The 120,436-nt window shown below is 33.4% G+C and overlaps 1 protein-coding gene across 5 annotated transcripts; it reads right to left on the bottom strand.

Moving 5' to 3' along the window:
• Positions 1-7,271: 7,271 nt before the first annotated feature.
• Positions 7,272-101,086, bottom strand: LOC143249443 (serine/threonine-protein kinase VRK1-like). 5 transcript variants are annotated; one of them, XM_076499291.1, is made up of 13 exons: positions 100,895-101,086; positions 69,735-69,856; positions 61,715-61,858; positions 53,412-53,467; positions 51,320-51,389; positions 46,564-46,757; positions 45,414-45,512; positions 43,950-44,082; positions 26,767-26,887; positions 22,505-22,563; positions 21,781-21,953; positions 19,993-20,377; positions 7,272-9,538 (listed from the first exon to the last, which is right to left on the bottom strand). In XM_076499291.1, the coding sequence occupies exons 2-13, from the start codon at positions 69,784-69,786 to the stop codon at positions 9,441-9,443; spliced, it is 1,584 nt and encodes a 527-aa protein (XP_076355406.1). In that variant the 5' UTR covers positions 69,787-69,856; positions 100,895-101,086; the 3' UTR covers positions 7,272-9,440. The 5 variants fall into 5 exon arrangements, with proteins under 5 accessions (XP_076355406.1, XP_076355408.1, XP_076355407.1 ...); XM_076499293.1 differs by lacking the exon at positions 100,895-101,086 and adding an exon at positions 100,600-100,725; XM_076499292.1 differs by lacking the exon at positions 100,895-101,086 and adding an exon at positions 99,665-99,750.
• Positions 101,087-120,436: the final 19,350 nt, after the last annotated feature.

Raw genomic sequence — 120,436 nt, forward strand, 5'->3', positions numbered from 1 at the left:
AGATCTGAATGCCAGAAATAAATTTCGTATCACCACCTTCTACACAATTGTTGACAAATTAAAAACCCAGATGAGGAGAGGTGTACAAAGAAATTGCAAACAGATTTTCTTTCCTAAGTGATGTGCCAATATGATGTCACTTCATCTGCTGAAACTGACAGGTACTGTCAGTGTTCCCATAAGCTAATTGATGCTTACCCAGAGGACTTGGACACTAATTTTGCTGCCGAGCTTCAGCAGTTTCACTCATATACGTGCACCATAAATTCAGTGCAACAAAAATTGTAAAAACCAGATTCAGTCATCCTGAACTTTATAAAATAATTTCAGAAGACAAAACTGAATGTGCGTTTCCAAACGTAGAACGTTGCATTGCGTATATTTTTAACATTAATGGTCACAAATTGCACAGCTGAGCATTAATTTTCTCAACTCAAGCATATTAAAAATCCCAAAAGAACAACTATGCAATAAGACAGGCAGGATTCCTTGTCTCTGTTAAGTATAGAAGCAAATTTGTTACACCAAATTAGTTTTGAGGACTTGATCAAAGACTTTGCAATTAAAAAATCTAGAAGAAAACTTTCTAATATTTAAATAAATATTAAGATACAATTAAATAATTTGCTTACAGGGTTTTAAGTTTAAAGCGAGAATTTTTTTGAATAAAAAGTGTTGTGTGTAAATTTTTCATTTTTGTTAATATCAGTGTGTGAATTTGTTAACATCAAAGTGAGAATTGTTAACTCGGTGAAAACAAATATACAGTAAAATGAATTATTTAATTATCATTAATCAAGAAAGTGATTTCCCTCATCATTTCTAAATAAAAGGCCTCAGTCATTGCTTAATTTTGATCCATGCCCAATCTGTTTAATAAATAAAGTTTTAATTTAATATAGTTGTGGGGTCTGACCTGGAAGAAAACTGAAGAAGGGTTATAAATTTTCAAACTTTTATTTCACTTTCAGCACTTATTGAGTCTTAATGTATTGTCAGTTAAGCAATGGAAGGGTTGAGGGGAGCACCATTGTTGGGCTGTGCTTAGGGCATTAGTTGCCCTGAATCCAGCCCTAACTGTGCACAATACAATAATAAAACCTTTAACAGTAATTTTAGAAATACAAGACATTAGTCTACAATAACAAAATACCTTTAGCTAAACTTTAAATGACACAGTATGTTATACAGTATAAAAACGTCTTTTAACAATGAATGTGTGTGTTTTCTTATAGCAAAGCCACATAGGGCTATCTGTTGTGTCCACCGAGGGGAATCGAACCCCTGGTTTTAGAGCTGTAAGTCCGAAGACTTACCTTTGTCCCAGCAGGGGACTTTAACAATAAAAATCAATGCGCAAGTACACTTAAAATCACAAAAAGTAAAACTACAGAGCTACACTTTCCACTTTAAGAGTGAACACACTAACAAAGAAATTTAATTTCTTAAATTAAAATAAAATGAACAGAAACAAAATAAAAAGAAACCCTTTAAACTGATTTATAATATTTTTTTTTTATCTTTAACAGTGAGTGCACGTTTTAAATCAGAACTTTAACAATGACTTAGAACTGCCCACGTATGGAAGTAGTAGTCTTGTTAAATTGCATACAAAGCTACTCGGAGGTTAATTATGCTAGCCGTTCATGATTTAGAAGCTGTAGGCTAGAGGGAATGCAGTTACTCAACACCACTCACCGCCAACTCTTCAGGTAATTTTTAACCAATGAATAGTGGGATTGACCATTACATTATAACACTCCCACGAATGAAAATATGATCATGCTCGGTGGTGGGATTCGAACTCATGATCCACATATTACAAGTCGAGCTCCCTGACCACAAGGCACACACACATATAATGAAAACTACTGCTGGTGTGTTTGCTATTGTGAATAGCCAGCAGGGGACGCCACAAGGACTGCGAGATTCTTTGCCACTAATTTCAAAGTAGTTCTTATGTCTTTTCTTGCAATGTTTGTGTGTGTGTGTGTGTTACTACAAGTAGTAGTAGCATTCTCTCTATCAAGAAAAAGGAGAAAAATACAAGAAAATATATATATATGAAAATACAAAAAAAAAAAAATAATAAAAAATGAAGAAAAAAAACAAGAGAAATAATAAAAGGAAAAAAAAACCAAAAAACTTCTTGTTCGTCCATGCATGGACTGAGCCCTGAAATGCGCCTGAGTATGATGTTATACTTTTACTCTGACCCAAAGCTTAAAAAAAACAACAACAAAAAAAACCCTAAAGACAGACGCTATAATCGTTCGGGAGGGAGGAAGAGGTCAAATGTACCTGACCCTCCTGGGTATTTAACATCAATACCCAAATACCGACACAGTGAAACTTGGACTTGCAATGTGACTTTTAACGTTCTGCTAATGTGTACTGTCGAAAACACGGCTTTGAAAATAATGCGCTCAACTTTGTTATCGAACTCACTTGCGTTAATTTAAAAGGAGTTCTTCTTTCAAAGTATCTGAGAAAAACACACTGTTTTCAGCATTTTGACACTATGATAGATTGAACATTTTCAATAATAAAATTATCTTACAGAACAGTTTCTTACGTTTAACTTTCCACCAAACGTTCGGCAACTGCTGCAGTACTACTAACTAAAAACCTGGGTTCCTCACTTGGCACAGACGCAACCTTCGAGAGAATTTGGTGGCAGGAGAGTGTTATAAAAATGAACTGTGATGTAGACCTATTATAGTCATGATTTCACGTAACTGGCAGTTTGGTAGTTCTGTTATAAGGTCTGGACTTTTTTGTGTCCCAAGAACTCTTGTCAGGACACACAACCAAAAATGGTACTGTCCCTGCAAAACCAAGAAATATAGCAACTCTACCCGTTCTCCAGATGTATTATACTTGCCTGAAATAGCAGTCTTATGTATATTAACCCATTTACCTCGTTTAAGTCTAAAATATAATTTAAGTATAAACTAAACTATTTTACAATAATTAAAATAATAGTTATCCTATGTGGATCATAACAACAAAACGATATTGATGGATGAAAAGCATCAGCAAAACGTGTTCAATAGTATTTTTTTTTAGTTTAAAGTTATATTTTGTGTTTTTGTTTTAGGTTAGCATAAACTTGCTATGTGAAACGGTAGAAGCAATAAAAGAAAGTAACTGAAAATTAAAGCATATTTGATACCTAGATTTGTCCAGCTTGACTTGTTAGAGTATGGACACCAGGCTCAGCGTTGAACCAATAGGAAACTTCTAACTAGTATAATAATTCCTGATAATCACTACTGGAGAAAACCAAGTACCCTCTGAAGACTGTATGACACCAACTTCATCAGCCACTGTATTTCAGTGCTTGCAGCTACCCCAGTGTTTCAAGTAAGTTAGTGCAATGGTTTCTTTATTACACACGCAGTTTGTATCTATATGGTGCTGGGTCACTGTTGTCTGATACAATTGTTCACGTGGTTCTGCAAAACAAATTACTGAGTTGTTTTCACTGCACTGGGTCTAGATTGGTGGCATAATCATCAACCAACAACCTCGGGTGTGTCGGTAGCCTTGTATTTACCCTTGGCCATTATAGAACTATAATCACATTTGCAACAGACTACTTTTAATTGTAGGCCTAACGTCAGAAACAATGATTAAACAGAAACAACAATCTTGAGGTAACCTATGCATAGCTTACAAACAAATTTACTTGCAGAAACCACTTGCTGAGGAATGCAAAACTTCTCACTACTGAACTAAGTTAAATCCTTCGTTAAATATTCAATAATCCACTACTTTTACTTGCTTATTCAACTGACTGTCACTGAAGTATTCACATCTCATATTTATACCACACATTTATTTTTATATATTGTAAAAAGCTTTTCAATTCTAAATGTTTATGAACTTTCCACATCCGATAACAAGCATATTTCTCAAAACATTGAAAATATAGTTTAAACACTGCCTCCTACTGAATGTTACAAGCCTATTAGACAACAACACACTAAACTGTCCATTCAACGAGACTTTTCTGAACGTTATGACATACTAACGGAATAGCCTCTTGTATCTATAGCAATCTTGGGCCTTTCTGCAGGCAAGCTATTCTGTGAAATTATCTAGCCGAGTATTTCCAAAAACGCTCACAGTGGATGATTTTTTACTTGGACTACAATTTCTTTCTGGATTCTGTAAACCACATCAATTCCTTTCAGTACAATATACGGTCCTTCCCAGTGCCTACTTAACTTTAAAGTTCTTAGTGAAATCCAGTCTTACCACTGTTAGAACCATAATCACTTTTTAATTTAACCATTAAGTTTCGAACAAGTAGTAGTAGTAATAGTAAGTATAACTAAAGGTGCATTTAATTAGTTACACTTTCGGGTTCATTCGTAGTGGCAGAAAAATGTTTCAAACCCATGTCTACTTTCTTATTTTCCAGAAACACTGTGTAATTTCCCAGTTCTTATTTTTAATAGTCGTTTCGTTCATGTAACAAAATTATGTATATATAATTTCTTAACACAAACATTATATTGCGTTTAACTTCTGGTCATTTTGAATAATGTTAATTCTCAAGCAATTGTTCATTCATTAAAAAACGTTCTTAGCATACATAAGTAAACAACCGCACATAACAACAGATACATGAAACAAACACCTTTCCTTTGAAAGCCTTCAGTCTTAGGTTAACAGATTCAAACTAGAAATGTATACATCTATTACAAGACTTGCTTACTCAACTTCTATTCTACTAGTTTTGTCTCAATTGTTTCAAAATAAAATACAAAAAAAACAAACAACAAAACTCGCAGGTATAAGATATACATTCATACGTAAAGCCCTTTACTTACTACTACTAACCTAATATACTTTATGTGTTAGAATAAAGCGTAACAATACCATTGCTGTACAGGAATACTCCATGGTTATTTCTTCTTGCAGTATTATAATGTTTGCTCTAAATTCATTATTTGTTCTGAATACATTGGACAACATTTTTCTCTGTTGCTAGAAAACATGCACCTGTATCTTAAGTAATTTGACGATGCTGATTTTAAAAATCGTTTTGGAAATTGCTCATCTCCTATAGTCTCGAGTTATGGTACATTCAAAATATTATATATCGTGAAAATAAAATTTTCTTGAATAACTTTGCTCATTGAAAATTGCATTTAAGAAGATATAATCTACATACCTCGGTTCTTTCATGTTTACAGCATAAAAAACAGGAATCAATGGCTTAGTGTTCACACTGTGCAAAAGTACAGCTATCAGGCTAAATTTGGCTGACTAGATAAAACGTTTTCATCCTTGAAAGTGATGTTCAGTACCTATTTCATGCAAAAAGTATCTTGTGTAATATAGCGAGAAGCAAGATTCTGATAAATTTCATCTTTTGTTCTTGAAATAACTTCATTTCTGTAAACGAGAACCATAAAGTTTCACACGCTGTTTTAAAAGACAAGTCACGAATCAGATAATTTAGCTCTTCTTGCATGACGAGACAGTTCATGTTGAAGTGTCACAGCATTGTATTCTTTGCAGGATAACTCTTCTGTTTCCAAATTTGCTGGTGGATATAGTACTGGAAGAACATCCCCATGAGGTACAGGTGTCCTTGCAGATGCAATATCTGAATATTTAATGTATTGTTTAGTTTTGCCTGAATATCTACAAACATTATTCATGCAAGAATAACAGTCAGTTAAATGATATTTTAACTCGTGCTGAAAAAGAGGGGAGCAAGTATTCCATTTGTGTAAAATGTACAACACGCACGTGAAGCTCAATGTATTTTTTTAAATAAGTCTCCCAAAATATTGACAGTAAGCTACCTTCTTGTACGTGATGTTTTTCCTTATTGAAATTGTAGAATATTTTACACAAACATAGCAGAAAGGCAGCTAGCATTCAAATTATTTTCTAAAAAATATAAACGCATTTATGTTTACAGAACTAGAGCTTAAAAGATTTTAAACGAAATCTTGCAGAATTTGATTGTATTAAGGTTGCAATGCAAGGAAGAAGATAGGACTTTGACTTCTTGAATGTTCTAGCAAACTGAGCAAATGTGTGTGAAAATGAGGAAAAAAGTAGTGCAATTTACTACAATTATTTGAAAAAGAAAAAGCAATATGAACAATATATTTAAAATTTCACACTAATACATATCAAATTATAAAAAAATGTTTGCTTTTTATCCATTAAGCTGTCCAAATAAACTTATTTTTACATTATAAATCTATTGTATTGAGTTTATTGCATGCTATTTCATAGTAATGATAAAATATTGAAATATTAAAATAACTCAGATTGTAGAGTACATTTTTTGAAACCAGAACCATCAAGTTACCCCAAACCACTTGAGTTTAAAACTTCAATATCAAACAGTTTGTTGTCAAGTGATGTATGCTGGCTTCACATTACATATCAAGAACCTATTAAGGTGATCTTGTTTCAAGTTACCTGTGTTATTTTCAAAGTTTATAGTATCTGTTACTGCTCATGGAAAATTTCCTAAAAGTGAAAGGATATTGAGAGCAGCATCCTTATATGGTTGTACAGGTGACATATGGAAACTACAGACACCTATAAATAACAAGAATGACAAATCACATTTGCACATTTCACGCTGACTAAATGTGAGGTTTCCTTGTATTAGTGAGCCTAATGGATGACCTAAAAGTTGTAACCATCAGCAAGAAGTGATGGTTCAGTGAACACACCACAAGTACCTATTATATTTTTGCTTTACATAAATAATGATTTACTCTGCACATCACTTTTTGTCTAGCCAACATACATTTACTGCCAAGAAATATTTATAGATATTACAATTAGAAATATAAGGTGCTCAAAAAGAATATCTGTATAATGATAGCACCATCACATGTACTTTTAAAACAGATGTAACATTAAGAAAATAAACTGTTTCATCAGTTTCAGAACATACAATTTCCATCTCTTTTACACTCTTAGCATAGGTAACATTTTAAGACAATTATTTTTATTAAAGCATCATAATACAGAAGTAGCAACACCACACCTATAATTTACTAAATTATTATAATGAACTCACAAAATGGATATGATACATCATACTTAATGGATGCTATGCTAAACAATAATGATTTGTTACTCACATCAGTGTATGTTTGGTTTAATATGATTTCCATTTCTTTCTAAACACCATCTGTAGTTAAGAACTTAAAATCATGGCTCACATGATTTTGTGTGTTTTTTTAAAGAAAATCTAGGAAATAAATTTCAAGTTCAGCAAGTTATATGAAAAAAACATTTATTAGTAATTGAAAATTTGAAAACATTAAAAAGAAATGAAAAGATCCAACTACACTTCAAAAAAAAGAGCTTACTGGTCATACTTTAGATGATCTATTGATAGTCCCTGTAATCCAAAAATCAATAAAAAAACTGTAAGAGTAGACCATAAGTAACTCATCAACACGTATATTCTGAAATTGTATTTTCTTTTTTTTACGAGTTTAGACATTCAGTAGACATAACAGATACAAATCTTTTTTTATATTCTACATACATCTTAATAGCTCTCAAACAGATTTCATCATTTTGTTTTTATGTTCCACAGCTCACTCTGTACACTACTATGCCATTGAACACATTCTTACTTTCAGCTGTAGGGTGTTTTAACTATGCCAGTCATTCTTCCTTTTATGATCACATAAATAACTGACTGGTCATCCAACCTCTGGTTACCAATCTAAAGTAGGGCCTGTTATGTCTGACACTTAAGAGTTTCTCACCATTAGATGCAGTTCAAATTGAAAACACCACATTGTCTATCATTCCAAACATCTCTTTGATCAAGTACAGCATGGAGAAGACTACAAGAATACAGATGCTGGACTAGCATTAATTAGAATAGATGTGTAGAAATGCCAACTAAAAAAAGACATTAGTTACTGTGATATAAATGTTTTACTACTAGTTTTGAGTTTCCAGCTCTTTCACACTTCAGCAGTACAGCTACAATTATTAGCTTTATTACTTCTTTTAACCTATAGAATTTAATTCTCAGCTTTAAGGAAGTTGATTTGGTTTATACTGTAAATATACGACCTGTTTTCAACCAAAATAGTTCTAATGAAATGCAAAATTTATGATGTCACATTGTACATACATGAAGAGACTATATATTATAATAAATATCTGTAAACATATGGTACGTTTTATAACCAAAGCAATTCCAGTGAAATTCTAAAACCACATGTGGTATTTATAATGTCATACTGTACATACACAATAAGACACTAATAAATAATTTGATATCTGTTGACAGAACACGCCTTAAAAGTGTTATCATCAGTCACAATTAAAAACCAGAAACTCATTAACTGGAATAAAATGCTCCATGACTCCAGTTACTAGAAAACATCTACTTTGCCATATATTTAAGTTTCATCTTCTTCAGGGGCCAGTGTTTTCTTTACTATATCCAGGTTTTTAAACAATTGGAAAACAAGACTAAAGGCATCTGTTATAATAAAATAATCAAATACTTACATTATGATTATCTATATTATACAGTTTATTTAAATTTGTTTGTCACAACTAAAATTTTTAAAACCATTGATGGTAAGTCATTAATCATATTTTTTCTTATTTTATAAACTAATGAAAATGCTTTATTTTTGGCTTTTGTATAAAGACATGCATGATTTATGTTACTGAAAGGTTGCTTTCATAATGTTTATACATAATTTATTACTGTTCATTTGTACAGCATTCTATGCATTCAGATCACAGTTTATTTTTCAATGTTTTACATTAAATTTTGTTATATAACTGAATTGTTGTTAGTAATTAATAATAATAATAATCTAAAAGTCTACATTTTCAGACTTTCACCCCACAAGAAAAAGGAAAAACTTTATTTCTAAGATTTATACATACACCCAAATCATGAAAAAAAGGATTCAATGCTATCAACAAATAAAGAAACCCACAAGTACATGGTAGAATTGTATCAACAATGGACACTCATTCTTGCTCTATCACAAACACATATATTCACATACACACACATAAAAAAAATTAAACTTTCAAACTTTACATGCATATCACTTTACATGGCCATAAAAGGCTTCTTATTTGTCTGTTTCATCTAAGGTAAACTACTGATTTAGTCTGTACATTTATTATTAAAATGTCTGTAAATCTTGCAAACACAAAGGGAATGTTAGTAACTTAGCAACTGACAACACAATTTACTGTTGATGAAACATCACCCTCCAGTCTATATTTAAGCTTTTTACCAATTCTGACATCAATTTTTTTGCATCTAAAAACTGACAACAAAACAAACATCAAAACGTTGTGCTGGGAAGAGCTGTCATTGATAAAACATTTTTGTTGCAATAAATGCAAAACTTTGACTGTACATTACAGAAGGGACTACAGATTCATCAGTACTAGACTTCAGGACTACAAGAATTGTTCAGTGCTGTTGCAGAGGCACGAGGTGATGTTTTGGAAGTAGTTGCCCTTGTCTTGCTTGTCTTTGTAATGCCTAAAAAACAAAGTAACAGCTTGTTAAAATTCTCATTATTATCTATAACTATAAAATCAACTAATTCAATAAAGAGAAATTGCTTTTAATTATAAGCTGATTTCTTTATCTAATTTCCTTAAAGTAATAATTACTAAATAATCATACATGTTACAAAAACATACAAATTCAGTGAATTGCCAACTAAAATATTAACTTTTAAATGCACACATTAAGACAACCACATCTAAGCACTACACCCTTGTGCAAATTAATTGAAACAAGACAGGAAAATTACGATTTTTTTCAATTTTTTGCATTTTATTACTCACAAATTAATACATGATATGACCACCTTTATTTTTCAGATAATTAATCTGCTTTGGCATCGAGTCCACAAGTTGACTGTAATCTTTACTAATTTTTGGATTGCAATACCACACCTCAATTATGGTCTCAATTAGCTTATCTTTCCTAGTACAGTCTTTTCCCCGATGTCTTTCTTTACAAATCGCCCAAAGATTTTCAATAGGATTTAAGTCCAGAGAGTTTCCAGGCCAGTACAGCACCTTTATTTGCATTGTAGTCATAAAATTCAGATAAATTGAATGGTGGCACGGAGCCAAATCTTGCTGAAAAATGCCAAGATCCATCTGGAAATCTCTTTTTCAATTCTGGAACGACTCTTCTCTGCAAAACTTCGATGTACTGTGGTCCTTGCATCATACCTTCTATGATACCTAAGCCTCTAATGCCTTAGTTGCTGAAAAAGCCCGAAAACATCTTCTTCAAGGGATGTTTTATAAACCGATTGATGTGCGATTCTCAAAGTTTCTCACCTGGAGATCTGGAAACATGCAGACCTCTTTGACCATGTATGAAAAAATGAGTCTCGTCACTAAATAACACCTTCCTCCATTGCATCCAGTTCTTGTATTTCAGACCCCATTGATACCATTTTTTCTTCATCGAGTTGGTTATAAGTTTTTGACTGGTCTCTTTGCCCTTCTAATGCAATTTTGAATGATGCAATATTCTTCAATATTTTGTTATATATCCCAAAAATAGATCGACCATACTGCAAAACATAGCTAATGACGCAGTCTATGTGAAAAAATGACTATTAAAGGAAATCAGCAGGTCCAGAGAGCCTACACTGGCCGCCATGCTGAAAATATTGTAAAATGACCATTTGTTTCAATTAATTTGCACAAGGGTGTATGTAAAAAGTAAAATGTCAAGAAAAAACTGAGTGGGTAAGGAAAACAACCAAAATGAAAAATGCACTAGTAATAAAAGCTGTTTTGAACTGAAATACACATTAATAGTAATTATGTAAACATACAAATACAGAAGTCACAAACACTGAATTACTGAATCTAGATTATTAATAGTACAAAACATTATCACTGTTGTATAATGAATTAATAATCTGTTTCCAAGTTCTTTGTATTTAAGATAATTTATAAATGTTTGGTCATGGAATATTATTACAGACGTGTTTTACAAACTGCAAAAACTCAGGCAAGTTCTTTGTAACCTTTTGACATTCTCAGTTTTATACATACCTAAATATTTTGACAGTTATATTTTCCTTCCATTAAATATTAAGTTTAGATTAACGTGTTGCAATATGTTCAACATGCACTAAATTAATCTGTTTGTTTCAGCTAGTGACTAACTATTGTCATTAATGCTGCACATGCTTAAAAATCAGTATATTATTATTATTTAGGAGTCAGCTTTTGCTAAATAACTTGTTACATTGTACATAAAAAGTTCATGTTCTGTTATTCCCAAGTATCTTAAAGGTCCATGTTTAACCCTAATGGAGCTCTGGTTAGTCACTTTTTTGAGAAACAATTAATTATTATTCAAACTAATTTACATGTCATATATTGACATAATCAGTTTATTATCTGGTCTATAAAATAACATTTAAATGCTGCTTTTAGCTACTTTCAAAGCTGAGCTTCACAAGCAATCATTCAAATCACATGCTGTTACATCTTAAAAAATAAAACAAATGTAAAAAAATGACTGTACAAACAAAACCATTAATAAAGAAGGAATATTACATGAAAAAAGAATGAATAATTGTATTTTCAAAGGGTTATAATTTATTAGGAATAATAAACCTATACTACTGGACAGGGAGAAAATAATCCAGGTAGGGTTGATTAATGAACTGCTGTAGTACCAATATGTTAGTAGTCAGCTAATATAAAGTTTTGTTTCTTTACAAAAATTACTAACTCAAAGGGAAATAAATTGGTGGTAAAAATATTAAGGTGAAAAAACAAAGTTTTGCACAATATAACTGCTCTCACAAAAACGTTTTAAAGGAATACCACATACTAATACAAGTTTTAGAGTGTAGAAAGCTATACCTGAAGCACAACACTATTAAATGTGTCACTCAACCAGCCACTATATTCTAAACTTCATGACTTTTATAACAGAAAGATCATTATAAATAACATTAAAACTATATATATTAATTCATTGTAAACCACCCAATCTGATGAGCTAAGATAACTTAATTATAACTGTTGCAGTGATGTTTGATCCTATAAAAGTACAGCCAGTGATATCATACTAACCAGTAGTATAGTCTTGGCACCTAGGACTGAAATAACACATGGCAATATTGTAGAAATCAAAGAAAAGGATTCTGCATGTGAAAAAATTGTATCAACACTATGTATTAGCAAGAGATGTATGCAAGACCCTGAAAAGGATGCATGGCAATGTTAATAATACAAACACTAAAAGCAAAAAGTCAAAACTTACCAAAAGTAATATTAAGTATCTCAGATTTCATTCCAAATACATTTTATGAGATAGACAATTACCAAGTACAGAATGTAACGTTAATCTTGCTGTAAATACAGGTATGAATAAGAACAATAATATACACATTAGCAAAAAGGGGTCTTTAATGGATGTCTGGTTGTTCAAAAACCAGCACTGAGAAGTAAACAAACCCAAAATTGAAATAGGTAATAGATCACATGTTTGGAGCTTCATTTTAGACAATGGTGCCAGTGATTTATATATAAATTATAGCATCCTGCCTGCTGACAATAAGACATATTCTAATTCATCAGGGAATGCCAATGATATCCCTCAATTTTATTCCTTTCCTCAGAAATTAACTTTCTAAATACATTCTAGACACATTAACCTTTCCACATCAGGGAATGCCAATGATATCCCTCAATTTTATTTCTTCTCACAAATGGAATATTTGCAAGAAACCTAGAAAGTCTTTATTGGTGACTCAGGACACGACCTTCAAAAATGGTGAGAGGTTATTCAATACAATAATAATTTTGCTCAAAATATACTTGGTTCAAATTACTTTACAGCTAATAAATACACATTTTTCTGCAGTGACATTCTTTCTAGATTATACTTGACTTTCCTTGTTTCTTTAAATCAATCTATTATTCTTGTTAATGTTACAGTTATTAATTTAAGGCTAGATTAACAACATCCCACTAATATTCTCCACATTATTTATTACCCAGTTTATAAATCAAACAATATCATCCTTCTTCCACTTCTTCATGTATCTTATTGTTTTCCATGTATTGTTAAACATCAATATCAATAATTTAGGTGTCATTTCTTTTTTAAATTTTTATAAATTTCATTCAGCTCACCACCCTGTCTTGAATTCTTTCCTTTCACTAAACTTTTACTCACTTTTCATCTTTTGTTCATCATTTTCTCTCTCTCTCTTTTTTTTTTTTTTTAACACCATTATTGCTCTTCCTATTTTAACTCAACATGCACACATGGGGTTGGCCCATCAGAATGACCCTCTCTGATGATTTAATATTTACTATAATTCCAATTTACTATGTATATCTTCATAAATTTAGAAAGCTTTTAGTAAATGTGACAAATTAGTTGTAACACACATTTTTTTTGTAGGGTATTCTTACCAATGATTCATTCCTGTGAATTTACGGAATCAGAATGTCAGTGTAATGTGATTTTCATGTTACAAATACAAATACTTTATTTAATCTTAGTTTTTGTTTAATTTACAAAGTCACTAAAAAACTCATAAATGATTGTCAAATGTTTTTCTTTAGTAAAACTTTATACTTTATTTGTTATTTTCTCTGCTCTAACACTAACGTGTATGAACTCGAATGAAAAGTACACTTTACTTTCTCTTGAATGACCACAGATACAAACAGTTACAATTAGTTATTTTAAGCATCTGCATATTCCTAACAGTTTCACAAGTGCTTTTACTTAAATTTATTGTTTTATTACTCTTTAAACTGTGTAACTGTTAAACTAAAATCATTTAGCAAGACCACAGCTCATGTTACACTAAACAAAGTATCAAATAAAATAACAGAGTTGTATGTACATCTTACCAAGAAATTTTATTTCCTGTATTTAAGTTTTACTATATAACAAAATAAGTTTTGAATTTTAACACTTTCATTGGCAACAAAAGTGCATGGAAACAGTTTTAGAAAGAGAGAAGGTAAAGTTGTTTGCTGTGGTCCACTTCAGTAAACAATTGAGAGCAGTCTGTAGCTGCCACTCAAAAAAGGATAAAAACAAATATATTGTAACATAAACATAGTGTCTAATGCATGTGGGCCACGTTACATTTACTCATCAACCTCAATCATATGTAAAGAGTGTGTCACACACCAAGTAACTGGAATTATGAAGAATTAACTTTCAGCTAAATGTGGATCAACTCCCAAAACCAAAGTAGGATAAAAAGTACAACAAACCAAATCCAGAATTACAGGGTCATGGAACTGAATCAACTCAACCATAATAATACAGTAATATCTGTAACTGGCATTATTAACAAAAATCGTAAATGCAAGGAAAAGACAACCTGCACCCAGAATTACAAAAAAGGACATGGAACATTTGCTTAACTTTAGGAAAATAGTAAGTATGTCTTATTGTTGGTATTAAAAAGCAGACAGTTCTCCAAACTCAATTGTAGGAACAAGGAAAGAGCCTCCTTCAACAGGAATTAATGAGAAGAAGGCCCTCTAATGCACACAACTGTAGTAATAGGGCAGTGCCATCCAAAACCCTCTATTAAGATGAAGATCACATGTAGATTGGACCTGCTCCAACAAACTGTCCACTTGAGAAAAAAACCTGAATGTATAATCAAGAGTACACATTACTTGAAAGGAGCAATAAAAGGAAGTGACAGGTGAAGACAAAACTTGGAGAAATAGGTGGTGTTAGATAAGGCTGCCTGATAGCTAGAAATGCTCAAAGCAGATAAGCTTTTGTTAAACAACCCACAAAGAACTGGGAAAGATGAGCTGGGGGTAGGAGGAGGAAAACGTATCAAATAGACCAAAAGAGGAAGGGAGGCCATCACCTTTGGAAAAAAGGACATGAAGAAGGTTTGATGGATCAGAAAAGGAAAGATGCAACATGTCGATCCAGTTCCTAGGATCAGGCAGTGAACCTGAAAGAAACAATGTGTGAAGATGGAGTGTGGTGACATCTGGATGGACAATGTCCAACAAAGATTTACAGAGGAAAGATCAAAACTATCCACAACCAAATTTTGGATGCCAGGAACGTGGCAAGCTAAGATTACCAGAAAAAAAAAAGAGGGATCAACAGTCTGCTCAGTGATGAAAGTGACCACTATGCAATTGTTGAAGTGCACCATAACCATTTTTCTTTGCAGGAGAGAAAGTGTGGAAAAAATTGATGAACTGCCATAAGTTCAGGAATGTTGATATGGAGAGAAGACTCCTCAACTGATTAGACACTGGAAATCTTCTCAACATCAAGGTGAGCATACCAACCCTCTGAAGATGCATGTAGGAATAAACATAAATTTGAGTGAGATGAAGGAAGCAGAACCCCTGCTGTGGTCTGGTTCCTGTCTGCCTACCAAACAAGGCCAAATTGAGGAAGAAAGGGTAATAGGGTGGTCCAAGGGACCCCAGTAAAAGTATCACTGATTGAGGAGTGTCCACTGAAAGGAAATACATATGAACACAACCCATAGGTATAAGAGCTTTCAAGGAAGTTCACATCCCAAAAAGAGATAAAACCACTTAAGCTGTCAGAGAATGTAAGATCTGGTGGACCGTTTGCTCCAAATCCCAAAGTAAAAGAGGAGAAGAATGGTCCCAGCTGAGGTTGGATTTTAAGAAAAACTCAGAATTAACAAGTTATTAGTGGGGAGTAAGAATGGATTTCTCCATCTTTATCAGGAATGTCATCAATGTTGCCTTTTGTAGGAGTAGATGAGTCTGGTCTTTGGACTGTAAATGGGAAGAAGCAAGCAGGAGCAAGTCATCCATATTATAATGAGTGAGCAGACCCATCAACTGAAGATATTAAGTGACAGTAATTTACCTCCCAAAAAAAACACATATGGAGCTGTGGTTAACTTAAACAGTAGGGACCTAAACTAAATAAAACTCAAATGTTAGTTATAAAAACTAATTAATGATGTGGATATTGTGTGGGGACAAACCTCAAGTTGTAGAGTGCAAGGAGAAAATCTGATTCTAGTATCAAGAATGTAGGAAATGTAGCTGAAGCAAAATATGTATGTAAAATGGCTGGTATGGATTGAGAAAATTTTATGTCGGGGAGCAAACAAACTTCTTTGGTCATCGTCAGGTTCACAAAGAAAGAAAGAAATAACTGACCAATAGCTGATCATGTTTCAAGGAGGTTGTGTAATTGAGTGTAGGAATGTAAGAGGGCATGCTTAGATGTTTGATTATATTTATTACTAGAGGTATAAAGGTGTCCCTTTGTATTGGTTTATTTTGGGGTTGAGTTGTTGTATAAGGCTTCTTTAATTTTGTATTTATATTTTGTTTGTTTATTTAGTATTTAGGTGTTTTTTATGGTTATGTAGTGTTTGTTTGATTTGCAGTGTTTAAAAACATGTGAAGGTGACTTTTTGTGTTCTTTGAATCTGGTTTCTATTTTTCTACTTGTTTCCCCTCTTCACACATGTGGTCAGCTGTCAGTCAGTTACCTCTTTCTTTCTTTGTAAACCTGATGATGACCGAAGACGTTCGAAACGTTGTTCGCTCCTCTACATAAAATTTTTTCAATCCATACCAGCTATTTGAACAAATATATTTTTCTCTACAAGTGGGTTTTCTCATCATCATGGATAGCTGAAGCAAAGTTCAGCCCTAAGAACGAGAAAGAAATGAACAGAGCAATGTTGTAATGCACAAAAATTAAGTACTAAACTGTCAAAAATTAGGATTGTAAGACACATTTACCAATAAAAAAAATTCAGATAGAACAATGATTTAGATCAGGGGTTCCAAACTGGTGGGTCACAAAGCCTTGGCAGGGGAGTCACGTAGCCTTGTTAGAAGTAGCTTGGGATAACATTAATTTTATTTCATCAATTACATTTTCATGTCGCGAGTGCCAAAAGGTTGGGAACCCCTGATTTAGATGTTACTAACAGAAATATGTAAAGTATAGACTATCTAATCATATCAAGTTAGCAAAGTATTCATTATAGAACTGAGAACTCACAAAACATTGAAATTTACCTTGTCTACAAAGTAATATTAAACATCTAACTTAAAATAAATTTAAATTAATGTAAGTAACAAAAGCAGAAAAGGAGAAAAAATTACTAGCCTGTAAATTAAGACCTCTACCTCATCTGTAGATAGTAAAACTGGAATCCTGGTAAGTCTTCCACTAGTACTCTTGACTTTTAACAGAACTATCGTAGTCAATACATTGAATCACCAATTCATACGAAATTCTTGTAAGATTCAGTAACAAGAAAGAAATGCAAGAAACAATGAGGAAACAACTGTTTGCAAACACAGTAAAAAACTTGAAAAAAATGAAATGGTAAATAAGTATAATCAGAAATGGTAGCCATAAGTGAAAAAATACATCTAAATAAAGCTTTGTCAACTGAGAAAGTCAGGATTGAAAGGGAATAGCAGAGGGGGCCAGCTTCACCAGTGTAGGTGGCACAACACGATACACAGAGAGTAGTCACATGATATGTACATGTTCAAAAATGGTATGAAATAGATAGGGTATATAAACTAATGCACTGAGTACAAAACGTTTTCAGCAATGCTTAGAAGGTAGAAAGGAGATCAAGATAGCTCTGCATGAGATTAGTGGAAAGAAGACCATATCAGAAGCCTTTGCTTAAGAAAAATGATTTGTTACAAAATGAATGGCTTAAGTTCAAAGGCACTTAAAATTAAGCTAAGCATTTATGTACAATTGTTACTAAACTGCATTATGATCAGTTTCCTAACATTTCAGAATTGTGTCAAATAGCTTTAATCTATTGTGTATGAAGCACTTATTGTGAAAGCCTTTTCTGTACAAAAGAAGCATCAAAACACAATTCAGATGCTTTATGATGAGTGAAAGAAAATTGTTTAATGAAAATTAAAATATAACATCCTGAAATTTCATTATATGATCACAGGCCTGCAATTAAAATGTGGGACAATAATAAGAACAGAAGGATACAAACAGAAAATTCAAGAAAATGATAAATAAAGGGTAAATTGTAATTGTTTTTGTAGTACAGTGGAACCCCTCTAAGTGACCACCCCTTGAAAGTGGTCATTCAATTCACAGTCCCGGTTTTGTTTACATAATCCCTAATTATGTACAGTGGAACCCCTCTAACCAGGCCAGTTTGTATCAGTTCCAAAGGTGGCTGCTTTAGAGGGGTTCCACTGTACTTTCTTGATGCCAAATACATAAGAACTTTTATGAATGATTCAATTGCTATATACACCAATACACAGATGCTGATCACGATAATAAATCACTGACCATTTTTGGCAGATACTGATAGAAGTAAAATTGGACCAGTGTTGCACTGATATGGCAAAAATTATCTAGAGCACTGAATAACACATCAACTTTTAGTCTCACATGTTTTAATTTCTTAACTTAAAAAGAAAATATTTTTATAAATCCATAATATTTCCCAGTATAATAATAACATATTCTTTTGTTCCTTCTCCTCCTCTTAATTCATTAACCACCTCCCTCTCTTACATTTATAACAAAAATACTACAAAGGAAAATGTAATTTTCACAGCTTCCAGTCTTTGTTTACAAAGTCATAAATCTGAAAATCAGACCAACTTGCACAAACCTGTCCAGTCCTCTTGTTTATAAATAACTAATAGTTTTTTCTGATATTTTAAATAGTTTATAACTAATAGAAAGTCCAAGTTTAAGTTGCTGAATGATATATAATGCTTCAATGTTTTCAGTACCTTGTAATGTCAGTTTTGTTTTCCGTTTGTAAACTTATATCATACAGTGTTCAAAAATTAAGGAGCTAAGAGAATTTCAATTCTCTTTTATAAGATAATAAACATTCTTGACAAGATGTACTCATGAACAGTTCATACATAACACCATTCAATAGATAAATGCAAGCTACACATTTAATAATTGATTTATAATTTATATAACAAGGTTAATGGTCAGACAGATTCAAATACCAATGAAATTAATCAGAAATAGTTAAAGACTAATTTGGGTTACAATTTACAATCAACTTAAAAGGAAAAATAAAGGTAATATAGATTTATTTAATATTTTTTTCAGATAGTTACCAAATCTGAAAATAACAAATAAAATACAATTTTACTGTAAAAAAACATTTATTTAGAAAGCTTTAAAGTTACACAAATTAAGTCTGAAAAGTTTTCAGGTGAGAAATGTATTGTTAATGTTAACATGAAAATCACTTTGTACTATAAACAGTCAATACTCTTGCTTCATATATTCATGGATAATTATTTAGTAAAAACACTTAATTAAAAAAGTCAACTTTGTTGTGTACAAAAGATTTTTAATATTTACTTAAAGCTTGCAATATTTTATGAAGATATGCACACCATATTAAAAGCTCTGGTGGTTACTTTGTGGTTACAAAGTCAGTCAATGTGACTGACTCTGCATAGAAAGAGTTACAATAATTCCTTTTGCTGGTTGAGGTAACTAGATGATAGCAAAGTCTGAAAGACGTTTATTGGCCTGGAAATGGCTCACTTTTTTCTGTAAAATAATACTGATGTTTGAGAGTAAAGTATTCTTATATCAGTTAACTTCTTCAGCATGTATTGTGCACAAACGTGATATTCTACAGCCATAGCATAAACTTTATTAATCTTAAAAACTGATAAAGGAAAATTACCATAAAAACTTTTGGCATTAAAAAGGTAGGCAAGAACTCAAAAGAAATCTACAAATATTTTCAGTCAATGGCACAAAAGTTTTTAAGAATTTCTAAAGAAACTGAATTAAGCCTTAACTTTGTTTAAAAATAAACTTAAGAGTGCAATAAACTGCTATTTTCACAATTATCAAAGCAAATTGTTACTTTGTATCTTATGCATCTATGAAACATAGATGTGGTTCGGAGATAAATGCTGTCATAAATATGTGTTTCAACTCACTTTTGGACCTGGTTGATAACCTTTTCAATGATGCATTCTTTAAAGACTTCTTATTCAAATTATTGGAAGATTTAGTTCTTAGAGATGAATTGAGAATGTTTGGCTGCCGAAAACTTTTACTTTTCCTGACCAGTTTTTGCTTTTGTTGTAGTTCTTGTTTTCGTTGCATTACCATTATCATAGCAGGAGTTGGATTATCTATAGGACTTCCATTTCCATTCAAAACATTCTCAGAAGGAGAGAGTGATGTAAGCCCAGGTGTGTCTGAAGCTGTTTTTTTAATTCTTAGTCTTTCAGTCATAATTCCATCTGCAAACTCTGAGGATGCTATTCTTTGTGCTTGTTTCCTTTTCGGTGTTTGCTTTCCTTGACTTGTTATTCTTTTCTAGAAAAATAAGTAACTTTGTGAAAGCAACTCAATTCTATAGTAGTTACCAATTTCTCAGTGTTAGTAATTAAAAACAAAATATTCATTTTCCTACCTTCCACAACTGTTTTAACTGACTTAAAATTCTGAGCTCTTATAAAAATTAAAGTTAGTAGAATGTCATGACCCTAATTATGTGTAAAAAAGTAAGCTTTCCAGATACTTTAAACACTTTTTTACCTGACAAACATAAATAATTCAAGGTACTTCAAATTCATATTTCAAATGAATTTTGGAATTTCATTTCATTTCATTGATGAAATAAGAATTTCATCAGTTTTTATTTACATTATTCTTCACATTTTAGAAGTGAAAACAAATTCAAACTTAAAAACAACAACAACTAACTTAATGTTTTTAAAAGAAAATTAAAAAATGTTGAGCACAGACGACAAAGATTACTCATATTAAGAAAATGGAACTGATGCTCACACTCATTACAATTAATAATTTCATAATGTTCAATGAGATAGTAAGAATATGTAATACTAAATATGTATGTGAAAGTAATCTTTTGCAAAAACTAAAGGAAAACCTTAAGAAAAGTGTAAAGGCAATGTATTGAAATTAAATTCACTCCTAAAAAAATGTATCAAATTATGAAAATAAAACAAAAAACAACTAAATATTACATTTATTTTTTTTCACTTTTATTTGAAAATTATAAAATTGGGAAAGTTTAAAGTTAACACCCCAAAAAAAAGACAACAAATGTATGAAGTTTAATAAAAACATGTATTATAATACAACCCAATACATAGGTTATTTAAGCATGGAAAAAGTTTCCTCTTCAGGGTGCTATAATACCAAAGAGTATTTTCTTTTAGTTGCTTTAAGGAAGCTTTTAATGATAGGAAGTCTAGAACTTCCATTTGCAAAGACTAGATGATTGTACAACCAAACACAGGCCTTTGTCAGTATTGGAAATGAAAAACAGATGCTGCAATAACTCAGGAGATATACATTATTGCAACTAATTTGAAAAAAATTAGTAGGATAAATGAAGCACGTTTTCTTTTGGTAATAAGTGAATTTCTTAGACGTAATTATAATGGTGAACTTTTGCTAAATTTTTGATTAAATAATTTATGATAAAGCATTTTAGATAAAACTATGTTGATAGTAGAAATTATAAAACAGCAAACAGAAATTTTCATCTATAAAAAGCCAAACTAGAAATAATCCTGTACTTTTTTCTTACAAACATATAGTTGAATGAAAAATAGAAATGTAATTAATGGCTAAGAAATATTACAATATGTACAGAATTAAGTAAACTTACACAGTTGGTTGTATCTAACATACAAATAAGCTAACAAAAACTAAACATTTGGTTTTGGGTGAACAATAAAACACAATACCTTTGGAGACTTATTAGCCTTATTCAGTTTACTTGGAGTAGTAAAGTCTAGTTTCCCATCATCCTTGTAACCAGCTCTTTTGATTGAATGTTTTAAGATCAGCCGACAGTGTTCATAGTTTGGTTCTTCTTCAAAGTTAAGACTTGCTACGTACTGCATATATTCTTGGATTCCTTGTAAAAAGCCAAAGACTGATATTCAAGAATTTAAATAATATGAGACACTCATTAAGAACTAATAATAATTTCACTATTTACACAAAAAACAAAGACTGAAAAGGTAAGCATGTAACAGAATTTGTGTTTGATGCCTGGAAGGAAATGTAACTAGCATGTATTAGAATTGGAAACTAGCAGCCAACAAGTGAAAATGCAATATATTATTGAAGCACTCTGATAGCAGAAACTACTCTGTACTAAGAAAAAAAAATAGCTTAAAAATACTTCATAACTACAAAATATTGAAATATTACAAAATAAAAACATAATACTTACATTCATGTACTGCAAACAGAACAAAGCTAAAAAAACAACAAAAAAAAGCAACACACAAGTTCAAATGCATATTCAATAGTATTTCTGAAAGCATAAAATGATGGCGCATTTTCTATGGTTTTCATATAAACATCTAGGTATGCTAAAATAACTGCAAATATTTGAAATATTAAATATAAATATAAATTTTAAACAATTAAAATAAACATAAGAAAGTAGGTCAAACCTACCAGGACATCTTCCAATCCCAAAACATTTCTTCATTAAAGAAATGACATCAGACATGTAACTGTAAAAAAACAACAACAATAATTCATCATGTACTGCTCTTTTTTATGTAATTAGGAGAAAAAAACAGAAAAAAATCAAAATCAATTTTCATGTGCAATTAAGCCATTTCTTGTGTAAAGAAATACAAGAAATTCCTTTTCAAAGAATATTCTCTTGTTACTAACTGCTTTAGAAAGAAGTAAAGTGTCTTCTCTTGTTTGATTACTGTTGTAAAATTTATTTACATAAACAGCACATTCTTAATAAATATTAACAAGTTACTCTTTTCTTTCAATATATATAATACAAATTAATCAAGGAAAGTTCAAATGAATTTAACTGCAAATCTCCAGTATTGGAGAAGCACTTCCACACATTTTTTTGAGTTCATCAATAAGAATTAAAAACAAATAAACTAAAGTAAGATTTTGTAATTATTTCTAACATAAGAGAACTCAACACAATCTTAGTTCTAATTTACTTTGGCAAAGGGTCCTTCATTGTAAAGCCAATTTGTTCAACTTTTGAGTAAAGTCAATCCATATACTTCTCTCAGAATTATTTTCAAATATATTTTAAGATTCTACCATCTTTTCTATCTTATAAAAATATAACTATTCTATCAGTTCCAACACCCCATGTTTACATCATAAAATTAATGAACATTTGTGATCTGCTCTGTATACTATCTTATGAATCTTAGTACCTATGCAAAATAAGTGTGATATTTTCATTAAAAAAAGAACATTTTCACATTCATTTTTTTTTCAGCTCTTCATGAAACATTGCTTGTCAAATAATTTGTTTTAATAAAGATACCTTGCTCAGCAATTAATATCAGATCCTTGAATTATAGCACTGATAATAATTTGAATTCAATAGAACTTTGTTTTTGTTTCTAATTGTTTCTGGCTTCACTGGAAACAAACAAATTGAATGGCAAAGGTACAATTTCTTTCCAATATCTGACATTTCAAAATCAAGCACAATCCAGAAAATATGTAAGAAACAACATTCACAACATGCAATCTGACACTGCGAGGTTAGCCAAACATCATAACTGTATAAAAATACAGACTCAAATGTTTCTTCTGTACCTCTAAACATAAGAAACTATAATTTTAAAACATCTCATTTTGATTTTGAAAGCTTGTTTATGTTTAGGCAAATGTACACAATACACTATCTGCACTCTGACCACTGAGAAAAATTGAATCATGAATTTTAATGTTATAAATGAGCCGTATGGAGATTATCACAAATTATTTATCAGATTACCCAAATAGTTAAAAAAATAATGTAATTATATACAGAATTAATAAATTCTTATAATGAGAATTATTACAAACTGAAAAATGTGAAGACAAATTAGCATTAGTATGTATATTTGAAAGCTTTTAAGCCAAATAATATGGTACTTTATAAAAATATGAAAAAATAAAATTTGGAGCAAAAACAACATATCACTAAATATTCTGAAATTAATTCTAATACCATAATTATTTTTAATTCTCGTGCTACAGGCTCAATCAAAGTGCCCTAAATCTTGTCCTCAAATTAACCTTTAGTTTGCTTACTCTTTAACCCTTTCACAACAGACTTGGTATAATATACGAGTTTGTATATAGATTTGCACATACCAAATATTTAAACTAAAATCTTTTGATGCAGCATGTGTATCTTCACAAAATTTGGTATGCTTTTAGTAAAGATTACAAGTTTTTCTACACAAAAATCAGATTTTTTAATGAAGTATTTTTACAAAAGACTTGTTTGTGAAAATATCGAGCCTGTTTCTTGACTAGTCAGAGTTTTTTGTGATTTCATATTATGATTAAGAATTATTCTTCCTCTAAAAATATCTCAAATATTTGTATAATCTCTAAAACATCCTAAATATGTTTAAATATTTCTTTCTTGCAGTAAGACTATATTTTATCTGTTACTTTCTCTACCCTAACTACGTGGGATCTGTCAATTTGACTAATCTGGTAATGATCATAAAAAATTAGGAAATATATAAATTATGTTTTTTTGGTACTAGAATGACTACAATTATAACATAAAAATACAAAAGTTTAATCTATATAGCTTAAGTTTTTGTTTTTTTAAATATAGACTTTCCAGTGGTGGCTCACATAACATTGATGTGGTGCATGCTCACTCATGTTATCATATCCAATAATATAAAACTGGGCTTTAGGCTTTACAAAGAGATATTGTCTTGGCCACATTTTAATGGACTAGTATGTGATAATATATATAATCACATTTCATTTATTATACATTATGTGTACAGATTACTACTATTTAGAAATAAGTTAAACTCATTTTTCTTAAAATATAGAACAATAAATAAAGATGTGAAGCAAAAAATTATCTTCTAGCTACAACCTTTGAACTTTGTTGCTGCTGAACATTGGTTGCTAAGCCTTTTAAAACACTGCATGTGGAGAATATGAAATAAAATATTTTTTAAAGTTATACACACACACACACACAGTGGAATAATCAAAAATAAAATACTATATAATACCATAGATTCCACTATAACTTATCAAGCATAGTAACTAACTTGTCTTTAGGTCTAAATCTAAGCTATCCTTTTTTTTCTTTCCAGAATGACTTCATTTTGTAACAGAATACTTCCCTTGTATATCTTAAATAACTTAAAGCTAATAACAGTATACAGCTGTTTCTACTTAAATTTTATTGTTCTGTTTGTTCCTTGAACTGTCTAATAAATAATTCTGCTAAACAAGTTGTAAATAATTTAGCCCTATCAAATTAAATAATGTGTGAGCTGCTTAAAAGCATACCTTATAAACAAAATTCATTTTTATTTTATTTTACCTAATCTAACACTATCTAAGCTTGTAAGTTTATATATTTTTCTTTATTTTAGTTATTTTATAACAAATAAAGAACACACAGAATGCTGTGAAATTTGACATTAGGAACAGACTAAACAGACTGCACATTTAATACTTACCTGGGTTGTCTTATTTTATTTTGTTGACTGTCAAGGAAACTTCACCTTACTTTATATCTTCATTGTACAGAAAACAATATTTCATTTGATATATTAAATCCTCAGCTTTATACTAATTACACTATGTAACACAAATTTTGTTCCTGAATAACAAGTGTTATTTCATAACTGCTTATGTTGTAAAAGTACAGAAAATGGCTGTTATTCCCTTCAAACTTTGCTTTTGTAATCTGGATAATGAAATTTAGAAATTAACCTATTTTATATGTAATAATGGGGAAATTTGCACATTTTCATTTACATAAGGTTTGAATAAAATAACATATGAACCAAGATTTACATGTATTTATACTAAAGTTATTAAAAACGTTTAGAAATGAGTAGTTTTTCCAGATTTGTGAAGTAAGTCCCTTTCACGTATCAGTCCCCAAATACAGTCTCCCATCATGTTTTGGTTATATGCTCCCAGGTCACAAAGCAAAGTTTGAAGAGAAAAGTGGGTCTTTTCCATTTACTTTAGGCATAAGCAATTGGGAAATAACACTTTCTGCCCAGGAACAAGAAAAAGTAAAAATTTTGTTACACAGTGTTATAAGTAATATAGTACTAAATGTCAAAGAGTGTTTTCTCATAGCAAAGCCACATCAGGCTATCTGCTGAGCCCACCGAGGGAAATCAAACCCGATTGTAGCGTTGTAAATCCGTAGACATACTGCTGTACTAGCAGAGGGCAAATGTCAAAGAGAACTTCTAGCAATTGGTGAAAGACAAAATGCGACAAGTGGGCATGACAAGAAAGTACTGATTTTCTATTTTATGTCTCTATGGTAAAATAAGGTTGAAGCCTATAAAAACTATGCTCTGCTAGAGTAATAAAAATTTTATAAGTAATTTACCTTAAATTCTATACTTTTTTGGAAGGATAGTAAATAAATAAGAGAAGATGGGTTTCCTACAGAGAAAATGTTTCAGTTCTTGTACTAGGGTTAGACTGAACACTTTTGTAAGTGTTTCTTCACAAAACTTCAGTACTTAAAACTTACATAATGTTAAAATTGGATTTATTACCTGAGTCTTTATGTGAAATTCCTTTGCATATCATGATAATAAAGAAATTTACTTAAATTTTGAATGTAATTTTAAAAAAATTGAGGTGTGCTCACTTTAACCTGCCTTTAAAAGTGTTATTTTAGAAATTGAATAATTAAATCAGAAGCTATAATAACATACCGAGACTTTTCTTTACTAACATATTCTGGGTTTTTAAGATCATCTTCCCAAGGTAGTTTTCTGCAGAGCCACTGAAGCATGTTGTACCCAAGAATCTCTAGATCTCCCCTTCTAGAATGAGCTGTAATAAAGAACAAAAAGTATTTAATCTTTAATCCTACTATGCCTGGTTAATCAAATTCTATTCTACCATATAAACATAACAGTGGTTGTCATTTTCACTTAAAAATGAAACTATAGATCTAGCTACTACTTAGAAATACTGTAGTTTCAAGCACTTTAGTTATTGAAGGATATCAAATGTGAAAGACAAGGGTTAAATACTGTCACTCACTACTTCCTATAATTAAATTAAAGGACTTTTGAGTTTATGTTTCAGAATGATCAATAACAGATAATTCTGAAAATATACAACACACAACCTTTTCTTCTTATAAAGGAGCCATCGGTAGGAAGAAATGAGGTACTATTAAAGTTGCATACCTCTAGACCATGATTACAGCAAATAAATTAATAAACCACCCTTTTTTTATACCTAAATTATATTTCTATGATAAAAGCATGTATACTTAACTATATATCAGTTGTTTCTAAGCCTAACCATACAGAATGGATGTTAAAACAAAGTAACATACTCTCAATCTGAACAGTTTTTAACTACTACTATACAATATCAACTAATATCATCTGTAACTTTGCAAATGTGAAATGTAATCCTTATTCAATGCCTAATTTCTAACTATGCATAATGTCACTCAAACTCTAGCAACTATGCACATCAAATCACTCAAAGTTTTGCATTTTCCCCAATTCAGATCTTATATTGAGTAATGTTTCTTATTTACCTGCATACTACAGTATCATGTAAATGAAAGTTCTACACAATTATAATCCAAAATTGTTTGTTGAATTTAGCAGCAGTAGCATTATAAAAATAATTAAATGAAGAAAATAAAAATTACTCCGACTGTGCAAGTGAATTAATAAAATAAAAATGGAGGCCAGAGTGTGAAATCTGAAGAAATTTTTTATACCAAATAACAAAAGATATTATCTGCAAAATACAGCTCTCACTTATTTTAATACAAAACATGGTTATATAGGAACTAACATTTTGAAATATAAAAAATATATTTGATGTGTGTGAATTTTTATCTTTCAACTAGTTCATTTCATTTATTACTTCTTAAAAATTATAACAAAATTTATCCTAAAACCACCTACTCTTACATGTTATTTAAAATCAAATGTGAAAGACTTTCCGTAGTACTGCTTTATGTAACTTTTTATTCTACAACAATCTAATGTTCTGAAAATCATAGAAAGTACTGTCATATTGAATTATATGGATATTAATTTGTAGAAGTTGGTAAACAATTTCTTTGTTCAGTGGAAGCTCTACATATTATAACCATGGTAACTAAACTGTGAATACAAAAAACTATATTTCTCTCAATAAAGCAAAATGTGGTCAGTGATAACCAAAGGTCAATTTCACATGGCATAGCTTCCTTAACTCTTGGGAGTGTGAGGGTTGAGTGTCATGGTATTTCTTTAAACTTATAAAAGTATACAGTTTGGTTTAAAAATTTATACACTTTAATTTTTCATATTGCAAAATTTCTAAGATTTTGTGTTGCAAACTCACTATCACAATTTTGAAAACACATTAACTTTCTTATAGGCATCTCTTCTTGTGCACCACGAAGTTTTACTGAACTCCATTCAAAATTTAATTAAACTACTTTCTTGTCATGGCGTATGAATAAGCTTAGCATAAAGATGTAACTAACAATCTAAATTTTAATACAAGTTCTTAATTTGACAAAGAATTATTAAAATCAAATCCTTAATTTTCCCCGTTATAAAAATTGTGACATTTGCTCTCTCGGTATCCCATATTCTGCAATTTATCTACCATCTCTTTAAGAAGTAAAAAAAATTTAACAAATGACTCATCATAATGATGTCATCAATTAGGTAAAGCATAATTTTTATAGCCCTAAATCTTATTTTGTTACAGAGTGATGAATTAAAACAAATTGCAAATAGTTCCCCTCAATACTTAACATTATTTTAACCAAGTGACAGCTAAAGTTGTAATCTATCAAATGACAATATCACATTACACTGTTTGCTGTCCAGAAAACTGTTTGTTTAACTTCCAGTTTAAACTTAATTCCAATGGAAAATGCATCAATGAGCTTGTCTGAATTTTTAAGGGTTCTTGTCTCATAGATAGAAAGCCAGGATAAACTACTTTAGCTATTACTGCTTATAGGACATTGTCTATTTTTATGTGTTATTATTTTGTGTTCTCTAGTGAATTATTTATTTAGACAAAAAGATTATATAGTGTAGTTGTTGTAGTACTATAAGAAAAGTATGGTTACATTTTGCCAACAGCAACAATAAAAAAAAAAAAGTTAGGACAATATTTCTTGTTTTTATTTGTATTTACTTATATCTGTAAAAGCAATTAAAATGTAGAAAGTTTCTAGAAACTTTTTAGTGAATACATAAGGTAAAATAGCAAAAATAATAATGAAAATATCTTACAAGGGGCACTTGTAATTAGCCCATGCATTATGTAACTTAATAAGGTAACATGAGATAGAAGTCTGCCAAGTGATTTTCAACCTAACTGGCAGGAATATCAGTTACACATGGTTCAATGGGCAATAAAACAAAATTTAAGTTTTAACTGATGTATACTGTTATGCATTTTAAATTATTTAAAATAAACAAATACAGCTTTATGTTATAGCCTGAAGTAATTCTAGAATGAAAAATAAGATAATTTGTATTTATTTCACATTTTTTATGTTGATTTTATTGTTGGTTTAAGAGATTTTTCAAATGAAGAACAGCATTTTTAATATTAACAAGAAAACCACTTTGCACTTGAAACTGTCAATACTGATTGCATACATTCATGGAGAAAAAATACTTCATTAAAAATTTTAATTTTTTGTATCTTCAAGACTTAATTATTGAAAGCTTGCAAAATTTCATGAAGATAAATAAAACATATAAGTTATAGTACAGAAACATTTTTTGGCCACATTGACCAAGCCAGTAACAATAGAATTAAAAAAACACTTTCGTATTACAATTTGTCATGTTTTGACAGTTAATCAGAAAGTTCCAATTTCTTTTATATATATATATATAGCTAGTTTCAACTTTATTGATATTAATTTTTACACTTCTCTTGACATGCTATCTTGCTGACTGCAGTAGTTACCACTTCTGGCTACAAACCTTACAAACATGTCAAAAAGGGACAAAGATTTATCAATGATTTCTGACCATACCTTTCCATAATCTTACCCTCACAATATTATTTTCTTTCAGACTAGATAACAGTTTTTGCTGACTATATTCTTAATCAATGTTCATTTACTTCTTAACATTAGCTAAATAATATAAACTTAATAATGTTAAATGATCAGTTTCATTCAACATCTCAAATGTCTGTTTTCTTATAGCAAAGCCACATCAGACTATCTGCTTAGTCCACTGAGGGCAATTGAACCCCTGAATTTATCATTATAAATCTATAGACTAGAGTCACCACTCACCTAACTTTTTCAATATAAATTTAACCCCTCTTGCTCTGGGTATTCTTTACTTCACATAACTCAAACTTTTAGCATCTTACATTCAAAATTTTATTAAATACTTTTTATTCATGTTATACCAATTAGTATAGCATACAATGCTAGCTAATTAGCCATATTTTAATAGTATAAAGTTTTAAATTCTTAATTCTATAATTTCTTTAATTATATAAAAAATCATTTAGTGCATCACTACCATTAGTATAAAAAAGTAGGGGTAAGAGCCCTTGACAAGAAAAATAGCCTTTGCTCTTTCTTGATAGCAAGAAAAAATAAAATTGGATAAGTACTTTACATTTCTTGTTTTTCATGTTTATTCTTTCTTTATTATTATAAAAGTAACTTAGATGTGAAAATATGGATCTTTCTTAGTTAGTTTAGATTAGATAAAATAAATAATAAGTTTACACAAGACACCCATGTGAGCAGCTTGTGGGTAATGTAATTCAATAGCATAATGTGATCTATACATGCCCTGAGTGACGTACATCTTATGACACAAATAGTAGTTCGACACAGTATAAAGGGCGCTAACACAGTAATGTGTGTTATACATAGATGTATACTTGAAGGCTTACAGCTACTAATGATTATTGAATGTGGTTTCATGTCACAATTTGACGTCATTCTAGAAACATGACGAAATAAAGGTGTTTGTGTGTGTGTGGTTGCAAAATTGGTCGAATTCACAGATCCTGCATAGAAACAGACTAGAGAAAATAATAATAATTTTGATCTTAACATAAAAATAACTTTGCACATGGACTAGTCAAAACTAATACTCAATATATTAATGCACAAATCTTTATTTTATTTTATTAAAATTACTTCACTAAAAATTTAGCTTTTTGTATATGAGAAACATATGATGTTAACTGAAAGACTGCCAAATTTCGCAAAGATATACACACTGTACTGAAAGTTATCAGTATTAAATATACAAAGATTTTAAAAGAGTACAAATTGACCAAGCCTAAGTTGAGTCAGTTAATCAAAAAAGCTTTGTCCTAAAGTTAACATTTTTCTCACACTGAAAATGTATTTCAAGTATGAACTAACCCTTTTCACAAAGCTATCTAAATCCTTGTCTGTTGACTATAAACAGAAAATGTGCTAAGTTATTTTTGTTTTTTTTTTACAATCAGCACACCATTCTTTATATTCTATTATTTTCATGTCATTTCTAAACATGTACATATCAAGTGACTACTCTTCACCAATGGTACTGCACCACATATACTGGCACACACAGCTCCCTTTGCTATTACTGCTAAATTCTCACTTTTGAGAATTGGCAGGTATCAAAATACATAAAACGTTTGTGTATACAGGTAAGTACTTATCAGAAATATAATTATTGTGCAAGAAAAAAGTTAACTTCCAATAAAGTCTTACCTTTTCTCACATAAAGCTAGAATCCCAAATGACATGAAGTAGAGGTACTGGTGTAAGGTATGCAAAAGTAAAAACCTACAAAAAGCATCTGCTCCAAACATATGGGTGTGCCTGGTGACAAGAACAAATAACTTATAGGGCACTACAGTACTTTTAGTACAGATACATTTTTCGCTCAGGAAGTAGAAAATGAAACCAAAATTGATAAAAAGTTATTTGCACTAGGAGAATATAATCTGATAAGTGCATGCTACAGTAGAATATTAATAGAATGAGCTACATGTATTCTCAACCTTAATCAGACAGACAAGGTTCCATATCTTGCCCTTGTTATTAGGAGGCTGTAGATGTAAAAAAAGCATTGTCATTATAGCAGGTGGACTGTTATATATACCCAACAGTCTCAACTGTAAATAAACAAGAGTGCCAGATATCAAGCAATTGGAATTACGAAGAGGACATAACCTTTCATTTGTAACTGGACAAACTCCTAAAACCCCCACAGGAACAATCAGTACAACAAACTAAACCTAGCATTATAGGGTCATTGTGTTGTCTCAACTCAACTATGAACAGGGTAAAGTCATAGCCAGTATTATGGATAATATTATAGTTCCCTCAATCATAAGTGTAAGGCAGACATTCTGCAATTGGAATTATGAAAAGAGCAGCCAACAATCACCCAATCGTAAAAGAGCATGAATGTTCTGTTATTGGAATGATGAAGTAGATGAAATTTCCATTCACATCCCAAACTTGGCATTACAAGGAGGATCCCAAGTAAGCTGAATCTGATCCAACCAATAAATTTATTATTCTGTCTACTGCTGTCCTCATGGGAAAACCAATCAGAGTAAATGGAAGATTAGAAACCAGCTTTGTCCTATTTTCATTGAATGTACAATAACAAATTATGTGTTGTAAAATAAATTTATAAACTCATTCAGGAGGGAGCCTCCATGGTTCACCCCATCAGAAACTGGTAAGTACATCTATGCTCCACTAGAAGAAAAAGGATGGGAATAATGCAGTGGGATGTCAGGAGACATGTCACATCAGAGACAGTGCAATGGGTGTTCATGATTCGCTATTTGGAAAAGCATACCTATCCAGACTTATGCAATGAAAGGGTCAACAGGAATTGGCAGAAATTCCCTTCTGTTTTACTCAGGAAGTCCATGAGTGACAGTCCACCAGGGATTTACATTGAGTGATATCCTGTACATATTCATACACAACTGGGTAAGCACACAGTGGTCTTACAGAAATACCCCATCTCTAAGGTGAACATCATATACATGTCTAAACTAGTGAGGGACTGTGGCGAAGCATACCTGAACCAGGTAACACCTGCCATTGAGTAGGATTTCCTACAGCAGTGGTCAAAACTAGGGTTGCTGAAAAGAAAACATCAAGGAAAGGAAGTGATAAGACTTACCCCAGTCAAAGGAGAATGGACGTGAAGAATTGCCACAGGAGGAGGAGGAAGATATCCACCAGAGGAACGCACAGCCCGATTGTGCAGATAATGAGTGATGAAACAGAAGGGTTCCAGGAAAAAATAAAAAAAGGACATAAAAAGAAGTAGTATGTGCAACCTAACAATGTAAAGAGTAAGCCAGTCAAGAAGTCAATCCAGATCAGAATGTCAACATGGGTGGGAAATGGAAGGTAATGAAATGAATGTGAAAGCAAAGCCACTTACTCAGGCAGTGTAGTCCTTAGGGAGGGAGGATGGGACAGGATAGAGGATGACAGAGAAACTGTAAAGTTTGAGAAAAGTACCAATCCCACTGAGATGGTTCAGACAGGTCTTCCTATGGTCACAGGTTAAAAGCCATGCTATCATGCTTGTAAACTAACAGAATGACAGTGAAACAGTAAAGTTTGAGAAAAATACTAACCCTACTGAGATGATTCAGACAGGTCTTCCAATGGTCACAGGTCAAAAGCAATGCCATCATGCTTGTAAACTTACAACTGAAATTTTATTTAACACTCCTACGAAAAGTGGGGCCTATTAGGTGGTACACATTCACATAATAGTTGTTAACAAACTGTAGATTATAATTCAAGTTTAAGAATTATATATTAGTAAACTTCTTAATTTAGAAGTAAATATTAAAAAAAACAACCTAAATATCTATTTGTGTGTGTGTCACCTATGTTGAATGAATGCATTATTGTTTCAGATAAAATGTTTATGATGTTCACATACAAATATTTATATTTTGTAACAAATTAAGGACTCATTAACTATGGTGACAGATTAGAAAATAAAATATGAAGCTCCCATCTTTTCTATTTACTGAGATATTACTAGATTTAGTAGCCCCACAAACCTCTCTCCATATTTGGAAATTCTTACATACACCTACTTCGGTCTATGGCTTGTAGATAATCAATCAAAAGCTCAGAACATCCTCTATGTGGTTCTTTGAACCTCTGAAAAGTATTTATGTGAGAAGCCCTTTCTTTTTACAGCAGATTCCAAGTGATAAAACATTATTAAGCTCAAAAAAATTTTTTTTGAGACACAAATTGTGCTAAGTTACTAAGCCTGATAAATTATAGTGGAATTGTGTGGTATTCATAGATTGTAATTTATGACCTTTTGTTATTTCAAAATGCTCATATAAAACCTAAAACAAAAGTGTGTTAAATTCTCTATGTGCAAAATATGACAAATGCTTAGCAATTTATAACAAACAAATACAAAGTGTGTAACTAGAAAAGATAACCATTTTCCACGCTTCTTTATTTCCTGTTCAAAGTTTTGAGAAAAATAACTGAAATTTAAGAAATTATTTGGAAGGAGTATTAATGTGTATGCATATATAAAGTATTATAACTAAAATGTGACCGTATTTCATAAAATGTTGCTCCACTATAACACAGCCAAGAGTAGTCACTTTGTAAGGGCCAGTTTTAAGTTACTCGATACAATAGCACGAGTGCATGTGTACCACATCATTCAACTTTTGTAACATTTGTCACACACCAATGAAATGCCATTAAAATAAAAATGATACACACACAAACAAACAATGTTATGAGATTTAAACTATTTACACCAACCACCTGTAGTTTTGTGTTATAATTTGTATTTTTATATTACCACTAAAACAAAAAAAACATAAAAAACTATATTTCTATACATTTCCTTTTTATATTATGATGTAAAGCTAGTAAAACTATCCAAACCCATACAAAGATACAATAATGAAAATAATGGATAAAATATAACGTTTTCCAAAAAAAAAAAAAAAAAAGTAATTATCTGGAGGACATAAGAAGGTTATGAATATTTTACATGTGACATTTGAGTGCCTTCTCATGAATAAAAGTATTTATAATCTTAAAACAAAATTTACTTTGCATGTTGGTTGGTTAATAATCAAAAGTAAAAAATACAGGAGCAAATAATTAATTAAAAAGTTTTAAACATTATTCTAGAAATCTGATACTTTGTGCACGAATGCTGAAAAGATCAAAGGCAGAAGGCATACCACTGCCTATGGTAAATGGATATGCAATAATGTCTAAAGGAATGGGAAAGAAAAGATGCAATTTGTGGTGTAAAGTCGGTGGGCTGAAACAATATCCTTGCAAAAATCATGTGTGAAGAAAGTGTAGTGACATCTGAATAAAATATGTCTGACCAAGTTTGACAGAATATGGGCTGAGACAGAGGTAAGGTTTAGGGTAAGTTGTACATGTAAAGGTTAGGACAGCAGAACAAGACAGAGTAGTGTGGAACAGAACTTTGGAGAGGAGATGAAAAGAAGGGTACGCATTGATGTAAAGATCTCTCCAAGGTTGACAGAATGTAACTATCCCTCAGAGTTATTGGATTAAGAGCATAAGACCAAAGAGAAGGAAGTATGGTGCTCCAGTGGAGGGATCACTTTGCAAGAAGAATCTACTTGGAGGAGATAAATGATCTGCCAACAGCTTCAGGGAGTTAGGAAACTGGTAAGCTAAGACAAAAAAGTAGTAACTGTGGCCCCAGAAAGGAAATTTAGGATCTGAAAGCAAATAAACATGGAAATGATACCCACCTGGTTCTGTGATATAAGTAACCGCTATGGAAAAGTTGGGATGTGCGATAATCACACAAACCCTGATGGAAGTGAGATAAAACTTGACAAACTGTCAAAGGTTCAAGAATGGTTATATAGAAAGAAGATTCCACATTAATTAGACACTGAAAATCTTCCAAGAGTTAAGGTGGTCACTTCAACCATCCTAAGATGCATCTAGCAATATACGTATCTGAATGAGATGGAGGAAGTGGAACTCCTGCAGTGAACTGGTCCTTGTCTGGCTATCAAGTCAAGCTCGACTGGGAAAGGAAGGGTAAAAGGGTGGTTTAAGGGTTCCCAACCTTTTGGCACTCGCGACATGAAAATGTAATTGAAGAAATAAAATTAATGTTATCCCAAGCTACTTCTAACAAGGCTACGCGACTCCCCTGCCAAGGCTTTGTGACCCCCCTACCACCGGTTGGAAACCCCTGCAATAGAAGTATCACTAATCAAATAATATCCACTGAAGGAAATGCACAAGAGCTCGATAAATGGGAATGAGAGCTTTCAAGGTAGCCCACATCTCCAAAATAACTGCTGGCCAAAATCTTAAGGAAAATGACCATAAAGAAAAAAATATGCATTTTGTGTTGTTAGACTCAACCACTTATTTGAGTATAGCTTCAAAAGATGAAATTAAGAAAAGGGAAAAAAAACAAAACCTTTTTAGTATTTAATAGGGAAAATGGTATTAAAAAGATTAATGGCCTTTAAAAAACTAAAAACATTTCCAAGGTGGACAGTGTCACAATCACCAATAACACTGTAACGTTACGGACAAACCTCGGGAGAGAACATGCTTAAAATGGTGCTGTCATTGAGAATTGTAAAGGCAGCAACAAAGTAAAATGTAGCTTATTGTGACTTGAGTATTACACAGACAACATGCTGGTACCTCAGCTGCAGATAAGAGCAAACGATGAGTTAAAAAACTGTGACCAATGCATAGTCTAGTTAGAAGAACTTCCTCTTTCCTCAAATACAGGACCATAGTCCATGAATGGAACAGGCACAGCAGTGATAGTGCAAGAGCAGATAGATTTAGCTGCGTTGTTGGCAAACTCGTTCCTGTGAATACCAACGTGGCCCGATATCCAGAAAAACTGAATAGAAGTAGATGTTAAAGAGAAAATGGCATACAGTTTAGCAGTGAACACAGAAGCTGTAGAAGGCATTCTGCGCGCAGCCACCGAACCACAACAAACCATTGTAGAGCCCACACAGACACATGATTTTGAACCATCTGTATAAATAGGAATGGAAGGACGGTTTGAATGATGTTCAGCAAATAGCATATAGTATTTACAATTGGGAGTGTCTGCTTTTCTCAGATGACTTAAAAAAGTCACATTTGGGTAGGGTAAGAAGCCATGATGGGATGGGCCGACCAGTGGATACAGCAATGTTATCCAAAAACAGACCCAATTCATCCAACTGTGTGTGGATACAAAGGCCAAAAGGAGAAATGGCAGGTCGTCTGTTCTGAAAACGTATGACCCACCAAGGAAGAAAAACAATCCCAGGTGGGATGCTTTGGTAAGGAACGGAGTTTCAAAACATATAGTAAAGAAAGTTTGAAGTGGTGGTGGTGCAGAGAAAGTTCATGAGACTCAATGTATGAGCTTTGAACTGGGGAAGTGCAGAAAGTTCCAGTGCAGAGCTAAAGTCCTTGGTGATGAATGGGATCCAGCATGTTTAAGACCAAGGGTCTGGCAGAGCCACAGACCAGTGATCCAGAATCAAGTTTCAATCGAATAAGAACACGATATATCTTTAGCATAGAACATCGATCCACTCCCCAAGTGGTGGAAGAGAGGACACAGAGAATGTTCAGTGCTCTTGTACATTTGACTTATAGCTGCTTGATGTGTGGTATAAAGGTCAGCTTATGGTCAAAGATAAGTGCTAAGAACTTTGTCTCGGGGACCACAGGCAGCACAACTTCACCAATACGGAGTTCAGGATCAGGATGAATACCCCTTTGGCAACAAAAGTGCATGCAAAGAGTTTTAGCAAGAGAGTAGTTAAAGCCGTTTGCTGTGGTCCACTTCAGTAAACAACTAAGGGCAGTCTGTAGCTGCCGCTCAATATACCTCATGCTGGACGACTGACACAAGATGTAAATGTCGTCGACATAGAGCCTGTTTGCAACAGTGAGAGGGAGTTCTTCAGTGACAGCATTAATGTTTATACTGAAAAGTGTGACACTCAAATAAACAGCCCTGAGGGACTCCAAGTTCCTGTAAAAAAAGAACTGGAAAATGTTAAACCCGTATGAACTTAGAATCTTTTGTTCATTAAAAAATTTTAAATAAAAGTGGGCAAACGGCCATGTAACCCCTAAATATGGAGGTCTCGCAAAACGCCATACCTCCATATTATATCATAAGCCTTCTCAACGTCAAAGAATATTGATACAAGATGTCTATTGAGAAAGGCTTCTCTGATTGACATTTCAAGTCAAATCAGATGGTTCACGATGGAGCGCTGTTGTCAAAACCCACACTGGATGGGCAAGAGGAGGTTGTTTGATTCGAGGAACCAAACAAGACAAGCATTAACCATCCACTCTAAAGTTTTACAGAGACAGCTCATCAAAGCAATTGGATGGTAGTTTGAAGGAATCTTGGGATCCTTTGCATGATTAGAGAAAGATAGGGCAATTGTCTGGGCCAGGCATCAGAAAAAACATTCTCCTACCAGATCTGGTTAAAAACAATAAGAAGAATAGCAAGAGAAGCAGAAGATAGATGGTGCAGCATTTCATAGTGTACATCATCAGGTCCAACCAATGTACTGCCAGACCGATGAAGGGCCAGTCTGAATTCCAGCAATGTAAAAGGATGATTATAGTCACAGAGACAATCAGCTCAAAAGGAATGAGGTGATTGCTCTGCCCAAGTCTTGATGGTTAAGAAGGTGGAGGAAGAAGCAGAAGTGCTAGATACCCAGAAAAAGCTTTCACCTAGAGTATTAGCAATGCCCCGAGTATCAGCTGCTTCCTGGCCATCAGAGAGCAAGATCGAGGAACAGAATTATACTGCCCACTGACCTTTCGAATCTTGTCCCATATGACTTCACAAGTGGTGGTAGAAAATATGCTGGTTGTGAACTTAATCCAAGATTCCTTCTGACTTTGATGCCTTACCCAATGAGCATGTGCATGGGCCTGCTGAAAAGTGATGTGGTTTGAGAGTGTAGGATATCTACGGAAAGTATATAAGGCCCATTTTTGAGCCTTCTGTGCCATGAGGCAGGCAGGATTTCACCATGGATGAAAATATAGCAGAAAATGTGGTGAGGTTTTAGGAATACATTGAGCAGCTTCTTGTATAATACAGTCAGTTGCTGCTCCCACACAGATGATTGCAAGATCAAGTTCTGTGAGAAAAGTGAAAGAGAGCCAGTTTGCACGATCCAGCTTCCACCAGGACATGCAAATTGAGTGGCATTGATAATGGCAAGTCTCTCTCAAAATTATAGGAAAATGACACTTCTTGTGGATTATTGTCAACCCTCCATGAAAAATGGGAGAATAATGAAGTGGAGCAAATTGAGAGATCAATTGCAGAAAAGGACTGACTAGGTGCATGAAAATAAGTAGAAGAACCAGTATTGAAAAGAGAAAGGTTGTGATCAGAAGCATAAGCTCTACAGAGCAACCCCTCCCATCAATATCAGCACTTCCCAGAAGGGATGATGCCCATTAAAGTCTCCCAGGATTAAAAAGGGAGATGGCAACTGTTCAATGAGAGCATCAAGGTCTGATTGATCATATGTCTCTCCAGGCAACAGGTAGAGAACACACAGTGATATTATGATGCAAGGAAACACAGATGGCTATGTGCTCCAAGGGTGTGTCGAGTAGCAAAGACAGGGTGGACACATGCTGATCAACCAACAGTGCCACCTCTCCATGCACACATCCATCACAGCCAGTCATTTTTGTACAAAGAAAACTGCCGAAAGGTGACTGTATCAGCAGGTTTCAGAAATGTTTCTTGTGAGAAAAGAAATGCACAGTGGTAGGAAGGAATCAGTGTTTTGATGTTATCCAGATTAGAATGAAAACCTCGACAGTTCCATTGTATGAGGGTGGCCATTTTTATTTATGTGTTGGCAAACTGGGTGGAGAACCCTTCTGTTTACGACCATGTCTTTTTTCCTTACTGTCCTAATTCAAGGGAGGCCTATCAACTTACGTGGATCCCATCCTGGGTCGATTGGGCAGGTCTTTGCTGTTAAAGGATTCTAGTGAATGAGGACGTGAATGAATGATCATTCTGCATCTTGGGGTGGGAGAAGAAGATGTATCTGAGGTAATGCCTGAACCTGGAACCAAAGGATGTGGATCTTGGGGTTTGTTGGAATGTACACAATGGACAGAGATGTGTGATGAAATTGATTCATCAACTGTTTTAACCATGGAGGTAAAACGACTTTTCATTTGATGAGAGAATTATTTTTTTTGGAGGCACAGAGAGATCCACCTGCACTCCCACTGTAGTAGTGGAACAAAGTGCAGCAGCATACGTCCAGGATGAAGTTGCAGACAACAACTCTTGAGCCTCAGGATAAGTATTGTTATGAATTGTTTTCAAACACTGCACCTCTTTTTCTTCCAACAATTTAGAGCAAAAACGAAAGTAGGAAGGGTCGGAACAATTGCATTTGACACAACGAGGGTCCATTTCACACTCAGGCATCATGGTCCTTGCCACCATAACGAGCACACATCGAGAAACCACGATATGACGTCTTCGAGTGACCAAACCACTGACGCTGGAAACATTGGAGAGGGTTTGGAATGTATGGCCATACTCTGCAATTAAGATAACCTGCCTTGATGGTGGCAGGCGGACGTGATGACGTAAATGTGAGAATAAGGACATTGGTCGGCATCATAATTCCATCTTTGCAAGTGGAGATACGCCTCACTGCAAAAATTCCATGAGTGGAGAAACCATTGAGAATCTCTGACTCGGAGATGTTCTTTAAATCCCTCTCAACGGTAACTCCTCATGATGAATTCAAAGTAGCATGAGGTGTAACCTCAATAGGAATATCCCAAATTGCCTTTGAATGTAGGAGGAGTTCACTGTGTTGAGATGTGGATATTTCCACCAATATGTTACCAGATTAAAGCTTTTTTTTACTACTTTGGAGAGCCAGCAAGTCCCTCTGGTCCCTTTTGAATGAAGAAGGGAGACATTTCCCCTAAAGGTCTGTCTGAAAGTGAATGTAATATAAGAAAATAAGGTACAACAGATGTTGAAGATTGCTGCTCAGAATCTTCAAGGTGTGATTGTTTACCTGTGGACTGCTTTTTCACTATTTAAGATTTTATTTGGAAGATCCATAATAAAAAATGAAAATTTCGGTGTCCAATGACCCCACCCACAATGGAGCCCTAACAAGGGGACACACTACAATGTCAAACAAGGACACTGCAACAACACCAGGGTTACGTGAGCACTATACCCAAACACCTGCATCAGATACAATGTCCACAACACCTGTTGATTACATCCAAAACTAGTACTTGGTTGACCCTAGCCCAAATGGACCAGCCGACTGATCCAAGGAAGGCCACCCATCTAGAGGAATTCAAGGCCAAAGTGGTTGTTCGGGTTGGACCCCTCAACCACCAGGATCCTCTCCTTCCCTTCACAGGTCACCATGCACAGCAAACATGTGGGTGGATGTTTAAATCCCAGAGGAGGAAAACTGAAAGAACAGAACCTTCCTTGGGAGGTCCCTCACCATATACAGGAATCCACACTAAGGGAACTGAGAATTTCCACTGATCTAGGAGTGTTCACTGAAGGGAAAGCACCTGAACATGACTCATGACAATGAGAGCTTCCAAGGAAGCCCATATCCTCCAAACAGATAGAACATCATGAATTGTGAGAAAAGTGAGATGAAGGATGAATGAGCTGCTTGTTCCAAACCCAAAAGGGAGAGAAGGCTGGAAAGAAGAAAACCTCCCAGATGAACAGGATATTGAGAGGGGATAAGAACAAACCTTCCACTGTCATTAGGAATCCTACCCATGCTACTTCCCATTGGAGTAGAAGATTGTGGTCTATAGACTGTGAGGGAGAAGCAGGAAGCAGTCATCCATAAAAAGAAGAGTGTGAGGTTAATCTGACTGGTAGTCCCCTGAACTGGAAAACTTGATTTAAAGAATATACTATTGACAATAAGAGCATTATGGGGGAAGAATTCCAAATTCTAGATTACAAGAAGGAAATGAGGTTTCCATGGACATGGGAAAAGTACCCAAAACAAAGATCAACCTTACAAATGCAAAAAAACAAAAACGTCACTGATTTAACAAAGCAAAAAACATAAATTATCCAAATACAGCAATGAAGTATACATCACTAGTAATAATGATATGTAACTTATAAACTAATTAAATAGTTCCTTAGATATGCTTACTTCAATATTTGACATATGAATAGCAAATCAACAGATCAAAACATCCCCACATTGGTTTTCTCAGCCATTTTAATTTGTGAAAAGACTACCACATTCTTTCAATCCAAGATTTCAAGAAGTTAGGTTGTGTCTTCAGTTCACTTGAAGTTACATATTTTTTTCAAATCTAAATACATCCAAGTTACTAGGTTTAATAAATTATAGTGGAATTCTATGGTGTCAGTGTAGTTATGATTTTTTGATTTTTCAACTGTATATTAGAAAAACAAAAATTGTTTGATATCTTCCATGTGCAAAATTTTAAAAGGTTTAGCAACGTATGTCCAGCAGCAACAAAGTACAAAAGTCATAGCAAGAAGAATAACTGTTTGCTTTACTTCTTGATTTATTGTTCTATATTTTAAAAAAAACAAGGTTAATAATCTGTTTATAAATAGTTATAATTTATGTACACATATACTATATAATAACTGAAATGCAACTGTGTATTACAAAATATTAGTCTACTGAAACACAGCCACAACAGGAAAGACTAATGGTCAGTTTTATATTATTGGATGCACAACATATAAATGTTAATTTGAATGTCAATATAATATATATCTGTGTATTATGAGATTTAAGTTACTTAAATAAAACATTTGTATTTTCATGTTGTATGTAGTAATTCTAGCATAAAAAGAGCATAATTTAAATTTCCTAATTTTTTTATGAGGTTGGTTAAGAGATAGACCCCACATAGTTAGAGCACAGAAAAAACAGCAAAATACAGTCTTACTGAAATAAGCATTTGAAATGAATTTAGGAGGTTTCAGAGATTATGCAAATAATATCTGAGATTTTTTGGGATGACATAGTTTTTAATCATAATATGAAATTACAAAAACACTGACTAGTAAAGAAAAGGGCTTTATATTTTCTACTCTATGGTCTACAAAGTATGTAATATTAACAAACTTGTAAGACAACTATATTTACAAAAACCAAAACAATAACCATTATTAAATTCACAATTCATCTAAAATTCCTTAGATGACAAAGGACACAATTATTTAACTGACCTCAGTACAAGCACTGATGTCGTGAAATGTGTAATTCTCCCATATATAAGTAAGAACAAAGTCACAATTTTAAATTCATATGTTAAAACCTTACCACAGATTTCCTGGGAGTACTGTAAGTAAAATAAAGAGAACAAAACTTCTTTATCAGGTGAATAACATGGCACCATGGCAATTGATAAAAACTACTGAAGAGTTGGAGTGTGACAGATCAAAATAAGGAAAAAAGAGAGTCCAAGTCATCTTATCATTGTCAGAAACATTATCATATCAAAAAAAAGAAAACAGCCAAATATATGAATCTAGTTCTCTGCAAATTAAGGTTTGTCTGTCCTCTGCAGATAAAACAAACCACTTCCTGAGATGGGAATTTTCACACAAGTTCAAAAATGGAGTGAAATTGACAAAATATATGGACTAGTGTGCTGAGTGCAAACATTTTTTTTAGTAATGCTTAGAGGGCGTGTAAAGATTGAGACAGCTTTGTGCGAGACGAGGCAAATACATATTGGAACATATGTAATAACAATAAAGAATCTTCTACTGTTTCAACATTGAGATCCACTCACCTCCAATATGGGCATCTCTACTTGTAAACTCAATAGTACCATCATGAGCTTTACGAAGGTCCTCCTTGTATTCTTTATGGATACCACAACTAGTGTTATATCTACAAGCTAGTCCATAATCTACAAGGTACACCTGTGATAAGAAAATGTACTTGTAAGAAAACATTTATACTCTTAAAAGACATGAATGATCTTTACAAAATGCTTTTTTGGTAAAATATCCATACAAGAAAGCTTTTATTTTAAAACCTTTTCAGATTGTGATTGAACTACAGAAACCTTATGTTAAGTTGTTACTTACAATAAAATGCTAGTTAGTTTTGGAAAATACTTCTACAGGTACAAATCTTCTTGACTGCCAATGTATGTTTGTTAATTCCAAGCCTTATATTGTGCCGACACATACAAAACCATTTAAAATATTGTACATATTTCAGAAAACAATTAACTCTTCAAATAATATATCTAAAATATAATTCATACACTTTTATCACAGAACAGCAGTAAACTATACCTTATAAACACAAATATATCATACATTAATGCTGTAATTATCAACATGGGCACATTTAATTATGCTCCCATAATTTTTTGCACAATATCATTTTTCACTAACATGAGCAAACTTTGGTCCAATACCTTATAATAATTAAAAACTTATCGTTACATTATTTTCTCAGCACATCATAAATATATTATGGTAGACAATAAAAAACAAAACATATAAATAATGCTGGCCATCTGCAGCTGTTTGATATCTTGATAACAGAAGAGTTAAATTATAATATTCCACAGATGATTATGAAATAAACATTCTGATTCTAGTTCCTTTTATTCCATCTAGTATAATAAATATACTGTTAAAAAATCAAACGTTAGAGATTTATTAATTATTAATTCTCCACTCTAAAGAGATATAAAAATATAACAAATCAGAAAATGTTACACATCTAATTGAAAAACAAAAACAATTTATGGTTATCCATGACACTACGACTTACAAACAAGGCTTTTTTTTGTTGAAAAATCAAACAGGATATTATATATGGGGTTTTATAATCCATTTTACTTGATCATGTAATTATCTGAATTAATTTAGGCAGTTGACAACATTATTATATTCCATCAAATTCTTTATTCTATAATGTATAGCAAAAACAATTGTTTTATGACTGCACATTTATATCAACATTATATATATGTATCATACATGCACACACATAAACAGGATACTGTTCATTCCTAAATTTAACTCTACATATGTTTTCCTAAATGAAAACCTATATACAGGAATAAAAACTACTAATGATATTTTATGCCATCAACATATAAACTTGTACAAAATACAAGAAAACAAAGTTTATTACATTAAGAACATTGCTAATATAAGACAAACATGACCTAACAGTACTGGAAGGTGCCATGTGTCTTAACTCCTAAAAATTTGAGAACCCCACATATTACCTGATTTTCTCTGCCCTTTCCAAATCCTAGAAGCAGATTTGACCCTTTAACATCAGCATGAATGTATCCAAAACTGTGTATATATTCTAAAATGTCCAGCTATTCAGTAAAAAGGTCAAACTTTTATTGTTATTAAAATACAAGCAAATACTACAAAACTGCAGAAATGTCTGTAACAAAATTAACATAAAGAAAAAGTAATTTTACGATAAACATTCTGAAATGTATTTGGAAATTCAAGTTCTGTCAAAGATAAATTGAAAATGTATGCACCAAATTAACCTTATGTTTAATACAAGTTTAACACTTTATGTACATAACAGTTTTTCAACACAAATGAAAATGATTCAATTGAAGTACAATGCGTTCTCCTAGCAGAAAGCAAAACTTCTAAATACATAAATATTGGTGCAAAACATTACAAATCATACACTTTTTAGGCAGTTAAATGTTCAACTTAGCATTACAAACACAGAATCAAATTATTACATCTCAATTTTTGCTTCTTTCACTCTTTAAGCAAAACTGCATCTCAGGAGCAACAATAAGCATAGAATAAGGAATTACAGAAAATACAGATGATTCTAAAACAACATTCATGTACGATATACTGATTTTGAAATGTACATACAAGATAAAGTGAAAACACATATACACAAGTCTAACCTAAACAGTTTCTGTAAGTATATTACAAAACCAAAAAGGGGATGTTATTGTTCTTTTATGTTATACTTCTCTTTAAATATTTCTTCTTACAAAAATTAATGAAATTCGTTTCATACTTGATAAATTTCAGTTTTATATCTTTATTATATTTATTATCATGACATAACAGAGCTACACATACCACACAAAGAGCAACCTGTGTCATCCACATCATATACACACACATCATAAAGAATAGCATGTGTCATCAATCACAGACATTTCAAAGAGTAACTTTTATTGTCCAAACCCTAGATATACTACAATCAGATACTGCAACCTGCACAGAATGATTTTCTAATATTCAAATAAAACATTTTCTTTTATTAAGAGGTACTAAATTTCTACAGATTTTTCACACAAAATGTGTGTGTGTGTGTGTGTGTGTGTGTAAATAACCAGTTTATTCTAAAAATACTTTGTAAAAATAAACTGGTTTACTTACAATTCTAATACCTAAGGTGTAAACTGTTTTTTCTGAGAACAATTTATTTCTGTTCAATAACTTTTGTAGATCTTCCCCAAATCTTTCCATTACCATGAAGCGATATTTAACACCATGGTATTCATGTGAGCCTGAACCAATAAATCTTGGCATTCCTAAAAAGTCCAAGTTCTTCTTCAGCATCCATTCATCAACTGTAAAAAAAAAGAAATTTATGTTAAACAAACTGAAAAACACTTTGAGTAAAAAAACAGCAATTAATAATATATATTCCATAAATTATAATGTGATGGGTCAACCTTTTTCTTTGTTTACATTTCTTGGGTCCATGTCATGGAAACTCCTCTCTTAAATTAAGTAGCACTTTACATAGAAGTTTGTGTTGTGGTATTGCATATGAACAGAAATTGTTTAAGTCTACATGTTTACACTAGCATATTATTTAGGTGAAGAGATTTCAAAAATATAATATATCTTATGTGCCATAGAACCATAATAAAAGAAGAATGTTCTCAAACACCTCTTAGAAGACAGCCAATCTTCTGTTCTTGTTTTGTTAAACAAAACATCAGTCTTACCATCACAACCCACATCATCTGAGACAGAGAAGCAAAAGCCATTCTGTATTTCTACTTTGGCAAGATTGCTGCCTCTAATAAACTATGTAACAATTTTGTGTTAATTACTGAATATTATATTTCACATTTACATTTCATTAAAATGTCACTTTCTGTTAAATTTGTGTAATCAATTCTTTTTTTCATTATAATTTAACTAAATGAATATGTGAAGCATGCAACTCTCAGATAAGAATAATTTTGTTGTAGGCAATGTTTATTGTAAGTTACAAATGTGTGTGTGTGTGTATAATTTGGCTAAATGACAAAATTAAATTGAGTTTTAGACAAAAGCTGAACAATATAAAATTAATGTTAGATGAAACTAGATTAGGCTGTTAGCCAATTGGGTGGTTCAGTATTGTAAATTATGAGTTTGCATTTTCAACACGGTAAAAGAGATACAAGTATAATCATTCACAACAAAAGATTAGCACATGTTATTTAGTTGTAAAATTAGGCCAATTATTAATTGCATGAATTTTGAACAAGCCATAGCATTTAAAGTCAAAGAAGTAACAACCTTTAAGTGGATTGGATTGTGTTATTCTTTTTAATAAAACAATCAAAAAGAATCTACCCATTAATAAGAATCATTACATTACTGTTCTCAGAAGTGGGATTATTTTGTAAAAATAAAGATAGAAAAAATTTGTTAGAAATTCTGAGGCAATGGAAAGATGATTAAGGAGGAAGACAAGAAATTACAGAACAAGAAGAAATAGAGAAGATTATGAATTAAACAAATATGAAAAAGTTGAAACAATACACAGAAACTTAACAGTGTAATTACAAAAATGGGATATAACATTCATAGAAAAAGTGCAAATGCAGGTATGTTTCATCAAAGGAAAGACTGTTGTATTTACGAGAATTGCAATTTGTTGCTAATGGTAAAGTATTTTCAATCATGATGCATTAATTTTTTACTCTGGCAACATAACTCACCACAAAAGACATTTCTACAGCTTTCTTATATATTGTGCCCGAAATTATGTCTTCATATATATTTTGTTTACTTCAGCCGAATATAAGCTTCCTGTTCTCAACGCTTATGTAAAAAACCCATTATTAATAAAATTATATCAACAAGTGTAAGAACAACTGTCTTGTGATTCGTACACATTACAGAAATATGAAAACAGCTTACTAGCTAATTTCAACATAGACTTCATTATAGGTAAATTGCCCTGCTAAAGAGCCAAAAATTCCTGCTGGAATTGTTTCTAGACAACACCACAGATGGTGCCTACTAGTAACATTCTTTTAACAATCAACATGAAAAGAATGCCCCACACAAAACATACAGATAAGAACAACACACCATCCTAATTTCTTGTCATAAGTTAATGGAAAATACAAAACACCAGAAAGATTTGGTGAATGGACAGCAAATAAGTAAAGAAAGATGATTTTGTTTCAACTCTCTCAACATGTGATCCATCAATATGACTGACCACGTGATCTCTTTGTACTCATTTAAGGCCTTCACAACTTTAGTACTCCTAATTTGCAATATAGCATGTACATCTTCATAAAATCAGTCAGTCTTTCAGTTAACATTACAAGGCTTTCACATACAAAAAATCCATTTTCAGTGAAGTATTTTTAATAAACTAAACTAAAGATTTTGTCATCAAATATATTCAATATTTGTTTTGAATAGTCTATGTCCAAAGTAATCATCTTAAGATTAAAAATACTTCTTATCTCAGAAATTAAGTTTCCTTTGTGTAATCCCTAAAACAATTCAAACTTTTTTCTTCAGTAAAATTTTATATTTTATCCGTTATTTTCTTTATCATATCTTAAAATGGAATCAGTCAAACAGACTGACTTCGTAACCACACACACACACACACACAAATCTAAATACTCCTTTTTTCTTTCTAGAGTGACTTCAAATTTTAACATGAAATGACATTTGATTATTCTAAGTAGCTTTAAGCTCATAATAGTGTACATCTATTTATACTTAAATTTTATTGTTTTATTGCCCTTTGAACTGTGTAACTACTATTCATGCTATTACAAGTTGTAAATAACTTGGAGAACATAATGCACACGTTACACTATCACATTACATTACCTACACGTTACTTATATGTGTGCACCGTAAAACATTTTTATTATTATTTATTTTGCTTAATTTAAACCAACCAAAAATGTAAATTTAAAGTACCATTGTTTTAAATGTGCAAGAGCATTCTTTGAGGGATTTACTAATTAAGGAATGATGTTTTTTTAGTTAGCTGGATTTTTTAATATCATATAATAAGCATGTTAAAATTTAGAAAATAATTTGAAACAACAAAAACCTACATAAGGTGAGTGAGATATTGACTAGATTTTCAACTACTATTAGTTTAGAAATGCACATTTAAATGTTTTTCTTTTTAGTTAACAAAAACAAAAGGTACCATAAATGACAAAATTAGCAAGTAAAATCTCTATATTAAGACTATTTATTTGTGTAGTTAAGCTTATCTCTTGTTACATGTTTTTAGATGTTGTAGAACTTGAACTCAAAGAGTGTATTTAACATTCTTCTTTTTACCCCACGTAATCCACATAACCACTCAACAGGTCACTAGCATCACTACTAACATAACAAACAATACTACACAAGTATTAGACATAGTTATGTAAATTATAGTGTGTAATAATATATTTCCTTAGCATTAATACTAGAATAATAATTTTCCTATCCTTCTTACTTCAATACAAAAAAAATAACTTTAGTATTCTCTCATATAAAGCCTAGTTTAAATGTATCTCAGGATGGCTGGTATGGGTATTAACACTTTTACAAAAATAAAGCAGAGAACAATGTTTTGACCTTCTAAGGTCATTATCAGATTAACATCTTTGAAATTTTTTTTTTACTTCAAATGGGTTTTCATCATTACAAAAGCCTAGATTAAATGTAGATCAGAGCTAGTTCACTTCATTACAAGTGGCATGCCATCTCCTACAGTTCTTAAATTATTAATTCTCAACTTGTTAATTTCTGTGCTATTGGTAGCATAGTTATTAATTTGAGGAATTTTAACATTGATTTATCAGTAACATGTAGCAATATCTCGATTTAGAAAGCATCTTACTCAATATATAATATTTGATGCAGCAGTAACAATGTAACACTTGGAGAACTAAGTTACTTTCATTGAGTCAGCAATTTCTGCACAATCTGACTGTTCAACTGCGCACTTTGAAACTATTTTCTCTATACACTAGGTGATTAATGGAAAGCTATTAGGAAATAGTGGCATGCTTTTGAAATGCCAGACAAACAACAGAGCCTTTAATAATGACAACTATACTGTAAGTTCATTGTTCAGATGTATGGCTACTAGATACAGCATGATAAGATATGACAACATGACTATAACAACTTGGCAAGACCAAAATCATTTGAATACTACATACTACATTTTATAGATCTGTGCTTCACAGCTAGTGAGCAAGAATTAGAACGTTAGTTATGCTAAAATTCATTAGTTTCTTCTATTCTCCATATTTATCCTAAATTATATTCATTAGTAGTTTAACATACTGAGAATGTCACTTAGGTCTGAAACAAAATTCTTACGCCCTTGTTTTTACAAGCGTCTGTTTTACAAAAAGGAGTATCTCTCACACAGAATACTATCTTTGTTGTGTACCTAACATCACAGACACTGCTTTTATTTGCTGCCTTTTATGTACATAAATAAAACAATAGTCAAATTTTAAAATCACTTTAGTCCTCACTGTAGATGTTGCTGATTTTGTGTATAAATCAAAATCATTTGATATATGGATGGATAAAGAATAAATCTGAACTTGTCCCTTACTACAAAAAAATTGAATAGTATCCATTTATTACATTCCATTTAATCTAAATATATATATTTTTTATATTTAATAGTAATACAATTATGTTCTTTGCAATTTTTTTCCTTTAAACATTTATTAGTTGTTCTTTCACTTTCATAATATTTTCTGGAACATAAAGATTCCAGTACATGTTCTGCCAAGTTTTTCACATATTTATTAGTTTTGTTAGAAATTGCAGTTTCCTTTCTTCAGTTTCTCTTCACTTACTATCTATTCACTTTTTAATGTGTTTTTTAAATCATAAACAATCCATTACTTACTCTGTTCTGTTTTTCCAACACGATGATAGAAATGCATCTCAGCAAAAAGTGGGCCATTACTATGAGGCTCCTGTTTAAAAAAAATTTTTTTTTTATTCTACACAACTTAATACTACTGTTTTATGAACTTGCATGGGCAGATCTTGGATCAGAGTATGAAATTACCATAGATTTTAACAATTATTTTGATATTCAAAGTTTATACAATAAATTCAAAGACAGCATACAAGTCTTAGCAATTAAACTACAGCAATTTTTTTTTTACTTGCAAATCTGCATTATTTCATCAACAAGCACTATAAAAACAATTTAACTGGCTCCATAGAATAACTGAATTTTATATACGTAAGTGACACCAGAAGGTGCCAACACAGCAAACATTACTTTCAGCATTTTATTATAATTGGATTACAAATCTGCATTGTAAAAATTATCACTGACAGAGAAAAGTAACAATTCATGAGACACTAACAAAGAAAAATGTTTTTATTTTCTCACCAACGTATGTTCAAAACCAAAAATGGACTTAAATAATCAAAGTAAAGATTTACATTTAAAAGTCTTCTATTTTTTGTTGTTGTTGTTGTTTTTTTTGAGGGGTAAAATATAATTTAATGATTCTATTATACCAAAGAAGGTTAATTTCTTGTTTTGTTCAATAATATTCTTAAGTAAGCTGTAAATACTCAGAACATTTAAAAATTTACACTCAGTATATGCAACACTCCATGTATATGTAACAAAAAACTTATTAAATCATTCAGAACATATCTGTATTAAAGATAAGTACATCTGAGCATCTATACAAAAGCCTTCAAAAGTTAAATAATTTTAAATAATGTGAGCTTTACATTTCATCACTAATTCTTTTATATTTCTCAAACCTTTTCAACCAAGATATAAATAACATCTACAGATATATAGTGTAGAGTATATTTAAATGATTTTTAATATACAAGCCAGAAAGTCACACGGAAAACACAACCAATATAGTTACGATAGAAAGAAATGCATTTGAACTACATCTTTACATCGTTTGGCATTTTGTAGGAAGTGTGTAGCTGCTGACAAAATCATTACTTTTAATATTTAAAAAGAAGCTTCTAAAAGAATAACTAAAAACTTCATGTTTGTTCTTGCTTGAAGTGCAAGTGAATATAGCAACAGAATGTTAGACTTTCTTATACAAAAAGACGACAGTTAGAAACATCTTTATTGCGAGAAATAAAATATATGTACATACAGTTCATTTACCAGTAACTTGATACAAATTCCTAGAACTGGCCTTGAGAGTAAATTGTTGTAGACATTTCTGAGTTCAAACTATCCCATGTCTACTTGCAAAGTTGCAGCTGGGTTTCTTAGTAACTGTTTAAAGTTCAATAGCATGCTTGTAACCAATAGAAAGAGCAGATTATTCTTTTCATACATTTACTTTTGGCACAATTATAACAAGGTTAAGTTCATTGTTGAGAGCAGATTCAGAAGCATTTGGCAATTCTCTCATTTCATATGCATTAGTTTGATATAATTTAAATTGTATTTAGATTTTACTTTTATATTTTTAATTAATTATGTATTGTGTTTTGAGATTTATACTTAAAACATTTAATTACACTGGCCTGCAATGGTTTTATTGACTTCACATTTTAATATGTTATACAGTAATTCATGTATGCTAAGTTCCAAAATGGTAACCATTTTTCTCCATCACATACACAGAAATTTCAAAAACATCACATGCATTTTACATAAGAGAATCATTTTTATTGGAATCTGGTCACAATTTGCTATACTTAAAATGTCAACAACAATTAACTAAATATTTCTCTACACCAATTGCAAAATGAGTGTTATTAATCATTCTAAAACCCAAAAGAAATACACTGCTAGTATATAAACAGTTGACAGGTACAGGATGTGTCATTTATGGATAATATTCATTTGTACATGGACTTTAACACTGCTTTTTCCTTTCAATATTATTTATTCTCAAATTGAAACTTGCATATACTAGATGCTAAACAATAACTATTTTTCAAAAATCCCAAGAGTATTTCTGATAAACAGAATACATGAAACAAATACTTACAACTTTGATAACATATGAAGCTTCTGGTCCTACAATTTTCGATATATCATCTGAAGCTGAAAAATAATAAAACCTTTGTTTTGTGACAAAAATTTTAAACCAACATTTGTAACAACAACTTGAAAAACTTTCAATATGAGACTGGGTTTCTCACTTGTGTATGAAAAGTTATTTTTATTAACACTCCTACGAAAAGTGGGGCCTAATAGGCCCCAGAGCAACTTCAAAGGTTATTAATATTAGGCTAATAAATTTGTATTTAAATGAAATTGCCATTTCATTTCATTAAATTGCCTATTAGGCCCCACTTTTCGTAGGAGTGTTAAAGTATATATACCCTAGCACTGTAAACACCACATACCTAACCTGGAAAAAACAAAAAATGTTTTGCAATTATTATGGCATTTCCAGATGAAATGGGTTTCCCCTCCAAAATGAATAAGACAGATCCAATATTTAATACGTTTCAGCAAGATATTTTGAAGTAATACTAAGTCCATTAAAACCCACCAAGTCTCCAAAAAGATAATAAACAGACTGCACAAAAGTTTTTAAGACATAGGAAATTATTTGTATTCACACAAAACAAAAAAACAGATGTTTGGTAGTACCTTCCCTTGATGGGCAGTTATTTATACTGGAGAAATAGTTTAATCATACAGGCTTTATTTCCTCAAGGTTTATTTCAGGCCAACTGACTCCTTAAAAATGTTGTTAGAAACTAAATAAATCCTGCATTACTTTAGTTGAATCAGCAATGACAGACATATTCATAGTGAAAAGCATACAGGATGTTCCAGACATTCAGCTGGTCTACCTATCAAGGACACTGCTGTTAACCATCATACAAACATGTAGTTCTACAACCACATCTCTGACTGGCAGATCAAAAGTTATTTATAAGGGATGACTAAAAACAAAGACAGCTTGAACAAAATCAACTTAATGGCTTTCTTACCAGTGTTAGGTGATAGCTGCACATATACAAATGTAAAATTTGCAAAAATGCCTATTTTAAAATAAGATGGAAGAAAATGCATAATATGCCTGAAGACCACACTTTTCCTCCCTTTTCTGATTCAGGCCTGTATTCATGTCAATTTACTGAATAAACTGAATTTACAAATGCACATGGTCAAGAAGCACTATAATTTTCTTTTGCCTTTTTGAACAGTTACAAGTCAGATAACACAAACTTTAAAAAGAATGCATCTTTACAATGACATTCCAGTTCCAACTATAATTTAGAATAATCTTTTTAACAACAAATTACAAAAGTTATCAATAAAAAAAATAAAATATCTAATACTTATTCAACACTTAAAGTCCTTTAATATAAAAAATGCAAAATAAAGTGCCAAAAATATATAATACTCCTCAATAATGTTAACACTTCAATCACCAAAAACCCTTTAACACAGATATCACAAACATAATAACACAATAGAAAATTCTTAACAACTAAAGTTACAGTGTAAAATGAACTGTGCAAAATGAAATCATACCTAAGAATTACATATACCTCAAATACATTTTCATATAAAGAATGAACCCTTTTAACACACATACAGGGTATTCAGAAAGTCACTGTGCAGTTTTGTAATCATATGTCTATTCAGTCTTGAAATAGCCAGCAACTGATAGAAGTGTTTAGAAACAAAATAAGAAGGATCCAAGCCTGAATTTATGCTAACGGGGGTCACTTCCAACATTGTTTATGATTGTCATTCATATTTACATCCTGTATTCTATATTGAAACATGTCTGTTAATAAATATATAAGTGCACAGTGACTTTCTGAACACCCTGTATATTGCAGTTAAAATATAATGCAATATACAAATTAAAAACAGAGCAAGTTGCTTAATGGCCAGAGAATACATTTGTTATACAATAATAAAAAGAAAATAAAAGCGAAAACATATTTAAAATTATATATACGACAAAAACTCGTTAAAAGTGTATGCCAATATCTCAGAACGAAAAACCAAGAGAAATTCAAAAAATTAAAACTGAATATAGCATCAAAGATATCCCAAATGATGCTAAATGTGCAGGAATAGCCTTCCCCCACCCCACCCCAAAAAATGGAACTCAGAGAAAAAGAACTAACCACAAAAACCAATTAGCAGTGAGTGATAAACAGCACTATCTCATCATAGAAGATCCTAAAAGCAAAGAAGCCAAGTGTGGAGAGAACGATCTGGAAATGACAGTCACATACAATGTGAAAGGAAGGAGGAGAAGGTATCCCATAAAAATTCCTAAATATAACACCAAAAAAAGGAGATATAAACATTAACTGCAGGAGTACCAATTGTGCAAAATAAAGCTAAAAGGAAAAAAAGCCTGTTAGGGGGCAAGATGCAATTGACATAATTAGGAAGAAATTCTGCCTGATGGTTAAGCTTAACAAAAAGAATTAAAGCCTGTATGGGATGAAGTTTGCATGTATCCAATCTCAAAAGAGAGACAAAAGATCATCACAAAAAAATATCACGAGAAGGGGAATATACAGAGAAACATTAAAAAAATAACTTAGACAAGACTGACACATTCTGCATTAGAGGCCTGGAAAGCACTTCATGAGAAGGAAGAGAAAACAGGTTCCACTATTATAGGAGGAAGGCAAGCAGCACTGAAAGCAGGTGGAGTGAGCACTGGCTCCTAGGAGCTCTCACAAACAAAATTAATGGTAAGTATAATGTATTAATTAAACATAATAAAGAGCAGAAAGTATAAAGTAACAATTACATAAAATTAATGGTACGCATTATAAGCTATAAAGAAAGATGAAAATTAGACAGTCAATACAGTAGAAATGCTAAGAAATTGTGTAGAAAAGATAATGCACCAACAAAATCAATGAACCCAGGATAAACAGAAAATAATACATACTTATTATGCCTAATTAAACAAGATACTTAACCCAATTATTGACTGACCTATAGGAACTACAGGTAAACCAAAAATAAACACTTGTGAAGCCTAACTGAACAATATATAACAAAAAATATCACTAAGTACTAAAAGAAAAACTTAACCAAACAGTAACACTGGAATCAGTCAGTTCCAAATGAGAGAAAATATAAGGCTTTATGGCATGAGGAGAAGTAGTTTTTGCATACAGAGGGTGGCAATGAACAAAATTAGTTATTTATGTGAGAAGTGGAAAAATACCATATCAGATCTTAACAAATGATTTTCTTTTTTGAAAATGCATCATTTTTTAATTATGCATCTTCCTTAAACAAACTTACCAACATATCTTTCAATTTGATACTTTTTTTCATTTTCAAGATGATTTGATTAAACAATATTTTAATAGTTAAACAGTAAATTTTCCATTCAAAACAAATATTTGCATTTACAAATTAAGTAATGTTTTTCTGAAAAAAAAAAGAAGATCTTTTTCAATCATTTTTGTCTGTCAAATTCTGATACAATATTTCACCATCTTAACAGTATCTGACATAAACCATAAAAGTAAATAATTATATCTTTGATGATAACATTAATTTCCTAGTAAGAGAGCAAAATTTATTTTTGTTAAAGAAAGAACAAAACTGAAAGCACCTTCTACTGAAAATAAATAAATGTAGGTGAAACATCAAAATTTGAATTTCTATGTGATAATAATTAAGCAACTACAACCAAAAAAGTAATTATAACAAACTTTAGCTAGTTTCAAAAACATATTGTTTGGTTTATAAGCAAAATGTTTTTGCACAATTACAACTTCAGTTGAAGTTTTAAATTTAAAAATGGGCTTCCTGCAACTATTCAGATGTGGGTCTGCTGCAAAATATGTCATATCCAAGTTCTTTACATGCAATGGGATTTTCAATACTTACAACATTTACAGTGTACAAGAAAATGGATCAAACATAATTAATTTTCTTTAGCTTAACTGTATGAGCTGCAACTGCTAGAACTAAAGTTGGCAGAGCTTCAAAATTGTTCCTATTTGTCCTCATCAGAACCATTCAATCTATGTTTGATAGTTTTTAATAATGAGAAAAAGATTTCATATTGAGGATATGGATAGTTCTTTTGGATTGTACCAACTGCGTGTAGCCTAATATTTGTAGACGAGTATTCCTGCAGAGTTACTAAAAGAACATACAAACACAAGCTGTTTTGTTTTGTGTGTTTAGTGTAAGTTATTACACATTTCATTTTTTTTTTAAAGTTAATTTTATTAATATTAATGTTTACAAATTTTAAAATAATTCTGATTATCATCATAAATTTATTTTTACATTTGTGAAATATTTTGCATGATTAGGTAAGTAAACTTCACAAGATACTACTGGATTTAGAGCTGAAAATGCTCTTAATAGTAAAGATATTCATCCAGTTGATAATGATTAAAATAAAACAGTTAATAAATTTGTATTCCTGTCTCTTCATTTACAAAACTATGCATTTTTAGCTACTCTGCTGTATAGAATTACCTTCATTAATACATGATTTATTTACTTTTGAGTTCCAATTCACAGCTTAGTTATGCTAAAAATGAATTGATAGTTCCATTTCATCATAACCTGTGCTACTTATCTTAAAAAAAGAAAAAGGAATTGCATAATGAAAAAAAATCGAATTACATGTTTTTATTACTCAGAGAGAAACAACCATTTCTGATGAGCTTCAAAATAAATATGGTTAAAAAACTTTCAATTATTCATCTTTTGGTTAATAAGCATGTCCTGTAATGTGAACTTTGAACACGTCTAAACACAAAATATATGAGTGTCTTCATTGATTTGGCACATGAGAACAGTACCTGGATCTTGTTTTTGCATTCTAAAAACCAGAAAGAATTTTATATCGAGTTATAGATCATGAATGACAATATTCTATGATAAATAACCTAGTGAAGCAATGAAAGTTATAAACAACTACATAATGACAATAAACATGTTCAAATCATCATGTGCACAACATTAATTTCATAAGCTTTAGTGTAATTTTGACTGATACCAATGATTACTAAATCTAAAGGTCTTTATGTGTCAGAATAGCCCAGGTACATAAAGGTTTATAACAAAAAAATTTGTAAATATGCACAAACTTAACAGGTAACTCAAATTTCCTAAACAAGATTAGTATCTTGAATGAGACATCTTTGTGTTATTATGAAAAGTAAAACTACTTTCCAGAACACAACTTTTTTTGCCAACACCTTGAAATTTTCCAATATAACATGACACCTGGTGCCAAAAGAAAGTATAAAAGCAAACAATTTTAATTTTTGATGTTATAAACCTATTTTCTGAAAATGTCCTCCTGAGGAAACACGTACTTTAGCTACCAAGCAATTTCATGTTTTTAGTTATCAATATCCCTTCAGGCATATTAAAGTAATATTTCATAATCTAAGTTTTTATCAGAAATGCTTGATTTTTGTCAAAGTTATGATTCTACATAGATACTAAAAGGCAAGGCACACCAAGTTGATGAATGACATCCTTCTTATAATTTAAAGGCAAAATGTACAAAATTTTGTGTAATAGTTATAAAATAGGTATTTATGTACTTTCCACTAATGTAAATAGCACTTACAACAAACTAATTTTGGCAGGGAAAAGAAATCCCCCAAATTTTAGTGTTCCCACATAAGTACAACAAGAACTTGCATTCATAAATTTATCAGGACAAGAGGAAATGACACTTCTTAGCCAGTTCTGTGACATATCTTGTCATTAAAAATAATTATGTTGTTACATGTGAACCCATGACCAAGTTACTGGAAATAATTTACAAAAATCAGCCAGTGCCTATTTTACATTACAGCAACAATGATGTCTCATATGAGTGGTTGATTTGTTTACATTTGACTAATAACCAACTAAGATTGAGTATTAAAATAACTTTGATAATGAATTTTTGTATTTATGGTTGGCATACAACTAAAGATGCTGCCATTTCAAAACAATTTAGTATTTTGTTGGAAACAGCCATTCTGTTAACTATTTGATCTTATGTTAATGATGAATATTTTGAGTTATGATCCTATTGATAAAATAGGCGAACAAGTTTACATGTAATATTTGAGAAAAAATATGAATATTACGTGAGAGTAAGTGTAGCTGCTCAAATGGAATCATGAGTAGAAAAAAAAACAAATTAAGCAAAAAAATATGGTTTTTGCTTCTCAATTAATTCCAATGTAATGTTTTAAAACCTTTAAGCAATTAAAGAAAAAAAAGTTTAATAAGGAATTCTAATATGAAAACCAATTATTTGAAACTCAGTAATTTACACCCACAAAATTAAGAAAATTATTTACAAAACTTTTTATTTATAGGCCTAGACTTGTATAATTATCAAAGAACTTTTATAAATTAATGCTAATACACTTAAACCATGTTACATCCTACATTATTATTTTCATAATTTAGATTACACACATGTACACAAAGGCTGCTATGTGTCAATGACAATTATTTAAAGGAAACACGAAAAATTGATTTTTAAAGCACCAATTTGAAATACACAAAAAACACACAACTTACCACTTTCAATAAGGAATATGGTTAATTTCTTTTTCTAGAGTTGATACTTCATGTAAGTGCATCTTTTCAACTATTATGACATTTAATTAGATCAAACACAACCTGCACACTGAAAAAGCTTCACCAATGCATATATTAAGCTACTATGTTATTCCAAGGTAAGCTGTGTAAAGTGAGGATAAGACACAAAAAACCAAATAACTGTTTGTTTGTTTTTTTACTTTACACTGCATGTCAAGAATGTTTCATGACTGAGAACCTTAGCTAATCAGCATACAAGAAAAAGTTAGATTTTGAGGATCAGGAAATTAATACAGTATGGGAAACTTAACTTAAACAACATTTCAACTCGTAATGTTATAATTATCATTGATATGCATACTTTGTTGAAACAAGTTTTAAGTTTCCTGAGCGACTTCTGTTCCTTTGAAGTTAAATTATCCTTTCCTTCTTTTCCAGTAACAGAATATAATTCAATTTTTTGACAAATTAACTGTGATTCCAGGTTTATTCAATAAACAGGATCAAGATCTGGTTTACCTTTAACTAAGGATTTTAAAACATTCTTTCAATCCTAATTTCCTATTGAATTTATATATATCTTTTGCAAGTTAGATTTGATTAGTGGTAGTAAATGTCAATCTTTTTGCTAATAATTGCATTTCGTTTCCTTGCAAATTAGTTTCTGTCAAATAAACAATTTTAAAAAAATTCTGAGCCTCTTAATCTAAAAGTTTAGGAAATCTCATTTTCTTTTGTATGATCTCTATTCTCTACCTGAATGTCTTGTATATTCCATCTTGTCGAAATTTCTGTCTAAATCTTTCACTTCTTTGTCCATGTATTTTTTTATGACTTCGAACACATTTATCTCCTATATCTGCACCTCTAAGATCCCATCTAGCATTTTGTTGTATGTTTTTTCTTCTCCATTTTCTTGTATTGTAGAATATATTTTCTTCTTCATTACCAATACTCTGACAATCTTCCTCTTTACTTTCAATTTTCTTACCCCTCTCTAGATTTTCTCTGTCTTTCTTCAATTGTTCTATTATTAACCACATTCCCTTTGCTCACATTTTTCATCACTTATTCTCTCTTCTGTTCTACATACATCATTCCAATATTCTATCAGTGCTCCAAAATCTCTATTTTCCATTCTTTCATTGAATAAATTCCAAATTTATGAGTCAATTTCTGTGAACTTTATCTTTTGATTTTCCATTCTAACTTCCAGAGCTTCAATTTCAATTCTTCTATTTCTAATCTTGTCTTCATTTGCTTTTTTCCACATAAAATAGCTTCTTTACATTTTTGTGAAATTTGAAAAGATTTTTCTACAATTTCATTTGCACATAATTTGCTTAGTCCTTCTGTTTCCTAGCTTCTCCAAAATATAAATTTTCTTTCTTTCAAACAAAATTATCTTATAGTACTGTCTAAATAAACTTTTCCTTTTCATCTATAGTTTCTTGGAAATTATAATTTCTTTCCAAGAATCTGTTTTCTGCTCAAATCAGTTCCAATTAAACTTTTTAATATTACTTGATGTTCATCACAACTTTCTGTCATGTCTTCCAGTAATTCTTAATCATATCCACAAGTGAATTTTATGTACATATATAGATACATATTAAAATTTGTATAGGTATTGAAATTAATTTGAGTGTTTGATTTGGTAGTAACATTTAATTGATGGATATCTAAATTCATCATATGTATCACAGCATTTTACAACCAGTGTAGTTAACGTTACTGGTACAAATATTTAATTGCTTGACTTACCCAAATAAATTTCACCAAATCCACCAAGTCCAACAGATCTACCAAGCTTCCACTTTCTCTTCATCACATCTGTCAGCACTTCTCCAGCTGGGATGGGATCTGGAAGTCGGTGGCCATTTGATGCTACCCGTGGACGGTTCACTGCTACAGTTAAAAATTAAGAGGACACAGTGGAGATTTTGAGGAAAACCCCTGGGAAACTGTTTTTACTTTTTTTTCCATACTTAAAAGTATTTCCAAGGATGAACAGTTATAATTAACTGATGAAATAGAAATGTGCCAACACTGTCTTGTTGGTTACTTCCACATTAAACTAGTTATTATTGAAAAATGCTATAACATCTTAAGTTTCCAAAATGTAATCTTAACTAATCTGTATGGACATGGCAGATCAAATGTATGTTAATTCGCTATGCTCAATCCAGAATTCACTAATGTGCATAATCACAAGAACTCCAATATTAACATCATGAAAAGAAATTCTGAAGGTTCTCTTGAATTGGGTTATGTTTTCAATTTTGTGTGTATTTTATTACTCATAAAAGGTATAAAGGTCAGCTTACGGTCAAAGATAAGCCCCAAGAACTTGGTCTCATGGACCACTGGCAGCGAAACTTCACTAATATGGAGTTCAGGATCAGGGTGGATACCCCGTTGACGGCAAAAGTGCATGCAAATGGTTTCAACGAGAGAAAAATTAAAGCCGTTCGCCGTAGTCCACTTCAGTACATGATTGAGGGCAGTTTGTAGTTGCCGCTCAATATATCTCATGTTCGACGACTGACACGAAATGTGAAAGTTGTCAGCATAGAGCCCGTTTGCAACAGTGAGAGGGAGTTGTTCAGTGATGGCATTTATCTTTATACTGAAAAGTGTTACCCTCAAAACACAGCCCTGAGGGACCCCAAGTTCCTGTACAAAAAAACAGGAAAGTATCGAACCTACACAAACTTTGAATCTCCTGTCCATTAGTTTGAGAAAGGCTTCTCTGTTTGATGTTTCAAGTTGAATTAGTGGTCGAAAAGTGGTCCGTGGTGGAATGCTGTTGTCGGCGAGAGGAGGTTATTCGATTTGAGAAACGAAACAAAATGAGCATTAACCATCCTATCTAAGGTCTTACTAAGACAGCTCGTCAAAGCAATTGGACAGGAGTGTGAAGGAATCTTGGGATCTTTCCCAGGTTTAGAGAAAGGTAAGATAATAGCCTGGCACCAGGCATCAGGAAAAACACTCTCCTGCCAGATCCAGTTAAAAACAATTAGAAGAATATCAAGAGAAGCAGGAGAGAGATAGTGCAGCATGTCATGGTGTACATCATCAGGTCCAACAGATGTACTGCTAGACTGATGAAGGGCCATTTTTGGTTCCACCAGTGTAAAGGGACAATTATAGACAAACAAACAGTCAGTTTGAAAGGAAAGAGGTGAACGCTCTGCCCGAGACTTGATGACCAAGAAGGTGGAGGAACAAGCATAAGTGCTAGACACCCGGCAAAAGCTTTCACCTAGAGTATTGGCGATGCTCCAGACATCAGCTACCTCTTGGCCATCAGAGAGTACGATGGAGAGGGGGACAGAATTGTAGTGCCCACTGACCTTTTAATCCTGTCCCATATGACCTTGGAACTGGTGGTAGAAGATATGCTGATTGTGAACTTAATCCAAGATTCCTTCTGGCTTTGACGTCTTACCCACCTAGCATGTGCAAGGGCCCGTTGGAAAGCGATGCGGTTCGAAAGTGTGGGATATCTACAGAAAGTATCCCAGGCCCGTTTTTGACCCTTCCGTGCCAAGTGGCAAGCAGGATTCCACCACTGATGAGGATATCGTGGGAAACGTGTTGAGGTTTTAGGAATACACTGAGCAGCTGCTTGTATAATACAGTCAGTTACCACTGCCACACAGTTGTCTATTGATGTCCGATTCACAATGACAGGATCAAATTCGTAAGAGCAGTGAAAGTAAACCAGTCTGCCTGATCCAGCTTCCACGGGAGCACGTGAGTAGGGTGGCATCGACCACAGCCAGTCTCTCTCAAAAGTATAGGAAAATGATCACTGTCAAGTGGATTATTGTCAATCCTTTATGAAAAGTGGGAGAATATAGAAGGGGAGCAAACAGAGAGATTAATAGCGGTAAAGGACTGACTAGGTGCGTGAAAATAAGTGGAAGAATCAGTATTGAAAAGAGAAGGATTGTGATCAGAGAGCATACGCTCTACAGAGCAACCCCTCCTATCAATAACAGCACTTCCCAGAAGAGATGATGTCCATTAAAGTCCCCCAGGATTAGAATGGAAGATGGCAACTGTTCAACAACAGCATCAAAGTCTGATCATATGTCTCTCCAGGGGACAGGTAGAGAGAACAAACAGTGATGGTATGACCCAAGGAAACACGATTGGCTACGGCCTCCAAGGGTGTGTTGAGTGACAAAGACAGGGTGGGCACATGTTGATCAACCAATAGTGCCACCCCTCCATGTACTCGTCCATCACACAGCCTGTCATTTCTGTACAGAGAAAACTGTCAAATGGTGACTGTATCAGCAGATTTTAGAAATGTTTATTGTAAGGAAAGACATACAGGATGGTAGGAAGCAATCAGTGTTTTGATATCATCCAGATTAGAACATAAACCTCGACAGTTCCATTGTATCAAGGTGGCCACTGTAGTTTTTAATGAGTGGCAGACAGCAATTTCCGAGCCTCAGGATAACTAATGTTATGGGTCGCTTTCAAACACTGTGGTAGGAAGTGACTGGAGAACCCTTCTGTTTATGACCACGTCTTTTTTTCCTTACTGTCCTTATTCGAGGAGGTCTATCAACCTCCATGGATCCTGCCAGAATCTCTGGTTCTTCAACTCCCTCTCAACAATAACTCCTCGTGATGATTTGCCCTAAAGGTTTTTCTGAAAGAGAATGTAATATAAGAAAATGAAGTACGTGTGTTGCAGATGTTAAAAATTGCTGTTCAGTCTTCAAGACGTGGTTATTTACCTATTAACTGTTTTTTCACTATTTTATTTAAAATTTTTTGTTGGAGGATCCATAGGAAAAAAGGAAAATTTCGGTACCCACTGACCCCACCCACCATGGAGCCCTATTAGGGGACGCACTACAATGTCATGTAAGGACATTGCAGCAACGCCAGGGTTTCGTGAGCACTATACCCAAAACCAGCATCAGACACAATGTCCACAACACCCATTGAGATCTTTCAACACTGGCACTTGGTTGACTCTAGCCCAAGTGGACCAGCCGATTGACCCAAGGGGGGACCACCCAAAGGCTGCCCGTCTACAGGAATTCAAGGCCAAAGTGGTGTGTTAGGGTTGGACCCCTCAACCACCAGGATCCTCTGCACCCCTTCATGGGTCACCTCGCACGGCAAACACGTGGGTGGATGTTTAGATCCCAGAGGAGGTAAACTAAAAGAACAGAACCTTCCCTTGGAGGTCCCCTCACCATGTACAGGAATCCACACCGAGGGCAACATATGCATAAAAATGATTCATTTGCAAAATATGGCCTACTTGGGGAAACTAGTACTTGACAGGTTAAAATACAGGTGTGCCACCAAGTCCACAATGCACTATTTTCAATGGTTACACACACTTAAAATATGTAATGCTTTTACAATCTCATGCTTTTCGTACAAGTGCTCTGTGACTTAAATCATAGAGTTGATAAGTTTTACTTTGTGTCTGACAGTAATCAAACCATAAATTTAACAGATTGCAACTTCAGTTCAACTAAATTCAAATAAATGGAAGATTAAGTATCACTTCTGAACTGCACATACACACACATACATTTTCATACTATAGCGGTATACATCTGGAAGATTACAAGGTTTATAAATGATGATGATCACATAATACAGGCTTGCTGTAATTCAAACATCTTTGTGTGTTTTTGTGTGAATGTGTGAGGAGCATACTGAAACTTAGCAATCCACTTCAGTAGCAGACCGTTAACTAATAATCTAAAATCCTAAATTCTAATCAAATGCTGGAATGTATACGCGTCCATTGTTCTGAGAATAACATCTTATGACAGAATTTAAGATGTACAGGGAATGTACAAGCAACACTATACTACTTTAAATTGCAAAATATGTGTGTTTTTTTTTGACAACCTTAAATATTTAGTAAGTGATACTCCCAGTGTTTCAGTGGCTAAATGAGGTCCATAAGCTACTAGCTGAACAGCCCTGAAGTAAAAAAGAAAGAAAATATGTTTATAAGCATCTCTCAATACTTACCTAGAAGGTATACCTAAAAATATATAGAAAAAAAGTAAATATTTATTGTTTGAAAGCACTATGCATTTTCCCAGCAACAAATGAAGTGTAAAAAGCAATAGTATTTGCCCAATTTATTTAGATGTGATTAAATATATATTACTCAAGATTTAGAATTAAGTATTGATAAAATGTAAAACATTTTGTGAAAACGTGTTGTGCTCATATATATACTGATCATCACAACCAATACTTAATCAAGACAATCAAAAATCTACATCACTAGTTCGTTAATATCGAAAGATAAGTACAGATATGCAGAGCACCAAAACTAGGAAAATGTAAATCTTACATAAAAAAAGATTCTATTCTACATGTTAAAAATAACTTTAGGAAAAATTGATGTAAAGTAGATGTAATTGTTTCTTGCTTGCTTAAACATAGCTAACTATCAAAATCACAGAATTACAAACCCAAGAACAGATTTTCATAACAGGATTTAAAAATCTACTACTGATGTAGTTCATTTTTATTTGCAATTTTGTGTACTTAAAATGTGAAACTGATAAAATAAACAAGATTTTCATAACAGGATTTAAAAATCTACGACTGATGTAGTTCATTTTTATTTATGATTTTGTGTACTTAAAATGTGAAACTGATAAAATAAACAAGTTTATACTTTGAGATATATAACTCTAAAAACAAACAAACTATATGTGCAGTTTATTTTCTTGATGTTTCAAGCAAACATTTTTCATCCTAAAAACAAGCTGTTAGTTAATAGCAACTGCAGTTTCATTAACCAAGGCTCAATTTTAGCAGTTGTTACAGATGACTAAAACTTCCTCGGAAGATCAACTCGAACCCCATGATGTCTGATGGTCAACTAGCATCCTGGAACAAAGGAGCATCACAATCCATTGTACTCTTATCCATGCCCAAATTATACATGTAATATTGACTCCAATTCTCAACCGAAGTTATTTGTAAATTCCCTAACTATGCACTCAAAAATTTGAACTTTGTTTTTTTTTTTTTGAGGGTCTACGTTTATTTGCTCTTTAACACAACCAATAAAGCTTTCCAGATAATCTGGACATTTCCTTAAAATCAAGCCCTGTTTAAACATGGGACAGTGTGTGCATGCATGTGCATATAAGGTGTTGTCAGTCTTTTAGAGTGTTCTGATGGATTGTGGAGAGTGTTATGAATGGTTGAATTATCACTTTCTGATTGGAGGCAAGATTTTCTGTAGATTCAACTAATGGTAGACACAAGTTACTCACCTCTAATCCAGAATCTGTTTAATGTAGATTTAATAGTGTTAATATAAAATGATTCGTTGATTTTTCTTGTCTTCCAGAATATGTCTGTGGCAATGATTCTAGTTTTCTCCCAGTTTGTTCTGTGTCCTGTTGATGTGGCGTGCTCTGCAATGGCTGGGTTTTGCATTTTCATGAGTCTTGTACTATCTTTGTGTTCTTTCATTTTTGTCATGAATTTTCTTTATGTTTCTCCAATGTATATTACATTGCAAGAACAAAGAATTTCATAGATGCCATTTTTGAGATTCTCTCAGTTCTGTGGACTACCTAAGGTACACAAACCTAATATACCTTTAAGGCTTATTGTCAGTGCTCAAAACACACCTTGCCATCAACTGGCCACCTTCCAAGTACCTATCTTATCTTTACTATGAGGAAACACTGAACACCACATTGAAAACTTGACAGATTTCACAGGACAACTCAGAAAGCTACACATCAAATCCCAGGATATTCTGGTCTGTTTTGATGTCACAGACCTATTTACAAATGTTCCAACCTCAGAAACCCTTCACATCACCAGACAACTCTCTACCACAAAGAACACATATGAAAATAGATCCCATAAAAGAACTAACAGCTATTTGCCTACAATCAACCTATTTCCAATACAATGAGGAATTCTAGGAACAAGCAGATAATCTAGTCATGGGATCACCACTCTCTCCAATCCTAGCAGACATTTTCATGGAAGACTTTAAAGAAAGACCTATAAAAACAAGTTTCTACAGATATTATGTCAACCATACATTCGTTATTTGGCCCCACGGTCATGAAAATTTACCAGCCTTCTTAGAACATCTCAATTCCATAGGCAAAAGAATACACTTCACTATGGAAATAGAGGAACAAAACAGTCTACCACTTCTTGAAATACTCATTAGCAAACAAGCAAGACAATTCACCACAACTGTATACAGAAAACCCACCCACACAAACAGATGCCTACACTTCCAGTCCTATCATCCAAGAACAAGAGAGCAGAAAACATTTGCTATAAGACATCCATTGAAGCAGAATGCCAACAGATCATAGAAAGGTTTAAACAGAATGGTTACACCTCCTTTTTCATCAAAAACTCCTTGAAGAAGACCATGACAGAAAGAAAAGATCACAAAGTCATCACCACTACCACCATTTACCTACCATACCTGCAAAATGTCACTGAAAAACTCAAACACAAAGCCAAGAAATTCCACACAGAAGTCCAGTGGACATTCTACAATACCTTGAGGTCCATTCTGGTAAAAAACAAATAGCAACCTACCAAAGAGAATCTCAAAAATGCCATCTATGAAACTGTGTGTTCCTGCAACACTACATACATTGGAGAAACATAAAGAAAACCCACAACAAGAATAAAAGAACACAAAGATAGTACAAGACTCATGAAAACACAAAATCCAGCCATTGCAGAGCATGCCACGTCAACAGGACAAAGAATACAGTGAGAGAAAACTAGAATCATAGACACAGGCAAATTCTGGAAGACAAGAAAACTCAAAGAGTCACTTTATATTAACACCATTAAACCTACATTAAACAGAGATTCTGGATTAGAGGTGAGTAACCTGTGGCTACCATTGGTTGAATTTACAGAAAATCTTTCCTCCAATCAGAAACAGTAATAATCCAACCAATCATAACACACTCTCCACAATCCATCAGGACACTATGAAATACCAACAATACCATACATACACACTGACCTGAAGACAAAAGGTGGAAGACCTTTGAAACAACGTCCTCTACACTTGTGTTTCCACAACAGGCAGTTGCTGTCCATTCTACAAAGTTTCATCATGAATGCTCTGCCTAAACAATCTATCAAAGAATGACAACTATTTGTAACAATTTTCCTCTAATTTATTAGTATCTTGCTGAATAAAAAGGAAAGAGCAGACCAGTGTAAATGATTATCACTGAAAATGACAACTTTGATAATAAAAATAAATGAATGTAGAAAAGTTGAAAAAAGTTTAACTGTTTCTGATCAAACAAAGCATCCCACATATTAATCAAAATTAAGTTTAAAATTATAAAACTTTTATATTTATTTTCAATGTCTTTTGGTCTGAAACATTCTACTTGCATGTTAAAGAATAAGCAACAAAACTAGTAGTGTATTTTAAAACCAATGAGTGGAAACTTAATAAACAATTCTACTCCTTTTTTCATATTAAGTATAAAAGCACACTGTCTTTCACAAACATTTAGTTGAAACTAGCAAATAACATTAAGCAAATTGCTGCTATTTTTTATTGTAATTTTAGGTACTTAATAAATATAAACTACCACAATTTTAATACTGCACAAAAGCCCAACTTCTTTAATAATAAATTTTAAACTTTAATTCAGTCAGCTTATCTTTCGAGGATGCACACTGAGCAAAATTTAAAATATTACTATTATTTTTAAAAAAAGAATAAAAATGAATAAAGTCTTACCTTTCTTTTTTATAATTGTTCCTTCCACATCTCGACTACCTCTTTTAGGCATTTTAAATGAAATTTGTCAATAGCACTGTTTGAGCAGTTCACAAAAAGTTACTCCATCGACTTCATAGATTCTGAAAGATATCAACAGTATTAGTTATATTTCAACTCCTTAGTACAGGATTGCACAAAGAATACACTGAGTGAAACAAATATCCACAATGTATCTCAAAACACCTGGTATGGGTATAAACACTTTTATTGATAAGGAGAGAACAATGTTTCAACCTTCCTAGGCCATCTTTAGGTTAAGAAAGAGTTTCAATGTGACCATTAACGGACATGTCTTATGGACGAGAGTATAAATGGGTATGGGATTGTAGGGGGCATTAGGGTACTAATTAGTATAGGTATAAAGGTGTTCCTTTATATTGGTTTAATTTTAGTTGTTCTCTCCTTATCAATAAAAGTGTTAATACCAATACCAGCTGTTCTAAGATACATTTTTATTTCAAGTGAATTTCTTGTCATCAAGAAATATACACAATAAAAGTTTATTTAAAAAAAACACACAGTGGTACCTATAGTTTAACATTACACAAAACATTATTAAAAGCATATATCTAAATGTAATTACTGATCAATGCACTAAAGCAACTGGACAAAATTAAGAGCTAAACTACTGTTGTTGTTTTTTGTCTTACACAAGATGAGAAAATCCATTTGTGCACTTGTATGTACAAGTAAAAATATCAAAATTACAGGCAAAATAGAATTTGAAGAACCAATCTGGAAAAAAAAATTAAATAGATTTACTTTTCTTTTTTACTTTACATTTAGCTTCACCAGCACCTAATTATTTCATTACTGTAACCATCTAGACGAAAATATCATCTGACACACACATAAGGAAAGTAGTACAAGAAACTACAACACAGACAAGAGACAGTATATATGTATGGCAAATGCCAGATCAAATTCCTGCAGCTAACAACAGAAGGTAAACATTTGTCAAAAATGTATGATAAATAACAATTTATAGTTCACAATAGAATTTAATCCCAAATACAGCTTTTAGAATAATAAAATATATTGATAAGTTAGTGTGGCAACAGTAACTTTAAGTAAGATGAATAAAAAATAACTGAATTAATCTCATTGAACAAACTGGTTTTAAATTAATTTTATCCTTTGTCTAATATCAGCTGAAATCTGGAAAGGTTGAACTGATTTAGGTAGGACAGGTGAATTTAACAATTATCATGGATAAAACACCATAGCAAAGGATGAATGTGCATACCAATATACATCTGTTGAATTATCAGTCCACACTTTTGTTCACACATACTTGATGTAAAATGGATTCAATATAGATTACTGCAAGACTTAGAGTATTTCAAAATATTTTCTCAAAATAGTGAGAGAACAATTAATTCTAAAATAGACATAACATGATAGTAGGTTTGTACACTCATACAATTTGACTAAAATAAAAACGAAAAAATGGTTTACAAAACTTTCACATAAAGTATGTTATTGTTGAGTCAAAATACCATACAATAGAATCTGTCAGTTGTATAAACCTGCTGAAAGTTTCCTTGGTGTGAGTATAATTGCATAATAAAGGTAATTAAACACAGAGACCAAATAAGTTCATCTAGGTAAATGGTGTATAAAGACCAAATTGGTTAGTTTGTTTGTTTTTGAATTTTGCACAAAGCTGCACGAGGGCTATCTGCACTAGCTGTCCCTAATCTAGTAGTGTAAGACTACAGGGAAGGCAGCTGGCCATCACCACCCATCGCCAACTCTTGGGCTTCACTTACCAACAAATAGTGGGATTGACCATCACAACACCCCCACGGCTGAAAGGGCGAGCATATTTGATGTGACGGGGATTTGAACCCATGACACTCAGATTATGAGTTGAATGCCTTAACCCACCTGGCCATACCGGGCATAGACCAAGTTGGAAATGCATGTTTTGTCAATACAAAAGTCTTTAAAACTTTACTCTAAATGTTTGTAATACAAGTCCCTCAGTAATATGAACATCTTTCTAAATTTCAACTAAATCCTTTCATTTATAATACTCTCAGAGACACTTTTCATCCAACAGATTCTGAGGTTCAGACATAATCCATACAGAAAGCATCTGTAAAATGTTAGAAGAGCAGGAAACCATAATACATCAAGAACATGTATGCTCTCCACCTGGAACTTAGTTCCCATATAATAGGTGGAAGAAAATATAAGTAACTATCAGTATAGGCCAGCCCCAACCAGACAGTGGAGGTTGCACAACTTGGGGTTGGAATTTAAGGATCTTCATACCTGTAACGTATTATAATTTATCTTGGACGAGTTTCCAATTTACTACATTATGTACATTACATATTATTATTTCAAATAACTGGAAATTTTAATTTTAGAAGTTAATTAATTGTTGATATGTATCAAATTTATGATGTTTGTCAACAAGATTGATGCAGTAACTTTTTTTTCTTAACACATATATTTGAATGTACAAACAACTTGTTTATATACAAGAGTTTTACAAATTTACAAGCTATACTGAGTCTTCTATCTGGTCTAGAACTGAATATTTTATGAGTGGTCCAGGTTCATAACAAGCAAACAAATTTTGAGTTGATATCATTACAACTCACTTAAGCAAGCTAGCTGTCTTTTTTTTGGTTGGCCTCACACCACTTATAAGCTGACTTTTTATCAAGAAAGATATTTAATGTCCTAGTAGAAATACTAACATCCAAAGTTAATTCACTAAAGTTAAATAATTTGTAATGTTAAAAACCCATAAACATTCCTGGTCAAATAACTGTAGTTTTTTGATTATCATGCATTTATCACAATTATAGCTTCTGAAACTTACAGTATACTGACTGTAGCAACCAAAAAAGAATTTTCTATTATTGTCACTTGGCATCTTGTGATGGCTTGCTTTTATATACTCACTGAGCAAAATTCCAAAAGTTCATCAATGTTTGAAGATATGCTAGTGTTTTCGTAAAACCTATACTGTTGATTCTCACTCTCGAGAATCTTCTAGATTTAGAGAACAAGCAAGACTTGAGCAATACACATCCAACAATAGATGCTACATGCATCAAACTGAAACAAATGCAGATATAAAAATAAATGTCTAACAGTAAATCCATTACATACCTATATTCCACACTGACTGCTAAGGCTACTGAACCATAATGTTATATAAATACACTTTGATTGCATCCCAACCTCTAGCCATACAGTGATATATATCACACCATCAGAATCACAATGAAAAATTAAGCAACATCTAAGTAGTCAATCTTTCTCCTCCACCTGAATAAGTCTAAAAGGCAACACCCCAAGCTCAGAACAACAGGATTGTGTATGCCATACTCAACCCAAGGTATAGAGAACTCATCTGGTCTGGAATTATGAATATACATCCTCATTCTCAAACCATGTGGACAAGAAATATTCTGCTTTTCTCAGGAATTATGGAAAGAACATAGAACTTGTGCTCAACCAAGGACCTAGGATAAGACCACTTTGTGTTCAGAAATATAAGGAGTCAGTGGACCACCTTCCATGACCAATATACAAAACCAATACTGATAAAAGAGAATAGTCATGCACTCCCCAACCAAATAACTTTGTGTCAAATCTGAACTGGAATTACAAGTAGGCTCCCACAGAGGCAAGTGCTACTCCCACTGATATCTGGGAAACTAGGGGTGGTAAGGACTCCCACGCTTCACTAGAAGAGTCTGGCAGAGTAAAACCTGTTGGGAAGTTCTGCATAACAGTGTTCTAGAAACTGCTAAATAAGTAAACCAAGTTCCCTAAATTTTGAAAAGCAAACTCATCATGATTTATTTAACCTGAAGATTGTCAGGATCCCCCCTTCAGCTTTACTTGTAACTAGTCAATGATTGGTGGTCCATAGTAAAGTAATACCATCTAGTAGGTGCCTAGAAACAACCCATTTCAACAGAACATGTTGCAAACTGTATTAATTATAATGAAAGTGGTTGCTAGGGTGAAATTGAGAAGAAAAATCAACAGCATAGGATCCAATAAAAGTAAAGGGATCCTGAATATAAAAGAGTGTATCACTGAAGAAATACCCACCTCTCATTAAAGTTTAACAGATGTGGTCAAAATAACTATAAGAGGTGGTCAAAAAGCCTCAGAAGAGGATACTGCCAGATAATATAATGTAAGTAATGAGATAAGAAAGTGTTGGGTGCAGTCCACATACCAGCCCACACAATGTTTTCCAGAGGGCAATTCAACCAGATGGCTAAGGAAATAGAGATATGACAAATCTGGGGAGATGTGACATGCAAAAGTTTCCACTCCTGTAATGATAATCCATTATAGGCCATGTGAATCAATTTAGAAAACCACTTTGTGAGCTTTATGGGAGGCAAGTCATGGGAAACAGAAACATCCCAATGAATACACAATCAGTTTCTGGTACTTTCAAACCAGTTAGTATCAAGCAATATAACACTTAAGGACCCCAACAGAACATAACAAATTACTGGGATTGGAGCAGTCATAAAAGTGAGAAATGGCTGGCAAATAGATTAGTGAGAAGGATCTTTCCCCTTCCTTGGCTGCCAGTCATGGGAAGAAAATACCTATCAAGGTAAAGCATGAAAAATGTGGAATGATAGAGCATCCTACACACATGGATTGCAAAACAACTCCAGCCGACAACATCCACAAGCCAACAATAAGAATATAATTTGAGAGAGAAGTGAAACAAAGAACGTGAAGCTAAGGGCTCAAAATGAGGATCAGCCAAAACACATGAAACAACTGTAAAATCTGAACTTGGTAACTGAATGTTGTTTGGTCCAAAGAATACAAAAGGATTTTAGTAGACCTGACAGAACTGGGGATTCAAAAACCTTCCGATATTTAGAATACTTAAAAACAGGGATGTCTTATATAAAGCTATGTAAATGAAGCATTTTAATTTCTAAAATATCCAGGTTAAAAAACAGGATATGACATATTTTTTGATGAAGGTTTAATTTCCTTTTAATACATCATTGGTGATAAATATTCCATTTCTATTGATAAACAATTGTGGCTGGCCTACAGAGAGATTTAGTATAGTATATAGAAACCTTAGAAGTTAACCCTTACATCAGGCAAAGGTCCAAGACAACCATGGAATTGTCAGAATGTTTCATGACAATTTTTCTCTTCAAATGTACTGCAAGAAGTTTGAGAATGTTGATATGGAAGGTATACTCATTTTCTGTCAAAGTACCATGAAACTCCCGACCTTGAATATAAGCTCCCCATCCCTAAATAGATGCGTCTATGACACATGGATCTCGGGACAACGTGGTGGAATGGGCGAGTACCCCAATGTTGCTCTGATCCAACCACCACTCACAATCGACAGTAATGCTCCCAAGTAATAAGACATGATGATCTAAAGAACTGGAATGCATGATATACTGGTTGCATAGTCACCAGTGAAGAGGCCTCACATGTGCTTATCCCAAAGGAATGAGAAGCTCAAGAGATGACTGCATCTCAAAAAGAGAAAGAATCATTCATGCAGGAGAAGAAGGAAACAGAAGTAAAATATCTGATGGCTCTTTCTCTGGTATGAAGCCTGACAGAGGTTGGTTGAATGCAACTGAAGGTAGTATTGAAAAGCACACTCAAATTAAAGAAATACTGCATTCACAACAAAATAGATTTTTTCAATCTGCTAAGTAAGCCCACTTTTGTGGTTTCTGAAAGGAGAATCTGAGAGTGTCGTCCCAATAACTGATAGTACAGAGCCAGTTGTTCTTACACCAATGTGTACACAGGCCTAAGAAATGCAGGTGATGAGAAAACACTCAGACAACTCTGCAAAAGACTTAAGGTGCTGATGCAGGACCAAAAGGAAAAGTCCAAAACTATATCATCTATATCTATTGGCATTGATTTGCTCGAGCCATAGATTCCTGTGATTACAGGTAAACTCTAGTCTTGGAACAAATTGACCTGAGAACTGAAGGATGGGGTCAGGAAACACTGCAGGCCAATATTCCTAAGTCAGAGCCAGAAAGATGAGAAACTAAGGATGATAAAGAATAATGTAAACAGGTGGTATGAAGTTGGGATTCTAAAATCTCTGGAATTTCAGCAAATAACATGGAACAGAGAAAAGGACCTTCCGTAACTCCACAAAGGTAGAAGATGATCAGCAAATCCTATCTAACAACATGTCTCTACCAATTCATCTCAACAACTCATCAATCAGGAAATCAAAGAAAAAATGGAAGAAAACAATCTGAGTAAAATAGAAGTCAGCAAAATTCCCAAATTGCTGAGGGGATATTGATAAACTTCAGACAAAAGTTGAATTAAAAATAAATACCTTTGGACAGTTGTGATTGTAATACGAATATGAGAAAACTGTTATCTGTTTAAAGTAATCACAGGTTACAATTTCACACACCTTTCATTTCTGTTCAAAGAAAACCACTGAAAGGTGACTGTATCAGCAGGTTTCAGAAATGTTTATTGTAAGGAAAGACATACAAGATGGTAGGAAGCAATCAGTGTTTTGATGTCATCCAGATTAGAATGTAAGTCTCGACAGTTCCATTACATCAAGGTGGCCATTTTTATTTACATGTAGGCAAATCTGGTGGAGAACCCTTCTGCTTACGACCACGTCTTTTTTCCTTACTGTCCTTATTCGAGGGAGGCATATCAACCTACATGGATCCTGCCCTAGGGCGATTGGGCAGGTCTTTGCTGTTAGAGGATTCCAGTGATTGAGGACATGAATGAATAATTGTTTTGCATCTTGGAGTAGGAGAAGAAGATGTATCCGAGAAAATGTCTGAACCTGGAACCAAAAGATGTGGATCTTGGGGTTTGTTGGAATGTACACAAGGGACAGAGATGTGTGATGAAGTTGATTGATCAACTGTTTTAACCATGGAGGCCAAAAGACTTTTCATTTGTTTGGAGAACAATTCTTTTGGAGGCACAAAAAGATCTGCCTGCACTCCCAAAGTAGTTGTGGAACAAAGTGCAGCAGCATACATCTGAGATAAGCCTCAGGATTAAGTAATGCTATGAATCATTTTCAAATGCTGCACCTCTTTTTCTTCCAACCATTTAGGGCAAGAACACAAGTGAGACGGGTGAGAGCTATTGCAATTGATGCAATGAGGGTCTATTTCACACTCGTAGGTCCTTGCCACCACAATGAGCACACATCAAGGAACCATGATATGACGTCTTCAAGTAACTGAACAGCTGACACTGGAAACATTGGAGAGGGTTTGGAATGGATGGCCGTACTCTGCAATTAAGATAACCTGACTTGATGGTGGCAGATGGATGTAGTGACATTGACATAGTGAGGACATTGCTTGGCATCATAATTCCATCTTTGTGAGTAGATATACACCTCACTGCAGAAACTCCTTGTGTGAAGAAACCAGCAAGAATCTCTGATTCTGGGATGTTCTTCAAAACCCTCTCAACAATAACTCCTTCTGATGAATTCAAAGTAGCATGAGATGTAACCTCAATAGGTATATCCCCAATTGCCTTTGAATGCAAGAGGAGTTCACTGTGTTGAGATGTGGATGTTTTCACCAATATGTCACCAGATCAAAGCTTCTTTACTGACTTTGGAGAGCAGGAAGTCCCTATAGTCCCTTCTGAATGAAAAAGGGAGACATTTGCCCTAAATTTGTGTGAAAGTGAGTGCAATATGAGAAAATGAGGTACAACAGGTGTTACAGATGTTGAGGATTGCTGCTCAGAAACTTCAAGATGTGGTCATTTACTTATAGACTGTTTTTTCACTATTTTATTAAGATTTAAATTGGAGTATCCGTAATAAAGAAACGGAAATTTCGGTTCCCACTGACCACACCCACCATGGAGCTCTATGAGGGGATGCACTACAATGTCAAACAAGGGCACTGCAGCAATGCCAGGGTTTCATGAGCACCATATCGAAACACCAGCATCAGATACAATGTCTACAACACTGATATGTTGTTGACCCTAGCCCAAGTGGACCGGCCAATTGACCCAATGGGGGCCATCCTAAGGCCACCCATCTACAGAAATTCATGGCCAAAGTGGTGTGTTAGGGTTGGACCCCTCAACCAACAGGATCCTCTCCTCCCCTTCATGGGTTGCCATGCACACCAAACATGGGTGGATGTTAAGATCCCAGAGGAGGTAAACTGAAAGAACAGAACCTTCCCTGGGAGGTCCCCTCACCACATACAGGAATCCACACTGAGGGGATCAGAAATAGCAGGGTGCTTTGCAGGAGTTGTAACTGCCATTTAGCTTTGTCTATTGTATTTGTTTTTGTTGTTATCTTTCTGAAAATCTACAAAAACAAACATTATTTTATAAAGGATCAAGAGGCATATGCCAAGCTACAATTGGACCAAAATGTTGTGGCTGTTTTCCTTTTGTTTGTTTGTTGTTGTTTTTTGTTGTTTTTTTTTTTTGTCAGTGGAGTTCAATGACTGTTTGATACTAATTCAAATTATGGTCATGACATTGCTGTAGTATGTTACCAACAGAACATTCACCATTCCTAAACTGTTTGTAAAACCTGTTAGGAACTGCCAAGACAACAAGTTAGAATCTCCAATTGCTTCTTGTTGTAAAGATTAAAATGAAATCTGATTCAACTTAATGTTGATGCAAAGTAGTAAAATATCTTAGCTGTTAAAAATGTAGCAGGTATATACAGAATCACAATAGCACACCAGTTGTTCAAGAAGTAGCTATTATGGATAGGTCCAAAAAGAATTAATTACAAGATGTGCTGTCAAGTGCCTCAATATAGATGTACCCAACAATTTGCCCTGAAATTGGGAAAGGAACAAAGATTTGGTGTATGCATATTTCAAGAGTACAAAAAATAATAATAAAATTAGATGAGGAACATCACTAAAGATATTGAGACTTCCTTTGCAAAAAATCTTGGCATTTCTTGGAGATATACTTCAAGTTATTGCCTTCTTGAAATATGAAATTCTGCCAATCAGTCTTTAAAAATGGTATGGCATGATGGAATAATAAAATGTAGTATTTATGCTGATTCAAGGTTCCATCATTTACAGATATTGTACTCCAAACCATTACAGAACTTCCTGGATACTTAACTCTGGGCATAAGATAATCTTTCTGTAACCTCTCATTGACTCTTTGCCAAACTGTTGTAACCAAATAATTTAAAGTTATAATTTTCCCATACTGAAAATGTATTTCCAACAGGTACTTATCTTCTTTCACAAAATTAAGCTATTCTCATTCATTGTTGTCCTTGGCATGCAAAAACTTTTTTCTTTACAAATGCTGCAATCCTTCTGTCAACCCCTATTGAAATCAAGCGATTCCAACATGTCTTTTGTGTAAAACATAATGCAACACCTTTCCACCAATAGAATTATAGCATGCCCACATAATGCACGTGATTCACTCTCTATACCTTAACTGAACTATCACTCTGAAGCCTGGAAAAAAATTGGAAGCATCTTAAGAGTTTGGGGAGAAAGTGTGCAAGAGGGAAGTACCAATTGGAAATACATTTTAAGTCTGGGAAAATTGTAGCTTTGATACAGTATTTGGCTCCAGGTATGCTCTTGGCCCATCCATAAAGAGTGAATAGAAAGAGTAGAAATAGTAATATGAGTACATCCAAATGAAAGACAATAGGGGGAAGATAAGTATCCAAACACTCAAATGTATACAAGTCAATCCCATGAAGCAGAAAAGTGGGTAAACAAAGGATGAGCATCATGGTGTAGAGTGGCAAGGATGCAATAAACTGTACTTAGTAATCCAGCTGTATCCAAAATCCATACCTTTGAGAACTGACATTATGCAAGAGAAAGATGCAGATCAGACATTCTTTACCTCAAGCCTCAGAGACTGAAGATAATTTAGAACCACTTCAACTGCAGGGCATGATGTGTGTTATTTGAGGTAGATCTCAATCTGGTATCAAAAGAATGTCAATGAAAGCAAAATCTATCCTCCCAAAAGCAAAACTGACCAGAACCATCCAATAAACAATAACATTATTGGATAATGTTCTGCAATGGATATTAAAATGATAAAAACAGAATAATTCCCCTTACCATCACTGTGACCTACAACACAGGGGGCAGGGAGCACAACCAAGGGAGAAAAAAAGGCAGCCTTGAACATACATGAGAACTTATGTTGATTATTTCATTCAAAATTCAAACCCCAGCCACAGGGTACTACCACCTGTGTAGCAGTAGGATGAGGGTTCCAAATTGACATCTGACTCCCTAGTAATTGTATAATGAGTGGAGGATAGGTTTGGTTCTTAAATTTTGTGCAAAGCTAAATGAGAGCTATCAGCACTATCCATCCCTAATTTAGCAGTGTAAGACTAGAGGGAAGGCAGCTAGTCGTCACCACCCACTACCAACTCTTGGGCTGCTCATTTTCAAACAGTGGGATTGACTGTAACATTATAATGCCCCCATGACTGAAAGGTCAAGCATGTTTGGTGTGAAGGGGGGATTCAAATCCACAATCTTTAGATTATGAGTCAAGTGCCCTAACCACCTAGCAATACTGGGCCAAATAGAGAATAGCAAGTTATCTACACCAGCAGAACAATACTGCCTTATTCTTTCCTGAATGGTATTTTTTTGTGTGCGTGAAACATTCAGCAGGATGTTTCTACAATCAACGAATGTTTACATCACAGAACTTGGTGAACAACCAGTGTTTGGTTTTTAAAGTCCAAACAGCATCATGCAAGATTTGACTGATAGTCAAAAAATGTTAATTCTATTTTTGCATACTTTAACAGTAAAACTCAAATCTTTTGCACAATAACCTTCACATGAATACCTTATGATGTTTCCCCAATGATCTTAAGGATTCATGGAACAACAGCCCATTTCCAAATAAAAATTAATAATTATGAGGAATGTAACAATTCTTGTTAATATTGGGTTTCATTATTCACTATTAATAAAAGAATATACAACTGGATTTTAATATAGTTAAGCCAGACATGTTAATGAACTCTTTCACTTTACAAAATAAAAATAAGCTGTGAAGTGATTGATTGATTGATTTAGTGTTTTATGGCACAAAGCAGCAAGGCTATCTGCGCCAGACATTCGGTAAAAATATAAAAAAATAAATAAATAAATGTAGTAATAGACATAAATGGAAATGAAGGTAAAACAAAAAAGTATAAAACCAATGTTGACACCCAGTCTACAATGTTAAGATAGAAGGCAGAGTATAAGAAGTTGTAAGGTATTTACTCTAGCAAAAATGTAATGATCATAAACTGCCAGGAAGACTAACAGATAAGTTCAAGAACCACCGTCAGTCACCTAAATTTGGTCTTTCCAGTCCTGGTTCCGAGTTATGTGTCATAGCAATCAGTATCAAAATGTAAAAGAATAGAAGTTTCAAAAGATACATAGCAAAATTGTAACAATGAGTAGCCAAATGTCCAGTAAAAAGATAAAGTCAAGTAAATGGAGTAAAATTTGTAAAAGTAAATGAAGGTAAAAAACAAAACAGCAATTAAAACAGAAAATGGTGTAAAAACCAATGTTGACATCCAGTCAACAAAGTTGTAAAGAACTACCTGTAGAAGAATGGTAATGATCATAACCCGCCAGGAAGACTAACAGGTAAGTATAAAAACCACCGTCAGTCACCTGAAGTTGGTCTTTCCAGTCCTGGATCTGGGTTATGAGTCAATATGGCCAGTACTAAAAAGTTAAGTAGTAAAAGTGTGAAATGATATGCAGCAAAAGTATAATAACAACTCGCCAGGACGACTAACGAGTAGTTCAAACAATAGCGTTAGTCACCTGAAGTTGGCCTTTCCAGTCCTGGTGTCGAGTTATTTAACGTTCTGGCCATTGTCCAATGTCAAATTGAAGGAGAGAGATTAAAACTGTAAAAAAGGAACCACAATTAAGAAGGTGTAATGAATAAATATGCAACACTTAAATGAGATTAAAAAGATTAATGGCCATTAAAAAATTAAAAACATTATCAAGGTGGACAGAGTCACCATCACCAATAACTCTGTCCAATGTTACAGACTAACCCTGGGAAAAAATATGTTTAAAATATTGCCGTCGTTGAGAATTGTAACGATGGCAAGAAAGTAAAACGTGGCTGACAGTGATTTGAGTGTTACACAAACTACACATTGGTGAATCAGTTCCAGATAAAAGGAAATGATGAGTTAAAAGACTGTGACCAATGCGTAGCCTAGTGAGAACAACTTCCTCCTTCCGAACTTTACGGAAGCTAGATGGCCAAAGTCCAATTTTGGGTTTGATTTGAAAATGTTTGTTGTCACGTTGCTCACTCCAAGTGGACTGCCAGCTGGCACGGAGCCGAGCCTTGAAGACAACACCATAGTCCATGTACGGAATAGGCATAAGAGTGATGGTGCTGAAGCAGACATATTTAGCTGCCATGTCTGCAAGCTCGTTCCCGCGAATACCAACATGGCTTGGTATCCAGAAAAACTGGATTGAAGTAGCTGCTAATGAGAAATGGGCCAGTCGGTTTGAATATCAGCGAGAATAGGATGTGAGCTAACGTGTAGCGATTCCAAGGCAAGTATAGAACTAAGCGAATCAGTATAAAGAGTGCAGTTGGAGTACTTCTCAGCTGCAACATGATCCAGGGCAAGAGATATGGGATACAGTTCAGCAGTGAACACAGAAGCTGTAGAAGGAATTCTGCGCGCAACTACTGACCCATGGCAAACCATAGCAGAGCCCACTGAATTACCTGATTTGGAACCATCTGTATAAATGGGAACTGAATGATTGTTTGAAAGATGTTCATTAAATAAAAGACGGTACTTCCAATCTGGAGTAGCTGCCTTTTTTAGGTGACTGAAAGAAATGTCACATTTGGGGGCTGTAATAAGCCATGGTGGGATGGGCCGACCTGTGGAATCTGCAATGTTATCCAAGGACAGACCCAATTCATCCAATTAGCCGGATGCAAAGGACAAACGGAGCAATGACAGATCGTCTGTTCTGAAAAAGTACTGCCCACCGAGGAAGGAAAACACATTTCCAGGTGGGATGCTTTGGTAAGGAATGAAGTTTCGAAGTATACTGTAAAGATAGTTGCAAACGGCGAAGGTGTAGAGAAGGTTCATGAGATTCAATGTATATACTTTGAGCTGGAGAGGTACGGAAAGCCCCAGTGCAGAGTCGAAGTCCTTGGTGATGAATGGGGTCCAGCATCTTTAAGGCCAAGGGTCTGGCAGAGCCATAGACCATTGATCCATAATCGAGTTTCGATCTAATAAGAGCACGATATACCTTTAACATTGAACAGCAATCTACCACCCAACTGGTAGAAGAGAGAACACGGAGGATGTTCAGTGCTCTTGTGCATTTGACCCAAAGCTGCTTTAAGTGTGGTATAAAGGTCAGTTTACGATCAAAGATAAGCCCCAAGAACTTCGTCTCCGGGACCACTGGCAGCAAAACTTCACTGATATGAAGTTCAGGATCAGGGTGAATACCCCGTCGACGGCAAAAGTGCATGCATACAGTTTTGGAGTGAGAGAAATTAAAGCCGTTAAGCCAGAGTCCACTTCCATACACAATTGAGGCGGTTTGTAGTTGCCGCTCAATATATCTCATGTTTGGCGACTGACATGAGATGTGAAAGTCGTCGACATACAGCCCATTCGCAACAGTGAGAGGTAGTTGTTCAGTGATGGCATTTATCTTTATACTAAAGAGTGTAACACTCAATACACAGCCAGAGTCCACTTCCGTACACAATTGATGGCGGTTTGTAGTTGCCGCTCAATATATCTCATGTTTGACGACTGACATGAGATGTGAAAGTCGTCGACATACAGCCCATTCGCAACAGTGAGAGGTAGTTGTTCAGTGATGGCATTTATCTTTATACTAAAGAGTGTAACACTCAATACACAGCCAGAGTCCACTTCCATTACACAATTGATGGCGGTTTGTAGTTGCCGCTCAATATATCTCATGTTTGACGACTGACATGAGATGTGAAAGTCGTCGACATACAGCCCATTCGCAACAGTGAGAGGTAGTTGTTCAGTGATGGCATTTATCTTTATACTAAAGAGTGTAACACTCAATACACAGCCAGAGTCCACTTCCGTACACAATTGATGGCGGTTTGTAGTTGCCGCTCAATATATCTCATGTTTGACGACTGACATGAGATGTGAAAGTCGTCGACATACAGCCCATTCGCAAGAGTGAGAGGTAGTTGTTCAGTGATGGCATTTATCTTTATACTAAAGAGTGTAACACTCAATACACAGCCAAAGTCCACTTCTGTACACAATTGAGGGCGGTTTGTAGTTGCCACTCTATATATCTCATGTTTGACGACTGACATGAGATGTGAAAGTCATCGACATACAGCCCATTTGCAACAGTGAGAGGGAGTTGTTCATTGATGGCATTTATCTTTATACTGAAGAGTGTAACACTCAATACACAGCCTTGAGGACTCCAAGTTCCTGTACAAAAGAACGGGAAAGTGTCGAACCTACATGGACTTGGAATCTCCTGTCCATTAAAATTTTTTAATAAACATGGGTAAATGGCCACGTAACCCATGTATATATATATGGAGGTCTCGCAAAATGCCATACCTCCATGTTGTGTCGTAAGCCTTCTCTATGTCAAAGAATATTGATACAAGATGTTGGCGGTTGAGAAAGGCTTCTCTGATAGATGTTTCAAGACAAATTAGGTGGTCTGTGGTGGAGTGCTGTCGACGGAACCCACACTGGGTGGGCGAGAGGAGGTTGTTTGATTCAAGGAACCAAACAAGACGAGCATTAACCATCCTTTCTAATGTCTTACAGAGACAGCTCGTCAAAGCAATTGGACGGTAGTTTGAAGGAATCTTGGGATCTTTCCCTGGCTTAGAGAAAGGTAAAATAATATCCTGGCACCAGGCATCAGGAAAAACATTCTTCTGCTAGATCCGGTTGAAAAGAATCAGAAGGACATCAAGAGAAGCAGGAGATAGATGGTGCAGCATGTCATAATGAATATCATCAGGTCCAACAGACGTACTGGCAGATCGATGAAGGGCCATTTTTAGTTCCACCAGGGTAAATGGGCTATGAAGTGAGAGCATTCCATGTGCACTTCTAAAATATTACAATAATGGCAATTATGGCTGGCCATTTAATGATATTTGCTAATCAATTAGTCAAATAATTTATTTTCATGAAACAGTTGAAAACAAAAAATGTATATGTTCTCATTAAATAGTTAAAAAATTAGAAAAGAAACTTATTTTAAAAACCAGGTTTTTATACCCATTGTGTCCAGAGCACAAACACCACATAGTGTAGATTTGTTTACCAACAAAGTAGTAGCATTTTGATAAACTGATATTGAAACAACTGAAGATGGTAATGACTGCTAACACTAACTGATTACTTTACAAGACACTAATCAACATAGTTAATTATTCTAGTTAATTACCCAACTCTACCAGCAACATGCTACACATAATACTTCAAGTGAATATCTTCTGTATTACATTTGGTAGACCCTTAATCCAAGTTGTGTGTTTTTATCATCATGTTCAAATTTGTAAACACTTTGAAGTATTAGTAATATAAAAGTGTTGGTACTTAATGGAACTCCATAAATAAAGAATTGAGAAAGACAAAGCTAATAGTATATTTCACAAATATTTCATTTACTCTGACCATGGTTTCTTCTTTACCTACAAAACCATACTTATAATAAACAAAATATCTGATCTATATGAATTGTTTAGTTTGGCATTTTATGGCACAAAGCAACAAAGGTTATCTATGCCAAACATCTGATTAAAAGTGAAGTAAAATTATTAAAATTTGTAAAAAGGAATCAAGGTAAAACAAAAAGTTTAATCTTTGAATTAAAAACTTAAATAGCATTAAATCCAATGTTTATATCTAGTTTACAGCAGTAAGAGAGAAAGTACAGATAAACCTTGGGACAAACAGATCTAAAATGATGCCATCATCGAAAGTCGTAACAATGGCAAGACAGTAAAATGTGGCTTATTGTGACCTGAGTGTTACACAGACAACACATTGGTGCATCAGTCACAGATAAAAAGAGTTAAAATCTGTGACCAATGCATAGTCTAGTTACAACAACTTCCCCTTTCCAATCCTTATGGAAACAAGATAGCCAAAGTTCAATAGATAGTTTTATGTGGAAAAGCTTGTTTTCACATTGCTCACTCCAAGTTGACTGCCAACTGGCACGGAACCAAACCTTTAATACAGGACCATAGTCCATGTATGGAACAGGCACAGGAGTGATAGTGTCAAAGAAAACACTTAGCTTCTGTGAAGGCGAGCTTGTTCCTGCAAATACTAACATGGTCTGATATCTGGAAAAACTGGATAAAAGTAGATGTTTTGAATATTGGTAAGAATAGAATGCGAACTGACGTGAAGTAATTCCAGGGCTAACAAGCAGCTACATGAATCAGTATAAATAGTACAGTTCATGTACTGCATAGCTTCCATGTGATCCAGGGCAAGAGAAATGGTGTATAGTTTGGCAGTGAAAAGTGAAACTCTGGAGGGGATTCTGTGTGCAACAACTGTATCACAGCAAACCATGGCAGAGCCCATAGAGTCACCTGATTTTGAACCATCTATATAAATGGGAAAGGAAGGATGGTTCAAAAGACGTTCAGCAAATAGAAGGCAATACTTCAAATCAGGAGATCTATCTTCTTCAGATGATTTAAAGAAAGGTCACATCTGGGAATACTAACTAGCGATGGTGAGATGGGCTGACCTGTGGATAGTGCTATGTCATCCAAAGATAGACCCAGTTCATCCAACTGCACAGGGATACAAAGGCTAAAAGGAACAATGAAGAGCAAGTTTAAGTTCCACCAGTGTAGGGGAACAATTATAGTCAGAGAAGATCAGCCCAAAAGGAAAGAGGCAATCATTCTGCCTGTGTTTTAATGGATAAGAAGATGGGGGATGAAACAGAAGTGCTAGATGCATGAGAAAACCTTTTGCCGAGAGTACTGGGGGGGGCAGAAGTATACTGGCCACTAACCTTTAACCCATATAACTTTGGAACTGGTGGTAGAAGAGATGCAAGAGGCATATTTAATCTAAGATTCCTACTTGTTTTGACGTCTGACCTACTAATCATGTGCACGGGCCAACTGAAATGCAATATGGTTTAAAAATGTGGGATACCTATGAATGGTATTCCAAGCCCGTTTTTGTACTTTTCTTGTCACGTGGCAGGCAGAATTCCACCAAGGACGAGGATACTGTGGGAAATGTGTCAAGGTTTTAGGAATATACTGAGCTGATGCCTGGACAATACAGTCAGTTACTGCTGCTACACAATCATCTATTGATGGTTTACACATGATGGCAAGTTCAAGTTCTGAGAGAGCAGTGAATGAAGGCCAGTTAGCCTGGTCCAACTTCCATCAAGGCATGCAGGTCAGATGGCACTGACCACAGCCAGTCTCTCTCAAAATGATCACTGCCCTGTGGATTACTGTTGACTCTCCAAGAAATGTAACTGAAACGTGAAGGGGAGCAGATGGAAAGAACTATAGCAGTAAGCAACTGACTAGGTGCATGAAAATAAGTATAAGAACCAGTACTAAAGAGAGATAGGTTGTGGTCCTAAAGCATATGCTCTATAGCACAACCCTTCCCATCAATTCTAGCACCACCCCAAAGGGGATTATGTCCATTAAAATCCCCAATAGTAAAAATAGGGATAGTAACTGCTCAATGAGGGCATCAAGGTCTGACTGACTGTAGATCTCTTTGGAAGTCAGGAAAAAAGAATAAATAGTGATGATACGACCCAAGGAAACATGGATGGCTACAACTTCCAAGGGTGTACCAAGTGACAAAGACAGGGTGGAAACATGCTCATCAACCAGCATTGCCACCCCACCATGCACTCACCCATCACATGACCTGTCATTTCTGTACAAGGAAAATTGCTGAAGGGTGGCTATGTCAGCAGGTTTCAGAAATATTTCCTGCAAGAAATGGAAAGAATCGATCAATTTCTTAATGTCATCTATATTTGATTGAAAACCTCGACAGTTTCACTGGATCTTAGTGGCTATTTTTATTTGTGGAGGAGAATGTGGTGGGGAGACCTTCTGTTTGCAATCACATTTTTTTTCTTTATTGGACAGAGATCTATCAACCTCCATGGATCCTGCTCTGGATCGAGTAGGCAGATCTCTGCCTGTGGACAAAGATTCCATTGACTGAGGGCATGAATGAGTGGTTTATTTACTTTTTGGGACTGCAAAAGAGGACGGACCTGAGGAAACGCTTGAATCCAAAGAAAGTGGAACTGTGCAGTTACTGGAAGGAGTGGTAGGGACAGAGATGGAAGTAGACAAAGATGCTTCAACTTTTTAAATTATGGAGAGCACAAGATTCTTAAGATGTTTTGCAAATTACTCTGTTAGAGGTATGGAGAGATCTGTCTGCACTCCCACTGTAGCAGTGGAATTGAGTGCAGTAGCATATGTTTGAGATGGAGTTGGAGACAATAATTTCTGAGCCTCTGGGTAGGTGATATTATTAACAGTCTTCAAGCATTGCACTTCTTTCTCTTCTACCCATTAAGGGCAAGAAACAGAGTAAGAGGGGTATGGGCCAATACAGTTAAAACAGTGTGGTTCCAGGTTGCACTTGTGTCATGGTCCTTACCACCACCACAAGCACATATCAAAGAAACATGACAATGTTTTTCAGTGACCTAATTTCACACACTGAAAACATCTGAAAGGTTTAGAAATTTAAGGCTGTACCTTGCAGTTCAGATAACCTACTTTGACTGTGGCAGGAAAACATGGTGATGTAAACGTTAATATCAAAACATTAGTAGGGTCCATAATTCTATCTTTATGAGTAAAGATTTGGCACACAGCAGTAATGCCTTGGCTGGAGAAACTAGCAAGAATCTCTGACTAAGAAATGTTCTTTAAATCCCTGTCAACTATAACTCCTCTGGAAGAATTCAAAGTTGCAAGGGGAGTAACCTTAACAGGTATATTCTCAATGGCCTTTGATTTCAAGAGGAGAATGGTATGTTGTGGTGAAGATGTTTCCACCAAAATGTCTCCAGATCACAACTTCTTTACTGACTTTCAGAAGCCAGCAAGTCCCTCTAATCCCTTTTAAATAAAAAAGGGAGAAATCTCCCCCAAGGATTTCTCAGATAAGGAACAAACGATCATCAATCGAGGTGCAGAGTTATCCATGCATGGTTGTTTTCCAATGATGTTTTTTCACTTTTTCATTTTTGTTTATTTTGTCAGAAATAGAGGTATCCATAATAAAAAAGCTACATTTCAGTGCCCACTGATCCCATCCACCATAGATCCCTACGAGGGGATGCACTACAGTGCCAAACAAAGACACTGCAGCAATGCTAGGGTTTCATGAGCACTACACCCAAATACCAGCATCAGATACAATGTCCACAACACCTGCTGAGAACATTCAACACTGGTACTTAGTTGACCCTAGCCCAAGTGAACCAGCCGATTGACCCTCAGTGAGGACACCCCATGGTTGCCCATCTACAGGAATTCAAGGCCAAGGTGATGTGTTAGGATTGGACTCTTCAACCACCAGGATCCTCTCCAACACTTCACAGGTTGCCATGCATGGCAAACACATAGGTGGATGTTTAGATCCCAGAGGAGGTAAAATAAAAGAGCAGAACTTTCTCTGGGAGGTCCCTTCACCAAGTACAGTAATCCACACTGAGGGGCTATACAAATTAAACACATACTAAAAGTATTATAATGGGGTAGAACTTTATAAACAATAGCACTTATTTGTTAATTTGAAAAGGGTTGTTTTTCATAGTTTTAAAAATTATAAATTGCTGATAAAGGCCACTTCTTTAAATGAATTGGTAAATAAACTACAAATTCACTGTATATTTGGAAGTTTGTTTGGTAACTATAAACTTATATAATAAGTATGTCTCAAATTATTAACCCTTTTGTGACAGGTCATGGGTCAAGTGCCGTGTCATCTCATTTGTTGACTTGCATTCAAAATTTTATTGAACTACTATTTTATGAATTTATATCAATAAGTTAGAAATCAAATTGTAGATTATGATTCAAAATATAATGCTATAAATGAATTAATTTCTTAACTTACAAGTAAATACTGAAAGAACACACCTGAATATATATTTTAGTATGCCATGTGGTATACTGAATGCAACACTTTAATATTTAGATGTTTGTGATGTAAAAATACTAAGCCTGTAGTTGTGTACAAATCAGGAGCTAAAATTACTAACGCTGACAAACTAGAATATAAAATGAGAACCTCACATCTTTTTATTTATATACTGAATCATACATGGTGGTCATGTTCAACTCTTTCCATTTTTTGAAACAGTCTCTTAAATAATCTTACTACAATATATGACATGTGAGTAACCAATCAACAGATAAGAATGCCTTCTTAGTAATTTTCTCAGTCATTTTAATCTGTATAAATGCTACCACTTTCTTCCAAACTAATATTTCAGGAAGGTAGGTTCTATCTTTAGTCTATTCGAAATATATTTTTTTGAAAATCTAAATACATTTCAGTTACTAAGCATAATAAACTATAGTGGAATTCTATGGTATCAGTATAGTTATTTACAATGTTCAGTTATTCATATATAAAACCTAAAATGATATCAACTATCTGCAAAATTGTAGGCTTAAAAACACTGCACAATTTTTTTGAAAAGTTTTACTTCCTGAAAAGTTTTTGCTGATTGTGACAGGTACCTGATGGGTATGCACAAATATAGTTTTGGTTTTGCTTCATCATGCAAAAACTCTGAGAAATAGAGAAACTGTTTACCAGCAATAACTTATTTAATTACGTTTATGTTTCTAAAATGCTATTAGGTTCAACATAATTAAAAGTGTTTTGCTTCTGATTTTCGTTTGTATTCAATGTCTGGTGAATCACATTGCAGTGTCCAACAGTAGTCAGCAAGCATTGACAGATTCCAGTTGCCCTGATACCATTTTACCATTGTAGCAATGTCCTGGTGAAACCTTTCACCATGTTTGTCACTGAATCTTGAGTAACATATTGCACTTCATTGTTTTGTATGCTTTGAGAAGTTTGTCTACCAGCTGAATGTAATGTGGGTCTCTGTAATTGCCAAGAAAATTGTCAACAAAGTCTTTGAAGGCTTTCCAGGCAATCTTTTCCAGCCCAACTAACAGATATTCGAACCGCTTGTCACTCATAACATGTCTGATCTGAGTACTAACAAAAATGACCTCATTGATCTTGGCCTCAGTTATTCTTGGGAACATCTGTCTTAAATAACAAAAACCTTTGCCTTCTTTGTTCATTGCTTTTATGAAATTCTTCATAAGTCCCAATTTTATGTGAAGAGGAGGCAAAAAAATCTTTGCCGGTTCAACAAGCGGTTCATGCACCACATTTTTCTGTCCTGGAACTAACTTTTTACGAAGTGGCCAGCTCTGTCTAGAATAATGTGACTCTTTGGCACGACTGTCCCATTCGCAGATGAAACAATAGTACTTTGTATAGCCGAGGTACAATCCCAGTAACGGAGCAACGACTTTCAGGTCTCCACAGATATCCCAGTTGTACTTGCTGTACTGGATGTGCTTCAGCAACATTTCCATGTTCTCGTAGGTTTCTGTCATGTGTGCTGCATAGCCAACAGGTATTGAAAAGTGAATGTTGTCATTGTGTAACAGAACAGCTTTGAAGCATAACACTGATGAATCAACAAAGAGACGCCACTCTTAGGGGTCATGGTCACAACGCAAAGCAGAGAACAATTCTTTCGATGTCAACACAGAAACAGAGACTGTCAACTTGTGCAAAGAATTTGGTTACATCAACTTGGTGGCTTCGACAAACAGAAATTTTTGTAGCTGGTGATGGCAAATACCATTCCTAAAGTCTCGAACTCAGCAATTCAGCTTTTGCTTTTGACAGACCAATATCTCCGACCAGATCGTTTAATTCCGACTGTGTTATGAGATATGGATCACCTGAGGAGCATGGTTTAAAACCCGGATCTATGTCACTGCCAGTTCCTGCATTGCAGTTTCTTTACCTGATTTATCTAAGGTCCTTTCCTCTGGTGGTTTCGGAATTGGAAGACTGTCGTCAGATGGCATGGGTCTCATTGCTGAAGACAGATTAAGGTATTTAACTGACTTCTTGTTTTTGGCAGAAAAACCAGACACGTTAGTCAAACAGAAGTTACAGTCCGTCAGAGTTTTTCTGTTCTCGCCATATCATCAGGACAGCAAACGGCATTGTCTTTCAAGTGCCTCTGAGCCAAGCTCTCAGACAGACAGTACATAATGCACAACAAATGTGAGGCACCCATTCCTAGACTTGATCACCAATTTTATAGCCAAAGTACAGATGATATGCTTTCTTCACAAGAGCAGTCACTGGGCATCTCTGATGAACAAGCGTATACTCGCCACAAATATAGCAGAATGTATAACGGCTGTTACGATATTGATGAGACATACTGGCCGATACCAATTGTCCTGTGAAATGTCTATAACATTTAACTTACTTGTTACAGTGCTACTGAGGCAATGCTATATTCTGAAACAATATGTACACACTATAAGATCGATATTAATTCAATGAGCAGCACCTGTGTATGTAAGCCACTTTTATAGCCTGCTGAGACAGTGTCAAGCTGGCTCCAGCCTGCCCAGGCTGCATACTTCCACAGAACAGCTTCCAACGTGGCCTGATTTCATGGCTGGATATGCCTAGACTGCACAAAACATTGTTCATAGGTCTCTTACAGAAACGAAATTTTTTGGACACATATATAAGAAAAAATATGACAAAACTGAAGATTTCGATGAAACTGTATGTGATGGGCAAAAATGATCAGCAGCCAAAAATCTATAAGGAACACCCAACAGTGTTCAAGAAGCAAAAACTGTTGTGCAGTGAAACCAATTGTAACAAAATTAACATTCCTGATTATTACTGTTTTTAATGATTAAAATTATCAAAGTAACCAAATACTGCCATTATAATTTATAATTAATATTTGAATTAATTCAAGGCTGTTCAAGCTCCATGTTGCAAATTAAGAAAATAATTAACTGATAAAAATTAGTGTTTCCAATTATTATTATTTTATATAACTGATCAGTTGAGGGTAATAGAATAATGAGCTCAACAGTTAATTCACTAGTAAAATCCACTAAATGCCCAGCTAGAATATAAAACAGTATAAACATGATATAAAAAATACAATATGTTACAACTATCATAATAAGCTGCTCATCTGAAAACTAAAACATATTTATGATAAAATACACAGATTTTTATGAGTGAAGCAAACTTTACTCACATGGTTTGTCCCAACAATTAGTAATGTGAAATTAAGAAGTTAATTTTGGAGAATATTATAAAATACACTGCAAAAGTTTTAAATTCTTAGAAATCACTGATTCAGCAAGTTTTTTTTATAAAAGTAAACTATTTAAAATACTGACACTGATGATTTACTGAAACTAAATCTAAAGCTATTTTTCCAAATGTAAGACCCAGCCATTAGTTGCCAATATTTTTGGAAACAATTAATTACATTAAAAAAAATAAAAAATTTAAGTTTTTTTAAAATATAAAACTACATTCAGTAGTACTTTATATCCTTAAAATGCTAAACATTCAACTACTTAATAGTGGAAAATAGTTCTAGGCCTCGTGGGATATCCTCAATTAATTCTTGTATATAAGTCTCCAAATAAGAATACACCCAGGAAAGAATTATGAAAGGACTCCAATTCCTTTTTTTTTTAAGACAATAAAGAGATGGGAGTACTCTCCCAGCTGGGTGGGTACACCCATTCGATAGTTCCTTTGTGTTGTAAACCTCGAACAAACACAGAAAGATAACTAGATGAGGTGCAATCCTGAGGAGGGAAGGAAATCTGGAAAGTGGAAGGCAGAAGCTCACAGAACTGTAGTGAAATGATACATAAACCCAGAGAGAGAAAGTATTTATTACTAACGAGTCAACAAAACACATAAATGTGTAAAGTATATAAAATACATAAAATGAATAAACCTACAAAACTATGAAATTCCACCTAAAACATAAAACAATAAGTAACACTTAAAGTACAAATCTGTTAAAGGAACATAGAAAATAAACAACCTTTAAACACTAAACATAAGAATCCATCTAAATAGTCTGTAAGACAAAGGAAATGAAAATAAAACCTATCCAAAGAAAAACATGAAAATAAAAAGGTACCAAGTTATCAATATTAATAAAGTTTAACTCAAATCCAATTCCCAATTATATGTGACTAGTAATAAAGAAAAAGGAACTTACAAATAAAATAATAGTGAAAAGAAGTGAAAATGCAACCAAAAATAAATGAATCATCAAAATCCCAATGCAAGTTCAACCTAAATTAACCCAGATGGTGAAAGAAATATAAAAATCTAACATACCCAACACTGAGCAAAGAAAACATGAATGACATAAAATTGTCAACTGTGGAAACTAGGTCCATCCACATAAGCTCACATAGGATCTTTGAACATGGGTATACATACAAGGAATGAAAAAACAATGAAAAACTTACCACAGATTCCATGGGAAAAAGAACAATGCTTAATGAAGCAGACCACATGGAGAAATAATAAAAGGTAGAAAGTGCTGTAGAAAGACAATTTTCACAAAGTAGTTGTATCACTTTTCATAAAAATATACTGTTAAAGGATAAAAATCAAAGGCTGAATACAAAATACACCTGTGCTTCCCCAGCGGACACTGTCGACCATGAGACCTGGGGACTAGTATTCTACTTATGATGGAATTTTCATCATCTGCCATAATACATTTTGAATTCACGAGCACCATACAATTCAGAAACAAATATTTTTAAAATAAACGAGTAGAACTAATAGCAATCAAAGAAGTTTGTTTGTTTATTTTGAATTTCGTGCAAAGCTACTCAAGGGCTGTCTGTGCTAGCTATCCCTAATTTAGCAGTGTAAAACTCGAAGGAAGCCAGCTAGTCATCATCACCCACTACCAACTCATGTTTTATCATGAGGCATTTTTAAATATCAAACTTATCTTAATTACATGTAACAGTATTTTCATTTTAACTCTTTCACAAAAATAAGAAAGATGCTTGATTTTGGTAGAAACTGATGTATCTAAGCCATGAACACTTGGATCATCAAAGTTCACACTAATAGACTGCTGATAATCACCCTGTATTTATTGTTATTATTAATTTGCAACTTAAACACCAAAAGCAAGTCAAACTTTAGGAACCAATAGACAACAACTGTTGTACAAAATGAACAGATTTGGAGAATTGTGAAAAAAACACCTGCAGCTGATGCAATCTATCTCTTGTTATAAACTACAACAAGCAACCACTTGAACACAGTATTTCTGACCATACTGCCAACAAAACTGCAATGCAGCTGTTAGATGGTGTGAGGCTAGTCAGCTGGCTCATATGCTAATTGCCTTGGCCAATGAAATGAGTTGAAGCTACAGTCTCACCATCTTCACTTCCTGATATTTAGTCTAAGTATATATGCAGCTTAAATGAAGACTGCAAAACTGTGCCAACATGGCACCAGCTTTATTGTTCTATTGTAATCAGAAGTTTATAACATAAATGACTGAAATGCATATACCATGGGTGTACTGATACTCAAAGATTCAGATTTCTCCTTAAGAAAAATGTTAAATTTTTTTGTGGTGTCTTCTGCATTTTATTAGCAAACCTTCAATGTAAACTACTAGTTTTGAGACTCAACAATGAATTACCTAGATACAATTAATATGTTGAAAACATTTTCATATGGTACATTACTAATTTTATCACATATTAACCTTAGTTTTAACTTGCATAATCCCTTAACATACTACTCAAATGTAAAAACACTTACTAGTTCCAATCATTATCATTAGTAAAGATGTCTTCACTGACAGACATGTTATTCTCAGCAAGAATCTGTATCTTGTTAAAAGTTTGTTTTCAGTATAGCTAACACTCAAACCCCACATATCTCTGACAGTTTGAAGTAACTCTACTACACTACTGATAGAAAAAAAATCACAATATGAAACAGCTTGCAATTAAACATTATGTTGTTTTGTATATTTCAGCTCTGAAAATTGTTTTCATGTCCCAAAGTGGTCACTGGAATTAATTTTCTGATGTACTTTTGTGAAAGCAAGTACCCAATCACCTAATTTCTAATATCATGTTACTTTATACATCATAACTATGTCCAAGTAGCCAGTTTTAGTACAGATGAAGAAATTGTGACAAGCAGGAATGAAAAGTAAGTTTAATTGAAGACTTTAATTACATTCACCACAACATTCAAATGGTTTGGGAAAATTCATATTTCAATAGCTTAGAAAATAGAATTATGTAAAATTCACACAGTTTTTCAACACCATTACATTTTAGTATTTTAAATTCTTCATTGAGTATGACTACATTAGATATTGCATTATATTAATCACTTATTTTTTGACAGCCAGTTCCAATATTTGCTGTTGCTAGTGGAAGGCCAAATAGCACTTTAAGTTATACCTACATAAGTATTGAATGATGGTATCTCACAAGTGTTTAGATTGTTAAAAAATTTGATAATGTCAATGCACCATCTTTTTCATACTTAACAGTGACAATGGAGAAACTATGGAACATGAAGTTTGGAAGGTCAAGAGTCCCATTCAACTAAGATAATTTCATTGTAGTAACAGGGTCATTAATCTTTCTCTGCATTGCCTTCAGAAGTTGTCAAAAATAGTTTAATGGTAAGGTTGATTAAGATGAGAATGAATTATAATTTTCATAAATATAATAAATAAATGCCAAATGTGAAACTACTGAATTGTTTTGATAATTGGTTCAGTAATTTTAAAGATGTGGCTACATTAATTCTTTCAGTGATGTCGAGAAAACCCACTTGTAGAGAAATATATATGCAAAAACGGCTCGTTTGGGTTGAAAAAATATTTTACGTAGAAGAGCGAACAACATTTCAACCTTCTTCGGTCATCGTCAGGTTCACAAAGAAAGAAAGAGGTAACTGACCGGAAGCTGACCACATGTTTGAAAGGGGTTGAACACTGCCCTCTACATTCCAACACTCAGTTACACAACCCCCTTCTATTCTAATTTGTAGTTGACTGAGATATGTATTTAGTTAGTTCAAAGGATTAACTTTCAGTTCTTTGATAAATGCTACTGAATATGAACCATATAGATACATTAGAAATTATTATTGGTTATCATTGGGTCAAAATATTTGTAGCAAAAAAAAAATTGCATGCATTTAAACAAGGTTCAAAATGAAAGAATTCATATGAGATGATCAAGTGGTGTGGATGTCAAAAATGTACAAATATGGATACTGTAGAAAAAAATGTATAATGTATAGAATCTAACAGGTCCCTTGCTGCCCTTAAACTTTATATTAGGTTATTATGGACTGTAGAATAAACATAAATAGTATCAATAATAGTGGTAAAAATTCCTTAAAAGAAGGATTGTATTACAGATTTTGAGGGGCAGATGAATAGATTAGTTAAAAATATTGAGATGAAACTTGAAAGGATGATGTTTTTGTTGTTTAGAGAATTTCATGCAAAACTACTCAGGCTATCTACATTAACCATCTAAATTTGAAATGGTTTACTTGAGAGAAGGTAACACTACTACTGACTTGTGGGCTACAGTTATTAAATAGTGTAAGATTTGAATGTTATTCTTACAATAATACACTTGCATCTTCTTTCCTCATATTTTAAAACTTGCTTGTTAAGATCTAAGTTGTTTTGTACAATGATTATATTAATAAATGAAGATATTTTCCTGTCAAAAATAAACTGCAATCTTAGGAAAGAACTGAGAGCTGATATTTGGCATTTTCAATAGATCACGTTTATCTACACTTTTATGAGTAACCTTAAGAATACATGAAAGAGTAAAAATAAAACTAATGTTTTTTATTACATATGGTATTAAGATCTTTGGCAATGCCTGCTGGGGTGAGGACAGTGCTACTTTACCAAAGGATTTAGATTTGATGAGTTTGACAAATAAACATTACATAGATTTTGATTATAACAATTGTTAGATAATGCATCATAATATAAACAAGTACAATTATTTATGTGAAGGTGAGGAATAATGAGATTTTAGTTACAAATTTATTTCAAGAAAGTAATTTTTTAAGGAATGCAACCAGAATTATCTGCTACAAACTGGATAACTAAGTAAATCTCAAGTACTGATTAAATGTCATAATTTTACACACACAAAATATACATCTCAAAGATGAATTAAGCAAAAGTGGCTGCAAGTTACAAAAGGCTGCAAGGATAAAACTGAAGGAAAACATGATACATAAATTTAAGAAGTTTAAACTTACTGGGAAAATGAGAGATGCAAGTAATTAAAGAGGATAAGGAGATAATATTTTCACACAAGACCAAAAACTTACTGAGTGCTTTCAAATAGTTGACTATTCTTCAGGAAAATAAAGAACTTTTGAAAACAGCATGAAAAGCAACAATAAAAAACACATCATGATCTTTTATATAAAGACAAAGGTTTCTCCCATCCAAATCATATTGTCTGTTTACAAAAAATACAAACTTTAAACAGATACTAATACTATCTATGAGCAACTGGTAAATAATACCAACAGTGCAAACACATACAATGAGCTCTCTCCTAAAATACATTCTACTTCTGACTCCACTTCTGCATCTGACTGACCCAAATCCAAGGACACTTCCAATGATATCAACCACCCTTTATTCTCCTAAAGAATCATTAACTATTCAAAAGTGCTCAAGTTGTGGATGTCATTTGAAAACATCACAGATTTTGTAGATGATCATGTGTGCTATCTTCTTAACCAGAAGATAATGAGAGTTGGCCAAACAGGGAAAAGAGTATATGAGAAAGGTTGTCTGAATGTAAAAATGAATATAAAAAATATCTTCAAATACATTAAGGATAAACAAAATATTAGGATGAGATCAAAGTCTTTGAAGGATATGAGAAAGGCTCATACATCATAATTATGAGAAGATACATTATTGAATTCTAATTTTTCACAAAGCATTGGATTATTGGAAATGGTTAAAAAGAGGGATAACTAGGATGATAATTGAGATGAAAAAGTTGTCATACAAAGTCAAGATCTCTGAAATTTTCTTTTCTTAAAAATATTTTTAAACATCAAAATCTGACTGAAATGTTAAGATCTGACTGTTAAAAGAATTAACAGTGTTTACACATTATCTTTTTCATATTTAATGGTGGGAATGGTAAGAACAGGGAACATAAGTATAATTTTTAGCACAGTTGGAGTCACCTTCAGCTTGAACAGTTTTCTTTCTTTGACAAGGCAGTAGCCCTTTGAAACAGATTGTTTTCAGACATGGAGGATGCAGTAACTTTAAGGAAAGGCTTAATAACATTTTGCATAATAGTTGGCTTTAACAGTTTTAAAGTTTAGTGGATAGGATAACACAGACAGATCAACATGTACCTTGCTGTCTCAAATTATACTTGCTTACTCTACTTTGCTCTAAGATTACAATTTCACTAAGTACTAACAAGCACTCAAAAAATTAATTTTTGCCAACTAAAAGCATGAAGGTGATCTGCAAAATATTTGGGTATTCTACAGAAATCATCTTTTATTATTACTTCTACTAATAGCAAGCTAGTTTTTATCCTTTCAATATTACAATTAGTCTAACAATTCCTCACATTACCTTATGTACAAACCTTCTGTAAGAAAAATAGATCTCTACTACGTCCTTCACATCCCAATCATTTTGGTAAGCCCTGGTGTTAGATGAAAGACCTCATTAGAACTGGATAGGATAGATGTAGTGTGGTTGACATATTGTAACTTTTTTTTTTCTTTCATTCACAAGTTATTAAAATATGCTAAAAAAATTAAAATTGGGGACATTGTCATGCAACATCATGCCATGTAATATCATCAGCTGAAATACATTTATTGCATGTAAAAAGAAAGTATTAGTCTAAATTCAAAGTAAGATTAGCTGAAGCAGAATAATCTAGGCCAACAGTTGTCAATCTGTGGTCTGAGGAAAAGTTGCACAGTTACAGAAAGGAAGTGACAGCAGAGTACCTTAATCACATTATGGTATGCACAGATAAAATAATTCATAACCCAAAATGTTTGCAACAACTAATGTATCTAAGCTCATACTGCAGTATTTTAACATAGCTTAACATTACAAAATAAAAACAGCCTTAATGATATACTAGAGCCTAGTAGTAGTAGAGGGGCCTATTTATTACAATTATTACCGTATTAATAAGATTAAACACATATTTCATTACCATTTTAAGGTTACGTGCAACTATTCATTATTATAAACTCTAAAAACATTCTAGACTTGCAGCTAATATTCTTTAATTAATACAATAAATCATATGAAGAAATCTCCACTTTAGGTTCCAAGTTTAACGTCACTCCATTTTAGTTAGAACTATGCAAGTCAACATTCTTTTTGTCTACAACAAAGTCAACTGGCCTAAGGCTCCATCTATTCAGATTTAATTCTTTTTACTCTTGATTTCGCAACTATAACGGTAAAAGCATAAATGTTCTTGACCGTACTCCCAAAATACCTATAATACATGTGAAACCTCTAAGTAAAGAAATGAGATATACCTATGTTGGAGTTAATACAGCCTAGTTAGTCTAAATCATGCAGCATGACAAACGGTCAACAGAAATGCGAGTCTCGTCTGTTCACCTTCTAACTAAACCGAGTGCCAATCATTGCCTTGCATCGAGCTACACAGTAGAAAATAATGGAATACCGGTTTTTACTTTGTTACTTAATATAATCTGTTCTATAAAACACTATATAATCAAAATATGAAGAAAGAACGAAGCAACCGTATATCCAAAATCACCTACGATAAAACTGATATAAAAATTGTCAATAAATATTTATTCCTACCTCCTTTCTTCCCTACCGCCATTGATTTAAACAACCTTGTTTCAAATACTCTCTAACCGCCGATACTTATGATTGTCCTGGAGACTGGTCGAAGTGATTTATTACTTATCCCACTGCACGTAGTTCTTTCTTATGTTATTTTTAAAATTCATCGGGAATAAACAAAAATAACTTAAATAAAGAGCTGTATCTTTTAAAAGCGATAAATGATATTTCTCAAACATTAATTTTACAAACTGTTATACTATATTAATAAACATTATGCAGTAGCGTAAGTATGAAAGATTAAGGTAAATCATGGGGATGGTATATGAATGTGTTTTCTTACAGCAAAACCACTGGGTTATCTACCGTGTCCACCAAGGTGATTCGAAAACCCTGATTTTGGCGTTGTTAAATCCGAAGACTTACCGCTGTCTCAACAGGGGATTGGGGTACTTATCCTTTAGTCGAGAATAAGCATTACTATATATGGAGTAAGACTGACTGAATTCGCAAGTTTTAGTTAGTAATATTAAAAACTAAACATATTTGTTAGATTAAACTACTAAATAAAACCAGAGCTGGGGGTAAGTGCAAGTTAATTTATTTGAATGTTCCGAAATGAGTATTTAGGTTTACTGACTTCTGTGCTACGTTAAGGTTGTTGTTTTTTTATATCATATATGTGATGAAGTTTTCTTTTATTTTTATTTTTTTCGTGTGTGGTTCATATACAATTATTCCAATGTACTGTATGGTCTTGTCTGGTATGATAGACTATTGTAGATATATCTGTATTACAGTCTTGTGTACACATTACGCTCCTGAATTTTAACCTTTTTGGTCTTTTTGTTTCTGCATTGTACTAGGGTAGAAGTACTTGCAGACAATCCGTGTACTTCAAAGGATTCACTAAAACCTGCAAATAATGAAAGGTTCGAGCAGAAAACGTATTGTGTGTGTATGTGTTTTCTGATAGCAAAGCCACATCGAGCTATCTGCTGAATCCACCGAGGGAAATCGAACTTCTAATTTTAGCGTTGTAAATCCGTAGACTTAACGCTGTACCAGCGGGGGACAGAAAATGTATCACAGAATTAAACTGAGTTTTCTTGCTTTTGATTTATTTGTGCGAAGGAAAGAGAGTGGGTACAATGTTTGGTTTGTTTTGAATTTCGCGCAAACCTACACGAAGGCTATCTGCGCTAGCTGTCCCTAAATTAGCAGTGTAAGACTAGAGGGAAAGCAGCTAGTCATCACCACCCACCGCCAACTCTTGGGCTACTCTTTTACCAACAAATAGTGGGATTGACCGTCACATTATAACGTCCCTACGGCTGAAATGGCGAGCATATTTGACGGGGAAGGGTACAATGCAAAACACAATGAAAGCGACCTTTATTCAAGATACAGAACACTATCAAAGTATCAAGTGCTCAAGACTAAAGACAGCACCGTTACTATATCGTTAACTATCTCAAAAGTTTATGCTCACAAACGTATTGGTATAAGCTGTATTTTTATACTCTTAATTTTGATTTAGATACTTTACGCATGACGTTAAAATAAAAAAGTCATAACATGGGACTAGAAAATTCTAAAAAATTAGCATCAAATTTTGTCGTAAATTTGAGGAATATATTATAAACACGAGACTCAGTGAAGCAAAGAAAAGAATAGAGTTGTTTGTAGTCAGGACAATAAATCAATCAGAAAGTGTGTTGTTTTGTTTTTCAGGTAGAGGTAAATTATGTATATATATACGTAGTCGTTGTTTGTTTTTCGTTTACTGCATTGATCTAGCCATGAAGATGCACAAGTAAGCTTGTTTCTAGGTTAGTCGTTGTACCATTAGTGAATTACATCTGTAAAACTTCATAAGTACAAGTAACAACAATGTCAACCTTGTAGAAACGTTAAAGAAAAAATAAACTAATTTTTATCATTTTGAAGTGATATTTAAAAAAACGAACTGGATGAGAGAATTACGTTATTGAGGGACTTCTGATGAAAAACCTAACTTTAGTTTCTAATGTTAGGAAAGAATTTCGCTAGTTTAATAACTTATACCTTACTTATTAAATTTAGGAAAAGAGAGCTAAGACTGAGAAAGCATACTATTGTGTACAATATTTCATAATGTTATCCATTTCAGGACACTTGCACTACCTACATCACTGCTGGTCATTTCATGAAAAAAAGGAGTGATATTTCTTCAAGGTATTGCCTGATCTGCCATCTGGAAAAAATCACTTCATGTAGTGTGTTTCACTTTGAAGTAATATTTCCTCGGAATAGCCCAGAACAAAAGGTAATTAGAATGAAAGATAGTTAGCCATAATTCTTGACAATGTTCTACTTTAAAATATATATAAACAAGAAGGCACAAAACATTTCTAAATGTTCTCATTGATAAATAAAAAGGGCACGAAAACTTATTATGTCAACAAAATTCATATTCACATGTTATAAAATGGCGTTTTTGTTCTTCATAAGATCTTTGATTCATTTGGTTTATATTAACTGCAGGCTAAGTCTGACTCAATGGTTATCATTCAAAACTGTAAAGCCAAGTTTCTGTGGCTCGTACTTCATTGTCTCCAAATATATTATATTCTTCGCTCTGGGGGTGTGGCTGCATTATACGAATAATGATCAGACACCACTATTTACTGTGAGAAGAGTAGCCCAAGAATTGTTGGTGTCAACTAGTTGTCATCCCTTTATCACATATAAATTATGTATGAACAGTGCAAATAGCCTTCATGAGATTATATGTAAAATTGAACAGCAAGAAAAATAACTAAGTAACTAAATGTAATCATATGTTGTGACTTCTGAAAACTTTTCTCACTTTTTGTTTTTTACATATCTTCTGCATGTTTCCAAAGGCCTTTGACATAAGGAAGTATGTGCACATCTTTAATTTAGTTCTTGCTCAGTCTTAATGTTTTTCAAATGTTTGCTACAACCGTTGTTCAATGAGGATTGTGTGTGTTTTTCTTACAGCAAAGCCACATCGGGCTATCTGCTCAGCCCACCGGGAGAAATCGAACCCCTGATTTTAGCGTTGTAATTCGGAAACATACCGCTGTTCTAGCGGGGGGCTCAATGAGGGTTGTAAAATATCATTTTATTCCTTCTTCTTGGCCTTTTTCTTGCTACAAAGCACTATTCATTCTTCAGAGTTAAGCAATCTTTGTCACCCATCTTTGCATTATTGTTATGGTTTGATTTTTGGTCGACGAAATTATCCACAATTATGGAGTTCCTGTAAAATGCCTTTGGTACATGAGTTGTGTTTTTGGCGGCCACGGCTTCAAGTTATCCAACTTTGTTATACCCTGCTTTTATTGTAAATTGTAATACCGAATTTTGACCGTTCAGGTGATTTATTGATTCTTGTATTGAGTGTGTCTATGGCATTGTCAGATATCACTGATTTCCCTTAAGAGTGAGAAGGTAGATTCAATGTATAATAGACGATTTGTCAAGATACCAACTGTGAAATAATTACCTATTCTGTAACTAATTGAGTTTACAATAAATAAAGAGACAATGAACAGAAAAGTACAATCACAATAAATAAACATCATTTAAACAAACACAGTGAAATATGTACTTTATTTGCCACAACGGACAGTTGCTTTTACTAGTGAGTTTTAAGTTATTCCTAACTTATTTAAAAAAGATTGTAAGTAAGACTAAATATACTGAGTTCGTCTTCCAGACTGAATTGACTGCGATTATGTTCTAGACTGAATAAATATCATGTCACGTACTAAACACATTAACTTCACACTACTCCAAAGTGACTAGTTCTAACGGAACATGGTTATTCTCAATTAAACATTGAAGAGAGCATTACAGCAAGAAATCACCTGACCGATAGTTGAAAAGACAGCAGTCTAACTTCACATATTATAGGTGACTAATAATTCCCATTGGTTTGAATGGCAGAAAACAAAATACAGATAGAGAAAGAGGAACTTAATAACATTCTTAACAAACGCGTTTTGTAAAAATTACACATATATATATACAAATAATAAATTATGGATTTTTTTATATTAATACAAGGAGGTAGAAAAAACATGATATGCTTGTGTATATTATACTTCTCCCATCCCCTGTGCTTGAGGTTTCTTCTCAAGTCAACATTTATCTTAACTTTAAATTATTTCATTTCATTAATTACTTCTATTCAATAACACCTTCAACAAAGATAATGTAGCAGCTCAACATAAATAAACCTTTGACTAGAATACGATCTAGTAACACAATTCATTTTAATCAGAATAGAAGAATAAACCTTTAACAATGGTACAATGCAAAAAAAGAACTTCCAACAAAGTAAATCAATGCATAATTAAAAACTTCATCAACGATACCGTTTAAAGTCTACATTATGAAAGTGTCATTTACAAAAGATAATGATTAAGTTAAAAGCACAATAATGACCATTGTTGAGAACTATAACTTATACATGTATATAAAATGCTCATATCTCGACTCATTCAGTGGCTTCTTTCTAGCAATGCCTTTTGAACATTAATATCTGTTCTACCATCCATTTATTTGTGATGGTCATAGGTCGAGTGTAAGGTAATTCTGACATCAGCTGCACCTAAAGCAAACCATGGGGCTGCATTGATGATGGTGTTTTTAATGCCATAGATGTCAAGGCACCTACAGTCATTGGAAAGAGCACTGCTGTGTGTTTTTGTGGTCAGTAGACACTGAGCACTTGGCCCCGGATTGGGAAAACAAAGCAAGTGCTCAATCAAGTCTTGGGAAGGTCTTCTTTAATTTTGGAATACAGTGGTCACACCAGAGTTGAGTGCACATTTGACACACGTAACATTTGGTAGTCATAATATTTCCAATTGGAACTGAATTTTTTTTTTATGGCTCAGCCGTCTCATCTTTTACCTGTGCTGGTATCACGTGTGAAGTAGCAACACGAAGCTGAGCTGCTTAGAGGCTGGGATCAGCTAGAATACTGCCTGTCAAACAGAAACTGCCTTCAAAACATTGCTGAAAGGTGGTATTATGATTGTGTAAAAAATACATTATAGCCAATTTTAAGGAACATTTTTGTTTAAAAAAAATATTTCAGTTTAACGTTAAGAAACGTTACCTTTATATTTTGGTTAGGTTATGGACAACGTTGTGGATAAAGCGTGTTATAAACGTTTATGTGTGTGTGTGTGTGTTTTCTTATAGCAAAGCCACATCGGGCTATCTGCTGAGCCCACCGAGGGGAATCGAACTCCTGATTTTAGCATTGTAAATGCGTAGACATACCGCTGTACCAGCAGGGGGCAAAGACATAGTTATGATAAAAAATCCTATTTCTATTTTTAAAAAATCGGGATCGTATCTCGCACCATTGTTCTTAGAGAACACACTGCAAGAAACTCACATTAATGTCTGAGAAATTCCCAGCAGCTCATCTGCTTTGCATGTTTTTCATTGCATTTTCACAGACATTTGAAGGTTTCGAATGAAATTCATTCATCGACATTAACAAAAAGGGTTTGTGTTTATGGCACTTCTGACTTTCTAAGGATGGATGGATAAATGACATTATCAGTTGTATATAATATTATCTAAGTGTTTTTCGTTAACAGTTTCCTTTACTTTGAACAAGTACAATAAGTCACTTCATGGTATTTAAATCTCTAATGCTGGAGTGAAAAGGACAATAAATTCACAAAAATAAATTCATATGACAACAGTAATCATGATATAATTTAAATCATTACTGAAATAATCAAAGATGGAATTAAATCATAATTTTGTGTTAGGTAATGACAAAATTATTTTATCTATTTGAAGACTAATTACTGCATTGTATCTTGAAGGTGGACTTGCAGTATAATTATGCATAATATTAAATTTTAATGCTTAATACTGTTAACGTGTGTAGCTTATATAGGCCTAGGGATCACTCGCATAACCTTTTACACGCATATCCAGTTGAAATAACAAACAACGAAGTTCTCTCGAAGCTAGCTCTTCCATGGATGGTGCACACAACGAATGATAATTATAAGGTTGCCCCAAAATGTTATGGTGAAACATTGCAGAAAACTTTCAATGTTTATAGTAATGAAACGTTTTAACCAAACTTTACCAGTACTAAAGTGTAACGTTTTGAAAACATCACAAAAATGATTTTTTGTTAGCTGGGTGAGAAACAATGGCATTTTTTTGCTGTCTTTCAATTGAAGATTGGTCTTCAGAACTCACTAGCACTCACAACCTGTGTTTTAGTGCATTTCTGACCGTACCTTGCATAAGAAAAAAATGTAAAAGAAATATTCACTCATGTAAAATAATAATGTTACGAAACAAAGATGCGTAAAAATATTAGTATAATTAAAACACGGTGTTTCTTTATACAAGAAAGCAGTCAATGTATCATGTATTTTGTAAGTAAGTCATTTGACCAAAATGATGATTTATGTTAAGTTAATAACATAAAATACCAGTTTGATTACATAATTTGCATAATTATTGACAACATAATTTTTTTATTATTATTTACCATTTGCATGTTCACTCTAACTATTTTGAACATTTACGTTTATAAATCAATAACGCTTGCCGTTAACAGTGTTTATTGTATTATAAGTACAGGTGGAGAACTATGGTTCGGTTATTGATAGCAATGGTAGCACACATTCTTGCACTCAAAACTGTTCATACAAAGATCATAGATTATGTGTTCCCATGTATACTTCTCAATCTAACACATTAGGATGTATTTGTTGTAGGTCCTTTTATTGTTCTCCTCAAAGAACCAAAGTGTTAGTTTTTGCACCTAGTAACTAGTGGAATCACTTACTGTATAGCTTGACGTCATTTCGACTCCTATACGGTGTCTAGGGTCAGGCCATTCAATAAGTGAACAGGATTTCATCGTACCCCGAAAAAACGTCACTAGCATTTCCATATTATTGATTGATCATACATTTGTAAGCTTTTATTCAATGTGAAATAATCCATTCCGGATTCATCTATCATCATCTATTTGAGTGAAGCATGACACACACTTGTAGTGAACTTTATGCTGTACGTTTTTGTTTAGATAATGGTCCACAAATATTATAAATATCAGCAGTTCTTCCTTTGTTGTACAGTATATACGTTAAGAAGTATTGAGTATGTTACGAATATATGCAGTTGTTTGTTCTATTCTGTTCTGCAACTGTGTTAACACTAATCTTATTCCACTATTACTGGCTTTGATATCCAACAAGAATTATTCAAAGTTTTCTCGTGGAAATGCCAGTACTGGAGCTTCAATTGTTGCGTGCTTCAAGAACTGGAATGCTTTCTCACGCTTCTTGCTCATCTGAAGTGCTTCAATGAAAGCAAATAATGGTGTGACAGGTTTTGGAGAGTTAGCCAGATATCGTTGGTATTATGACACAAAACCAACGAAACATTTTATTCGATCCTGGATTGAAATTAGTCTTTCACAACAGCTCTCTGACGAAGATCCGTATCATTCCTATCATAACATGACGAGAAATTCTACTTCTTTGTGCATTAATACACATTTTCTTTGTTTATTTGTCCTCTGGAATACCGTTTTCAGGTTTTTAACTGCAGATTCAATTATGTGACTAAAATTATGTTATCAATATAGATCAGACATTTCTTCTATTACAATCCCTCCAGGATAAGCTCCGTTGGCTTCTCAAAAGTGGCAACAATGTTACACAGGCTGAATGGCATGGTGTGAAATTCTTAAAAGCTACCTCATGAACTAAAATCAATATTAGATCTATTTTTCTCAGGTAGTTCAATTTGCTTGTGTCCATGCACAAGTTTCAAAGTGCTGAACTAATTGAAACTACCAATATATTTCAAGTAGTCACATGTTTTTGGCATGAGAAAAACATCAATATGAGTTTCCATGTTCACTTATCTAAAATCAACATAGGACCTAAGCATACATTCTTTTTCCTGACAGTCGCCATTGGAGACGACCAAACATTCTTTGAAATTTATATGATCCCATCCTTTTGTATCTCAGCACTGGCAAAATCCTTAGTGCTCCAGGGAAGCCTGTACAACAGTTCTTCAATCAGATATATATTACCTGTATCTGTGTTATGTTGGATCATAAATACTGTGCAATTCATTCTGTTATATGGTTCTGTGAATAGATTGATATATACAATCAGAAGGTTATTGAATTGTTCCAACTGCCTTGAATCCCGAATTTTCGTATAATCCTCAAACAACGATCTATGATGTGTTAAAAATCATGTACTCACTCTCAGACATGGTGCAACGTATACTACTCCAGGTTACTGCTGCCCTTGACTATTTTCACTGACCACCGATAATCACAAAACAGCACTGACACTTTATCTCTTTCAACAGACAACTACTTGAGCCAATGCTGTTTGATTTTGAAAAGTAAACAACTCATTTTATGCATAGATTATATAACTACATTACATTATAAAGACACAATAGATTTAACATGCAAAAACCACAGACATCATTTGTGCATATAAGGGTACTATGACCTCCTCTTTAACATACACTTATGCTGTCCTCTCTTCTTGGGCTAAATCTGGCCAGTATTAAACTCAAAGCGAAGTTAGCTCTACACATTTGCATTTTTGGTTGTAACTATGGAGTTGAAGTATTACGAGCCCCAAGCCTTCTCATTGTTATTTTACAGAGAAGCTGGCCCAAACTTGAAATTATATAAGCAATACTGTGTAGTTTACATTGTTGTAAATTTTAATAAGTTTTCTTGTTAAAAATAAAACAACTGTGTTTCCATGAGCCATGCTTGACTTAACTACGTACATGTTCTTAGGATGTGTGGCTATTAGAGCTTTAGTAATTTATTTAATTTAGTTTCATCTGATTACACCAAGTGATTAATTTACAATTTTGGTTTAGTGGTCAAAGATATTTTTATAGAATTTTCTATCAAACATGCTCCTCTGTTTGTATGTTTCTCAATCTTTAACTTGATGAGATGGAAAGATGTTTTCAAGATAATGAAAGACTTATAGCAAAAATCAATGTGATACTAGGTTCAAGAAATATGGTAAACAGAGAAAATTATCTTTCAGACAAGAACTTTTTACTTTGGATTAAAAGGGCTAATTCCTTGGTTTTATTCTAATCTTGTGACCAGGCAGTTAAACTACAACCAGAAACAAAACAGACTGTTAACCTGGCTGATCCTTCCAACTTGTTACAGTGGAAGATTACTAAGTCTAATCACCACTGTGATGAAATATCTGGACATTTTGACGCTAAGTGGCAAAGTCTCTACATGAATCACAGGTTGTCATGAGCATGTCATTATTACCCTATTGGCCACTAAATTCATTAGCTGGTGCCTGCTGTTTCATCTGCTAGCAAAACAGCTCTGGTTGATGGTCATCATCCATTAGCATCTCATTCTTTCTCATATGGTCTCAGATGGCACCAACCTGATTCAGAATTGGGCTATTCTTCTTGGCAAACACCTAAAAGTTCAGCAAAAATTGCCCCTCTTGGTCTTAGACTCACTAGACCAGAAGTTACTCCATCAATACGCAGTCAACTGTGCCTTCTGTACAATAAGACTGATCCAACGAGATGGAAACCAATCAATAGATCTGTAGGCTGTAGTTCTCTTTTCGAGTCTGTGGTTGCTGTATGATAATGGTAACAGACCTTAGAAGAAGGAAAAATATTACAATGTTTAGGAGAGGACTTCTCTGAGAGCTTACTATTCTTCCTGACAGATGTTTACTCTTGGCAATATACTCTCTCTTGGTTGTAAATCCTTTGGAAAATGCCATTTCCTGCTCCCATAGTCAGAAATGCTTATCAAGTTTCCAGTGGCAACCTTCACAAGGTTGTGATGAAATACAATTGTAGATGTAGAGCACATATTTAGTGACAGTATGGGTAAGTATACAAAAAAGAAAGATATAGAACAGCAGAGTGAAACAAACTGATTACAATTCCATATAAGTTGTTTATCATACGATGCATGTTGGACATTAACCAATAAAAGTTGCAGAAGGGCAACTAAGATTACAAGGGAGCAATGTCTTGTATCTAATGTGCTTTTAAAATGCTCTCTCTGCTTATAACACCCATTTAAACCTTACCAATCCTTTAGAAGTTATTTTCCTATATTGAAAATGTATTTCTGATGTGTACTTACCTCATTTTACATGTATAGATATTATTGTTCAATGTTTCGTTTTATGTGCTAAATCTTTTTGTATGTCACAAGCCTTGAACATCCACTTACCTCATGATTAACATGGCTCACTGCATCTTCTCATGTAAATCATCATGCAACAACTGTCTACCAACAGCTGTATGACACACACACACACACATCAGATGCATGTGACTCCATCTACTCAATTCTACCAAACTATCACTTCAAGATCAGGCAAAATGAAAGCACCAGTCTTAAGTGGGGAGGAATGGTAGGAAGTATGAGATGAGGTATCTGTTGAAAATACATTGTCATTGTAGGAAAATAATAACTTTCACAAAAGTACCTTACCTCCTCTCACAAATATTGCTAGAATCCCACACTGAAGAGGAGGAAAGACCACTAAGAGGGATAAACAGAAGTATTCTTCAAAAGCATCTAAACATACCCTTGAAGTGCAACTGCTATTGGGAGAGGAAGACGTAGAAGACCACAACACTTTTGTACCAGGTATACTCTGTCTAGTGTGAAAACAGGTGTCACATACATGGGTGGAAAGTGGAGGAGCATATCCAAAAAAACACCTAAAAAGGATGTGCTTTATGGTGTAGGATGGCTAGGGTGCATCAGACTGAACACTTCTAGTCAACTCCAGCCCAAGACTAACTAGCATCAGGCATGCATCTTTTGACCTGGGGTAGGAGGAGAGTCTACACCATCTTTACCTCAAGTTTAGCAGAATGGAAGGATGTACATATCTAACATAGTACGTGTGTACAAATCCAAAACCACTAACATTCATCCAAGAACTCATCCTTTGAATAACAGAAGGAAGGGATTTGCCAATGTAGTGGTTCAAGACAAATCCAAACCTTATTAAAGTGGATCATCACTGTACAACATCATCTACAGGTACTAAAACCTCTGGAGATGCAGCACCAAAGGGATAATCATTACTCTGAGCATCAGCATCCTCCTGATAAGATTACACAGTAGCTGGAGTTCTTGTGCATGCAACAGCAACATCCATGACCCATCATATAGAGACAGAGATCATAAGGCAAAACTATAAGAATAAGGTAGAATAATGGAAGTATGACCAACATGTGTGAGGATCTATAATGATTGGTCCAGCTTTAATTCAAAAATATTCACTGGGAACCAACACCCAGGTGATGGTAGAATGAGAGATTCCATTGGAGAGGTGAAGTGCAATGTGACAGACCTACTTGAAAGCAATATCACCCTCAAAAGAGGATCACAGAGAAGTTGGAGTTCAATGCCAAATTCTTAAGTTCCACTGCATGGAAGTGAAGCACCTCTGTAAGAGATATGCAACCTCTCCTTCCAGGTAGAACTACCCAAAAGCTAAGCACAACATAGACCTCTGGGACCCAACAACGGAAGTGGAGCTTATGATTTGAAGATTGAAAAACCATCTACACCAGCAGAACACTACCACTCAACTCTCTACTGAAGTGAAGATACCACATTTAGGAGGGCACTTATATGGTCTATCACCCCAACAGCTCTGAACTGGAAAGTGGCAAGGATACTTACACTCCAGTAGAAAAACAAAGAGTGACAAAATGCATTGGAGAGTCCAGAATGAACACTGACACTGCTGACAGTATAACAGGTGATCATGAAAAACCCTATTTTTAAAAGCAAATTGCTCCTGACTTATTCAATTGAATGGACAGCAGGGATTAGCAATTATCCCCTTCTTTATTCATGTGAGTCCATAGGTTGGTTAAATCCAGAACAGGCATATTTATGAGGCAAATATATAACAAGGAAAACCTATTAGCAATCTTGTGGGATACCCCATCGTAACAATGTGCATTACTGGCCATGGATATACAATGAGATTGTTGGGATCACGCACCACCCAAAGGAGACATCCTATGCAACCACTGCCAAGCTACCCCATATAACATCATTCTTCACTAAGGCCCAACCCCATAAAGGTGGAGCAAAAGGAGTAACCTTTGCAACATCAACCATAGATAGGACTGCAGAAAGGTAGTAGCACAGGTTTTACCAACACAATAACCCATGTAACCACAGTCCAAGGATGATCCAATTTGAGACCTCACAACATCAACCCCTGGGACCCACCACATGAAGGTGGAGTGACAGAGTCACTAGGCAGGAGATAATACACCCAAGGATGACTTCCTAATGGCTGTACAAGGGAGAATTTGAAAAGTAGCTAGTATACATGTTTTACAGAGTAAAATATTAATAATTTAGACATTAAGAATATTTCACAGAGTACAATTTTAAGAATTTAGGCATTAAGAATGTTTCACAGAGTACAATAATAAGGATTTAGACATTAAGAATATTTCAAAGAATATAATTTTAAAAATTTAGTCATTAAGTCTCATCCCTTAAGTCAAACTCAAACTATTAAATGAAAAAAAATAAAGCCACTTCTTATCATCCATATATCTATCAAGCTTTCTTTTAAATTAACTAAATTTTACTGTCTTCACAATGTCCAAAGGCAACCCATTCAACAGGCCAACCACTTTACTTGAAAAATAAAATTGTCTGCCTTGCCTAAATTTATATTTGTCTCCTTGTTCCATAATTCTTGCTGTTAAGTAGGAAAAATGTTGATGCATCAATATTACCAATTCCTTTCAGTATCTTAAATTCTTCAATCAGATCCCCTCTAACTCTTCTTTTTCCAAGAGAAAACAATTTTAAGGATCTTAATCTCTCCTCATATACCAATCCTTCCATCCTAGGTACCATTTTAGTAACTCTCTTCTGAACAATTTCAAACAACAATTCAATGTCTTTCTTAAGGTTAAGAGCCCAAGACTGAATACAATACTACAAATGTAGCCTAACCAGTGACTTATACAATGAAATTATAACCTCTTTAGACTTGTATTGAATATTCCTTAAACTTCCCAATTTTATCTTATCAAAGTCAGAATTTATGTAATTGTCTTGTTCAACTTTGTTTTCATCTATAAATTGTTCATTGCTTATACTTCTGTGCTCAATGGAAATATATCATTTTAGTAAATACCATCACGAGCTTCCAGCACAATGTGCACTCTACTCCTGTTCATCTCATTATACTTTTGTGTTCAATGGAAATTTAATATTTGTGATTACTTTTGCCATAACTGGGGAAGCTGAACAAGAACCTGCAGTAAAAACACCTTGACTCTAAATAACATAAAAATAAATTATTTTCTAAAAATAATGTTGATGATAAACATTAGATGTTATGCTTGTTAAGAAAAATGGTGTCTGAAAAATCTTAATTGCTAATTAATTTCAATTTAAAGAAGGAAATAAAATATTAACTAGAAACTGAAATTATTCGATTCTCAAAAACATCAAGTCATAGCATTGCATCACTGACAGAGCTGCAAACAAAGCAGTAAAACTTGGGTGAATGAAGAATAGCCCACTGGAGTAGCAATGGCAAGAAATGCATTTTGTTTTCATTGCTAAGTTATAAAGGTACTGTGATTAGCATTCTGTGAGTTACTGAATTTTTCAAATAAATCATACGAGTAACAGTGTAACTGTCAGTCAAAACGTACAATGAACTAGTACACAAAAATAGGCATATATCAAAAGATATCATTGAAACAATAATATTTTGGAGGGCACATGAAATTTCATAATAAGAGTATGATGAATAAGCAGCATCAAATAATCATGGAATATTTTTTAGACCTGTTGAAGGAAAAGTCTCAGCTACAGAGCATTTTGACACCACTTGATAAATGCTTCTGTTGCAAAAACACAAAGACCATCCAAAATGAGCTACTAAATTGCAAAATTAACATCTATCAAAATAAAATTAGAGAAGAAATTTATGATGTAATTTATGTATTAGTTCAAGCAAATAAAATGTTTAACATTTCATGCTGGTCCCAGTTTGTAGTTATGTTGCAGTATGTAAAAGACAGCCAACCAGTTGAAAGATTTACCTCAATTATCAAAATTAGTGACAGAATTGCAACTTGGTTATGCATTGCCCTGCATGAACATTTGCAGCAATATAAAGTTCAAGGAAAGCTCATTGCTCAAGTATATGATGGTGCTACTACTACAAGTGGATGACAAAAAGTGCAAGCTCTTATGAGAGAACATAATCCTAATGCACTTCACTGGCACTGTTATGCTCATCACATGAACTTAATATTTAAGAAAACATGCTTTTCAGTCAAACAAATACAAATTTTATTCACAAGCATTTCGATACTTACAACAATTTTTTCAAGTTCTCTCAAGCAGAGTGATATTTTGTGAGAAGTATGTGGACACAATATTCTAAACAAAGTTGAAACTAGATGGAATTTTCATGGAAGATTTGTTTGTCCTGTTCTCTAAACAAGGATAATCTGAATGATACATGAGACAGAATTATGAAAGAGGAAGAAAAATGGATGATAACAGCATAAGTAAAGCAAGTAGCCTTTGGAACTGGATTAATGGCAACACATTTAATTACTTGCAAATTTTTTTTATGTGTGGAAACATTTAGGTGTGTTATACAACACAATACAGGCTTGAAGCTCAAACAGGATAAAAGTAACAGATGTCACTTTTTTCACTGCTTCAGCACTCTCAAGAGATTTAAAACTATTTTAGGGGATTCAGTGTTTCAGGACAGATTGAATGCACTTGCTGTTTTGTCCATTCATATAAAACTACTGAAGAGCATTCCACAGTTTATCTCTTAGGTTATCAGTTTTTTTTGCTACACATAAAAAAATAGAAGGGGAGAGTACTTCTACATATAAATGTTCAAGGTAATCTTATTTGAAAATTTTCAACATTAAAAATTGTTTTTTTCTAATATAGTTATACCAACACAAGTTTATAAAGCCTACAGATTTTTGTAATATTTACGTATATGAATAAACTATGATACATCATACACTCTACACACACACACACACATATATATTACTTCCAAAATTATAAAAAAATGGAATCAGCTTCTCAACTTTACATTTTCCCCATTAACTTCAAAGGTAACAAGATCCCATTGATTGTCCTTAAATAAATACAAATAACTAATGCAGACTTTTAAAGGTAGTGAAGGTTCAAAAAAATGAATTTTAATCATAAGATCAAATGTTGTTTGATAAAAATTGTGCACAGTTTCAACCATCCACCACATTGAACAAAGAACAACTGTCCTTTTCTTCAAGCTCATTTTAAAAGGCAATGAGGTTGACACTTATCCAATTTTCACTAGATGTAGCTGTGAGTGATAAAACTGGATGTTTAATAGCGAATACAACTGACTTCACACATTTAATAATGTTTCCAACCCACAAATTTTGTTCAAAATGTCTTGGTGGTCAGTGACAAGTTGCACAACACAAAAAGGACACAAACTACCCTTAAACCAAAAGTTGTTGCAAAAGTGAATATGGCAATTCAACAAGACAAACCTTGGATAGGAAAGTCTATGGACCTGGCCTACTGCATGCATTTGCTGTGATGATTTTGACAACACAAATAACAAACTACTATGGTAAATTATTAAGTTGTTTATTGTTTGAGTAATAAATGAATTTATCAGATCTCACAATATTCCATTACAACATCTATGTTCAGTATAAAATATCTTGTAAAAAATACTTAACATATGAAATAATAATAATCCTAACATACAAATTTCAATAATGAAAGTATTTCATTTAATAGTGGGCTGTATTAAATACATTACATAACACAAACACAGATTAGGTGTGTTTGTTGAAAGTGGAAAATTAGGCAAATGGCAGTTGAGAGAAAATGCAGTACTTTATGTATTTATTTCTTCTAAACATAACCACAGAGTAGCTGAGCAATCTAGACTCATAAGAGAAAGAACATTGAGAAGAGAGCTGCTGAAAGCCACAAGCAATAGGTACTCCCAAAGGAACACCCAAACAAAAGTACTAAATGTGAAAATAAATCATGGTTAAATATTTATAATTAAGTTTATTTTTTACAATTACTTGTCCATGATCATGGTAACAGATGATGCAATATATTGGATGTCCCAAAAGTCTGGACCCATAGGGAAAAAATACACAATTTATTCTTTATTTATTTATTATTCAAGTTGCATGCTGTTAACAGTCACACATGCATCAATTCTTGGTATGTTGTAACTTCAAAGTATTTTCGTTCATGAAATACGTACAACTGACATTAAAAATGTGTTTAAGTCTAAGAATATAATGTCTATTTTTCTTTGTGGCTCCAGAATTCTGGTACACACTGTACAATACAATCAATTATTAAGGCATTATCACAGAGGTACATATGCCAGTAAGAATCAGCCCTATTCCTTTTGTATGTACCTACACTTTAAAATTTCTTAACGTTAATTTACCATATTGTAATTCATATACTAATTTTTATCCAAACTCATTTTAATTTGTTTTCCATCATCATCGAGTGTACCTGATTATGCAAGCACTACCATGCAAATTGAGGCCACATCAAAACAAGTGTATATTTCAAATAAGTTTAGCAATAATACCATATATTTTCTTACAAGCCTAGAATGCTACTGAATACCCATGGGCCTATTGGTATTCAGTTTAACCCTATACATGCTGAGGACCAGTTATTTATTGCTTTAACAAGAATAAGAACCCACATCTCTGATAAAAATTTATCACTTTGTTCTGGACTATCAGGAAAGCAAGTCAGCATTGTTTTTATTACTTGGATAAATGTTATGTATTGTCACTGAAAAGAGGTCAATTGGTGGCCTTCTAGAGAACTAGTACACTGATGCCATACATCTGATTTTACTGTCACATATTTTAAAACTCAAGTTATTTTTAATGAAATGGACTGTTTAAAAATGAAACCCAAATAACCCATGGCTCAATAAGCCACTTTCTCAATATGCAAAGAGTGAACTGAGTTCCTATGTATTGCCAGAATTTGTTGAATCAGCAAGTGACTGATAAACTGTTAAATATTCTTATCTCCATTTAAACTGTGACACTAGGGATGAAGTAATGGTAGACAAGAGGCTTAACCTGTTCAGTGCCGTAGACGAGATAACTCGTCCAAACCAATCAGTAACACAGTGCCACGGACGAGTTATTGTTTCATGTTTTGTACATATTTCTTTATTTTGTGTACTACTATAAGTTTGGCTTAGATAAAAATAGTATTTGTTGCTTATTTCCTTTGTTTTAAAAATTATTCAATTTTGCTGAAAAAAAATGACATAGGAGCTGCCGTAGCAGTTGAAATACTTGGCAGTCAACAGGTTAATGTTAATTATTTATTTTGTGTAAACGTAGGTGTTCTTTTTGTTGTTAAAAAGAAAAAAACAACAAGGATGCCACAGAAAATTGTTTTAAAAGACCACAAAAGTGCCTCAAAAGTTAATCATCAGCCAGACTAAAACAAAATTTTGAAAGAGCCCATGTCTCACACAAAGTTACCTCTAATTACTCCTTTGATAAAAGTTGTTTTCACTGTGTTATTCTAAATAATGCATAATTTGATGGACACGAACACTGAATCATTAATATTAAAAGTCTTGCCTTGATACTGTAATTTATTGGAGATAAATTAGTAGTTTTAAGTTTATTATTATATTATTTAATACATGTATGGTGATGTTTAATTTTATTGTTCACAATCTGGGATTCACCTACTTGGTTTCATCACTTGCAGTATATTATGCAAAAATTTAATGTTGAAATCTCATCACTAGAAATTAAGGTTTGTAGAATTTAAGAACAAGTAACTATGTGAACACAGCAGTAAGTATGCAAAGACAGTTATTTGGCTGAGCAAGTAAAATAGCTTTAATGAGTGATTATTTAATATCTCAGTCATAAAGATTATTTATCAAAGCTGCCCAACTAGCTTATATACAAAACAAAAGAGAATTTATGAAGAAAAAAAAGAGAGTAAAAATTAAAATATAAACACAGAAAATAAAAATTAGAATCTAATTAACCAGAAATGATATCCTTATAAAATTCTTATTTAAGTAATGAGTAAAACACTTAGATCAATACAACAAACTTGTGAACAGCTAAAGTTCTTTAAAGCAGAGATTATTAAATCAATATCACTGTTGCTTTTATGAACTGAAACAAAATGTTTAATAGAACAATTAATTATGATCGTGATCGATATATCTTTCACTACTCGGGATCTCTGTACGAGTCTTTATAATTTAAACATATATCTGCATGTGGTGCTTCTATAAAATTATCGTTCCGTCAACATGTATTGCTTGATACAAATTCTTACAAAAATACAAGATTTGCAAGAAAATTATTTACCAAATTGTATCTATTTGCTCTGCTTGTACTTTCTGTGCCTTAACCTCTAAGTGATATTTATTTTAAACTAATTAATTTTATTTTTACTTAGTATAACAGCTAGGAATGTCTCATGTGAAAAACATTAGTAACTTAAGCTTTCAGTTCCCTTAAAATCCATTTCTGTCCATTATTTACTTGATTACATTCCTGAAGATGAAGCTGACTTCTTTCTTGCGTTAGTTGGAGACACTTTTGATGAAGTCGATGATAAAACATTTTAGTGTTCTGGAATTTATGATAAATGTTTGTCACAATCCAGAAAATTACTATTTTCTTGTAAAAACAAATGACAAATTACAGTTATATTACTGCCATCAAAATAATCAGCAATGTTTTAATAACTAATACTAATACTTATGGAAGAAATACATAATCAATTACATATATTTTTCCTTTTCCCCATGAAATAAGGCAAAAGAGAAAAATTACATTAATTCAGAAGTACCAAAGATGCAAGATACACTTTATTACTATTTTCCCTAAACATAGATATAGTAACTAAATACAAAATAATAAAAGATTGAGTTGTGGTGAGATTGAAACAAAACTTGTGTCAACATATTAATCATGAGCCAATCCTTCCATGGCAGACCCTGTGATGATAGTGTTTACTCTTGCATTATACACATTTGATATAAAGCATGGGCTGGACATAAACTTTGCTAATGCAGTATCTCATGCTTTTGCACAAGAGATCACGTTATCCCAAAGACATATAAAATTTTAAAAAACTTTGCATAATTTTGCAAGATTGTACAGAATAAAGGTTGAATATTTTACAAAGCTGTGTGCTTGGTACCTCAGAGGTGGAAGTTAATCTTTTCCATGTGAAATTCATGCTTCACACAGTAGTTTAATTCAAACTTCAAAGGAAACATCTTTCACACACCTTTCTTAACATTATTTCACTTTTTCTGTGTTTTCTGAATGCTTTTTCATAAAGAAACAAACCATGGGTGGCATATACAGTTTTGATATGTGATAATTTCTTAGGCCAAAAATACA

This window comes from Tachypleus tridentatus, chromosome 4, assembly GCF_004210375.1.
Source record: "Tachypleus tridentatus isolate NWPU-2018 chromosome 4, ASM421037v1, whole genome shotgun sequence".
Lineage (NCBI taxonomy): Eukaryota > Metazoa > Arthropoda > Merostomata > Xiphosura > Limulidae > Tachypleus > Tachypleus tridentatus.

Excerpts from the sequence above, each read along its gene's own strand:
- LOC143249443 (XM_076499291.1), bottom strand. The coding sequence starts at position 69,786 with ATGCCTAAAAGAGGTAGTCGAGATGTGGAAGGAACAATTATAAAAAAG. Across the intron at positions 45,513-46,563 it reads ACACCTTAGGTATTAGAATT|CTGGACATTTTAGAATATAT; the intron begins GTAAGTAAACCA and ends TTTACTGAATAG. Across the intron at positions 21,954-22,504 it reads TGGGATTGGAAGATGTCCTG|GAATCCAAGAATATATGCAG; the intron begins GTAGGTTTGACC and ends GCTTTTTACAAG.